Source organism: Chionomys nivalis, chromosome 24 (assembly GCF_950005125.1).
Source record: "Chionomys nivalis chromosome 24, mChiNiv1.1, whole genome shotgun sequence".
NCBI classification, from domain to species: Eukaryota; Metazoa; Chordata; class Mammalia; order Rodentia; family Cricetidae; genus Chionomys; species Chionomys nivalis.
Window position 1 is genome coordinate 24,085,618 of NC_080109.1, and position 144,179 is coordinate 24,229,796.

Genomic DNA, 144,179 nt, shown 5'->3' on the forward strand with positions numbered 1-144,179 from the left:
GCGGCGAGCCGCTCAAACACCTTTTCAGCACTGAGCCGCTCCTCCCCCAGGCTGCCTGGAGTCATGGTAGCTGAGAAGCGTAGCTAAACCGTCCCCTGGGAACAGTTACTGACCCAAATTCATACCCCAGCCCCATGGGTCACTCACAGCCACTGACTAGTTCACGTGGAGGTGGAAAGGTCCGGGCGTCAAGCCACTGCCTCCGGTCCAGTGTCTCCTTCAGTTAACACCCCCCCCCCCCCCCCCCCGGCTTACAAACCATACTGGAAGAAGCATTCACCAGCACACTTCCGGATCCCAAACCTGAGTTCCAGAGTCTATGTCCTGGGAGCTAACAGGATGCTATGACTCACCTCCACGGGTCACATCTGGGGTCTATTTATCTGGTCCTCAAACCCCAAAACTGAGGACTAAAACCCACTATCAACCGGAAAGGAGGCACCTTCCTTTCAAATACAAGAGTTCTGAAACCTATAAAACCGAGAGAACCACACCCGAGCAAACTTGTAGCCAGAATTTTCTCAGGGGTCAGATTATTTCCATAATCTTACTCAGTTAGAACTGCCACTCACAGCTGTGAACCCAGAGAGGGCACCGGCGACACGACCCAGACTTGATAACTCACAACACCACCATTTCCAGGGGATAATTGATGCTGCAGCCAGAGGAAGCCTTTTAAACCAAAAGCTGGAGAGTGACGCCCCATGCCAAATCCTCCAGTCCAGTAGGTTCTCTTAACAGCTCACCTTCAAGACAATCAGACCTAGCTTACTGCTAATGGCCTCTCTGAACTCCTTCTGTGTGTCCCCTATTTGCGAACAGAGGCCTCTTTGCTTTTCTCTAATATTCCATGCCCGCTGCTGCCTGAGACCTTTGCCTTGTTGTTTCTTGATGTACACTTCCCTAATTAGCTTTATGTTTTCAACTTTTTTTTTTTTTTTTTTTTTTGGAGACAGGTTTCTCTGTAGCTTTGGAGCCTGTCCTGGAACTAGCTCTTGTAGACCAGGCTGACCTCAAACTCACAGAGATCTGCCTGCCTCTGCCTCCCGAGTGCTGAGATTAAAGGCGTGCACCACCGCTGCCCGGTTTATGGTTTCAACCTTTCTTGAAGTCTCAATAGAATTTCATCATACTAAGGGTGCTGTTATGGTTCGGATAAGTGTCCCCAAAGGCCTGGGTTTTAGAAGCTTGGGACCCTGCATGGCACTGTTTTGGGAGGGATGGCCATGTGGGGGCTTCTTGGGTCACTGAAGGCATTCCCTGTCGGTGTACCCAGCATGCCCACCTAAGGCCCCCAGCGACAGGGTCACCTGATTGGAACTGCAACTCCGAGCACAGAAGATTCTTTTCTCTTTGTGAATTAATCGTCCCACATATTTAGAAAGATCTTCAAAATACTGTATCAGCTCTCGGGTCATAAAACCCTTCCAAGGCACAGCCAGACTCTTGGGGGCTTATAAAGGACATACTTTTCAGAACCTCAAGAGCTACCGTCGTTCTTTCCTAAGTTGGAATATAACAAGGGGAAAGAGTGTCTGTCACAAGTTCCCCGGTCTCAAATGACCTGTGGCAATAGGTGATATTCTCACCCTTATAACAATGTACATGCGAAACCTCCAGGGTGCCAGGAAATGTTCACACAAAATCCTGACGCTGATTCTGAGCAAGTGTCATCTTTCCAATGGCTAATAAAATATCTTCCTGAAGTTTAAGAAGTTTATAACACTGCTTTCCATAAAACAGAGAGTCTTTAATAGAGTTAGTTATTTACTACTAATACCTAAATATTACTTTTGGGAAAAAAAAAAAAAACAAACCAAGTGATTTCTGGTGTTTAATTCTGGAGGGAGTCACAGACTTGACGGGCATTGCTCTAACAGACTCGTTCTGGTCCTGCTTAGATATACAGGTGTCTTAGCACCCACAGCTCTGAAAACCAAAACAGTAACGGAGACATCATTCGAGCAGTAAGTCATGTTCAACTCTGAATGCTGGAACTAACTGTGACCTTAAAAGGGACCCTGAGTCTGTTTCAGAAGATGAGACATTTCCAGTAGAATTTTGCTTTTTGTGTTATAAGAAAATGTTAATGCTTTCAAGTATAAATTAATTCATTATTAAGATAAAGTTCTGGAAGATGAGTGAAATGGAAACACAAATTCAAGGAGAAAATGGGATGTTAAGTGTTCTCAGCGCTTCAAACGATACGCATGTGAGGTATACATATGCTAATTAGCTCAAATGAACCTTTCTAAGAAGCAGCTCTTACAAAATACCACGTTGAACATAATAAATACATGTTTTTGTTTGTTAAAAAATAAAGAAAATGAAACGATATATAGACAACTTTGTTTGCATAATTTTAAATAGATGATTATGTAGTTATTAATACAGTATTTAGATTCCCTTAGATACATATGATCATTTAATTTTCAGCGAAAGTAATGGATTATATAGTTTGTAGGAAATTCTAGTCTTTATAGCTACATATAATAAGCTTAGAAGAATATTTAAAATTGTGAGCATGGTGGCTCACGCCTGTAGTCCCAGAACTCAAGAGAGTTGAAGGAGGAGGACAGCCACAAGTCAAGGAAAATATGGATGAGAGTGTATGGCCCTGTTTCAGATAAAAAAATGAAATAAAGTCAAGATTATCATTATTAGTCCCATAGGCATTAAAGGAATTATGAAGATATACAAAATTCTATAACTACAAATATGATAACTTAGATGAAAGTAATCAATGCTTTAAAGACACAAGCTGCTATCACTCAGCTGGGTGGTGGTGGCACACAACCATAATCCCCATACAGGAGGCAGAGGCAGGTGGATCTCTGCGTTTGAGGCCACCTTGGTCTACAGTAAAGCTAGAGCTACACAGAGAAACCCTGTCTCTCAGAAAGAAAAGAAGACACAGAACTCATCATGAACACCTTCATAAAAAGGAAGTATCCCAGGCTAGATGGTTTCCCTCATGAATTTTCAAACATTTAACAAAAAAACGATACAAATTATACACAATACACAAGCTCTTTCAGAAAAGGCAAGAAAGAGAGCACCTCCCGCCCTTTCCAGGAGGTCAGCATGGCTTTAACACCAGAAGAAGATAAAGGGTATTTATAGACCAAGTGGTACACACATGCCTAGCATTCAGAAGGCTGAGGCAGGAGAACTGTGAGTTTGTAGCAAGTCTGGGAAATCTTACAAAACCCTGGTCTCACATTACAGCCCTGTAATACTAGCTACTTGGAAGGCTGAAGAAAGAATACTGTTGCCAAGCAAGTTCAAGTCCAGCTTGAGCAATTTAGCAAGTCTCTAGTTTTTTTTTTTTTAAAAAAAAACCAGGGCGATGGTGGCTCACACCTTTAATCCCAGCACTCAGGAGACAGAGGCAGACAGATCTCCGTGAGTCCCAGGTCAGCCTGGTCTACATAATAAATTCCAGACCAGGGCTACAGAGTATGACCTATGATTCTGCCACAAAACAAAACAGGAAACAAAAACTATATATCTTTCAAGAACATAGACACAACACTCTCAACAGAGCATTGGCAAAGTGATTCTAACAACACATGCAAAGAATTCTAAACCACAAATGTAAGTGGCAATACTTCACACATTACAGTTGATTGAAGAGATGCACAGTAGAAATCCCACAGAAATTACTCCCTATTAAAACAGAAACTTCTGCATTAGTTTTACTTGTAAATAATAAAGATAATTTCACACAAATGCCAAGAATCTCTCTATATATAATGACATTTTCCAGAAGATTCGTTCTTTCTGTGTGTGGAAACAATCTCCTAACACCTTCGTTTATCCCGTGGAAACTATGAGTACAGACGGAGCCGTCCTGCCAGGGAGAGCACAGCACCACTTCCTCCTGCTGTCCTGCACCTCAAGCAGCTTTTCAAAACAGCAGCCTTGCCGAATTCGAATTACCATAAAACTCTAATAACCAAGACAGTGTACACGTATAGGTATAGCTAGGGCACGCATATAGATGAATGGAGAATTAAAGTCTTGTTTATGTGTATGGAAGTTTTGTCTGCATGTACAGCTGAGTACGAGCACCATGTGGGTGCTGGGAATTGAACCCACGACATCTGGAAAATCAGCCAGTGCTCTTAACCACTGAGTCATCTCTCCAGCCCTACTCCTTCTTCTTCTATTTTTATTTATTTATTTATTTGTGAGTCAAGGGCTCTTTATGAGTACTGGGGTTTCATGTCCAGCACCACCATGTGTGCAGGAGGGAGATTTCTTATTTCATGTAGCTGAAGAGCTCTTTAAGCAACTCTCATGCTCAGTCAGTAGGCTGCACACTCAGCTCTCATTGCTTCATTCTGTTGTTCATTCGTTCATTTGTTTCCCAGCCAGGGTTTCTTTGTGGAGTCCTGGGTATCCTAGAACTTGCTTTGTAGATGAGGCTAGCCTCAAACTCAAAGAGATCCTCTTTTGCCACTACCACCCAGCTAAAACACTAAAATTTTATTTCTGAGATGAAGAGTTAACACAGACTAATACTTCCAAGTGACTTTAAAACCCAGTACTATTCTGTGTATTCTGTAGTGAATCTTTGACTAGCTTAACCTGTCGGCAGTAAGCACATTGTTTGTGGCCGTACTGGTACACCTAGTCTAAGATTCTTAAGGTCACTGAAAAAGTGAAGAAGCGGTTATCGTGGTGTGACTGAAAATAAGAAGATTCTGGCTGTCATGATGGCTCAGCCAGTACAGGCACTTGTAACCAAGCCTGACAAATAAATACCCTGTGTCCAGTCCCTAGGACCACACGCCGGAAGGAGAGAACTGACTCCCAACACACAAATAAAAAAATGAAATTTATGTTGTTAAAATAAAAGGAACAAAAGATTTGAAGCACAGGAAGGAAACAGACGTGTAAAAGCAATTAAACCAAACCCAACTGTCTTGGATTTGAGTAAGAGTATGCACGATCATGCATTTTATATGAACTACACTTTTTCAGAGTTGGTGAAATGGCTCAGGGGTTGAGAGCACTGGCTGTTCTTGTGGAGGATCCAGGTTTGATTCCTAGCACCCACATGACAGCTCACAGCTATCTCTAGCTCTAGTTCTGGGGGCTCCGATGCCTCCTCAGGCATGGGGCATGTACACAGTGCACATACACACATGCAAGCAAAATATTTATACAGTTAAAATAATTTTTAACAAAAATATTAAGGTGACTAAAATTTTTTAAAAGTTTAAGATTTTTAAATAATCAATTTGAATTAAATAAATTAAATTTTAAAAGCACTTAAAAGAGGTTTCGTCCACTAAAACTGCCAGTGGGATGATTGTACATGTCTGCTGTACCAGTTACTATAGAGGCTGAAGCAGAGGCTAAGAGTTTAAGGCCAAGGGCACATACACGTACATGCAGGCACTAACATATTATACAGATTAAATTTCTATTTAAAAATTTGAGGTAAGGTCTCACTAGGTCATTCTGGTGAGCCTAGATCTTGCACTGTAGACCAGGTTGGCCTCAAACTCACAGAGATCCACCTCCCTCTGCCTCCAGATTACAAAACCTTCCTTCCAGGGTAGATGCAGGGATAAAAGAAGAGGCACACCTTTAAAAACCCACTAGGTTTTAATTGAACACGTATGAATGTTTTGCCTGCATGTATGCATGTGCACCACATGCGTGCCTGGTGCCCAGAGAAGTCACATGCGTGCCTGGTGCCCAGAGAGGTCAAAAGAGGGTGTTGAAGTTCTTGGAAATGAAGTTACAGTTGGTTGTGAGTCACTTTCTGGGTGCTGGAACTGGCGGGCATCTGTAAGGGTAGCCAGTGCTCTTCCACCTCTCCATCTCCAAGACAACGCCTTTCATACCATGCCCTGCACGGAGATGCTAACTAACATGGCTCTGATTGTTTCTAAACCCACGGCATTTGGGAGAATGAGTTAGACATGAGCCTTGTGGTCCGTTCCACCAGCACAAAATCAAAACAAAACAAGGTGCTGTGGATGACCTGGCAGGGCATGTGTCTAACAAACAGAATTTTCCAGCGATGATCCTGAAATGGCAATGATGTTTAACAGAACTCCACGGGACTGTGGCAACCTCTGAGAGCCTGTACTCCTGGCCCTGTCACCTTTCAGGGCTGAAGCGGCATCAAGGAAGGAAGGGCCAGTCAGACAGATATCAAGTCTTTGTCCCAGTGGGCCACTGTTGGCCATCCACACCCTCCACCTCCTCTCCTAGACACAAAGACAAGCAGGGACGGCTTTGTGGAGGAAGGAGCGACAGCTGTGGTGTTGGGAACTCCCTGACACTGGACTCTCAGAGCCAGGGCTCCCAGACACTGGGCTGCTTCATGCCCAGGGCAATCTGGAAAACAAGGTATTCCTATCCCACTCTGTCAACAAGCAAAGAAAAGTTCCGACTGGCGAAGGCAGTTGCCCAAGGTTATATAACCGTGGGGTGACTAAGCCAAGCTTTAGCACTGGGTCCAGATTCAACTCTTGTAAACAGCCGGCACCAACCTGGGACATAGACTGGCCCAGGCACCACATGTAGGACAGGATAGGACCAGTTAGGTCTCACCCAGTCCTTGTAACTTCATTATACCCAGAGGAAGGTATACCTGAGCCCTCGATGCAGCTCCCTCTTTATTTTAGCTGCCATACGCAACCCTGGAGTACTCAGTAGGATCCTGGGAAATTGGAGGCTTCCAAAATGTGACCGGGGGCTGTCTTTGGCCTCTAGTGGTCACTTCCCAGAACAATATGGTCATTCACCTCAAGTCTGTGTCTTTGGAAAACGAATGAATGGAAGGTCTGCTCTGAGTCAAGCCACCAGATCCCCAAATTCAGAAAGCATAAGAGCCTCTTTTACAAGCTACATGGCCCACTGCTTAAATTCCATAAAGCCAGAGTTCTAGTCTCAAGATATCCAGGGTTAACCTAAGTCTGAAGCCCCTCAGGTGCCCGGTACATCCCATGGCTGGGAAGGTGTCCAGTTGCTTTCAGGTTGATTCCACCCAAGCAGAGCCAAGTGTCCTCCTTCCAGCATGGGACGGCACCCAAGAACCATGTGTTATGGTTTCCATCACACATAAAGTCCAAGTTGAGCCGGTCATCCCTTCGAGCCATGTCACTACACATTACCTAGGTCACAGCTGCCTCACCCCCAGGGTCATCACTTTCTGCAGAAAAGGCCACAGTCACTTGCTATGAGTCACAAGTTCCCCAAATGTCTGGACACAGCTCAGAAGCAGAAGGGAAGGGACAGCAAACAGACTCGGCGGGGGCTGTCTAGCCATGACATAAGAATCAAGCACATTGACTTAGAGGAATAGTCACCCCCAATCAGACTTGCTTCCCAACACCTGCGGAAGCTCTCAAGCCAGCATTTCCATGTGGAGAGACAGAAAGCTGGCTAAGCATCACATGTTCCCAAGGGCACTCTCAACATTCAAGGTCACCTGGCTGGCTCAAGCAACCCAGGATCTGGAGACGCAGGAGAGCCAATGAACCCTTTCCCAGGAACTGAGAGTCTGTCTGAGCAGGAGTATTTTTCGTTGAGGAGATACAGTTTCCAAAAAGAAGTCATCCTTTAGCAAGAGATACATGGGGCAGAGAGCTGAGGCCAGGTATAGTTTCCCAGGGACACCCATGGACAAGGGATGTGGAATGGGAGTCTTCTGTCTGCCTCTCTGCCTCCTTCACTCAGCTCCTACAACAGTCTCTTTTTGGTTATTTATTTAACCTACCTAACGTTGGCCTGAAACCCACTAGGTAGCACAGGCTGGCCTGGAACTTACAGCCATCCCCCTACCCACTCTTCAAAGACCACACCAGTATCCACAAAGGCCTTTGAATACCCTATTTGAGTTACATACCTTGGGTAGCTTTTTAGCTAGTCTGAACAGATTCAAACTCAGCACCCCTGATTCCTTCAGTGGATGAGCCTGCCCTGGAATGCTCAACCAAGGGGTCCTCATTAAGTTTGCCTGGTGATCTACTTCCCCTAATGCCAGAGGCTTAGCCTCCTCTGCTCCATTCAGGCCTTGGCCCTCCAGCCAAACTTGCCTGTTCATTCTTCTTTTGGTCTTTCCTATTCTCAATGTGGCCAGATCTTTTAGATACCATCTACCTCAAACGCTGTACTTTCCTACTCTTATCCTGGGAAGCAAATGCCTCCAGCTTTTCAGATGCCATCAAATGAGCCAGTGACTAAGGGGTTATACTCGATCCTTTGTGATTGACTTTAGGTCCATATCTCATTCTGGGGGTACTTTATCCTGCCCACCTGATATGGGATTCCCGTCTGTATGCTGTGATTACCATTGATAAAAAAAAAAAAAAAAAAAAAAAAAACTGCCTTGGACCTATACCAGGGCGGAAAAAAAGCTAGGCAGGGAAAACTAAACTGAATGCTGGGAGGAAGAAGGCGGAGTCAAGAGACACCATAGAGCCGCCAGAGGAGAAAGACATAAGCTGCCAGTCAGAACCTTGCCAGTAGGCCACAATCCTTGTGATAAAATATAAAATAATAGAAATGGGTTAACCAAAGATCAAAGAGCTAGGTAGCAATACACTTAAGTGATTGGCCAAATAGTGATTTAAATAATATAGTTTCTGTGTGATTATTTTGGGAGCCTGGGCAGCCAGGAAACAAACAAGTAGCCTCCTATAACACCCACCAAGTCAGGAGGAGCTATGAAAGTAGAATTCACTTTACTTTCAGACCTGTTGTGGCATTTGTATCTTAGTCTGAGTTATCAGGTTGCTTGTGGATATATGTGTATTGTCTTCTATTATTTTGAGCTAAGTAAACATTCAAAAGGGTTATAACAGAAGTAGAATTTTAATTTAACTGTCCTTTAGTTTCCTATAATGCCAAAGGCTTATATAATCATATAATTGGAAATTTAATATTTATATCATATTGCTACAAAAATGCAATCTTTATTTAGACTTTTCTGATGTTCTTTTTGTCCCCTGTCCATTCCCCATGCCTTTTTCTTTTTCTGTTTCTGTTTCAAGAGGCAGTCCACATCTGGCAAGATGACTCACTGAATGAAAGTGATGACCTAAGTTCGGTTCCCAGAGCCCATGTGACGAAGCTGGACGCAGTAGCATGCATCTATAATGCCAACATGCCTAAGGCAATATGGGAAGCAGAGAAAGAACTGCCTAGAAATTCATAGGTCAGCTAACTGGGAGTAGATGATGTGGCAGAAATAACAAGGAGACCCTGTTTCTGCATGAAGGAAGGTGAACACCAACTCCTGACAAGTCTCTGGTCTCTATCCATGGGCTACGGTATACATGGGTTACGATAGGCACACCACACATACACACACACCACCACCACCAACAACAACAACAAAAACAAAATGCCTGCACACATACACACACACACAACATACACACAGACACATGGACACATATACAGACACACATGCAAAGTAAATACATGAGTGTAATAAAACATTTTAAAAAAAACATAAAAAGGTCCAGTCTGCCAGGCAGTAGTGGTGCATGCCTTTAATCCAAGCACTCGTGAGCACTTTAATCCAAGCAGGCGGATCTCTGTGAGTTTGAGGCCAGCCTGGTTTACACAAAGAGTTCCAGAACAGTCCAGAATCCCTCCTTGCCTTAGTCACCCACCCACACCTCATTAGTCTTCTCCAGTTGGGAGGCTTGCCTGTCCTTCACTAGTATACTGACACTCCGGGAGTACATCAGCTGAGTTTTGTAGAATATTTCTTAAAGTAGATGTGTGATATTTTCTCACCATCAGGTTCAGGCAAGGCCATCATAGAGACTTGCTTCTCTCTGCACACCACATCGCATGCACCCAATACCCTAGCATCTTGTTGCCATTGATGCTGATGTTGACCACAGAGTCAAGACGTTATCTGTCAAGATGCTCCTCAGTTATCTCATTATCCTCCTCTTTGCTGATAGAAAGTCTTCTGGGGAAGATGCCGCCAAGGTACACAAACACTGTTCCTCCCTGAACTTTCACCTTGGAATTGATTACCTAGGTCAGCAGGGGTTCTTCTTCCTACAGAATTGCTAGGATATTCCAAAGTTGGTCACAAATAATTCTCTGGGTAGTCCTGTTGTTCGCTCTATAGACCAGGATGGCCTCAAATTTAGAGGTCTGCCTGCCTCTGCCTCCCAAGTGCTGGGATTAAAGGCATGCACCATTATGCCTATATATATACATATATATATGTATATATATACATATATATGTACATATATATTCAATAGATTTTTGCTGTAAGAGTTGTCCCCATTTATTTATTTAAGTCATTTATACCTCTCAGTGTGAACTCAATGAAATTATTTTAAAAATATGCAGGCAGGTGGAACACGTCTGTAATCCTAGCACTCAGCGGGCTAAGGCAGGAGAATTGCCATGAGTGTGAGACCATTCTGGTCTATACAGTGAGTTCTAGACTAGCCAGGGCAGGAGATCAAGGGTTCAAGGTTATCCTTGACTAAACAAAAGAAGATGAAGCCAGCCTGGGCAGTCTGAGGCACTCTCTCAGAACAAAAACAAAAATCAAAAAACATAATGTAAGCCGGGCGATGGTGGCGCACGCCTTTAATCCCAGCACGCGGGAGGCAGAGGCAGGCGGATCTCTGGGACTTCGAGGCCAGCCTGGTCTACAGAGCTAGTTCCAGGACAGGCTCCAAAACCACAGAGAAACCCTGTCTCGAAAAAACACATAATGTATCTATATACTACATAACAGAATATATATTTATATTAAATTACAGATTATGTTTAGGTATATAAATTATACATAAAGCATATATACATTTATATAAAGTGTAGTAAATGACACAAATGACATTAAATACAATTGCTATCATCATTTGTTGGGATAAACCAACCTGCCTCCATCTTGGGCTTCAAAGTCATATTATAATAAAAACAAACTAGGTTCATTCAGTTTATGATTAAATCTGTTTCTTAAGGAGTGGGATATGCTCTATCTGTAACCTTAACTACAACTTATGCTATGTTTCTGTAACCACACATATTTCCTGACCCCCTCCCGCCTATTTGGAAACTCCCTCATCCTAAGCTATAAAAACCCTATCTTCCCCATGTCCAGTGCTGATCTCTTTAACCCCATCTTACGGGGAGGCAGCCATATATACAAATAAAGTTTGGTTTAGTTAATTTGGCCATGATGTGATTGCTCCCTGTCTCTTCAGCTGGGTCAGCAAGCAAGTTGCTTCTGTCCAAATTCCCTCCCAGTCTTTAACAACATTCTGGCCTTTCTGGGCCATGGCAACGGTATCCTAATTTCAGGTGAGAAATAGTTACAGAAGAGAATACATTGCCCCTTATCCTTAACAGAAGGCTGGAATGTTAGATCAAAAGGAAACTCTCTAATAAAAAAAGACAAAATAGATATTTATTCATTCTAATAAACAAAAACAGGTATAATTTATGACTGGGCCATTCATCTTTTGATGCATTACAAATTTTGTTTTCCCCCAGATTAAAAAAAAAATGCTAAAACCCTAAAAAGAACATAAGACAAGGTGGGGAATGAAAAACCAGCCTGCCTCCATTTGGGGCTTGAAAGCCATCTTATAAACAAACAAACAACAAACAAACAAACAAAAACCCAAAAAAACTAGATTTGTTCTTCTTTATGATTAAATCTGTTTCTCAAGGACTGGGCTATGCCCCACCTGAAACCTTAACTACAAATTGCTCTGTACTGTCTGTTTAAGGAAATTACAATCATGTCTTTGTTTCAAAAATTTATTATGGTTACCTTGTTATACCCACCATGTGACCAAGTCTTTGTTTCGGGAGGTTTATGAGCAATTTATTATGCTTATGTTTCGTTTCTGTAACCCCGCCTCTTTTCAGCCAAATCCCTATTTGGAAACCCCTACTCCTAAGCTATAAAAACCTTTATCTTCCCCATGTCCAGTGTTGGTACCTTGAACCTCACCTTAGGAGAAGGCAATCCATTACAGGAATAAAGCTTGCTTTAATTAATCTGGCCATGTTTTGGGTCAGTGGTCTTTGTTCCCCATCTGTGGGATTAACAGTTGCTCTGATTAGTCTACTACTTTCCCTTAGAGCCTGACCTGGTCAGCAGCAATTTAATTAGGAGCTTTTAATCTTTTTCTTTTTCTTTCTGCAGAGCTCAGGGTTGACTCAACCACCGTCTACCACACTACACCTGCAGTCCTTGTTTTAAATCATGTCTTCCTGGTCTTTCAGTCGGACTGTCCTTAACACTATATCATAGCATAGTTGATCCTCATAAGTGATAATGTTTCTATACATTTTAATCTTTGAAAAACAAAAAGTTGTTGGAGATAAGGTCTCATTATATTTCTGAGGCCTGGAACTCACTCTGTAGCCCAAGAGCGCCTCTAACTTGTTGAGGTCCTCCTGTCTCGGCTTCCCAAATCCTGGAATTACTAATGTGTGTCACCATGCCTGGATTGACTCCTAATACATTTTTCTTGTGGCTAGGCCAAAAGATTCTAGAATATTATATCAGGGCATGAATGTCTAGCCTCCTGCTATAGGGTACAAACTCATATCCACAGAGACAGGCTGGTAGAATTTGGGATAGGTGGCATGGAGTGGATACAAAAAATAAAACAATGTTTCCTAGTTATTCCAAGTCACACGTGGACTAGGATCAGACTGTCATTCACAACGTTGCGCTCCCTATCAGAGAGGGACAGCTGCGGGACCTCTTAAAATAATCTATTTATTTAGGAGTAGCCAGGGAGCCATCCATAGAACCTGATGACTGCTATCCTCATTTTCCCCTGGACCCTACTGCTGCCATTAGTGTCCTGGCTGGGGTAACTGTTTTGTCTAATGAGGGTGCCAGTGATCTGTGATTTCCAACAGGACATTTATGAAAGAAAAAGATGGTAAGTGGACAGATGGCTGAGTAGGTAAAGGTGTTTGTCCAGAGACCTGTGTTCCATCACCAGAATCTACATAGGGGTAGGGGAGAACCAATTCCATAAGGTTGTCTCTGACTACTATAAGTATGCTGTGGTGTGTGCGTGGCCCCACAGATAATAAATACATAATTTAAAAAATAAAGTACTTATAATTGCAATGAGACAAAAGCCCAAGTTGGGCCTGTCCCCTAGTAACCTGGGATACAGAACCACTCCGGGTTAAACAGCATCTCCAGGCGAAACAACTGAGGCGGGCAGTGCTCACTAAAAACCAGCACTCTCTTCAGAAAAGCCCACCGTAGCCCTCAGTGAGGTGTGAAGGGGAAATAAAATTATGGCTGAATGAATATCCAAAAAACTTAGAAATGGCTGGATGGTTAAGAGACACTCTTATGGAAGAGAATCAAGGGGCACTGGCAGAATATAAAAATACATAAACACACATCCTATGCCATCAAAAAGAGCAGGAAACATCTGTCTTGGAACCAGCTGGCTGGCACACGCCCCTGCACACATGTCCCAGGGAAGGGGCTGGTATGTAGCATGTACTCACTAGTTCTCTGAGTCCTCGACACTTTCTTCTAAATCAAAGACAATTTTAAGTATTCTGCCTAATAATTTCCTTCAAATATCTAGTCACTTAGATCACTTCCTCTTAAAAGCCGTGAGGCCACAAAGGAGGCAAGATGGGAACTCTCAGTAGGCAGGGTGTGTTCTCTAGGGTGCTGCTCTACCACATTTGAAAGCAGTTATGATTCCCATAGCTACCAGAGCTGTCTTCGGTTAGCCTATAGAGGAAAACACTTTTTGTCTCAAAGTCATGACCCTGTGTTATTTCCCTCCTGTTCTGCTGAGGAGGAAATGGAGCCTTCGTGAGGGGCAAATGGCCTGTTTAAGCTCTTGGCTTGATTCAGTAAGCACAGGGATGTGGGATTACTCATGCACCAGCTATGGCCCTTCTCTTTCAACTTTAATGGGAATAATCAACATCCTATTATTTGAGTGTTTATCCTGGCTTCTTATTATTTTGCGCAGAGAAAGGCATTTGATAGTTGAAAAAAAATTTATTTCAAATGTAAGAAGTTTAAGAAGGGGGCTCTTCCTGGAATCCACACTGGAGACAGTAGCCTAGAAGAAACCCACCCAAAGATCAAAGCTAGACCAGCTACCTTGGGACAAAAGCCATGAGGGCATGTAAGAACAAATGGCACCTCTGAGGATCTGCTGAGTGGATTCAGTGAGTGCTCGGGTTAGCACCTGGCAGAAACATGGTAGTGTACATACTACAGCCCAGTCCCAGGGAAGACTGAGAGAGACCTTACACACAACAGAAGCAAAACAGAGTAGGAGCTTCAACATCACCTGCATTCCCGGAGCTAATTAAAATTGGGTGAGGCTGGGCAGTGATGGCGCATGCCTTTAATCCCAGCACTCGGGAGGCAGAGGCAGATAGATCTTTGGGAGTTCGAGAACAGCCTGGTCCACTGAGCAAGTTCCAGGACAGGCTCCAAAGCTACAGAGAAACCTTATATTGAAAAACAAACAAACAAACAAACTTGAATGAGTTCATATGCATCCAATTGTTGTTTCAGGAAATTCTGCTTCTGGAAGGTTTCCGTGGATGAAGTTGGAAGAAATTATAGGATTAGAACCAGTCAATGGAACGACCATGGCATGGTGGTCCAAGCCTGTAATTATGGCATTCAGAAGGCTGAGGCAGGAGAAACACCAGTTCAAGACCAGCCTGGGGTGTACAGGGAGAGTCTGTCTCAACAACAAAAACAAACAACAAACAAACCAAGAAACACTGTCAAGAAAATATGTAACATATTTAAAGGAAATATATGGTAGCCTATATCTGAATATGTATAATATATAAATAATATATCTCTATTATCTCTACATTTCAACATCTAACATCTATTCTCTTCTATAAAGGCCTTCTTGATCGGGCATGGTGGTGCACACCTTTAGTCCCAGCTCTTGGGAGGCAGAGGCAGGCAGATCTCTGAGTTCTAGACCAGCCTGGTCTACAGAGAGACTTCCATCCAAAGAAGAATTTGATTAAAAGACAAAGACAACTCAATCTCTAAATATAGCATAGAAAGAAGCTGAAGTCAGCTCAGTACTTGATTCTCAGTAACTGTAACTAACTGACGGGGAAGTGGGGAGCAGAGGAAGGTCTGTGAGAATGAGTATTGTCGACCTGAGCAAGGACTTCAAAGCTTCGTCCCCGTGGGAATGGCAAAGCTCCCTGGCCCAGCGAGTGAGGCGCATGAGGCTCAGAGAGATTGCAAAGCTTTCCTCTGGTCCATGTGCCGACCCTGAGGGTGTGTGCATCACAGCTCTCTCCCTGACACCCTGAGTTATGGCTTGAGGACCGCGCCCTGTAGAGACTGCTCCTCCTGAGATTAGGTAAACCTGCCTCTGGGCTTATCTATATGGAATAAACCCACATCCTTGTCCAGCTGTGTGAAACAGCCCTGCCTCCCTGTTCATTTATATTATATTATATTATATTATATTATATTATATTATATTATAATATAATATAATATAATATATAAGACATACTGAGCTTCCGTGGTGCTGAGACTTCTCCATTAGAAAGTCCAATTCACCTGATTCCAGCTTTTCTGTTGGCAAAGAGAAGGGCCAAGGAAAATATAATGTAACTTGATTTGCAGTTGTTCAAATGACTCAATGCTATATTTAAGTTTTAAAGATTTGACTGTATGCAATTTATATGCAAACATACTCTAACACTTTGAAGCACCTTAATCATTATATATTATAGAATACTTCCTGCATTTGAGTCTGTACTTATAGGGGAAATTACATATTTTCTTCAAGACAAACTAGTGCTAAATGTAAATAGATATGAATCAAGTTTAGCTACGAGTCAGTGATGACTCAGCCTTTGTGAGGAGTCTATATTACACTGTGTGTATGAGAGAGATTTTGGGGATCGAACTCAGGGCCTCTAGAACGTAAGCAAATGCTCTACCACTGAGATGCACCCCAATCTCTCATCGCACTTTTTATTCTCTTTTTTTATGTTTGAAATCTCCCATAATAAACTTCACAGTGAAATCAATTAATATGTACAGTTAATATATATTACCAATGAGAACAAAATGCCTATGCCATTTTCCAATAATGAGTAACAGAAAGGAAGGAGTGAGGAGGCAGAAAGAAGAGGTAGAAGAGGGAGGGGCAAAAGGGAAGGACAGAGGGAAGGAGGGTGGAAGGAGAAAGGAGGACAGACTTCAACAAGATGGTCTCCTAACAGCTCCCAGAATGCTGGGCACCATGTGCCCAATCACATATGATCCTAATGATGACTCTGAGTCATGAGAAAAGGTCAGGTTGTATTGGATATGTTTCTGACTTTACAAGAAAGATTGATTTACATCCTACTTTGGGACACACCTTGCTAATGAAATAGACAATTCAGAGGGAAGATGAGGGGACCGTGGAATAAAACCTGGTTCCCTTTAACAAATGGAAACTGTCACTAAAATCAGAAAGCCCTTTGAAGAAAAAGTCTTCCCTAGTAATCCATTCACTTATGAAACTCTTAGTTTCTTAGAGGTATGTGTGTAGGCACCTGTGCACATGGGGATCAACTGAGGAGTTGGCTCTATCTTTATGGATCTTTATGGAGGCTCTAGGGATCATATGCAAGTTTTCATTCCTTTTATGCAAACGCCTTACTACGCCGAGCCACCTTGCCAGCCCCCATTCGCTCTTTACCATTAGTAAAACACTGAATTCTTGGAACAGCCCCAGAAAAATAATGACATCAGCATATCTTGCAGAGAAACATCCAATTCCAATGTTTACTCTTTTTTGCTGGCCACTGGCCAGACTTGCTTGCAAATATTTCATTTTTGTGGAATTTCTCCTCTGAAATCTACAAAGGTGAAGGACCTCCCTAAGCAAGCTGCAGCTGTCTCCCTGTACTTCAACACCCGAGGGAAAATCATGAGTTGTATCTCAGAGCGCTGACTTCCACTGGGGAAAGGAAGTCCAAGCAGCACCTTAGGGACTCAGGCTGATGCGAACACTTTTGCTGTCAAAGAACATTAAAAACTCTATTCCGCAAAGGGGGATCATTGTCTCCAGGAGACTGAATTTTTATTCATGAAGTTTACACTAGTTAGCTAACACTCAGGTCCAATATCGGGAAGATGGGTGGATTTGTAGAAACTGTGGAATCAAATAAAATACACAGACCTTGAAAGTATTACACAACAGAATATAGAGCCTGGGAACATTCCAGTCTTTTTATAGTCCCTCACGAATGACTCCACGAAGGTTTGAGAGTGGTATGGCTGAGGGCTCCAAGTAAGCTGTTTTTGTGTCTTCTTCGCTCTCCCTCTCCCTGCCAGCAGCTGAGCGATAACAGAATTATTGCTAGCCGTCTAGTTTGTAATCATGCAATTGCCTTACAAAAGCCAAGTACAATTGCCCAGGTTTTTGTTTTCCTCCAAAAGCACTTTCGGGTCATCATATGAGATTCTGGACAGCTGGAGTGCTTCTAGCCAGCTCCACGCAGGGTTTGAAAAACCATTACTTATGCCTTTAATAGAATATGGTATTGAAGAATCACCCCTTCACAAATGAGTCGAAGGCACTAGAAACTTAAAAGATAATACTGATTTAAAATGTAACCCATAAACCTCTCTGAATTTCTTGGATATGTTTATAAGAATAAATGAAATTTTCTATCCGGGATATGTTTCATCATAACTTTGTAACTGCCACGTGTGGGTGTCTGTGCCTGTGTAGGAGTGGGTAGATTTTATTTTATTTTTTTTATAAATTTTTAATTTTTTAATGATTTATTTAACTTTATGTTCATTGGTGTGAAGGTGTCAGATCTCGTGGAACTGCATTTTCAGACAGTTGTGAGCTGCCATGTGGGTGCTGGGAATTGAACCGGGGTCCTCTGGAAGAGCAGTCAGTGCTCTTAACCGCTGAGCCATCTCTCCAGCCCCGAGTGGGTAGATTTTTAAAGGGGAACCTGGTGAAGGAAAATCAATCCCTTTACCCCAAATATTTCATTTCAGAATATGAAAACAATATTTGAACTTCCAAATGTTGCAGGATATTTAAAAAATAAAAATCTATTTTTCTACTCTCGGCTGGAGACAGGTACAGGGACCAGAACACTGGGTAGACACTACACAGCTGGACCAGAACACTGGGCCAGCAGGATGATTCAGCAGATAAAGATGGTACACCCATGGCACACACTCATATGCATATTCTCACATGAAAGACATGTTAAAAAAAATTAAAGCTACAAATTGGTAGCGTTTACGTCTTTCCCAGGTGGAATGCAGAAACGAGTCGATTAAGGGTAGCCACCTGCCTCTTTTTAACTCGGAGGATGTAGCGGGGCCAGGGACAGTACAACTTGTTTCTGCAGAGGCAGCGTATAAACTGGCACTCACTGCCCAGACATTGCCAATAGCAATTTTAGAGATGAGAGCCAAATAAAAGGCTGGCTGTCCTTGATGCTAAAGCCAAACTATACGGCAAAGGAGGTGGCTAGCTGGAAGATGGGCAAAGGTCCCGTCTAGCCAGGCCATCTTCGGTTGTCCCCCTCCTTCCCATTTGCTCTTTCCTTGGTGGAACGAAGTGAATTGCAGCTCCAGACTTGTCAAAATAGTTCTGGTTTCTTGTTCTGTGTTTAATTTGCTGCAATGTTGGCAGACACAGACTGGCTCACCAAAGAGGAATGTCTTTGGCTGTGTCCAGGGTCAAGTGCACTGGCAGTTGCTGTAGACTCACTGGGAGCCAGGGTGTGACCCAGTCCCTTAGGCCTGGCCCTGACTTGGTGGGATGCCCTGGGCTTGCTGCTGCTGTCTATCCAGAGCTAAATACAGCTACAGGCTTGTATTTGGAAAAGGTCCGGTACTCACCCAGCGTACCTGTTTAGCTCCTCTGAGGGGCTTGGTTCCTGTTCAGGACAAGACCTTGACTACTAGGGGAGGGAGGGAGGGGAAAGCAGTCCAAATAAGAGACATTCTAGCAGGCAAGGAGGCGTTAGAGGGAATGGCTGTGAGATGTGGATGTGGTGGAAACAGATCTAGAAAAAAGCAGGGAGAGCTTTGGTATAACGTCCTGTCTACTTGAGCTACATGATACAGGCTGGGTGGGGGGGTATAAAAAACACAAATTTGGGACTGCCAAGAAGATCCAGAGGGTTCAGATACTTGCTGCCAAGTTTGACAGCAAGTGTTTGATTCCTAAGAGAACCAATGCATGAACACACACACACACACACAATGTGATTTAAAAAGATGGCTAGGGTATGCATTTGCATTGGGTGGTCGTGGCACACACCTTTGATCCCAGCACTTGGGAATCAGAGGCGCGAGGATCTCTGAGTTCACGGCCAGCCTGGTCTACCTACTGAGTTCCAGGATAGCCAGGGCTACACTGAGCATTCCTGTCCCAAAACAACAAACAAGCAAAAAGATACAAATCTGGTCTCGTGAAATCAACTAAATCCCATTTCTGAGGGTTCTGTCACCATTATCACCATGATCTAACACCTCTTAAAGCTTGCACCTCCTAGAGTGGTGACAGTGAGGTCAGGGATTCAAACTTGTGACTTTAGAAAGGGCACACAAACGTTTAAACCGTAGCATGGGTTGAGGTACCAGGCTAACATTCCTTCTCCAAATAACCCTTAGAAGGACTTGTACTTTTCATTTATCCCATGGAGTCTCCTAGCACATCCACTATCTGTGGAGGTTGTAGGAAGACCTTTAATACAAGTGATTTTTGTTTGTTTGTATGATGAACATATGCCAACAGACTGTTTGGGGCACACCAGAATGTTTGGCCAATTCTAACTTTGGAGGTGCAGGTCATTGATGGGGCAGGGGTTAACTCATTTATTAATTAGCATAGTAACTCTAGCAAGAAGTGATGTAATCCCATTTCAGACAATCAATCTCAACAGAACTGGCATCCTTTTGTATATTCTGATTCCAAAGACTTCCTCCCCTCCCACCTTTACAGTAAAGTCATGTGTGATGCTTTTATCAACTAGCTGCCTCACTGTGTACCTTTCCCAGTCTGTCATCCACCTGCAATTTCACATGGGTTTCTCCTCAACCAAAGGCTCTAGTACATGAAAGGTATACCCTCCACCCTTTTGGCTGCTTTTGCTATCTAACTGGCCAACGATACCCAAACTTGAAGTCTTAGCGTTCTTCGAGCTCCTGATGTGTAGTGGAGGTCTGTTACACCCCTGCTGCCTCAACCATGCTCTCCACCCTCTCTCTGGTTCTCAGCCCCTCCTTTCCAGTCTCTCAAATCCGTGCCACCCAAACCACTGGTCCCAATACCTTCATACTCCCAGTCAGTGGTGTGCTGGTAAAGACTTAAAGGCCCGCTCTACATTCGTGTGCTTGTTATACACACGCCAACACAGAAGACATGCAACAATTAAAAAATAACCAGTATCTTCAATGTCAGTTCCATCAAGCCAATTGAGTTTGGCAAAACGACATCATTGGTTTTTATTGTAGGAAGCAGGACCACATTGCTGTCCAGGCTGGCCCCAAACTCACCTCAGTCCTTTCTCAGCTGATATCACAGGTGGTTTAATAGTAAGCACATACAACTGAATTGTTGGTAATTATTTAAAATGAGCATGCAAAGTTTCCAAGTTCTGGGGAAGGTGCACAGCTCGCCACAGCCCACAGTGCCCCTGCATCCATCAGTCCTCTTCTCCTGGTTCCCTATGGTATGGAAGAACAACCGGGAGAGGTCACATAGGGACAGAGACCCTGAGTCTACTTTAGATTGCAGAGAGGGCTGAAGAGGCCCCGAATGTCTAGCACAGGCCCAAAGTGAGGAACTTTTTGGGTAATAAACACCACTACTTCATAACTGGGATGTAACAGGTTTATAGTTCGTAACTGGTACTTCTAGAGTCCCGAAGACAATATGAGCTGATTAAATTGTACTTGAGTATGGGTCTGGTAAATTGTTTACACAATCCCTTTCTCAAGATGGAGGCAGCAAAGGAGAGCCTAGAAAAAGCTGGAAATGAACCTAGGAGTCAGTCAACTTTCCCACTTATAATGTGGGGAGATGCAGGCCATCCCAAGGACCCACTAAGGAAACAAATCCCCGAAGTCTACAATGACCTAAGGTAAAGCCAATTAGTACCCAGTCTTTCTCCCTGACACAGGAAGTCTCTGGAAGACACTCAGCCTTGTTAAAACCCTCATATCAAACCTGAGGCGGGTCACCTATCTACCAGCAGAAAGTCTTACCCAAGCATCACACTTTTTTCTTTCATGTAGATGTCCCAAGTGTTTCCAGATTAACGGGCATCTCTGGTGTATCTGATATCAAGCACTTAAGAGACCTCTGTCTCAATTCATCAGTTAGAGAACTCTAGTCTAAAATGGTCTACTAAAAAACGTAGTCTCAACAGCTGGCTCACCTAAGGTCAACTCACTCAGGCCGAAATTTCAGTAAACTAACAAGCCCAAGACCACAGAAACTCCAGCAACTCTAAGAACCCAAGATGGTGCCTATTTACATAGCGACGGCTAATCTCCATCAATGTGACTGAATTTCACATCACTTAGGATTGCCTGTGAGTGGTAGTCACTCACACTGGTAGAGCTCTTCCTGCCTAGCATGCCCATGGCCTGGATGGGGTTCTGTCATCAGTACGCAAGAGCAGCTGCACATTGAGATCAACTACCATCAGTGAAGCATGCCTCTCTGGCTAAGTCCGTGAGCGCCATTACAGGGTTAGCAGGAAGAAGATTGCTCTGAATGGGCAGTACCATCTCTGGAGCTGGGGATCTAGCATATATAAAAGGGGAAGGGAAAGCTAGCAAAACCAGGCTTTTTTGTTGTTGTTGTTGTTGTTGTTGTTGTTTTTTCCAGGACAGTGTTTCTCTATGAAACAGTCCTAGCTGTCTTGGAACTCACTCTGTAGACCAGGCTGACCTCGAACTTGGAGATAAGCGCTCCTCTGCCTGGGATTAAAGGCGTGCACCACCACCTGGCCCTCTTCTACTTCTTACCCACCATATTTCCCTTGCCAGGAGGAAAGGAATTCTCTGAAACTGTTGAGCTAAAATCTTGTCAGTTTATTTCAGCAACAAAATTTCTGAGTAACACTATACATTTCTGAGAGAATTCTGAAAGCTGTCGGTAGACAGTTTATGGAAATGACTTACAAAGGCTGGTTGCAATAGGGCTCGTCTGCAACCCCAACGCCCAGGGGGCTAAAACAGGAGAATCATGGCTTCTAAGCTAGCCTGTGCTATATAACAAAGCCTCTCAAACACCAGAGGGAACAAGTCTATTGCAAAGTTGTCCTCTCTTCCTGGAAGATGTAAATCTATTCCTTCAGCTGGTGGCTTCCAGTACACTCAAGACTTTCATGGCTGGGGCTTGTGAACACTATAAACTAGTTCAAAGTTTAAAATCACCATGAGTATGAGTTCATGTGGAATATCTGGGGGCAGTGTGAGTGCTTCCTCAGTTTGAACTTCCTCAGGCACCAACACAGCCTCTCAGCTGACACTGAAGCCCAAGAGGCATAAGGGTACAAACCTGTAATCTCAGCAGTCGGCAGGTCAGGAGGCCCAAGCACTATATGGTCTACAAAGTCCCCATCTCACAAAATTCCTAACTTCCAGACACACTGTGGGTTAAAGGGCTATTGGGCCTTCAGTTCCTCCGCTGTGGCCCCCTTTTGTGCCTGGCTTCCTACATTCTCCCTGTCCTCCTTAAATAGCTCCCCAGCTTTTAAACTTGAAAGCATCCTTCAGCCCATGTATACAGGTTATCATGGAAGCCCTGTTTCTTTTATTTGGGTCGTTCCGTCTCTAGTTTTTCATTATTTGGGGGAGAGGGGAGGGAAACGGGAACATTTGACTTGAGGTAGCAGTAGCTTTTACTTGTACTATGAGTTAAGTGTATGCAGTCCTGCTACATCATCAGAGCCCAGCTATAGGCCCACAGGCCCGTCCTGAGCACTGTCAGATGGCGTAAGATCAATATGCAGGTGATGTACTACTTAGCAGAGATCCTAGTTCAGCCCTCCTGTCTAATCCAACCATATCAACTACGAGATCAACTAGCTCTACCAGTCATTTCAGCTACGGAGAAACTACAGCCAAAACAAGAGTTCTGCAGGGTAGCTGGTCCCCAGGTCAAGGAGCAACCCTAGGCACGTAAGGATAGACAGACTCTATGGTCATCTCTCACCCACAGCAGGACCTAAGTGCTGTTAAAATCCTTCTGTCTCCTGCCACTTAACAAGAAATGTCTACCTAGGGACTGATCTTAAATGTTACAAGGAGCTAGCAGGTTTCTGAGTTCTGTTAGGCTATACCAATCAAAGAGGCCTACATTTGTCCAGATCAAAAGCTTTCAAAACTCATGTGCACAAGAGCCTCAGCTTAGGACCTGGGGGCTGGCAGAGTCGGGCAGAGTCAGACCCTTAGCGCTGTGGAGAGCGATGGAGTCGCCCTTCGTTGTCAGTCAGGAATGAGGGCGCAGCGATGCTCCCACCTAGCTGCTGTCTATCCCGACGCTGCAGAGATGGCAGCTGCCTGCGCAGGAGGCCTTCGGGCCTCCTACTACCGATTCATGGATAAAGTGGAGTTGTTGCTGCCGGAGAATTGAGGCTGCTATACAACCACCCGGCAGGCGCCAGGTTTTTTTTTTTTCTGGGCTCCAGTAATAAAATGGGGATTGGTGTGTGGATTAACTGACATGGCCAGACCTGCAGAGAAACTCAGCACAGTTCAGTTCACCATGCTGATGGCTACAGGGTCTATTTGGTCACGGTACTCACTTGTAATTATACCCCAAAATTGGAGTTTGTTCACTGTTAATTTCTTTGTGGGGTCAGCAGGAGCCTCTCAGCTGTTTCGTACTTGGAGATATAATCAAGAACTCAAAGCTAAAGGAATCCAGTAGGAGTTCCTGATCACCTGAAACATCCAGATATAAACAAAAACACTGGAACCCAGTTTATTTAATTATTGATAAGGTGATGCTAACTGTCCTGATAACATTCGAAAAGAATGAAAAAGAATCTAACTGTAGTTTATAGCTAGCACTTGACTCCACAGAAAAATAAAGCAAACTTTTAATAAGTCTCTTACATATGATTCAAGGAACGTACCTATGAATAGCACTAACATTGCTTTCTACCACTTGTCCATAATAAATCTTACTTGATCATTAAAAAAAAAAAAAGAGCCTCAGCTTAGATAATGTTCATTGTTTTGTTTTCTGTTCTACACACTGGGCTTTCGGCCACCACACTTCAGAAGAAACAGTTCTGCTGTAAAATTGGGGAAACCCCATGCTGACCTTTTGCTGTCTATACATGAGAGTTCATTTCTTCATTACTTTAACTCATCTATTTGCTTGTAAGGTAGAGAAGGAAACAACCAGAATCTTATTTTAAAATATAGTCTTTACTAAGTTAATTGCAACATTAGCTCATTTCTTAGGCAATTTTTGAAAGAGCAAATACATAGAAATACCTTGAGATCCTCTTCTTTGGGCAAGATATGAATTTGGGATCCCTGGCCTTGGAAAGCCATCATGTCTGTCACATCACCTCACGTTACTCTAACCAGGACCTTGATCTCCCCAAGACCATCCTGTCTTCGGTCTGGTATTAAGGTTATATACACGTTTATAATTACTAGTCTAAATGAGGTTCTAGGCATTCCAACTGTTTTTTGAGACAAGGTATATGTAGCCCTGGCTATCCTGGAACATACCATGTAGATCAGGCTAGTATGTAACTCAAGAGATTCACCTGCCTGTGCCTCCCAAGTGCTGGGATTAAAGGCTTATGCCATCCTGCTATACTCCCTAGAGCAGGGAGTGGTTCTCAACTTTGCTAAAGCTGCGGCCCTTTAATACAGTTCCTCATGTTGTGGTGACACCCAGCCATAACATTTTTGTTACTACTTCCTAACTGTAATTCTGCTACTGCTACTAATTGTAATGTAAATTGTTGGGGAATATTATTTTTAGGTGTAAGTTTTGTTTATGCTGCATTTAACTCTGTGAAGAAGTGTTGCTGTCTAAAGCACCTGATGGTCCTAATAAAGAGATGAACAGCCAATAGCAAGGCAGGAGCAAGGACAGGTGGGGCTGGCAGGCAGAGAGTATGAGAGAAATCTGGGAGAAGAGGCAACAAGAGAACAAGGAGAGGACACCAGGGTCAGCCACCCACAGAGTAAGAAAGAAAATAAGACATACAGAAGAAAGATAAAAGGCCAAGGCAAAAGGTAGTGGGGAAAAGCTGGCTAGAAACAAACCAAGCTATGGTCAGGCATTTATAACTAAGAATAAACAAGCATTCATGTGGGATTTACTTGGGAGCTGAGTGGTGGGCCCTCCAAAAGCCAAAAAAGTAAAACATCACACACCAGTAAATATTTAATATGCAACCCATGTGAAAGGGTCATTTGATCCCCAAAGGGGTCATGTCCCACAGACTAAGAATCATTGCTCTAGACTGTTAACTTTATATTGCACTTCTTCACATTAGGGACCATGGTTTGGTTGTATGGGGATGGTTCCCTCTTTCCTCCAAGGGAAATGCCAGATCTGAATAAGCCATTAACAGCGGGCTTGACAAAGGTCTGACTCAAGTGCTTTGGTAGCTACAGAAAGACATTCCTGACCAAGAGCGTCTTTCAAACACTAAGGAAAGAAACACACCAAGCCACTTAAAGATAATTTATGTACATTTATGGCTTTATACAATTATAGTAAAGATTGTTCTTGTATCTGTTAAGTACATCATCATCAGGCACTTCTCAGATAGTATCGGAACAGGACCATGGAATCTGCACGGTTACTCAGTCAGGTGGTAACATGTGGGAGGGTGTGACTATCCTGATGAAACTTACATGGCTAACGCTGGCTGCAGCGCCAGGCTGCTCTGTGTGCATCAACCATGATGCACATGACACTGAATGATCACTCCCCAGTTGAAGCCGGAGACAATTTTCATTTAAGATCAGTTAACTTTTTAAGAGCTGTTAACTAAGAATTCCAAGGTGTTTTTTTGGGGGGAGGGGGGCATATATTCAGCAGTTGAACAAGTTCAAATTGTACACCTTTGGGGAAAGATTTCCATTTTAAGTATCTTTATCCCTTCTTGTTATATTCCAGGATTTGCAGTATTTGGTAATTAATTTAGACTCAGTTTGTCCAAATAGAACTCTCCATGTCATACATTTATCACTCAAATATATTCCATACATCTGCATTATGGGAACAATACATCTTTATATTTAAAATATCCGAATAGCTCTATAATACAATATGCTTTGAATAACAGTACAAACCAAAGGAAATAAATCAACCAAGGCTGCATAGGTGAAATCATTTCACAAAGCAATCATGTACAATAATATACCAGGTACTCTAGAAAGTGAGCATTCGTACAGAAAAGGACTCCCAGAGGCCACACAATGTTTGCTTTTAAGAGACACAAATTCTTTCCTGGACTTCACTGTACACCAGAAAACTACACATGATTCACTCACGTTATGATCTTAACATTAAAAAAGCTGGGGGCTGAGATTTATGCAGCTTCAGGAGGAAGACACACCTCCAAGTCACTCAGCAGCGTCGGCAAGTCTACCACTGATTATTACGGTTGTAGTCGCCTCTGTGTTGAATGATTAAATGCAGAGGCTCTTTCTGCAATGAAGAAATGGCACAGGAAAGAGAAAAAGTGAGACCTAAGTTCTTTGACACCATTGAGTTCTACTCTGACTGGAGGAACTAAGGCTTCTAAATGAGCCCTGTTTTAGAGTGCTGAACCAAGATGATGATCAGAGGTGCAGTAGTCAAAAACAAAACAAAACAAAAACAAAACAAACAAAAAGTCCCAGCGGGAAACTTATGACAAAGCTGGCCAACAGTGAAAATCAGGAATATCTGTTTTCTTGTTAATGTGCACAGAAGAAATACTAAGCAAAAGGGGAGGTAAGTAACACGTTAAAAACCAGCAGATCTGATTTGGGCTTTGTACACAGAACCAGGCCTTCTCAAGGCAAAGAGGAAAGCTGCTGTACACATATTCCTCAATTTGCAGTAGCTTCAGGCACTCAAGAGGACTTGAAAATGTTGATGGCTGGAATGGGAGGCAAAACTAATTTTTCTGGTCTGTCAGTTACAGGTAACGAGAAAGTATTAAAGTTTAATGTTTGAGATACAAGTTAGGCTGCTCAAGGCCAAAAACACCTCAAATTCTTAAGATTTCAAAATAAATGTACACTTACACTGGTTGGCTTTCGAGTTTATTGTCTCAGTTTTTAACTAGTTCTATGCCATGTGGTAGCCACTATCTGTAGTTAGGAATACAAAGCACTACATGAATCACTCAAGTCCTGTTTTCAAACGTCCTCCTTAGGTGTATACTGTTTAGAGCCAGAGAACAGGGACGGAGACTGAGAAGTGACATGATTCTTTCCAACCTGGATAAAAACCAAGAGCTCAGATGATGAGGAAAACCCCAGCTAGACAAAGGAATGTCATTCTAGGCGAAGTTCTCCTTTCCTGGCCCATGGGCAGGAGGCTTCCCTGAAGGAACAAGGCATCAATCTGCTGTGGCCTCCCCTCGGGAACTGTGACAATGTGACACAGGGCATCTGTTTGGAAGGGCCTCCCCGGAGCAGCCATAAGAACGTGACATGGGACATCCATCTCAAGACTTGCTGCTATGCGCTGCACACAATTCACTGGGTAATAGGAGCAAGTAAAAGTTCTTTAAAATACACACATAAAAACATATTAAATTCTTCTAAATACAAAACACAAAGTATCTGTAAATATACATCACTTTCCTGCTCAAACAGGGCCAGAAACATTGCGTATGCAAGTACTAATTACAATGATTTAGGATTAGTCAGAAACATCATCAAGTAGCATCCCAAAGTGTACAAACCAGTGAAGCATGTATAAAATTAGTACTAATCCAGTTAGAAATACAAAGTGAAAATTATGAATGCTGCCCCCAAATACCTTTGATTTCACAAATTTACAAGCAGACAATGTAACAAAGTAGACTCTAGTTTTAAGAAAACATTACAGTTCAATATCTATTCCAAAAATGATCAAGTCCTAACAATAACATCAAAAGTCATTTATCTGGAAATTAGAACCATTTTAAGGTGTTTGTACAAATTTGCAAATAACAAAATAAACAACAACAAAAATAATAGAAAAGACCTGTACAAAGCTGGCACTTAATCTTATTCTGCCCCAAAGTTTCACAAGTCCACTTATTCAGCAGATTGATCACAGGCTACTTGTTTCTCCACGAATCCTGTGGTAAGATGATAAGTCATTCAGCAGAGGTGCAGAGTGGAGATCTTAGTTTGTGATTCATCACTTTCGCAGAACACAGGTAGTACAAAGCAAAGTTTATCAAGACATCAGACCATCACAGTATTACAAAAGAGTATAAACTTTCCTTGGACCAAGTAGATATTAAAAACACACACACACACACAAGTACAATTCTGTGTCTACTGCATATATACAAAACTTGAAAGCACGCCAGGATCTGAGTCTTTTCTGCAATTACATGGTGTAGTGAGTTTGGCACATCATTGCAATGGTTCCCAGCGGCACAGTCCTTATCTGCAGGAGCACATAACCTGCAAGCGCAGGGCAAACATCCTGTACAGGAAAGTGGCTCTGCTGCCAAGTCTGATGAAAGGAAAAAAAGGATTTTTTTTTTTAAACCAAGAAAACTAAAAGGAGGGTGAAGGGCATCTTTGGACTGCTTCTCTCAGTTCCATCTGTCAGACACTCTGCAGTACTTTTAAACGTAGCCTAAGGGGGAAAAACACACACAATGAAAATACAGTCAAATTCAATTCAATTGTATTTAACCAATAAAGTAACAGGCACACTTAGGGGTGAGGGAAGCTTCAGCTTTCTCAAACAGCTCCAACATCATTAGACAGGGGGAATTTCCTCATTATTAAAAAAGGGGGGACCTTTGACATCTGATTTGTAACAAACTTGTTCATTTATTCAAGAGCTGGTAAAAAGAATGCAGACATCGACAAGTGAAAAGAAAATACAAGCTATCAAAGGAATCTGCACTGTATTTTAGCCTCAGAAGGAAAACTGCTAAGCTGGGATGGTGGTGGAGGATGATACATATGCTTCCCGGCATGCACAGTTAGGTGACGTTAGAAAAAAAGCCCAACACGATCCCAGGGAGTAGTTCTGCTGGAGTGCTGTCCTGGGTTAGAGCCCCAGCACCACACAGCCCAGGTATGTGGAGATGTCCAGATACAGAAGACGCTGTCTTTATTTTTAAAGAGTCTAACCATGAACACATGGGTAACTGTGTCCCTCTTTCAAAAAGGCCTTTAGATACCAGAGGGAATGAACTTACCTGCTCACTAACTCTTAGCCTGACACCCAGCTGTGTGTCGTAGTCTTGACGCTGTGTGGGAAGCTTTGGTTGGGCAACACATTATCAAAGTTAAAATCCAAGGTATCTCCATCCATGAGGTCATTCCGAATGATGGACTCCATGTCACAGTCCAAGTGCTCAATGAGCACTCCATCCAAGTCACTTGGCAGCTTCTCCTGGTGGAGGACGCCCACCCTCCCATAGCCGTTGCAGCAGCTCACGGAGGAGTAGCCCCCCGGGGCACTCATCTGCATGGGGTGGGACAGAGGCACTTGTAACGGTGTCTTCACAGCGGTCAAGCGGTTCATGGCAGGTGTGTGAGGCATGGGGTTCACCCCGTGGGGCAGGGCACGTCCATTGACTGAAGATGTTTGCTGTGAATGTCCAGGGTGGGTGTGGGAACTGGGGTTCATCATTTTGTTATGAGATGCCTGGCTTCCATAGGCTGGCATGACTGAATTAGGGCCCATCATCACATTCTGGCCCAGGACCCGAATGTTGGGCTGGGCTACTCCAGGATCAACTGGTGACATAATGTCACTGTGGGGAGGAGAGTCAGAAGTCAACAGCTCTTTTAAGAGTCCTGGTGCACAGTTATACTGGTTCAGTCCTCCATAACTGGATTTGCTGTCCTGAAGAGTCTGCATGGGCATCTGGGGCAAGGAGCTCATGCTGGACTGGCCATACGTATACTTTGAGTAGTTTGGGCTGGGTGAATTCAGACTGGTGTTTGGTGGTGCAAACGAATAGCAAGGTGTCTGCTGCATCATGCTGCCAGGCGAAGACTGGGTTGATACAGTTAAAGGCGTTGGGGATGACAGAAGATTGAGATTATCCAAAAGGTTTTCCATGTTTTCAGGATTGCTGATTTCAGACAGACTGGGCAGAGTGGAAGCCATCTTTGCAGCAGAAGGCGGATATACCAGAGAATGCACATCCCCATCTCCTAGGTCATCCTGTTCCGTCATGATGGGAGAAAGCCTCCCACTGATGGTACTAGCATTTGAGCTAGTTCGAGGACGAAACGTGCTCCAGTTATCAAAGTCGTCATTGCTGTGGGACCCAGGGCTTGCAGGCCATTTAGAAAATTGAGACCCAGGGCTGTCCCCAGGACCCTCCTGCCCGGACTGGAGGGATGCTTTTTTCTTGGCAGCTCGACCCCGGCTCTTAGCAAATTTACTGTTGTTGTCCATGGACGCAGCTCTTCTCCGAGGGGATTTTCCACTCTTGCCTCCCTCTGGGTTGAGCATCCACCAAGAACTTTTTCCAGTTCCTTCATTCTGTACACGGATAAACTTACTGTGAAGGGACAGGTTATGACGAATTGAATTCTGTAAAGCAAAACAGTATGTTAGAAGGATGGCACTCGCCGCTTGGAAAACATACTGTTCCACATGATTATCACATAGTTCCAATCTGAACAGCCTAACAGTTCTTTACTTGTGAGGAGGGCAAATGTACCACAGTACTTATGCCGGAGCACGTATGTGTGGAGGGCAGAGGTCAACTTCACAGTCTCTTCTCGTCTGCCACCTTTACATGAGTTCTGAGGATCAACGCAGGTCATGAGCTAGGCTTGTGCCACAGGTGCCTCACCAACTGAGCCACACCACTGGCTCTCAACAGTAGAAATAAACTCACTATAAAGGACCTCAAATTGGTGTACAAGAAATAGCGTTTTTCTTTAAAACATAATTATGTCTTTAATTAATTAAACACAATTGTATTTTCCTTTATACAGATCAGCTACATTTCTTTTATATATCGTTTCCAAACCTATCTCAAAAACAAAGCCCTTTCCAATTTTTTTTTTCCAATTACAAAGTGAGATATTTTATATCACTGGGCCGACAGGATCACAGAATGGGGAGAGAAAGCATGATCTATCCCTTCCCTGCTCAGGAACCATATTGCAGACAGACATTCAGCAAGCACTTGGGAGGAAAAGGTAGGAGGACTGTGAATCTGAAGCCAGTGAGCTTCCTCACGAGGCCCATTCCAAAAAACAAACAAAAACCCAAATAATTAAGACCTCAATTCATTTATACCTTGAGTCTTTGTATCAGACAAGTAAAAATAAATATAAAGAAAACAGTTATTCTCTTGAGAAAGTTAACTTTTAAGCTTTCTGCCCCAGCCCCGTCGCTAACTGTTCACCTAGCAGTCCGATGAGGTCCTGAGAGAGCTAATCCCAAATCCAGGAACAGGACTCTGGACACCTCACAATCTTCAGAGCAGAGCTATGCACATGGCTACCCACTTTTTGGCCTTCTCTGCCAACTGAGTGCAAGGCTTAGCTGCCCAAATACTCTGTGGCCCCTCTTGGACCACAAAAAGACTCTAACTAGATTTGTGGTCACCCGAGGAGGCAGCCACAATGCCCACATCCTCATGCTGTTGACCGGGAATGAAGGTGCTCATGTGCCAACCATTGTGCCTGAGCAGAACAATACAGGGGCAGACTTCCACATGACCCCGACACATTCACGTCTTTTCTCAACAAGAAAAGGAAAACAAAAGGAATATAGTGGCAACCTTACTTTCTAAAGACAAAAGTCAGAGAGAGGCCCAAGAGAGCTTAGAAACCCACACTTAAAACGCATTCTGCACTACATTCCCCCCGAGGATTGCAACACAGCAGCTGTGTGTCAAGTGCTCTGCCAGGGTGCATGGCCTAATAGGAGCTTTCTGGTTGGATGCCAGGCAGATATGTAGGTATGTGGCGGTGGTAGTCAGTCAGTCTCTGCTCACACTTCATTCTATACTCCTACTTGGGATCTCTCCCAACTCTAGAGCCTGTTAATGAGGGGACAGGTGCTGAACTCCAAACCTCTCCCAGAGAGATTAAGGGATACATTTCTTTCATGTTGTATCTCAATACCATAACTTTCAAAAACCTTGCTGCCCCAATCCTCCCTGTCATCCTCTCCCCCACCCCATCACCCTGAGTTAGCTTTGGCTGCCACGACCACCAACACTAGTGACCAAAATTCCCAATTCCTCCTTCAAAGCAGAAGTATGCCTGGGGTGGGCTGGAAAGCAGCCAGCTCTGTAAACCTGCATTCCGCAATGCCGTCTACATGCTGGAAGTTTGGGCATTAGCACAATATTCCATCATGACAATTTCATTCTCTGAACACAATAGGCACACAGATAAGCTCTGATGAAACCTCTGGAGGAGAGGAAGCTTGACTCCTGTCCAGTCACATTTAGTTAATAACAAAGGAGTATGGGGGAGGAGATCTTCCCAGAGATCAGCTTCCTGACTGCCTGCAACTAACGGTGGGGGGTGGGGGTGGGGCCACAAAGCTCCATAACACCCAGGGCAGGACGATCATGCCAGACCATGGCAAGCACATGTGAGGGAGGGGCATTCTCAACAGGACTGAAGAAGACATAATAATAATAAAATCTTCAAAAAAAAAAAAAAGTTTAAAAACAGTTCACTAACTTCTGGGTGAGTTCTGCTTGGACTTATTTTTTTGCTTTTGTTTTGGTCATAGCAATCCTTTACTTATCAAAATATCACACTACATATTTTTCTGAGGACATTTTAGGTCACTCTGAGCAACAGAACTGTACACTAGCTTTGCCAACAATTACCCCCTTCCCCCAACAGGAAAAAAGTTTGCTCTGCAGGGCTTGTTACATAAATTCCTGTTTTTCATGCAGCCAGTGGGACATTAAAGAAGGGGCAGGGTTTGGGGAGGTGCTGTGCCCACAGTTCTCTGCTGAGCTGCCTGCAACCCTCAGAGCTGAGACCGTGTGCTCTCAACACTGTCACGGTGAGAACCACGGATAGCACACCCACCCAAACCCTGGTTCTCCACGACACCATTAGACGGCTACGGCAGGCCATCTCCTCTGTATTAGCCAGTCTGCTAGCTTTCGGGGCACACTCAAGTCTCAGCCACATTCCTGGTGCTACCCGCGTGGCTGAACACTGCATGCAGCACAAGACATCACAAGGAAGTCTGACACAACAAGCTCTGGCAATAAGGTAGACAGAGACCCTGGTGGACTCTGATGCTCAACCTGTTCTGCTCTTGAGTATTTCCCCTACACCCTACAGACCAGACTTCAAGTCCCTAAACACAGGAAGATTAAATTTAAGTTTGTAATCAAAGTCTTGAGTAGATGTTCTGCACAGAAGATGAATTCAATAAACCTTTGTTGACCGACACCCCAGAAACATTACAGGGATGCGATGTCTCGCTGTTATCTCTTAGGCATCCACTCACAGCTCATAGTACGGGGCTTTGTTTCTGCTAGAGCAGGAAAGGCTGCAGGAAGGAAGGAAGACACAGGCCACCCTCCAGAGATTTTGTGAAGGGAAAGGAACAAGTAGGGAGTCATTTGACAACCCAGCAGGTGCCTTCCAAAGAACTGTCTAGGAGCAGCAAACTCCCCCTCAGCTCTATCTCAAGGACAGTCCAACCCATCAAACAAGGTAGTGCATATGAAGATGCTTGTCTCCATCCAAACAAATGAAGTTTACGCTACTAGGATAAGAGCATCTTTAGACTAATACGTTTTATACTTGTTTATATTATATATACATATCATATAATCTATTTTTCCCACTAATACAAGGCATTTATATATTATTTACTGGAAATAGTAACTCATGTTGAGAAAGGTTATGGTGGTCTTTAGACATTTCTACAGTACTTGTTGGTCCCCCAGGTCTGTGCTGAAAAAATTGCCCAGCCCTCTGAGTACCAGTTACACTTAAATTCCAAACTTTCTTACTGTTCACAACTGTTACAGATACCCAGCAAGTCTCCATCTCCTCCTCCTGCTTCCTCTCTTACACTGTCTCTTCCTACGCTTCCCAAGTGAAAACAAACTAAATTCCAAAAGCAGCAAAACTCACGATTCAGAGTTCCCATCTGAGTTACTAATAAAATGACTTTAAATTGTCTAGTGTGCTTGCAAATGAGAAAGAAGTCATGTGACATTTGCTCAACAGTTTGTGTGTATGTATGTGCATGTCTATCAATATAAATTGTCAACAATGTACACATAATTGGACTCAAAAATATGTCACAATGGAAGATTTGCTATGGACAGTTAATCCATGCCTTTCCATAAAGATGATCTCATTTCCCAGAGCCCTCTCCTCACCTGAACACTGCTTAAACCATTATCTGTCTACACAAATGTCTTGGCACTAGTCTGGTGATCCCAAAGCTGTTAAACTCATGGTCCTCAAAGTGCTAACACAAGTTAAAAGTGTTAACACAAGTCACCTGGTCTACACTCTCAATGACCCTCTTATAGGCCATCCAACATGTAACTGGAGATTACCAAACTGCTGTGGATTCACATTTTCCTCTAAACTGCTTTATCTGGCTTCAAATTATTCCAGAGTAAGGAGAACTATTTTCAGGTAGTCTTCCACCGAGCAAAGGATGTGGGAGATTCTGCTGTCATGTAAGTGAGGGGACTCATGGGTATCGTGGGAAGCCTCCTGCATTTGGGGAATGCCTGATGAGGTAGAACCAGAGGTGCTGGCCCTGGAATTAGTCTGAACTGGGCAACCCCGGGTCAGTCAGTGGTCTCAGTGAACACTGGCTCTTAACATCTGTCGGTAGCCCATGGCAATCAGAGGACTACCTGATATATATATATATATATATATATATATATATATATATATATATATATATATATATATCAGAGTGGGCTAGTGTGCATAGAAAGGGCTTGAAATATCACTTTATACAAAGTGAGGGAAATAAACTGGCTACTTTGTTATAGGAAGTAAAGGAATATATAAACAGGAATTTTTAAGCCACCACGAATGGTTCCAACTTGATTAAGCCATTCATCACAAACTTCCTGTTTAACAGGCTTCCTCAGGCTTGTTTCCATGTCCTCACAGCTGAACTGCAATCCTTGGGTTTTACTCCTCCTTACAAAGATTGCAGATTTAATTCTGGTAGTGTTTAGCATATTTTGGTGTCTTTGGCAGCTTATATCAGAATGCCAACAAGATTGCTCCAGGAAAGGGAAGACAGGCTAGTTGACAAACCAAAGATCATAACTGAGATAGTAACTATGAAAATTATGCTTTTCCTTAAATACCGATCCTTAGGATTACTTTACGGTACCTACCACAACTGTGGACGGCAACTTGTGGCTTCTTAAAACTGTCTGTACTGCAAAAGTCTGTACGGAGTGGAATAGAGTAAATCCTGCACGAGTGAATTCCTGGGTCAATGTGTACTTTGACATGGAGATGGTCAAAACCAATTGGCCCATGGGAAATGGCAAGTTCTTTCTCTGGAAGAATTCTCTATCCCTACCAATTTTCTAAACAAGGCCTCATTTACATTAAAAAATTTAAGCTGTACAGAAGATGGCCTCACTGTCAAACAACATCACTGCTCCCCAGGAGTGAAACCTAAGGTACTAAAGGAAAGATGTGACAGAAAATGGCTTGAGCCATCCCATGCTAATGTGGAAGAAAGGGTATGCTTACAGGATAACCTCCCCAAAGTGTAGAGACCTGGGACTGGGAAACAACTCCACAGTTCTATTTCTGAGATGTCTGGTAATCATACTCTAGAGACAAATCCAGTCATGTAGAGCTTGGTCACATATTAATAATTCCCTTTCCTATGAGGGGTACCGCTCCAATCACCTGGAGTCCCAGTGGGCTCCATTCAATTATTCAGGGTGATCTATAGTCCTACAATTTAAGTATCATTTAATTTATCACATGGATTAACAATAAGTATGTGTGAATAAGGCTCCTTCAAATAAAACCAGATAAAACTGTAAATTGATTTGGGCCCACCTTCTGGTTGACTAGATTCAATAATGATAGCAAGGATATTATGGTGCAATTGTATCGACACATCCTAAAATACAAAAGATTATCTCTCTTGCTAATATTACAAAAACAATTGATGAGCTTTCGGTCTTTAATTCCTTTCACCTGTAAAACATTCCTTTTGTTTTCGTTGCTACACAGTTAGTGTTATGCCCCCCCCTTACCATCTTTATAGCCTAGTGAGAAGCGTTGAGGTGAACCTGCCCTTGATGAAGGGTGAAGATTGATCCTGAATATTTAAGAAATAGGGAAGGGGATGGGGATTGTAGCGAGCACAGGAAGCCCTGAATTAGTAAAATCCTAACCAAATGTGTATTTCAACATGAGCACAGCCTGTCAAGGACTCCATCATCACCCATATGGGCAAGGCAGAAGAGTAATGACAAAGGTTTTCTTGAAGTCTGAACATGAGTGTTAATGAACTAACACTCATCAGTGTGAGCGCAGGTGATCAACTGTGACTTCCTGCTCCTGGGGAGTGGGGGATGTTACAGCCTGAGATTGTTCTTCCAGAGACTTCCTACCCAGACTAGTTATCCCTCCTCCCGTGCTATACCTAATCAACATGCTCAAGCTCCAGGGGCCTGGCAGTGGTAAAATTAGGAACCCCACCTGATCCGGTGTCATTGCTCGTGCGTGTGTATGCGTGTCCGTGTGTGTCCTTTCTTCATCCCCATTGCCCCAGGCAGGGTTCTGCGGCCCAAGCTGTGTGGGACATGGCAAAGGACTTGACATCTATTTTAAAACCCTGACCATTTAACCTCAGAGAACAAACTTTTAGAGCCCCTAAGAGCATGAAGGGATGGAGAATTCGAGAACATACAAGGGCAAATTACAAATGAGTGAGTCTGTTCTAACTATTAAGAAACAAAGATGGAAAGTAGAGGTACCACAACCTTAAAAAGCAGAGAACAAAGCTCTGAAACAAGAAATAAAGAAGTCCATGGCTTACCAGCTCGTTAGTCAACAGATCTATTCCATACTAAAATCTCATTTACTATTTAAGAAAAAGTGCTCTAGAATGGAACTTTTTAAAGAAAATGTACCAAATAATATTAATTCTGACAAGTTTTTGATTCTTGGAAGTAGTAATTTTTAATAAATGGTGTTTCACCTTTACCATAAAATTTAACTATGTCCCACAGGACAGGACAGCCTATTATTAATGAAATTACTTTTATGAAAAAACAAACTTTTAACATTCATATTGTGAAATGACTCGGTGGGTAAAGTGCTTACTGTATAGCATGAGGACCTGAGTTTGAATCCCCAGAACCACATACACCTAGACACAGCAGCACATGCATCTGCAAACCCAGTGGGAAGATGAGAACAGAGACAAGAGAATCCCCCAGAGGCTGGTGGGCCCGCCACCCTGGCCATGTGCGGTAGAACACTAAGGGCCTGTCTCCAATAAGGTAAAGACCAGCATCCAAGCTTGACGACCACAAGCATGCCTTGATAGGTAGATACCACATCACACAGAGATTTAAGAGAGAAAGGGAAATGAAATACCTCCAAAGACAGGGGAGAGCAGCTCTTTCAGATGCATCTTCCCCTCCAGCCCAACCACGGGCCATTTATCTTGATCACAGCTCATCTACAACCTCTGTCAACCACTGAACAAACTACGTGACACTCTACAGGCTCTGGTCTAAATGCCACAAAATCTGACTAGGCCAGCTATATACAGTGTTGCCCTAATTAATAAGGTCCCAATGGTAGATATAGCTAAAATCTTATTCTCCCATAATCTACCATTGTTATTATTTTAAAAGAATCTACAAATGTTTCAAAAGGAAGCTCACTCTCCTGGGATTAATTCCATTTCCTTATACCATGCAGGTGTTCCTCAGAGTCCTTAAACCTCAGTCAGAGAGACACAGAGTCCAATATTATCAAGTACACAGCACTCACCCATAATTCCCCTCCTCTGGTAACCAAAGAACTCATCCTTCCTAAAACTTCTACAAAAGTTTTATGTATATGAGTGTTTTGCCTGCATGTACATCTGTGTGTGTGTGTATGTGCCTGGTATGCAGAGTGTGGAAGGGGGTGGTGAATCCTGGAACTAACTGATGGGTGTTGAGATGCCACGTGGGTGCTGGGAATGAAACCCAGGTCATCTGTCAGAGCAGCAAGTGCCCCTAACCACTGAGCGTCTCTCTAGCCCCAAAGCATTCCCTTAAAAGACTGCTCACAATGCAAACCCTTTCTGCTGCTCTTTGGAAACAGCTGTTTAAACAGACAAGGCCCCACCACAGGAGAGTATTAAGAGGAATCTCATTTGCCGGTAAAGTGATTCTGCTGTTTCCTAATGAAAATCTTTGTCTATTTTACAGGCCATACCATTTTTTTTCTTAATCTAAAATGGTTCTATAAACACACAGCATTAAAATGTAATTAAGTACTTTATCTATTTGGCTACAAGAATTAAAAAACAAAAAAACAAAATAAAAATCTAAACCAAGTAGCACATTAGGACCTATTTCCTCCCGATAAAGAACTTTAATTGAATATAAAAGTAAGTGCAGAGTAGATGTTTAGATCAACTTTAAGGGTTTTCAAAAGTTTAAAGACTAAAGTAAACTTTGCTAGAGTTACAGCATTTATTCTTCTAACATCTACAAGTATAATGAACTGCGCATTTTTTGTAATATAATAGTTTCTTGTGAAGCTCATAGAGAACCTTGTCACTAGCTTGTCTATCCTGGCAACAAAGGCTCATGCTTGCTAAGTAGTCACTGCTGGGGTAATAATACCTTCACCCCAAATTCCTAATATTTGTCTCTAATTAGATACTGAAATATTGCACTGGCTGACCCAACATTAACAGAACTACAGGACCATCACTAAGTCCCATCACATGCCCAAGCCAGGTTGTTCCCAGACTTCCCACTGACAGAGGGCCAGCAGGCCTTTGGTGTAACAGCCTCACCCTTCACCCTTCCTTCGAAGACAGTCTCCCCAGAGCTGCTGCTACCTTAGCAGCCCTATGTGCAAACAAATGTTTCCAAGATGCTGTTCTATTAAGGTTCCTGAAGGCCATCAGGCACCATGACCCCTCAAACTCTCCAGCGCCCACCTGAAAGCCACGCCTCCCAGTCACAGTTTTGCTTCTTCTTAGACCCAGTGTCTGCCCCACACTGAACAACCACGCTGTGAGTGCAGTCTACCTCTGAGAGCACAACTAAAGCACAAAGGAGCAACTAGAGGCGCAGCAGGTCAAGCATATCAGCTCCCGGGCGGGAGAAAGGTGCTTTACGTGCTTACTCAAGACGTTCTGAGGAGTGAAGACTGGGAAGACTCTTCCTATGGTATGCCCTAGGGCCAGGTACAGATGACCCAGGGCTGTCAAAGTCAGAGAAGTCAAGGAGGATGAACCATACAGAGGATCCATTTGCTGCACTGCGGGGGTACCCCTGCAAGTCTCACCACCGGGGCAGGTTTTCTTACATGTGACCTTTAGCCTTATAGCTTGAAAAGTGTCTTCTTTGAAAAAGTTGGTATTATCATCATGAATTAAGAGTACAAGATTATGGGATGTCACCGTGTATATTAACCATACTCCATGGCAGGTGCCATGCACAGAAGATGACTCCAGACAGGGACAAGGCATAGAGTTCCACACAACCTGATCCTCAGTGGTAGTACACTTCAAAGTATTCCGTGCTGTTTTACTCCACAGTGTTCAGTGTTACTGAGTTAATTTCCTCCAAGTTGTCTTTGTATGATTCTTCCCTACTCTGGAAAGCATCCTTGGTTTCGAGAATGCTGGTGCAGCCTGTGTGAAGAGCTTAGGCTCCTGGCACAATTGTCACTCTCAGAACTTGGGAACTGAAAATGATGTAGTTCTATGTTCCATCAGCCTTTACCTCTCGTCTTCTGATTTAGGAGACTTGGCTCTGCTCTCCGTTACCGATCCTCCAATCTAAGATGGTAAAATACTGGAGTGGGAACTATTTGTTGAAAACCAATTTAAAAGCCTCCCTCCATGAAGTCTGTTTTTCAACATTTTATTCAACATTCTCAACATCTGGCAACACACAAACTCAATTCTTCTATTTTGATGGTTTATCTTTGTTTCTTGAGGTCATTATCTAGGATTGACCAAATCTTTCAGGTGTTTTTGAACAGCTTAAAGGAAATTAAGGGGAAATGATGCCTTATAAGGCAACAATGACTCAATCACGAACACAGACCAACTGACAAGAGATTACTCACTCTTTGTCTGGTAGGTTCATGAAAAGCATCCAAGACCAAGACTAACCCATGGCTGACCTGGACCACTGTTTCGACTGAGACGGACTCTGATTAGTTCCCTAATGTACTCTTGTGAAATGAGATGCTGCAGCCACCTCCAAACATGAGATCTAAACTTCCCCCAAAAAACATTGCTTAAAATTTTGTTTTTATTATGCTAACAGTGTTCTCTTTGCATGTATGCCTGCAGGCCAGGAGAGGGTATGAAGATCTCACTACAGATGGATTTAAGTCACCATGTGGTTGCTGGGAATTGAACTCAGAACCTCTGGAAAACTGGAAAAGCAGTCAGTGCTCTTAACCTCTGATTCATCTCTCCAGACCCCCAAAACATCATTTTAAAGGGCTACTGATTACTCCCATCTGAACTCAACTGTAAAAGCAGGAGATCAGAGGACCCCGCCCACATTCCTTCTTCCACCAGAGGAACCCCGGCCTGTGACATCATTCCTTCCAGTCTTCCACAAAGCAGCTGAGCACTGTGCAACTTTCAGCCACACCTAAAAGGCACAGTTACTATCAAACAAAGAGACGTCAACAAACAGCTCAACTATTCTGCAAATATAGGTCAGCTCCGGGGATAGTTGGGTAGCTGAGGAAGGAGCACTCATCCCATCAGTCCAGGTGTTAGCTGGAGTGCTGGTGCATGTGCAATGCTAATACTGGGCCGGCCTTGGCAGACGATTTCTGAGAATCTCACACCAGTCTCGACTACAGCATATGACCCTTTCTTATAAAACAACAAATTAAAATCTACAACTTTCCATATCCCGGATTTAAAGAACCTGTGAACTTGTAAACCACACAAATTGGAACAACTTCAACTGGCTGAGAAAAAAGTTGGTCCTGGGAAACAGGAATGGCGGACTGATGATGTAAGATTCTGTATTTGCCACCTTGGTTTGTGACTTTAATGGCAAGTAGCATCATTTCTGTTTGGTTTAAAGAAACCTGACTTCAAGATGTAAAGGCAGAGGGAAGAACTGACTCCTGAGAGTTGTCTCTGATCTCCACGTGTGCCATAGCACACACTCCTTTACCATCTTCCCCGCAACTCCCCATTAAAGGACAAGACAATAACTTCAAGGAGAGTTAAATATTAGTATTTCTTAAAAGGTGGCGGTAGTGATGATGGTATGTGGGGGAACGCACTTCAACAACTGCCGCACCAAGTGCACACGATCCATCTTGTTCTGAGTCCACACAGACTACTACTAGGTACAGGACCAAAGCCTGGCAGGTGTCAGGCTACAGTTTGCTCATCTTTACCTAACACACCTGATAAACAGTTCTAGAATGCTGACTGTGCAGACTCATTTAAGTTCCTCTTTGGTACAACATACCAGACCTCCAGGTGTTTTCATTGACACAACAGCTCCAAGCAGCCACTATGTAAATGCATGCTCTGGATTCCCAGAGAGCACTTTTTCTTTATTCATCAGGAGAGATCTCCTGCTCTAGCACTTTCAGGTTACTTCCAACATAGCAGCACACCACAGTCTAACAAGGCATTCTTCAGTGTGTGCTTCACAAACAATGGTTCCTTTGTGGTGAAATGACTTCATCTGAGTAAGTCTATTTGAGGCATGGACTTAAACAAGGACTCAATACCACACGTTTCTTTTTTTAAATAAATTTTCAATAAATTACTTTGTGCTAATTTATATACCAAGCAAAGAAAATGAAACTCCACTATTAATTTAGGCTTTCTGCTACATAGGCACAGAGGACAGATAGGTTAATAAACTGCATGTGTGTGTAAGTACAACCACATAGTACAGCATGCTCTTCTTGGCCTACCCTATTACAAACTAATGTACAGCAGCACACATTTCGGAAAAAACTCATCTAACAGAAAGATGGTAATTGAGGGGTAGAAGACCTAAGCCTATGGGAAATTATGATAAATACATTATGTATGTATCTGAAAATATTATAAATGGACTCACTATATTCATAACCAATCAAAGTGTTTTATGAGATCTAACCCTGACTTTATTTATTTATTTGGTCTTTCGAGACAGGGTGTCTCTATAGCTTTGGAGCCTGTGTCCTGGAACAACCTCTGTGGACCAGGCTGGCCTTGAACTAACAGAGATCCACCTGCCTTCCCAGTGCTGGGATTAAAGACGTGCGCCACCACCGCCTGGCTGACTTTACCTTCTTTGTAGTCATTATTTTGTACAACTTTAAAAAAAAATCTCATGGTTCTGCTTTCTTGCCTAGAATATGTCTTAACTGCCTCACAGTGGTGTGAGGCAATTCCTTCAAAGGCATTTGTGAGGTGTAAGTATGCTCAGGGCAGAAAGGGCACTTGAGTTCAAAGCTTCAGAACTGCTCATGTCCCTTAGTAAAGGGCATACCTGACCTAGGTGCCTAGGAAGCCTTGTGGGCTTTGATGGTAGAGACGGGAGAGTGCTGCCTACTGGTCCTTAGACAAAGAACCAGCTGCTACAAGCCACTGTCTCCTCAGTATGAAGCAGCTCCTGTAGTCAGCCTCCCTTCCACAAACACCAGAAAGTAAGCTAATAGTAATAACAGTTTCTTCTTTTTTTTAAATTTTCGAGACAGGGTTTCTCCATAGCTTTTGGTTCCTGTCCTGGAACTAGCTCTTCTAGAGCAGGCTGGCCTCAAACTCACAGAGATCCGCCTGTCTCTGCCTCCCGAGTGCTGGGATTAAAGGCGTGTGCCACCACCGCCCAGCTAATAACAGTTTCTTTAACAGAAAAATGGATCAAACTTCCCCTACCTCTTTGAATGCTTAAGTTAAAGCGTTCAAGTGAGATAAAGGAAGGTAAGTCATATATGGAAAGTAACAGCAGGAAGAGACAGCAGGTAATTGGCTGAAAAGACAGGATAAGAGAAAGAATCTTAAGACATCTGGCACAAATAAAACAGTCATAGCTACAATAACACTCAAAGAAATGTCATGAGCTAAGTGATGGGTTCTGGGGTCATGGGAATTGAGCCCAGAAGAAAGGAACTCACACACAGGCTTTCCTTATCAATGATGAGAACTCAATTGGACAAAAATAGTTTCTATACATTTCACAGTGAGCATCAACCATGACATCCTTGACATCTCTACTGTATACCATTTATTTATTTTGACTTTTATTGAGCTCTACATTTTTCTCTGTTCCCCCCAACTTTCCCCTCCCTCCTTTAACCCTCTCCCAAGGTCCCCATGCTCTCAATTTACTCAGGAGATCTTGTCTTTTTCTGCTTCCCATATAGATTAGATCTATGTATGTCTCTCTTAGGGTCCTCACTGTTGTCTAGGTTCTCTGGGATTGTCATTTGTGAGCTGGTTTTCTTTGCTTTATGTTAAAAAAAACTACTTATGAGTGAGTACATGTGATAATTGTCTTTCTGTGTCTGGGTTACCTCACTCAAAATAATGTTTTCTAGCACCATCCATTTGCCCGCAAAATTCAAATGCTGTTATCATTATTGCTGTGTAGTACTCCAGTGTGTAAATGTACCACATTTTTCTTATCCATTCTTCGATTGAGGGGCATTTAGGTTGTTTCCAGGTTCTGGCTATGACAAACAAAACTGCTATGAACACAGTTGAGCACATGTCCTTGTGGCACGATTGAGTGGTATTACTGGGTCTTGAGGAAGGTTGTTTCCTAATTTTCTGAGAATTCACCCACTGACATCCAAAGGAGCTGTACCAGCTTCCACTCCCACCAGCAATGCAGGAGTGTTCCCTTTACCCCACAACCTCTCCAGCATAAGTTGTCATCAGTGTTTTTGATCTTGATTATTCTTACAGGTGTTTGATTCGTATTTTTCTAATGACTAAGGATGTTGAACATTTCCTTAAGTGTCTTTCAGTCATTTTAGATTCCTCTATTTTTAAGTAAAATAAAATCCTTTATTACAATTGTTCAAGTTTTGTTAAGTCAATTATTTATAGTTAATTATTTATTATCACTTAAAATTACCTTTAAATTAAAAAATTAAATGTATCTGGCACATGCATGCTAGGACTAGCATGAGGAAGTAGGTCAAAGAGCAATTTGTGGGAGTCAGGTTTCTCCTACCAATATGTGGATCTTGGCAATCCAACTCAGGTCAGACAAGGTGACAGGTGCCTTCACTGAGCCATCTTCCTGGCCCAAACCATTTAAAAACATACTTTAGCTTATTGTTTGCCATCTACATAAAGTTACACAATGCATCTAGATCATGTCTGTCTTTCCACTGTAACTACCTTCTCCAGCACATTCCTCTCCTGCCTTACAAAAGACACTGCCTCTGGATAGTGAATGTCCTGAGAATTTTCAGTATCTAGTTTACCTGTGTATACTGTTTGTTCTGCAGCTGTGAAAGAAGGAGTAACTTTCATAGACAGAATAAACTATATTGTAGAAAGAAAGAAGCAAACCTATGCCTTTTCCCCAGTCTTTCATTCACAGAACAGAGTTTCTATCAAATAGAAACACACTAATAGATTTGTACATGCATAAAAACAATTATGAATATCTGCATGCATCACCAAGCAAAAAGTTGCACTTTGCAAACTATATGCTAAGATTTTTACTTTTCCAAGGAACAAGAGAACTTAAGCTGGTCAAGGAGGAAGAATTTTACACAAAGCTTGGGTAGATGAACAGCTTTTTTTCCCACAAACATCAGATAAACTTAGACCCAGGTGAGTGACAGCACTTCTCCAAGCTTCCATCTCCCCCAGTGCAAAATGAAATGATCCTACAACACATTTATAGATATTACACAGCACTGGCGCAAAATTTCAAACCAGAGGCAAGCACCTCATTCCAAGCAAGGCAAACGTCCACTCAGTTCACGTCACCTCCCTGTGTCTCTCACCTCAGGACAGAACCCAGTACCGGCACACAGTCCGACAGAATAAACACAGGGTCCTTATTCTCTGTGCTTATGCGGCCACCATTAGCAGTAGAGACGACAGTGCAACCAGGCAGAGGAAGAGCAGGAGTGCAGAAGCTCCAAAGATGTTAGCACACCACTCGGCACACACCTCACATATCATCACATGGTGCCTGGTTAGGTAAACACAGGCCTTAGGTTAGGTCAGGACACCAACATTTTTAGTACCACTAGAAGAGAAGACTGGACCAAATAAAAACACAAAAGTAAATCCATGGGCCCCTCTTGGAGGGTACAGAAAAGACCACCATCTTTTCTGGGTAGTGTATAAGGTGCCAGAACATAATAAAGTGTCACTAGAAATCACGGGCTGCGATCCCTTCCCCCATGAGCCCTAAAGAGACTGCGTCACAGTCAGTGAGCACAGCAGTCACACAGCTTCCCACTTACTGCTGAGACACAGGCCTTGACCTCCGAGAGACAGGAGGACTTGCAGGGGGCTACCCTTATACGATAGCATGAATTTGTGTTCAAACCAGGAAAACAGCTGTTCTTTGAGCAGTCATCCTTTTATCACGAACAAAACTTTAATTAGCCCCCATCTGCTTCCAGTTTGATGCTACATATCTTAACTTCCACCTGCTTGGACTAGAGTGTAGCAACTATACCTACAGTAAATGGAAACTAATTTTAGTGAATTATAATTTCTAAGTAACACTGAACTATTCAACTAATAATTTTCTCACAAATGTCAATGTTCTATACTAAAAATGCAACAAAACCTCTCCTGCCTACTTGCATCTTTCTGCCTTCTGTGACCTTTTCCCCACACAGCATTCTGAAAGGTTTTCAAGCTGTACAGCTTTGACTTCCTGATGTTGGACCAGGTCATGTCCACAGACAAATTTCACAACTATAATACTGATATTTTTTAAAGGAAATTGAATTATTGAGTGAGACTTGTATTAACTAACATCTTTGAGTTAAAAGGGGGTGGGCAGTCTTACACGGGACTTACGGGCACACACCTGTCAGCTTAGCCATTTCGTTGGCTTCAGAAAGCATCCCCGAGCATCCTCATGATCCCAGCTCTGACTCAGTGGCTGCCTCTGGAGAGGTAAGAAGACTATAGGAGGACCAGTGGTATCTGTCAAAACTTGGAGGCAGATGTGGGACCTAATTATCTAAGTCTGTGAGCCCTTCTAGATGTTTGGAGTACTTCACACGCTGAGAGGCGGAGCTCTAGCTGCCCCTATACTTTGTGAAGTTGACAAAGGCAAACAGAGTTGAAGCACGTTCACCAATGATTGTAACACTACAAAGTACACACAAACCATCAGGTGGGGGAGGGCTCTGCTCAGACTTACCTACATAGTACCCGCAACATAAATGCCATCTGACCGGGCCTCACCCAGGGACTGCTGAGCCTGACCCTTACCCCATTTCCCATCAGACTTTGAGTTTTTCCTCCCGCTACTCATAAGCCCAGCAAAAATCCAACAAATCCAATTTCCTTTTCCTCAACTTGAAAATGAGTGGTGGCCAGTCAGGGCAACGGTTGGAAAGCTTCACAAACATTCCGAGACTAGTATTCAGTTGGTGTGGAGTGAGGCCCAGAATCTGTTCTAAACATCAATCAGGCCTGTCAATGTTGAGACCAGCTTCATGTCCAAGATTTTTTCAGCTCAACCATGCTATTCCATATGGACTGCGCTTCAACGGGAACAGAATAAAATTCCAGAATATTCTTAAGGCCTGATCACATGGCTGTCAACTCTGAGAAACTGAGAAACATGTGGTTAGCACTATTAGTATCAAATAATATAAGGCAATTTTCTAGGTGTTTAAAAAGGATATTCTCAAAATATAATCATGAGGCTATGGCTAGAAAGCCAGTTAATTCTGGAACCAATTCTGAAGTCATCATTTTTTTTTCAGAAGGAAAACTAGAAGCAGAATTAATGAATGTGGAATGTCAACCTCACCTTTTAATTTCCTAGAATTTTCTTTCCCCACTTTCCCTTTTAATATTCAGTATTTCCTTTGAACGCACTGAGCTGACTTCACAACAGCAGAAGTTAGGTCCACACCCCACCCCCATGGAAGAAAGCTCTTCAGAGTCCATCCTACCCCAGCCAATCACAAGTCACACCTGCACAATATAGAAAACCATTAAGGAGTCATCTTTTTTTAAAATACAATACTAACATCAACAACAAAAGTTATTTATACTTCTTCCAACCCAGCCAACGTCAGGTTAAGAGTGGAATTTATATTTGAGGAAAAGTGCAATGAACTTTCTTGAGATGGACGCTTCTGAAGACAGCTGGCTATGGGGTCCCATGAGCCTGAGCCTGTGAGGAAAGTGGCCTAACCAACAGCAGCTGCCCACCTTCAACAGCTGAGTATATTTAAGTGTCAAACTCTATCAGGTTTAGTCTGTCACTTGGAACTTAGAGCTGTCTTTCAGAGCTGTTTGGTTCCATGCTTAGACCAATTTCAGAGACTAGTGATGTAACTACCTAAGTCCTCAGTTGTCTTCGAGTAGACTGTGCTCCACCCCCATTTCTATCCCAGACAAATCTTCCATATATGGAGATGCATTTACCTCTTCCCTGACTTCAGGGATGTTGCCAAGACTTGAAAGTCTTAGAAAAATGTGGATTGCCCCAGGCTAAAACTCTAGATCACAATCCATAAAGTAGTAAAAATCAACTTTGAGAGTCAGGGCCAGCAACTTTTTACATGAATTAATACAGAGCAAGTATATTTCCCATTAATGGGTAAGTATAATATTATTTTGTAAGGCACTGGTATCGTATGAATATGTACACGGAGTCATACTGTAAGACATTTTCTCACTATGCATCAGGCTGGGAGCCAAATGAAAAAGCCAGAAACGGAAGGAAACATACTACTTCCTACAGGATATGCTTTCTCCCTCTAAAAAGCTCCATGACAAAGGTTCAATAAAATGATACAAAACTTCAAGCTCACCATTTCTAGAGACCCCACTACATCCAGTAACCAATCAACTGCTCTATGCAGGCTCTATGCAAATCTCCACCGAGATGTTTGGCAACCTCAATAAAGTTGTAACTTTCAAGGCCTGGGACAGTGAAGGACACCGGAAGGAACAATTATATAACATTGCATTTGCCAATTTCTGTAACCAGGAGCTATGGCTACTGTTCACATATGGCTTGTACCTCAAACTCATGCAGGAGCTTAACCCCCAACGCCTTATTTAGTAGGTGTTAAGAGAGTGACACACAGACCAGAGTGCTCAGAGCTGGGTATCTGAGCAGACTCACCAGGCCACTGGCACAGATGGACTCCTGGTGTCTTAGAGAAGGAACACGTAGTGACATACATAGTCATGCTTCAGCACAATGGAAGTAGCAAGAGGACTGCCCCTCATCAGACCTTTAACATGCATGTTTTGGCTTCCGAACTAAACTGCACAAATATGTTTTTCTTTACAAAGTGGCCTGCTTTGTCTATTTCATTATTTGTAATGTAAAGCCGACTCATATACCAAATAATTTCTGGGTACACTCCTGTTTTCAGCAAAATGAGCAAGGCATGTTACACACTTACACAGTACATCTTTAAAAAATACCACGTAAACATTTGATCTGCACAAACACTACCCACCATTCCTTTCAGTACTTACTGATGTGCAGCCAGGACAAGGGAGCCAGGCCTCAGCCATGCATGAAGAAATGAATTTACCCTTACAGCTGAGTTAAGGAGCTACATCAAACAATTCTCTACTGGAAACACTGCTGTGTGTTTTTAAACTGAAGATTATACTACCACTTAAGATATTTTTTCTCTGCTATTTTGCTCAGCATATTATAAAACTGAATCTAGGACTGAAATAGCAGATTGCCTCAAGAGCAAATGACAATATTTGTACCAGAAATGTTGGCAACCAGCAGCACAGATGGGTTTCTGCACAGCCATCTTCAAACTGGGGCTCTAAGAATAACTCCGCCCACTGCACCAATGTTAAAGGATGACTCCAGTCAGAAGGGCTTATTATTCCACACTTTCTTCTGCCCCCTTCTTTTTTAGAAAGCATGTGTACCTGTCCAACCTCTGCCTGGAAAGGGATGTGAACAAAGAAAACCGCGAAAGAGACCACAGCTAAAGGAAGGCATTAGGCAATGAAGTTTTGATTATCCACAGGAAGATATAAAAATGACAAGCAAAACTCCATATTAGTCAAACTGGCTACAAGAACTTAATCTTCCACTCTCAAAAACAAACAAACAAAAAAAATAGATAATTTCATTTGTCTCTCTCCAAAGCCGGATTATCCTGGGTTGAGGAGTCATTTAAAAAAAGATACCGCTTTGTAACCCCCCCCACACACACACACACAATCCATACCCGAGAGAAGAGCTGATATTAGCCATGAAGATCATGAGAATGGCCCAAGGTAGTGTTGCCTCCTCCCAAGCTTGCAGAAAGAGCCACCTTTCAAAAAAGGAATCAGCTGTTTACCCCATAGCAATTCTGCATTGGTTCCTTTTGCCAACCAAGAGGTAGAGAGCTCTCCACTCCCTTGCAGCTTCTACCAAATGTTCCGGAAACACAAATGGAACAAAAATCTTCACTTACAGAGACACTTACTACAAAACCTATCTAACTAAAGAGTAGTCACAGCCTCTGTGAGACTTGAGGGTCACACTACCCAGGGCAAGCCAGATGGGTCTTCCATCTGAAAATCAAACAGTAACCTTTTCTAGATAGAGATTATTTTCCCACTATAGAATGAAAAGCACATATCATGGATATCTGGGGATATTAAGAATTGAACAATTAACAAAAAGTTCAGCAAACTGAATCTTTCACTCAAGTATATATTCACTCAAACTATAAAAGCTACATATGGAAAAACACAGAAGAGCTCTTTCCCATCGTTTCCAAATGACAGGGTATGTCTCAAACTGCCAAATACAATTCCCTCAACTGTGTGCTCACCAAGGAAAGGTGCGTCTCTAAAACAGCCCTGTCTATTTTCTTTAGCAAGCTTAGCTTCTTTGCCTGAACCTGAACACTGCCAAGGTGTGTCTCAAGTGAAACAACTCATACCTCATATTTCTCTTCTCCATCAAAAAAGAAAAGAAAAATGTCTACTGACCTCCTTCATAATCAACAAACCAAAGCACCTAAAAGAATCAAGACCATAAAAAATCTCTTAAGTCTGCAATTCATCTTCACAACCTTGTGTTTGACGGAACTTACTTTAACTTTCTTTAAGACCATTAAGATGAAACCACACTGCTGAAGTGGCCAAGAACCTGAGATTGGATGAGTAACGGGCCTAGGGGAAACATCCACTATTACTCTGCTAAAGAACCTCAGCAATAAAATGTCTCCTAAGAACGTACTGCAACACAGAGATGAGTGCCCTCACTCGGCTTTCATCTGGGAAGTTTCTTCTTGTAGGAAGTAGCAATTAACACAGAGACCCCAAGTGAACAGTGTGTGGAGGATGAGAGACTGGGGAGCACTGTCTTATTCGGTGTTGTTTTTTGAGACAGGGCCTCTCTATATAGCCCTGGCTGACTTGGAGCTTGCTATGTAGACCAATCTGGCCTCAAACTCAGAGATCTGCCCACCTCTACCTCCTGAGTGCTGTGCTGGGATCAAAGGTGTACATCACCACATCTAGCTGGAGCACTCAGTCCTAAATGAGATGACTTCATCAAACTCCTTCCCTCGAGGCAGGGAGCTAAAGGGAAGAGGAGGTAGAAAGAGTGTGCAGTCAGAGGGGATGAATGACTCCAAGGAAACAGCACCTTCCAGGTCTAACAGGACTGATGTGCATACGAACTCACGGAGACTATGGCAGCATGCACAAGTTCAAGCCAGACAGGATCCCATCCCTAACCAAGAAGTGATTTGCAATTTATATCTGCTATCAAAGGGGGAAAAAAAAAAACAGTTTTCTCCAACGAAGTGTCATTGAGTATCCAGGGCAGGTCAAATGTCCGGAAGTAGTTGGCCAATGCAAAGCAAACCATGTTTTGTTTGTTTGTTTTTTAAATTTGAGAACGTTTTATTTTGCTTTTGAATTTGGTAATTGTTGGTTTGTAAGATTTTTTTTCATTTTTGTTTTGTTTGTTTTTGAGAGAGAGAGAGAGAGAGACCACGAGCAATATAAAATTGAGTGGATGTGGGGGTAGGGAAAACATGATCAAAATGTATTGTATTGAATAAAATTAAATAAAAACAACAACAGCAAAGATGAAATCACTTAAAGGACTAGGAAACAATAAAAATTTCTCCTGCATTTATTTCACCTATTAAGCCCTGAAGATCAGGCTTCATCAGAACACGCCTTAAACTAACCTTCAATGCAATCAAATGGACACATACGAAGCTTTTCTTGGTAAAATAAAAAAACAGGTTTGTCACAAAGTCAGTAACAAAGAGAGCAAAGACAAAGTGAAAGGAGCACGGATACCTACAATCCATAAGACGGGTGGTTACTGATGAATGTATAAAGAAAATGATGTATACATATCAAGGAATATTATCCAGCTATACAAGGGACAAAGTTCTGCAATTTAAAGCTGGACAGAACTGAAGGTAAGGCAGGACAGAGACACAATCTCACTTATCAATGTAATAAAAAAAGAAACTGAGAGATGTCACTGGAGATCAGGTTGGGGGCTTAGTCAAGGGTATTACATTACAGTTGGGAGAAGCATTCTGGGTCTGTTGTACGGCAGGTTGACAAACCATGAAGATGACAACATTCCGAGTATTTCAAAAAAAAAAAGACCTTAAATGTTTCTATCAAAAATAATATTTTTTAGGTGCCAAATATGTTTACCTGAATTTGAAAATTACATGATACAAACAAATACATGGAAACATTACCTGGTACCCCTTAAATATGTACAATTTTTATGTCAACTAAAAACTTTTAAAAAGTGACAGCGAGAATGTGTACTAAAAAATTCCAAACACTTCATCTATTTCCATAAACAACTCAAACAACTTCAATGCAATGCTTGCCAATCTGAAAGAAGAGACTGGCACAAAATTTGCATTTCTATCCAAAGCAAGACCTATTTTCCAATTAGGACATGGGAAACTGAAAGAAAGTACAGTCTATATTATTTTTAGAAGCAATTAGCTAGATTTTTTGATTTACTTAAAATTCAAAACTTGCTAAAAATAGACAGTACACTGTATTAAGTGTCACTAAAACCAGAAGTACTGCAAAGCAAAGATCTATTTCAGAGTTAAACTCAAAGATCTGTGTTGTAAAATATTTGGTCTTTGTTATTCTCCCAACATTCAATTTGTAGAAAGGAAACATGTTCTAGTTTGGGTAATTAACCAGCAACATAAGTCAAATAATGAATGTGGCCACCTCCTTAAATAAAGCAGAAGAGATTAACAAAATCTCTCAGAACCAACCTCAAAGCCTCTGGACAGCCTTGTCTGAAGACTAAGAACAGGAAATGTGCTTTGACATGTCAGCAGCGGAGCTGCTTTCAGGAAACGCTCATAGAGCTCTGGGGTGGGTCACTGGAGCATGACCAGACAAGGCCAAACCAAAATGTCCAGGGCTGCTCAGGAATAAAGACGTGAGAAGGAAAACAGTAAAGAACTCTTTTGTTACAGAGTGCAGCTAAAGAAACAAAAGTTCTACTCAGTGCTTCTCAGAATGGCAGCCTTCCTCTCTACCAGCCCCTCCCAAGAGCACTCTGAAGCAAGTCTTAAGTATACTACTTAAGATGTCATCACTTCTGCTACAGCAAGACGGCTCGCTCAGTAGGTAAGGGCACTTGTCAAGTCAGACCATAGAGTCCAACCCCGAGAGCCCACACAGTGGAAAGAGAACGGTTCCTCTGATCTCATGACTGCGCCATGGACATGCGCACACGGCAAGTATTAACACGCAATAAAAGGGTTTCTAAAATGTCATTTCTGTCAAGAATGACTGACAGCAGCGACAGAGAAGCCCTCTCAGATATTCAATTAAGCCTATTCTTACATAACAATGAATTTGATTAGGACAGTACCATCTTGTATCTAAACCAAATAAAGCAGACAAGAGTATGAGAGGCAACTACACTGTGGCTAAATAACAGTATCACCTGCTGCTAAGATTCCTGGCTACTTCTTACCTAAAGACTCCTGGTGTCCACTGTCCCCCCCAACACTTTTCTTTCCATAATGATCGCTTCTTAAAACGCACCTCCTCCCACATCTAAAATCAAGAGTGTGAGAGGTGGCACCTGTCAGGATGCACAGGAGAGAGACAGCCTTAACTCTGCTTTTCTTGCCACACCTGGAAGAAGGCATCAGGTCTAAGACAGCAAGCTCATCTGGCAGCTAAGAACCAGGTGGAATTCTTCACCTTTTGCTACTCGGTGTCCTATTCAATGAGAACACAAGACCCTTTAAATTCTACAAATGTCTGAATTAAGAAATTAGGGGAGACCGTTTCTTAGTAACCCACCAAAAGTGCAGAAAGAGGGATGTAAATGTGGTGTATATTCTGCAGAACAGACTGGCTGCCCCACAAAGGGATGGCCCTAGACGGAAAACACGGAGCTCACAACCAGAACCTTGAAATTCCGAGATGAACCAGCACAAAGTCAGAGCTGCAACAGATCTGGTTGTGATCTCTGGCATACAGCAAATGGAAGCAGTCTCAAGGCAGAACTTGGTCTGCCCACCCAGGTTCGCTATTGGTGGGAGAAGGGCAGTAGGCACGGGGTGGACACATATTGAAGAGCCAGTCCACTTTAAATAAATCAGAAGCAATACCTTCTCTGCAGGTTTTCTCTAAATCAATAAATAGGTAAGTGAACAGATACTAGAGTCACAGGGTAAGTCATTTTAACATTTTGGTGGTACACTGTCATTCAGACAGTCAAAAACATTAAGCTGTTGAGATCACATTATTTTTGAATCAAAACTCACTTTATACATGGCTTTTAAAGTATCTTGTATTCAGTTCTATCCACTTTCTGCCCCTTCCCTTCTGTAGCTTTAATCTACAGATGGGAAAAGCACGATGCTCAGGTCTAGAAAACCACTGGACAGGGCCTGACAGTGGCGCTCTGCCCACCAACTGAGGGGCCAGTGACATGGTACTGTGACCTTCTCCCAAAAGCTAAAGAAAGAAGCTGAGCTCTGATCGCCTAGAGGTAAAAGCCCCCAGCAGGGAGGGGACTCTGAGGTGAGTAACAAGCTGGGCTGGGGCAGAGAACAGGAAGTTAGAGCCTTCCTACCCACCTACCCGATGGTCAACCAGATCTGGGAAGTAGAGCAGCAAAGTAGATGAAGACATATTCAGTAGCTCCATGAACTGACAACACTAAAGACCACAAAGGCCAGTCGATTTGTAATGTGATGTCACTGTTCTGTTGTTATTCTAGATAATGCCCATTTTCCTGTAGCAGATACGTATATATATACACATACATATTTGAATATATAATATTTGAATAAATTGATGCAAAAACCATGAAATGAGGTCTTTTTAAACTTTTTTAAAGGGACAGGAAGAAACGTTCTTTCTCTGGAGACACAATTGTTGAGACGTCGCCAGCAGGCAGCCTGTAACACACTCTCTTCACAGTCGGGCTCTGGGTCATCTCCTCCCACTCCAAATACACAGTCAAGCAGGGAGCAGCATCCTGACCTGCAGAAACTGTGCTTGAATAGCCACTAAATTCTCAAGAGCTTTGTCATTCAGCAAGGGATTCTATGTCATCTCCTTAAAGCCTTCAACACAAAAATTTCTGTGGCTGAACCTAACGCTTCATTCCAGACAGAGCTCACCAGCTCCATACTCAGCCACCTTCCTATCCCCAGACTCAAAGCCTGTTGACGGCCCTACAGACTGTGAGAGTGTGTCAAAAGAATGTACTGGCTTTTTCCTTGATGTTTTGAGAAAATATATGTACACAGTACAATATTCAAAGGAAGATCTGACCTTTACAAATGCTCACTTAAATATCACCTCAATGAGATCACTTCCAAAAGCCAGCAAGCAGCTACTTTTTTTCCAATAAATACATAAATGTGAGAGAGAACAAAGTATTTCTATGTCATTGCTTCAGAGACTGTGAATCCCCATCAGTCTGCAGCCTGGCATGTGTGGGGCACCGGCACATATTCTACAGGACATGGTTGTCGCTGTGGGAACCACATGTGATATTCAATGTAGGGCAGCTCTCATCCTAGATTGAAGCTTCTGATGTACCCAAGAGCTTCCAAAGAGACATGTCTATTTTACAAAAACAGTTAACATCTTGCCTTGAGTACACCTCAGGATGTAATTATCTGAAAATGAACGTCTTTCCATTCAGTGACATGTAAAATTCTCCTTGAGGTAAGAGATTCCAATGCATACTTTTCTTTCTGTCAAAATCATTATAGACATTCCTATGCTATCTCCTTTTCGCTTTACAATCCAAAAACCTATCAAAGAAACTAAACTTTCAAGAACACAGACAAAGGCAGGAAAGAAAATGGTTCCATGGACGGGTGCTACTTAAATTTCCAATTCTCAGTTCTCCCATCCTCCCACAAAGCTGCTAGCAGCATCTGTCCCAAGTACAGTACTTAAAACCATGACATCATCAGAAAATTTTCACTTCCCGAGCTCAGTAAATTAGAGCTTTGCAAAGAGATGAGATGAAATCTCTCCATCTGTGACACTGTACCTTCCGCACCCACCGAGGCTACCTAAGTATCCCATTCCTAACTGGATACAGCATAACCTCTAGTCCTCATCTCTCCGCCCTAACACTCTGCCTCTTCCAACAGTGATCTGGATCACTCCATCCTAGACAAACTAATCTAAACACACATACTGCCCTCATTTAAAACTGACACCAGGATAGTTTCTTCTTCTCGGTATAGGACATGTTTTCTGAGCTTTGTCTGGGGTTTCATTAAAGGAGTTATTCTGAAACTGTAAGCAGAGGGCCAGTGAGCCTGCCCATCACAGCTTGACAATCCAAGCACATCCCTAGAATCCAATCCCAGCAGAGAACAAAATGGCAAAAGTTATCCACTAACCTTCACACACACATAATAAACAAGCAGAATTACAAAACTGTACTAAGCATAGACTGATCTTTATTCAAAGACCCAATACAAAGAGCTTCCTTTTCCTTAACAGTGGAAGCTGTTAGAGAGGACTAGAAAGGGACTTGGTTCCTCCCTCCTTGACGACATTTTCTGAGCATCTTGGATTCGGGCCTGCCTCTTGGAGGAACTCTTGCCTTGAACGCAAGCCCTCAGAGATGAAAACCTTTAGTTTACAACGCTTGTCTTTCTGCTGTCCTTAGCACAGCCAGACAACTGAAAAAGACCAAGTTGCTGCCTTTTTACCCAATTTCATTAATACCAATTTTCCATATTCTAATCCCTTAAATTACTACTTTATGGTAATGGCAGGCCCTGTTTTGTGATGAAGTTTGGAGTATGTGAAGGTTGGCTCCAAGCCTCTGTCACTTTTTTAAAATTTTTCCCCAATATAATATCCTTATTGATTTTTGAAATGTTATAAAATGCACCCTCTTCATGCTCACTTCCCATTCCTCCCAGGTCCACCTCTCCTTCCCTTGCACCCTGCACCCAAAAGAGAAGGAAAAAAACCAAGTAAGTTCATTATGTGTTGCCCATGGAACATGGGTAAATTTCCTAGTGCCCAGCCCCTTAAAGATAACTGAGCTATGTCCCTCCTACTCCTAGAAGCCATTAACTGTGAAGCTACACATGAGCATTTTTGTCACAATGTTGAAGGAGACTAGTAACTTCCTGTCTGGACTGTCATAGAAGCCTTCAATGTCTCTCATTCTCAATTATGAGTCTGTAGTCACTGATCTCACTGCAAAATATGCTTCCTTGCTCATGACAGCCACCGGTGGTAGTGAGGGTGGTAGCAGCATGCACCTCAACATGGTCCCCACCAGCAGCTGAGATCACGGACATCAACATGGCCTCTAGCGGCAGCATGACCCAAAGACACTAATGTGGACTCTGATCACATCTGCATGGTCTCTGAAGGCAGCATACACCATGGACACCAACATGGCCTCTGGCTAAGCCTTGTATTATTAAACTCTATATACAACTATTTCACAGGTGAGATAATGATTATTTGTACAAAACACTACTATGCTATGAAATATGGGGATGAGGGAGAAGGCTGAGTAAAACTGCTTTAGGCATAGACCTAGAGCCTCCTAAAATCGCAGAGCCAGGGGCTGGAGAGATGGCTCAGCAGTTAAGAGCACTGACTGCTCTTCCAGGTTCAATTCCCAACACCCACATGGCAGCGCACAACTGTCTGTAACTTCAGTTCCAGGGAACCCAACACCCATGATAAAACACAATACACATAAAATGGAAATAAATGAATTGAAAAAAAAATTTAAAGATAGATCAAAAATACTAAGGACAGCTTATGCTAGAGAGGACGTAGAGTCAGGGGAACACTCCTCCTCCACTGCTGGTGGGAGAGCAATCTTCTACAGTCATTCTGGAAATCAGTATGGCGGTGTCTCAGAAAACTGGCAATCAATCTACCTCAAGACCCAGGGATATCACTCTTGGGCATATACCCAAAGGATACTCAATCATACCACAAGGACACTCGTTCAACAATATTCATAGCAGCATTATCTGTCATAGTCAGAATTTGGCAACAACTAGATGTCCCTCAACCGAAGAATAAATAAAGAAAATGTGGTACATTTACACAATGGAGTACTACACAGCTGTAAAAAAAAAAAACAATGACATCATGAAATTTGCAGACAAATGGATGGAACTAGAAGAAAAACATCACGAATGAGGTAACCCAGACTCAGAAAGACAAACACGGTTGTACTTACTTAGAAGTAGATACTAAGCTGGGTGGTGGTGGTGCATGACTTTAATCACTCAGGAGGCAGAGGCAGGCAGATCTCTGTGAGATCGAGGCCACCCTGGTCTACAAGAGCTAGTTCCAGGACAGGCACCAAAGCTACACAGAAATCCTATCTTTAAAAAAACAAACAAACAAACAAACAAAAAACCAATCCAACCCCCCCACACACACACAAAAGAAACACCACACATACAAAAAAGAAAAATAAATAACTAGATAGCTACTAGCTGTAAAGGATAATCATGTTGCAATATACAGACCCAGATAATTGGGAACATAGGTGGCAGGTGGAGGGGTGGAAAGGGAGAAGGAAGGGAGGGGAAAAAATATATAGCTCAATAAAATCATAAAAAAGTTTAAAAAAAAACAAAAAACAAAAACCCAGAGCCAGATAGTAGTTGTTACCTGTAATGCCAGCATTTCTAATAAGGCAATACAGAGAGGAGACAGAAACAAGAGAATAGGCCAGAAATTCCCAGAAAATCTCATATAAAGTTCTCTGACCTCTACACTCACAAGGACACCGCCTTCTCCTCAATTAACTATAATAATTAATTGATTTTTTTAAAGTTTAAGTCTGTGAGATAGCTTAGATGGTTAGGACATTTGGCCTGAATTTGATCCCTGGATCCATACAGTGAACAGAGAGAACTCGCTCTTACAAGTTGTCCTCTGACCTCTGTATGCGTTGCAGCATGCACACATGAACAAGCATACAATAAAACGTCATGAATTTTAAACAATTTAAATACCAATTATCAAACTGGGTGTGGTACAGCACATCTTTGATACCAGAGGCAGATACAGGTAGATCTGTTTGAAGCCAGCCTGGACTATGTAGTGAGTTCCAGGATAGCCAGGGCTATACAGTGAGAACCTGTCTCAAAAAGACAAAAATAAAATCTATGGCTCAAGAGGTTGGGTACGTGACTGTGAGTTATCTATATAATACAGAACTGAAAAACAGTCTACAATTTCTCTAAAATACTGCTCTGCTCAACCTAGATACTATAAACTATGGCACCACAAATGTATTCCTGCCACACTGCTTGAAAGCATTTCAAGTTCACCTAAACCTATAAAGCTGGTTCTGCACATTCCATGGGAATGAAGAGCAAAGTGGAGATTTTCCTCTTTGATATTGTCCCAAACATTAACTATCTAAAGAATCATCAAGGTTCCAGTAAAAGATACTAAAATATAGCAAAACAATTAGGGCATTATCTCTTCTGAGATAATTTACATTTAGGGACCATTTTAAGGCACCATGTCACTGTTAACACAACACTACCTAATGAGGTCCCCTAATAAGAGCCAATTTGAAGACAGCCACCTACAACTGTTAATACAAATGACAGATCAGTGAATTCAGTCTCCTAAGCATGGGGAAATGAGGGTGTCGTGTGTGTCGTGTTAGTTAGTTAGTTAGTTAGTTAGTTAGTTAGTTAGTTAGTTACTTAAAATATCCTGAACAAAAGCGACTTGGAGGAGGAAGGATTTATTGTAGCTCACATCTGCACATTAAAGTCCATTTACTGGAAGTCAGAGGCAAGAATTCAAGAACATTGTTTACAAATAGTTACATTTTGTTAATGATTTTATACCCAGCCCTTTCCTTTATAACCAACTTCAACTTCCACACTAGCCTTGTGACACAGTCAGGACTTCTGCGATGTCTCCAAACCCTTCTAATGCAGCTTTGGGGCCTTTCCTCTCATTCTTCAAGTCAGTGAGAAGTGACAGGAACATGAGCAGCTTTGGTATCAGAACCTTCACGTAATCCTTTTTACATACACATTTCTGATACTTGGACTCCTGGGGCTTGTCTTTCTCAGTTTGAGGTACACTCACATAAGAGATCAGAACCTAAAAATGAAAACCCTCACCATCTGGAGGGCTTAACCAAGGTCTCTGAACCTAAATGACAAAGCTGGGCTAATGGGAAGCCACAGCCCTGCTTTTTCCCTTGCTGAAGTCACTCAACTCTTAGGACCTTTCTCGACCATGGGGCCCTTTTCTAGTCAGTATGAAAGTCCCCTTCTCCACGACCTCAACACCCTCTCCAGCCCCAAGAGCCCTTTCAGAGGTACTAGATGTGCACGAAATCTGATTAAGTACGTTAGCCATGAGCAGTGTGGTACTGCAGTACCCAAGAAAGTTACATGCCTGGGAGCGAGTGGGCAAAGCCCTCTCTTCCTGCTCAGCTGGGTAAGGGTGGCAGGCAGCGCAAGGGATATATTCCCTAAATGCTCTGCTCTCCCAACTTCAGAGTCAGCTTCTAGCTGAAAACCAGTTTGCGGTAAGGGTTTTCTCAGCTTCAGAACACAGGCTGGCAGAGGTTAAAGATTGACAATTACAAAATCAGCCTCTAGAGAATCAGAGTACGGCAGGTGAGGTGAGAAGCTGCCTCTCAGGAACAAAACCCACCTAAGTGGGCAGGACACTATTGGAAAACTGGCTCTATATAGGCACACAGCTTGGTGGTAGTGACTTTGTCAAGCTGTGTGTATAGGGTACAGTAACAATGGGCAAGACTTCGCGATACTGTTTTGGAAGAGTGTTCACAAACAATACTTAAGTATTTCTATATATCTTTTCCTAAACTTCTGATTGAATTTATGACCTTTTTCATTGGTATATTATTTTAAAGAGAACAAAAACTCATGAAATCGCCAGGTGTGGGGGCTCACATCTTTAATCCCGACACTTTGGAAACTGAAGTAGGTGGATCTCTGAGTTCCAAACCAGCCAGCATTTCATAGAGAGATTCTGTCTCAAACAAACAAACAAACAAAACAGACACCCAAAGTGCTAAGACTTTCTTGTTGGACTTGTTTTGTGTTTACACAATCACGGTTCATGTCAACATTACCTATCCGAATTTGTGGGTTCTTATGTACTATGCTCTTGTTTTGCTCCTTATATGTTCCATTTCTAAATTTTCGCTCCTAACTGGGCTGCTTTATATACTGCACCAGGACTAGTAGCTTTGGTAGGATATTGGAACTAGTCTACCTATTTCTATGAGTCATCTCGAAAGGTATTTTATTATTTAAACAACAGTTAGGCTAATTTTAAAGAGTTCTGTAAAGTGATTTTCCAATGCTAATAAAGAACGCTACACAGCCAGGCGGTGGTGGCGCACACCTTTAATCCCAGCACTAGGGAGGCAGAGGCAGGTGGATCTCTGTGAGTTCTAGTCCAGCCTGATCTACAAGAGCTAGTTCCAAGACAGGTTCCAAAGCTACAGAGAAACCCTGTCTCGAAAAACAAAACAAACAAACAAAAAAACTACACAAAAAGTAATGTTGCTATGTACATTATTGTAACACTTATTACATGCCTAGGAAAGTTCCTGCATCAAACACACACACCCAACAAAAAACTGGGCAGCAGTTAATCCCAGCCCCTGGGAGGCAGAGGTGGGTGGATCTCTGTGAGTTCGAGGCCAGCCTGGTCTACAAATTAGTTCCAGGACAGCTAGAGTCACACAGAGAAACCCTGTCTCAAAAAACAAAACAAAAACCAAAAACACCCCCCCTCCCAAATCCTGCATTAAGTTGTATTCTGCTCACTTGTAAGTCATCTTTTCAAGGATGCTTCCTACAGCTGGACGTTGTAGTGTGTGCCTGTAACTCTAGCACCTGGAAGATGAGAGCCAAGAGAACATCTTGCCAGCGATACCTACCTCAAAAAAAAAAAAAAAAAATCCATCTTTATTAACTAGAAAACTGTGTGGTGGTTTGGGGGGGGAGCCTTTCTGTGGCATTCACAAGATGTAGAACTCTCAGCTACCTCTCCAGCACCATGTCTGCCTGCGTGTCCCCTTGACCCACCATGATGAAAATGGACTGAACCTCTGAACTGTAATTGAGCCACCCCGATTAAATAGTTTCCTTTTTAAGATCTGCTGTGGTCAAAGTGTCTCTTCACAGCAATAGAAACCCTAAGACATTCTTAAAAATAAATCCTAAGCTTGCCTTCAATACATATTTATTATTAGTAGTAGTACTGTGTGTGTGTGTATGTGCATGTGTGTGTGACGTCATACATGCGAGGAAGTGAGAGGACAGTTTTGTGGAATTGGTTCTCTTCTTCCACATTTACACGGTTTCTGGGGACCTAACTCAAATCACCAAGAGCTTTTACCTTTTGACCATCTCTCTGGCCCCTAAATACTTTAAAAACACAGCCAAAATTCTTTGTAGGATGTATGCAAACAGGCAAAGAGTTAACTGCCTAATCTATTAAGTCAAACTTCCATCATTTCTATTGAAGACCAAACATCACCATAAACAAAACACACCATAATAACAAATAAATGCAAATAACCCATTAAACAAAGCACACTGAGTAGTAACTACCTCAGATGAGTAACACAATGAAAAAACAGCCAAACCTTTCTGGCTGGGAATGGAGCTCAGCTATGAAGTGCTTGCCCTGAATTTTGTCACCAGCACTGCAAGTCTCCAAAGCCTAACCGTATGCAAAGTCAGGCTAGTGAGGCAGTAAATCAGCTATGCATTGCCAACTGACAAACACTATTTTTGTCTAACAAGGATGGGGTATTCCCCCACCACAGACCAGTCACTGTGCTCAACACAGTACATGCGTCAGAACATGTAAGTCTCACCACACTGTTTTACAGGATGGGCATAAGACTGTTTTTTATTGAGGTGTAATTTACACAGCACTCAAGAAGGCAAGTATTTTGCACATAGGGGTAACAGCCACCTGCTGCTTCTACTCAGCTCATTCTTAAACCCTATTATTTTTGTTCCTCAGTCAGGAGTCCTCTTCTCCACAGTGCTAGCATACCTTCTAGTTTTTCCACAGCTAGAGTTAACTATACATCATGTGCCGTCTGAAGCCTGCCTTCTTTTGCTGAGTGGTTCTCAAAGATGAGGATGACTGCATAAGAGAAGAGGGTTAAATAAAATATCCAGCGGGAAGGGGAATTCCCAAGGTGGGGAATGGTTGGTAGAAGGATGCAGGAAGGGAAGCTTTTGAAAAGCTGACCCTTCCAAGGGTTAAATGGTTGTGAACTCTAGACAGGTAGGACTACAGCCTAAAGACGTTTGAAGGAATGAGTGACAGAAAGAAAGCAAAGGCTGTGTAAAGCACCTGCTCCCTAATCAGAGACCACTTACGGCAGCAAAGCACAGGAAGACCAGAGGTGCCGCCGGTGTGCAGTGGAACCTCAGGAGGCAGGGCAGAGGGGAAAGAGTAAGTTAGCTGGCAGTGTTTCCCAGGTGCTCACATGGAAAACCATTCTTTTGAAGGGAGAAACTACTCAAAACCCAATGGAGGGAAAACTACGTGTAGGAGGCCGCTGTGACAGTGACAGATCTTCCACAACAAGAAGAGAGCCATTTAGTGTCTGCTGGACTGAGCAACCAGACCAGAGCACAGGCAAAGATGTGGAGATGCTGACACTGGAGGGTTAGACCTGCCCAGGCCTCCAAAGACTCGAGTGAATGTCCAGGTGATGGGCTGAACGCTACAGAAACAAAGGACCACAGGAAAACATCAGCCAATATTTACATAAAACAAGAGCATACAGCAGGACAAGAATAAAATCCAAGAATAGCTACGGTTTGTGGCAGCAGCTCCGCAGAGGTGCTCAGTCTGAAGACACCTGTTCTCAGGGCCCACTCTGTGACTGCCGAGTCAGTCTCCCCGGAGCACAAGGTCTCAGAATCCTGTTTAGTCCTCCAGCTACTTCAGGGTATTTCCTGCAAATTATTGTCTTAGTATGCTAAACTAGTAAATTACTGTTTGGGAAGACTACATAGCACTCCAGCACTCTCAAAGAGTTAATGGGGCTTCCATATTCTAATTAATCCTAGTGTAATTTTGATATGACGGCTCTAACCTAATTTGCGTATCACCAGTGAGATTTAAAGGCACTCCACTAAATTGAGCTTTCAAATTTCTGGCCCAATTGCACAGAACAAATGTTTTCATTTAGATTTCTTCTTCATGCATCTGAAGATGATTTTTAAGCAATGAACACTGCTCTTAAGAAATTGTCCATGAATAAAGACGAAAAGGGGCTAAGCTGGTGATTCATGCTTACGGTCCAACATGCAGGAATCTGAGGGAGAAGGGCCACAAGTCAGTCCAGCCTGGGCTGCACAGTCAGCCCATGTCTCAGAAAGAGTAAGTCAATAAGTAAGTAAATGAATCCAGGTAGGGAACTAAGACTACTGTTTTTGAAGTGTTGAATACACACCTGAGTCTCTAGTCTATAATGAAAGCATCTAGAGCCTAATAACTGTTTTTTTTTTTTCTTTTTTACTGCACTTATTTCCCTCTTCTCCAGACTGTACTAACTTTCCTGGATGAGGAAATAAAAACAAATTCACTCATTAAGGCACAGTCTGGAAGACATTAAATGAGAATTCAAGAGGAGGTACGTCTTTTGTCTGAACAGGCAAAATAAAAATACAAGGAGAACTGAGCTCTAAGGCCTTTCCGTGTGGGGCAGGGGAGACAATTTCTATTGCAATAAGACTTGTCTTGACCTTCCTGTATAGCCTAGGATGACCCTGAATTTATGATCCGAGCCTCCACCTTCCAAGCACTGGGACTACAGGCAGGTGTCAACATGGCCGTTTATTCTGTGCTGGAGACTGAAACCAGGCAGGCTTTCACGGATGCCAGGCAATCCTCTACCAACTGAACCAAATCCCCAGCCCTCTGCAACAAGTCTCAATCTGCTTGAAGGACTGGCAAGATGGTGCAACAGGTAAAGGTATTTGCTCCTCAGGCCTGGAAACCAGTTTGATGTCTGGAACCCACTTAAAACATGACAGGGGAGAATGGACTCAACAAAGCTGTTTTTCAACCTCCTGGATCTCCAAACATGTACCACGGCTGGCCCACCTGCACATGTACATGTACACGTACGTACACACACACACACACACACACACACAACTGTCTAAAACTGAGAGTATGGTGAGGCTGGAGAGATGGCTCAGCAGTTAAGAGCACTTGTTCTTACACAGTATGGGGGTTTGAGTCCCAGCACCCAAACAGACGCTAACAACTACTTAACTCCAGTTCAAAGGAATCCAACACCCTCTTCTGGACTCTGTAGGCACCGGCACAAATGCAGGGCACACACATACAGTCAAAACACTCTTACACAGAAAAAAAATCTATTTAAAAATTTACTTAAGATTATTAGTCTGTTCAAGTCAGTTGCCAAGGTATTTTGGAAATTTATTGGTTGAACTTATGTCTGTTCATCAAAATTAAGTTTGCAAGCTTTCTGTACATTAAGCAGTTACTTTTAAATAATAATGTACAGAATGAGAAAATATTTCTCCTGAAACATTAGCTTCAGTTAAAAATGTTGTTCTTTTCTGTTTTAGATTTTGAACTACACATATTTAAAATACACAATTTAGAGCCAAACTTGTTCAAGGCCTCAAGCAAATCTGAAGAAATCAATCTTTTTGAACTTAATACATCAAACACAGATACTGTTAACAAATTTTTAAAAATTCCACTATCTGTAATTAAATAGCTTTTATTAGGCTGGCACTTTGCCCAGCATGCATGCCCAAGCTATGTCCTTGCTTTATCATTACCTACTATTTATTATTATTGTGTAAAAATGTAACAGTTATCAAAAGACTTTTCATACATGCAGGAGTAGTTCAACATATTCATGGGGGGTTAAGGGGCAAAACTTGTATCTAGGTCTTTAGTCCAGGCATGGAGGTACAGACTTGTAACCCCAGCACCCAAGAAGCAGGGTGGCAGCCTGAGTGGCTACAAAGCAGCTGGAGCCTCGCCTGGGTGACAGGAGATGCGGGAGGATGTGAACATGAATATGTCTACGCTGTAACAAAACTATATACGCATGGCTTAGAGCGCCAAGATACACTGGGTGAAAACATGCACAACAAAATTCACACAAACTAGTTTCATCACAGAAGTTCTACTGTAACAGGAACTAATTAACATTTTACCCTTTGTAAAAAATGAGTCTCCAAATGAGGAACACCTGTTGAAGGCGACTCTTCTCATTCTGGTTAGAAACAGCATTTAATGTTGCTTATGAAATATCATTCTTTTCAAACTTGAACAATATGTTGAATTTATATCTTTAATGTCTTGGACTTTAAGTCGAACGTGTTTCTTGTCCTCAAAAGTGAGACTTGAGGGAAACAAAAAAGGCAGGCTTTTAAAAGTCCTCTGCAAGAGCAGCCAGTTGCTGCTAACTGCTGAGCCACCTCTTGGCTTCAGAGTGTTCTTCTCTTTCTCTCTCTCTTCGTCCTTCCTTCCCTCCCTCTCTGTGTAACTGTCCTGACTATCCTGGAATTCTGACATCATATTCCTGTCCCAGTACTCAAAGGGTTAAGGGATAAGGGCTCCTCTGAGTTCAAGGTCAGCCTGGGCTACAGGTGATCTATCTTAAACAAACACACAAGTAACAGATCACCTGCCTACATGGCATGAACAAGGGCCTAGGTTTGATGCCCAGAGCATTAAAACCAAAATCTATGCATATATACATGGGCATACAAATACAAGCTCTCAGCTGTCAACCAGTCTGCACTTTAAGTCAGCCAGGTCACATTATCAAAACAATTTAAAATATCCCTAGTAAGTATCAACAGGAGTAAGTAAGGAAACAGAAGCACTAAACTCCTTGAAGACATACTGCTGGACCACACTCAGCCCAGGAATCACTAAGCGGGGTTCCTGTGGCACTGAGGGGACTTATTGTCTGCTGGCAGGTGCTCTCTCATGCTGCTGAGTGGTCCAGCGCTTCGGTCAGCCCCTTCAACTTTTTAAACAGTTATCACTGTCATCACCAAGCACAGGAAACGTCCTGTCTCAGCAGTTCTCCATTTTCAAATGTCAATCACGGAGACATGGTCTTCAATTTCAGTCCCACCTCCAATAGCCCAACCCCACCCACCGCTTTCAATTTCTGCCCTTAGGCTGTTGCCACTACACTGCATGTCCTCTCCTTCCAGTCAGTGCAGCCTCAGCCTGCTGAAACTGCATCTATGATTCAGTGCTCATCTTAAACATGGGCCTTGCTTTTTCCTGGCTTTCCCATGGTGTGCTACCACTAACCACTAAGAAATGCCTATCCGGCTGGGGAAATGCCCCAATGGCTAAGGGTGCTTGTTACACGATCATTAGCCCAAATCCTCTGCACTCATGTAATGCTGTGGTGTGATCATTCAAAAGCAACTCCTACAGGGGATCTGGGGCTTACAGGCCAGGGAGAAACACTGTCTCAAGAGACTGACAGAGCAGGAAATCTCATCTCCTCCACTGGCTTCCATATACAACACACATACATGCAACGCCACACATTCACCAGATGCACACATACACACACACCCACACACATAAAATATAAAAAGTTTAAATGTCTTAGTATCAGTTGACAACTACTTAAATGTAGTTAAGTATCAACCTTATAAACTAGAAAATGTATTAAGAACAAGCAATAAAAATATATTAGCAAATACAGCACAAAATAAAAGATGTCCTAACACAGTGATACAGTGAGTCACTAAAGAAAGGCATGTTTCATTTAGCCAAACTACAGCAAATAAATAAATAAATAAAAATAAATAAATAAATAAATAAAAATTTCAGGGTATTATTAGCTAAATCAAAACAAAACCATTTATTACATTAGTAACTAAGTGGACAATTTTTCATATCAAGGTTCTTTGATTCTTCAGTCCTGACATATACCATGCCTGTCCTTGCTGCCTCAGGCTGTCGACTGCATGAACACACATTTCAGAAGCAGTGTAATCGCTTGTTAGCTTATGAAAAGGAAATTTTATATGATAGATGTCACAGTCTCTTTTATGGAAGGGTAAGGGAAGAGGCAGGGTCAGAAGGCTGTAAAGTATTGCTCATGTAGATGCTAAATGCCAGCCCAGCTCCCTACCCACAAGGATGGTCCCGCACCTTACAACTGACTTCGTTCCTGAGATACAGATGAAATTTACAGAAAGCGCTGATTTAACTCTGCCTCATCTCATCCTGTCTCTCCCTGTAGACTATGTTTAGGCTCCTCCAAATTTACTGTGACACTCAGTTCCAGAAGGCTCTCCATAAATGCACGTCTCTGGTCTATTTCTCCCCACTCTTCCCATGAGCTCCTCCTTATCTCTCGAGCATGGCTCTATCTTCTTCAGGGCTCTGGCACAAGGCAGTATAACTATTTTTACGTCTGCCTTCAGATAAAAATGTGCATCTTGGATGACAGCAAAACAATGCTGGTGATACAATATAACAGAGACTCAGAGGTCTGCCTAAGCAGACCGCTGCCCACCCTAGTTGTTAATCATGGACAACAGAAAACCACTATTATTCTTGGAGATATTAGAGAACGTCTCCCTTAAGCCCCCACTTGGGTATTTCGTTTTCATCCACTCCTTCAAATGCGTTATAACCATCAGTGAGAGACTACAGTAAGTGCCACAATGAATGAACGAGGCGTTAGGAGCTTAGAACCTACTGCCACTTCTACACCCAGTACTGCAGTCAACAGACAATATTACAAGCTGTAAATGGTAACAAACATCTCAAATCCTGGCACCTGGAACATTGAAGCTAGAAAACTGTTAATTTATGACCAGCCTGGACCACGCAGTCAGTCTGAAGTCTAACCAGTCCAACATAGTGAGATCCTGTCTCAATTTCCCCTCTTAAAGCAGTCCATATAATAAGTAATCGGTGTCCACACATTCACTGGTTTTATTCTGGTCAGTTGCCTTACCACGTCTGGCTACTGAAGTGATATCTGTTGACTCTGGGCCTTTACCAAGCTTGCGCACAGCCCTCAACAGGGCTACAGAAAGTAGGGCTACGTGAGCACCAATGCTTAAAACCTGCCTCTAACGTTAAGAAGTTCAAGTTTTACACCTTCACCTTACAGAACATGAGGGAAGCTATGTGAACTGCCTGACTCACCTCCCACCTCCTCCCCACTCCTACAGAATAGGATCTGCCTCAATCTCTTTAAGCCTCAGATCAATGCTCCCTGACCCTTGTTCCTCACCTGACTGACTGTAATACACCCTATGTCTTGTAAACTACACCCACATTCACATGTAAAACTGAAATGGTGTTTGCTGGGGCAGAGACAAAGACATAACCAAAGTAGTAAGGTGGCACCACAGTCTCACAGCCAAGCGCTCGCATCAGTCATGAACCCTCTTACCAAATGTGGTAAGGATGGACGCATTGGTCACTGTACTTCCTCTCTGACATGTGTACTCCCCCACTGCCTCTGAGCAGGAGAAATGTACTCTGGATTTCAGGTCACTTTACAATAGGATGCTAGAGAACTTGACCCTATGCAGGGCTTGGAAAAGGATGCCAGGGTCAAAGAGGTGGCTCGGAGGTTAAGAGGACTTGCTGATCTTGTAGAGCACCTGGGTTCAATTCCCAACAATCACATGGCAGCTCACAATCATTTTTAATTCCAGTTCCAGAGAATCTGATGCCTTCACCTAACCTCCACGGTCACGTACATGGTACACATGCAAGCAGGCAAAACATTCATGCACATAAAATAACAATACAACAAAACCAACACAAGACTGAGGCCAGACTCCTGCTCTTGTATAGCTGACACCTTCATGAAAATTTACAAGTCACTTCTGCCTTGACCTCAAAGACATATCACAAAGTGGACTGTGTACACAAACCCATACATATTAGTAAGAAATAAAAGCAACAGCTGCATGCCACTGAGAAGTTGTGGCTTGCTGTTATGCAGCAATAGCTGACTGACATATTCTATCCTAAAACCAAAAGCTCTTCTGTTGTCATTCCTCCGGGTGACAGCTCAGAGCTAATACAGCACCTCTAATTCAATTTATTTTCATTTTATTAGAACAGGTCTCCAAATTAAAGCATTGTCTTCAAGTAATTTCCTGATTCATAAAGTAGGTATTATGTAAGATGGTGGAACAAAATTATCCTTTTAGAATCACCACACAGAATTCCTCCTCCTCCCTGCGAAGCATTAGGCTTTGTCACGACCAGGTGTCAAAAGGTAAAACTATTCAGTTGATGTGATGGATCCTACAGAGCAGTGGGAAGGACGTCCATGTGTCTTTCACGACAAGTAGTAGTGATATTTTTAAAAGGTTGTTTTAAAACTCTCAGGTGAAATAAATATTCAAATACACTTTTGCTATTTTAAAGGACTTCCACAGTGGTGTGACATTAAACAATGACAGATAATACAAATGCAAAAGTCTTTCAGTTTTGACATTTTCTCACTGTAGCACAAAGCTCAATGCTATTCAAACCACTCATATTTAATTATCTATCAAAATCATTTGTAAGTTCTGAAGCTTGGTAGACTTGAAGTAAAATTACCTTTGGATGAAAAACACATTATGCAATAGAGTCATGGGTAAGGGAATAGAGCCTCAAGTGTCACATAGCGCCACAGAAAACACTGAAAGGGTCTACTTCTTCAGGAAGAAAATGGGGGGCTGTATGTATGTTGTGGGCAGCCAAGGCCAGGCCGGACTTGAAACAGTATCCCTCTTCCCAGGTTCTGAATTTTAGGTGCATATTATACCTGACTTGGACCTACATTTCCTTTTAAAGATCTTTATTTTAGTTTTGTGGGCTTGTGTGTGAGCTTGAGCACGCGCATCCAGGGACATCAGAAGGGAGCATCTGCTGGATCCCGTGGAACCAATTAGAAGCGGTTATGAGCTCCTGGTGCAGGTACAAGGAAGCCTGTAAGAGAAAAGGCCGAGCCATTCTCCAGCCCTGGCATCCAGCTACTTTTTGACATTATATTTGTTGGTGATTTTCTTAAGAAAATTGAGTCTCACTTTTCCCCCTCTTGAGCAGATAACTAGAATTTGGCCAAGAAAACAGAATCTTTGTGGTTTTGAACCACAAGATCAATTTAATTGAATGACTATCTTTACTATTTGCATATATTTAATTTAATGTCTAAACATTCTTAGGAAAAAGCAGTCCCTCAATTCCAGACTACTTTGTAACCCAGATCCCATCAGCAGAACATGGTTTAGTGATCAACAACAATAACAACATCACAGAATGAAAAAGAATGCTTTGACTTTTCCCAAACCATTTGAAAGGTAGCCAACAGTAGTGGTACCTGTGACAGACACAATTAAATATCTGTTACTTCTGAGAGATGGCACAGCAGTTAAGAGCACTTGTTCTTGCAAAGGACAAAGGTTCAATCCCCACCCAACAGTGGTTCACAACCATCTGTAATTTCAACTAGCTTCTGCAGGCACTAGGCATAGACGTGGTGCACAGCACACACAAGCAAAACAATCATACACATAAAATAAAAATAGATCTAATTAAAAAACTTGATATTTTCATGTGATAGTTGCTGTCAAAAATATAAAACATTAGCTGGGCTGGCAAGATGATTCCTGAGTAAATGATTATAATGCTGAACCAGGCAACCCAAATTTCATTTTGGAACTCACATATTGGAAGACGAGAATCAAGTCTGGCAAGCTGACTTCTGACCTCCATACATACTGTGATGCTCATGGACATACACATCCACCCCCACACACCCCACACACGTATATATGCACACACACAAACTGTAAATGTAACATAAAATTTCTAAATTGAGCTATTAACTAGGAATGCAGTTTACTAACAGAACATCTACCTCCCATGCATCAGGCCCTGAATTTAATCCCTGGCACTGTGCTCCCACCACATACGGGGTTCCAAGCAGTATCTCCTCATCAGCTCTCCACCACTGAATCTGACCACATGATGTATCAATAAAGAAACACATCTGCCATGGGGTGTACTTGAGCTCTTTTGATTTTTCTCTGCAACCCCATGTGGTTTTTTTATTCTGTATTTTATAACATTGAAGACATACCACATTTACGTCCTACATCCCACTCTAAGGTGTCTATCATTACTAACTAAGGACATCTGGAGTTTTTTTTTTCCTATGGGAAAGAAAGATGATGAGTGTACCAGGGAAAGAGAGAAGATGATGCTCGTTCTCTCCCTCTCTCTCTCTCTCTCTCTCTCTCTCTCTCTCTCTCTCTCTCTCTCTCTCTCTCTCTCTCTCTCATCTATAACGGTGAAATTTAAAAAATGGCAATTATAATGAGGTATCTGTCTATTTGGCACCATCTAAAACCAGTAAGCAGTAACTGTGCAAGGGCTGTTTAGTGTGTAAGGCTTAGGACACTACACCGGAAAGCCTAAACCATCCAACTTGTAAAACATTGTAATAAGCAGGTACTACTGGGCCGAGCATCCAAGTTTCTGCCCTAACCTGTTCCTTATGATTATGATTTTAAAACACCCCAGTGTCAGCAAGTTCACTGTGAGTCAGGCCTGCAATAATAATGGCTTATTTTCCATCATGATGGAGGAAATATATCATTGTTCATTGTGGCTCGCTTAAGTGAGGCTGTTTTCACAGGAAAATATAAAAATAACTGTGCTAATCTGCCTCACAGTTTTAAATTTTATTAACAAGGCTCTATAACTACAATCCATTTTAAAAGAGCATGTTTTCAATATGGGCTCTAAGACAATAGCTCAATAACACCTAGAAGGAAAAACGCACAAACACCAGAAAGCCAAGTTCATGACCAATAAACAGCCTGCAATGCCAAGATAACCAATCAAATGCTCTCACTTCATCAAGATAAAGTGCTGCTCATTGTAAAGGCCATCCAACAGCTAAGAAGGCAGACAAATCTCTCCACCATGCATTAAGGCTGTTGGGGTCTACTAAACTGCATGTACTCTTCACAAAGCACAGAAGTTATAGGGACCAAAGTCTTCATTACTGCGCCTCTCAACTTAATATTAGAGTTCTTTTTCAACAAAAAAACATCTGGAGAGATGGCTCAGTCATTAAGAGCACTGGCTGCTCTTCCACAGAACCTGGTTTAATTCTCAGCACCCACATGGCAGCTCACAATTCCATTTCCAGAGAATCTGACATCTTCGTACCAATGCACAAAAATCAAATTAAAAACAAAACAAAACACAGATGTGTATAGGGCTTGAAGATACATACTGCAATGCCAGCACTAGGGAAGCGGAGGAAGGTTTTAGAGTCATACAGCCTGGGTGAGACCCTGAAACCACCCCCCCAACACACACACACACACACAAAAAGTTTATTTTAATGGCACCTTTACTGCAAATGTAGGATAATGTGGACTAGAACTAAAGAGTGGGGCAGTAATGCACTCAAGACAATGAATGTGGGTTCTAGAAACCATTTGTGACACTATTTCATAATGGAAACAACTTATTCAAATCACGCAGAGTGCTACTACAATGCTTAGGACATATTTAATTTAAAAATCTAAGACACCACTGCATCCAACCTTAGATGTACAACATATATTTTAATAAATTTCTACTTAGAGATAAGGTTCTCAGTGCACAACGTGCACAGTGTCTGCTGAATTATTACGATGAAGAGTTGAGCCATGATTGTCTCACCTTTCTTCAAACAGTACAGGTGAAAGCCTGCTAGAGGACTTCCCAGTATTTAGTGTCCCTCCTTCTGTGCCTCTAGCATGAAGGGGCTAACAGGAAAGAATGGAACAAGGCAAACAGCAGATGTGCTGGGGTGGGTGAATGACTTTTATGAGGCAGAAAATGCACTTCTCAATGAATCTGTGTATGCTACCATTGGTGAACAATAAACCTAAGAACCAGGAGCAGGCTTTCTTCTGCTGTGTTTTACAGGTTTAACCAAAGGCAGCGCTGATGCTTAAGGGTCCGCCAGAAAGGACAATGACAATGTCTTCAGTACCCTATCTGTATTTGTTAGCTGTTGCACCACACTTTGGGTCTTCCGAACAAAACACTACGGTTCCTGATAGAAATCTAGAGTCCTATAAACAACAGGCAGGTAACACAGAACAACATTAAAGGGATGGAATGTGCAACCTAGGAGGGAAAGCTGTACCAAGTTCTTCATGAAAGCATCAGGATGACACCAGGTTTTCATTAGAAAGGTACCACCCCCTCCTTTCTCCATCTCTCCACTCTATGAGTTAGTATGTATTTGCACACACACAAACATGCAAGTTAGTGTAAGATTCCCTGGGAGAAAGAAAAGTGGCAACACAGGTTCTGAGCCCAACAAAGTTAGCAACCCAGGCTCTCTCCAACATTCCTCATTTACAGAAACTTTTTAAAGAGCAAATGACCTACAAACTCTACCTCTCCTGCCCCCATATTTCCTTCCTCAAGACACAAAGAATAAGCTTCTTATCAAACACAACTGTAAAATGGCTGTGAGATGATCCCAGGAACGAGCACCTTGGAATCAGCGTTGTAGAAAACCCCCCAGCACAGGTGAATGCTTCTCTACCAGAGCTGGCATCAAGTTGGTACCGTGAAGCTTGTGCTCTGAAGAACAGAATCTGCAAGGAATGGTTAGCGGCCTACAGGAAGAAAGTGAAAAGCACTCTGGCCTGTCTGTCATTTCTTTCCTTTAGGTAATAAGGAAATGACAGTTATATGTGGTGTGCAAGAGGCCTCCTCTTGCTGTTACTATTTGACGTCGAAAGAAGGAAAGGAAGAAGAGTCACCGCACAGACTTGAATCACATCACAGTCTGAAACAAGAGCAGCTCAGCTTCCATAGCAATCCTACATCACTGTCTAGGGCATTCTCGCAGACTCTGACTGAGAGCACGGTGTGTAGCTGGGTTAGAGATGCTGTGAACTGAAATTTCCTGGCTCTCATTTGTTGAGATTATCACGATCACGGGGCTTCAGGAGGACACAGTCAGGGCACTTGAGGAACAGTTAAGTAAGTCCACACTGCCTGCCCTCTTCAGTTGCATGATCTTCCATCATGACTCAGGACAGCTTTCCTAAGATTTAAAACTGGACCCTGGAGGTGGGAACCACTTTCTAAGAGCCCCTGAAATGTTTTAAGAGGTAGAAGAGAAGGTAAATCAATCCCTGTAACAAGAAAAGAAAACTGGGGTGGAGGGACTAGCGTGTCACAGCTTCTAACTACTGCAGGTACCCTTCTCTACCCTGCAACCTAAGTTTCCAAAGGTATTTTCCAGCAATTTTAGTTCCTGATTTCAGTGGTTTCTTTCAGAAGAAAGCATAAAATTCAATACAAAAAGGACTGTTGGGAAAGTCCCAAGGGACTCACTCGGGGCCAGCAGTTCTACACAAGCTCACCCAGCCAGATACCTATGATGCCAAACTCATTTCTATATGATTGGTCCCCACTTGCTTCCCACTCTTCAAGTAGACTGAACTTTAAGGTTAAACCCAGTTCCCTACCAGGCAGGGTATGTGCTGGTCATGAGTTCAGTTAACTTTGAAAAGGCAAGAACAATGCAGAGAATAGGACCTCACATCATTTCAAAACATAACCCTACAACAGGAAGGCAGGGCATTTAAGTCTTCCCACCCTGAGAAGTAACCTACACAACTCAAGGCCATTGACGTTGTGAAAGTCGTGAAAATGACGTGCGTCCCATCTCAATCTGTGAATAGACGCAGTGAAAGAGGGACATCACATCTTCCTATTTTGTTGGCAGTGGTTATGATGTCCTCGGTGCTGCAGTCAGTGAGAGGGCAGCTCTGAGCCTGCAGAGAAAGCACAGCTCAGCAGAGGCGCTCACATCTGCCAGTCAGCCTCCCAACCACCTCAGCCATTCATCATAATACACTCAGACTATCACCAAACATGACCCAGGGTCCAGGGAACTACACAGCAGTGGCCTCCAACCCTCCCCCAAAACCTGCTGCTGTCGAGCTATGCCGGAAATGAGAGCCAGTTACTTTACACTTCGCTGTTCAGTTTCCTTTCCGAAACCCCTCCCTCTCTTAGCTTGAGAAGCATGGATAAATAAAGTAGTTAGGAGGCCCATCTGGGCAATGTGAAGAGGTGTCACCAACTCCAGTAAACACTGTATAAAGTGGCAACCACCAATGTTCCCACGACGACTTCTAGCTATCCCAGTGTGCAAGGCTGAGTATCTGAGAGTGTCTGCCTAGCGCTTACCGCATCCTAAGCAAAGGAATGAACAAAGCAGACAATACACTTGTCCTGTGCAATCTGTGCTGTGCCAAACGAAACAAACACCTTCCCAACATAGAGAGCAAACGCTGTGGGAGGGCAGACCACACGGAACAGGTGACAGGCAGATGAGGCAGAAGGGGCCCCAGACATCTGTTGCAGACAAAGGCAGAGGGAAGGTGGTCTGACAGGAGGATATACATATGGACGAAAAGGAAGCTAGGAAAACCACTGGGGTCAGATCCTGGAGAAAGGATGAAGCAGGGTGACCCTCTGGTCCAGCTGAGAGCAGACTGCACGAAGCAGAGGCAGGGGCCAGTCAGGAGACACAGGGAGCACTAGTGGCAATTACAGTGTTCTGGACCAGGGCAGCCATGCATGAGAAGAGAATCCAAGGGATGTGTGTACATGCAGCCAGGTGCTCCATAGCACTGCTTTGGGAACACTCATGAAGGTGGCTCCAAAGGCTGCAGTGGCCTTGTGACATCATTAGCAGTCTCAGCTGGTTTGCAATGACGAATCACCAACATACATTTCTCATAATCTATCCCATTGTTGGGCAAGTTAAAACTGTATTTTTAAGGTAAGGTCACAGAATTTTCTGGCAAGTGGCATATGGTTAGTCTTCCTCTGGAAGGATTAATAGAGCTTTTAGTTATTTGGAGTATTTGTTCGTAACTCCCCAAAATATGTACGTTTAGTTCAGCCAATACTGCACATACCAAAAACAAAACAAGTGAACAGAAGCACTAAGGCTTAACAGACAAGTAATGAAAAATGGGTCTGGAGGTATAACTCAGTGACAGACTGCTGCCGAGCACATACGAGACCTGGGGTTTAATTCCCAGCATCAAAAGAAGAAAAACAACAACAACAAAAAAATAAATAAACAAGCAGTTAAGGAAAAGTAAGAACCAAAGATGGTATCACTACATGAAGTTCTATGGGGGAATGAATCTTAAAGATGAAACAAAATAAGTCTAATGGAAAGATGGGGAAAGAAACTCGAAAGAGGTACAGAGGGCGAAATGCACCAGAGGGGGCGCTGCCAGGGCCTCTCTGAACAACTGGGAATAAACAAGGCTGAGCGCAGGAAGAGGAAGGTGTAGATGAAGTTGTGCCTCCGCACCTGCCTCAAAGAGCTGGCTGTAAGGAGCTGTGGCAGGAAGAAGGCACAATGTAAAAATATAAATAAGCCTTGGAAGCAGATCCAAGCTATGAAAAGAATAAACACTACAAGGTGGTCGACACTGGGAGCCAGAAGGAAGGGAATGGATGAAGACAGGAGCAGACAGCCAGGCCATACGCGTGCAACCTTGGGCCAGTGAGTTTATTTGGTAGTGATCACTTCTCCCAGGTTTTTATTTTGGCTGAAATTCCCTCTGCTTTACGCCATCCCTCTCAACGTGCAAATACGTACAGTCTATCCCCATACCCACCCTGCTTTAGGAGTAACCCAGCAGGTATTTTTAGATGCGTTTCACATTAAATACACTCCTTTACGGCACTTAGGAAAGCACTCCATCCCTAATGAATGGGAAAGGTAAACAGCTACTAACGAGGGCTCAGCGCTCAGGTCTCTTAATGAAGGACAGGTGGCTGGAAAAGGCATCTAGAACCATGCCACAGACCCATGCACACAAGCCTCGAGATGCTGGGACCCCTCTTCTCCTAACTCGGAAAGGGGGTGAAGTTGTTGGGGAGGGCAGGTTCTGAAAATGGAAGGGGGGGGTCAAGTAAGAATGGAGTAGAAGGAGGCGCCCTCCCACGCCTTGAGAACCACTCTCTTCAACAACAGAGCAGCAGTGTGGACACGCATGAAGAGCCTGATGGGAGGTTCCTAGGAAGGGCTGTGGGCACACATGGAAAACTATGGGGCGGAAGGAGGAATGGGCAGCGAAGGCCCTTGTGTTTTATGTTTCTTCTCGGCTTGAGCCTTCCTCAGGCAGGGCAGTCTGTTTACCAGCAGTGTGTGCGTGAGGATCTGGACTCGATTATGACGTAACAGAAACAGCAATGAAGATTATTAATCTGGAGGTGGGGGGAGAGGATAAAGTTATTTCTCTTTTTCTTTAAAAATCTTTATTATTTTAAAGATTTTAAATTTTCTCACTTTTAAATTATTCACTTATTTCATGTGCACTCGCGTTTCGCCTGTATATATGGTTTGTGTGAAGGTGTCAGGTCCCTGAAACTGGAGCTGCAGGAATTGTGTAGTGGCCGCCATGGGGTGGGGGAACTGAAGTCAAGTCCTCTGGAAGAGCAGTCAGTGTTCCTAACAGCTGAGCCATCTCTCCAGCCCTCAGCTATTGCTCTTTTAACTTGAGGATTTCCCCTGTAATTAAAGCCTAAATTTTCTATACCATTTGCAAGCGCAGCAAACAACATCCAATACATGAACATCCTTTGAAGGGAAGGTTCTAGAACTCAGACCTAAGGTTATAAAGAACAAAAAGAGGAGCTCCCACACTTCAAGTCTCACTTCTTCAGGTGCAGAAATCAATAAACATGCCTGTCAAAATGTCATCAACTGATGTCGCAGGTAACCCTCCCAAAGCAGTTCCAAGTTTAAAGATAAGGACATACAGCAGTCACAATAAAACACACGCCATTCAGATTCCTACATTCAAGCTCCCCTTCACCCAGCTCCCACAGCTGCAATCCATGTTGCAGAGTAGAATCAATTTAGAGGCTGACCAGGCAATGCTGAATAATGATGAACACGGAGAGAAGACTATAATCTTACAAACAGCAGAGCTGTGAGGCCTGGAGACCACCTGAGTTGATTTTGAGTTGATACTCCATCCACCTGAAGGATGCTCTACTCACTATGTAAGAAGCAAAGCTCCAGATCAGGGGTGTGACTCAGACTTCAGCCCATACCAATCACCTTACTATACTGGTTCTGGTATGGCATCTATGCAGGCTAATTATCAGCAAAAATATCTCTCACCAAAGATTACTACTAATCAAAACAAGTCTCCCAGGGTTGGGGGGCATAGCACCTTAGGAGTACAAGGCCTTGAGCCAGTCCCACCACCAAAAATAAACACACACACTCCTAATTAGCACATATTCACCTTACTCTTGAGTCCCCCATACAAAGATTTCCTTTTTTTTTTTTTGGTTTTTCGAGACAGGGTTTCTCTGTGGTTTTGGAGCCTGTCCTGGAACTACCTCTTGTAGACCAGGCTGGTCTCAAACTCACAGAGATCCGCCTGCCTCTGCCTCCCAAGTGCTGGGATTAAAGGCGTGCGCCACCACCGCCCGGCTAAAGATTTCCTTTTTTGAATAACGAAATGAAGGAGAGCAGGAAAAAGAACAACAGAAACAGAATATGGTGTTGTGGTACGTCAGTCGAGTACCACTTTCAGATCACAGGAAGTTACTGGTCAGATCACACCTTCAGGACCAGATCAATTATCTCTTTGTTAGTATACTTTAAAGGAAATGGTTATTAATTCTTGACATAAAACTAATCTCTCCGGGCAATGGTGGCGCATGCCTTTAATCCCAGCACTCAGGAGGCAGAGGCAGGTGGATCTCTGTGAGTTCGAGGTCGGCCTGGTCTACAAGAGCTAGTTTCAGGACAGGCTCCAAAGCTACAGAGAAACATTGTCTGTGCAAAAACAAAACAAAAACAAAAATAAAAGGAAAAAGAAAAAGAAAGTTGTGAAAATAGATGGTAATAATAGTCACAAAAGGATGTGGAAAGTATTTAATGCTATCAAACAGCACAGTTCAAAAATGCTGATATGGTATATTTTTGTGCACTTTACCACAGTTTTTAAAGAAAACAAACGGGGCCAGGTTCTAAAGCACAGGCCTATAATGCTGACACTTGGGAGCTGAGGGAAGAGCGCCTTTCGTTCTAGGACAGCCTGCGCTAAACAGCCAGACTCTCAAACAATCCAAACGAAACAGAAAAGAAGTACTATTACAAGCGCTTACAATGGGAAGTGCTGGAGACTTAGTCCTACGGAATTCTGCTCTTATCCCCTCCCTTCTTGTTTTCTGGCTGTCCTGGAACTCACAGAGATCTGCCTGCCACTTCCTGCCCCTGCCTCCCAAGTGCTGGGATTTATACCGCAACACTGGAAACTGTGGTTTCCAAGGTGCCCAAGATAAAGTCCCTTCTTCACTTTAGAACTTTTCTGGCAACACCACAAAGACTTACTTTGGCCGGGCATCAGTAATTCAACTGGTTTGTCTACAGAATTATGTAACAAACAAGTAATAATGGTTTGCTATATAACTAATGACAAACCTCACACAGACATTAACAAATAAACAGTGGTATAGTCCATAAACTAAATATAAACCTAAGAAGCTGAAGAAAAAAATTATGTCATTCTAAATGTATAAAAAAAGGTGGCTTTGATCCCAATTATACACACAGGCACATACATATCCTCTACTGATCCAATGTCAATTCAACAACTAAATCTAAACCTCTATACCTGACTTGTACATTTATGATTCTTAACCAATCAAATGCATAAAGTATCTTCTTTGTTAGGCGTTTGGCATTACTGTAACACCAGAGAAATGCATACAGGACTGAAGAGGTGGGCTGAGCATTCCAGAGCTCTTGCTGTTCTTTCAGAGGACTGAAGTTCAGTTTAGTTCAGCCCCATGTGCCAGGCAGCTAACACACTTCTAACTCCAGATACAGGGGTTCCAATGTCCTCAGTAGGCTTCTGAGGATGTCACAGGCTTCATTCCAGTCACTATGGTTATTAGTGCTAACTGCCAATTTGACCGTAAGAAGTACCATTCCCCGGCTGAGACCTTGCATGATCAAAGTGCAGAGAGGGAGCTGAGCAACAGTAGAGCATCCCTCCCTCCCTCTCTGCTTCACCACGGGCTCCACGTCACCAGATCCCTTAGGCTCCTGCTGTGATGGAACCGTGAGCCAAAAAAACCTCAAGCTGCTTGTGTCAAGGTTTGGTTGCTGTTAAACAGTGTCTCACTATGTAGTCCTGGCTGGCTTATAACTCAGAGATCTACCTGCTCTGCCTCCTGAGTGCTGGGATTAAAGCTAAGCCTCCACATCTGGCACCTGGCAGTATCAGAGGGGCAACATCCTGCTATTTTGTTACAGCAACAACAAAGAGCAAACCTGACACTAACCAAACAGCAGATTCGGAAAAACGCTGCTTCCCACTCTGACTCCGCATCGCTTCCTATGCAAAAAATGACAAAGTTAGGGGAAGATAACTTTTTCTGTAGGCTACCAAATATCAGCAGTTTTACGGGACCATGACAATGACAGTTTCACTTAATAGTTTGAAGGAAATCAATTAAACGTTTCTAATAAACAGCCTTTAAACAGAGGGAAGCATTAAAGACTTAATTTGTAATTGAATACTACAGTTCATATAGAGGAAAGTAAGACGACGTGCCATACACACACTGTTTAGGTGATCTTTCAAAAAACAAACAGGATGGCTCAAGCTTGCAATCCCAGCACTCAACTCAAAAGCTGGCTGCCAAGTACAACAGAAACTTTGACAAATACTGTCTGCTCTGACAATAATGAAAAAAATCTTCACAGAAATTCCGGCACAGTATTTTTACAACGGGAACTCTGGATAATGTTATGGTCTGAGCAATCCTTTAATCTCAACATCTCACCTCTAATTGCTGCCTTCTACAACTGGGCCAGCTGGTCACCCCTGTAGGAAGGGCATCAGCACAGCCTGTGACGGAGGATGCTCCAGGGAGTCTCTCACTGACGTTGATCAGCGCTGCTGCCCCTTTCCTGGGTACCCAAAGGATCCCTGTCCCAGGTTCACAGGAGAAGCAGTGGGGTCCAGCTAACCTCTGCCAAACAAAGCTACCCAAACTCCAGCAAGACCTTGGTTATTTCAGAGCTCCCTTTCCTAATATGGCAGATGAGAGTGGTGAAGTTTGATGTGAGAATGAAATAGCATCTAACAAAAGAGCCCAGCACAGTGGCTGGCCAACAGAGATCCTTCAGGGATACTGAGAATGCTTCAGACACCATTCTTGAAGAGCTGTATCATCAGCTCATCGTGTGAGCTCACAAGCCTCCATCATCATCAGCCCACTGTATGGGAACACTGAAGTGCAGAGAACAGAGACCCTGGCTGAACCTCCAGTACATACATGGTGGAAGGAGAGAACCAACTCCTCCAAGCTGTCCTCTGACTCAACACAAGCACCGTGGAGTGCACATGCACACAGGTGTGGATGAACAGACAGACAGACGCACAATTAACTGGACTGAGAATTTCAATCACAAGTAGAGGGCATCTGGATTCAAGGCTCAAGCACAAAGATAACAGCTCTTATTGGTCCCAGATGTCACCCTCAGCCGAAGCCTTCCTATCAAATACTCACCAACTCAAAGATTCAGTGTGTGTATGTGTGTGTGTGTATGTGCGCGCGCACACTTTGTCCCACGCTAAAACAGTGGTAATAATAGCTTCTAGTTATAAACATTTTCTACACACCAAACACTGTAGAACACAGTTCATATGTTATTCAATTCTAACAAAAACCTACCAGTTGTTTATGTTTTTAAATGAGAAAAAGCAGGGCTGGACAGATGGCTGAGCACTGAGATGGAAGAGCACTGGCTGCTCCTCCAGGACTCAGGCTCAATTCCCAGCACCCACATGGCGGCTCACAACTCTCTTTAACTCCAGTTCCAGGGGATCTGGCACTTTCACACCTATGCATATAAAAGGAATTAAATAAATGAGGAAAAGCAAGGTAGTCAAGCTGAGTGCCTGAGTACCAAAACTGCTAAGTGCTACACAACCATGTGATACAGCTGACTTGTAAAAACCCAAGCTGACTTCCTCAGCTTTATGCAGAGAACTTTGAAATGTATGGTTAAAATATTCAACCCCCAAACATCTATGTGTAAACTGGACATTACACATTAGACTCAAGTTTTAGAAGCCCCATACTTAGGGCCACTTCCAAGTGGCAGGACATCATCTTTACCACCAATGGTCTACCAGTAACCTACCAGTGATTATGTCTGCCACTTTAATTGGGGTTTAGAGGGAATTCTTAAAAATCACTAGTACAAAGTGAAGAAAAACATAATACAAAATAGTAAGCTATTTTTAGGTTCCCTTATCCATTAAAACTGTGCTTTGTCATTTATCAAATGTTTGCTTCCTGCCCATTATATGCAGAGAACCATACATACACTCGGGCGCTTCCAAAGACCAGGAAAAAGATAGGGCTCACTAGAGAGAGACAAACAAGGACAGGGTGAAGTTCCCAGAAAGAGCACAGCTACTGCAGAGACTCATAAGCTGGGGAAGAGTTCAGACACCCGGAAGAGGAGCTCAACACAAGCTTTGTGAGGAAAGTGGGGTGCCATATGCCTGGGCAGAGGCAGGAAGGAAGCAATGCAGAAAAGACAGGAGGGCAACGGGGAGAAGACTTGCCCACCCCCACAGACGTTCCCAAAGGCAGCAGTGGTCTTGCATATGTGCCCCTCTTAAGACAGTGATGAGATGTGAGGCAAACTGCATTCAGGATAAACTGGGGATACAGAGGGCAGAAGACACTTCCAGGAAGTGGAAAGGGTATGCAGGGGGTGGATAGGCAAGAAGCCAGAATGTGGGAATCACCCAAGGTGGTGACAGAAGGGGAAAGAAAGCCTAAGAGGAAGTGACAGAGAACCTGGGCAAGGTCACGATGCTTCCTAAGTGCAAACACAATCTTACCATCAGTAGATTTACTAGTGAACTCATCTGAAGGAATGTGATCAACAGCAACCCAGCGCTGCTGCCTGTGACACGGGGACCCATCTGCAGCACACACTGACCACCCCCTTCTGTGTGCTCAGGTACACAGGGCCGCCTATTTTTCTGCTGGTTTAAATTTTAAACAAAATTAAGACCTTTGAAAAAGTAGAAAAGGGGTAAATATAACAAGAAGATACCCCAAAATTTCTTAGTTCAAAACTAAGAAATTTGTATGAACATTTCCATTCTGCTGTTTTTAATTTGAAGCTTGAGGGTTGGGGAAGTAATTGGGCAACTCATTATCTCAACAGACCCAAGACAGTAGCTTGGACAACTAAGAGAAAAAGCTTATCAACGGAAGAGTCAGAAAGTGGGGAAGGCCCTCACTGTGTACTGGCAGAGAGCACAGCCTGTCTGACCCTCTGTGACGGTCCAACCTCCAGAGGTGAACGGGCCCACGTTCAGTGCTCTAACTCTAGGTAACAAAGGTCACAACAATCTTGCAGGAGTTGGCGCTTTCCTCCCACCATGCACCTTTCTGGAGTCATTACACTTGGTGGCAAGCACCTTTTTACCTGAGTGCCAGCTCACCTGCCCTCTCTCCTACCCCCAAAGAACTTATTTCTCAACCTCAACACTTCTAATTTTGTGGGCCAGATAATTCCTTGTTGAAGAAGCCTGGTCCTGTGTACTGTGGGGTGTTCTGTAGTACCTCTGGTCCCTAATCACTAGGTGCCAACCAATACCAAACACTATATTCCCAAGAAGTTAAAACAACCAGAAAGTTTCCTGAATTGCCAAGTGTACCAGGTGGAGAAAAAAAAAAAAAAAAAACAAACTGAGAATATTCGCCTATTCTTTTGTAGAACGTAGACATACTTAGAATCTTCCCTTCTCTCTGAAAAATCTACAATTTAAATAATAGGAACAAGAGGCAACAGCAGTCTTTGTTCTACATGAAAACCCCATGTCTTAACCTTCCACAATCCTAGAAGCGTTCTTGCTTTAGACAAGGAGACCAAGAGTTAAATGCTAGCTGATTCAAGCTTAAACTAGGCAATTTTGGTTAGATTTTGACACTGTTTAAGGTTCTTAACATCACAGGACTTCTGTAAAAAGAACTCTTGTACTTAAGTAAACAAAATTCTACTATTTTAAAATTAAAACTGTGTCCAAAGGTACTAATTGTGTGTTTCTATTAATCATTTGCTCAAGAAAAGTAGCTTGGCATACAGTGATACACATCTTTAATCCCAGTGATGTGGGATGGCCTTCTGTATATGTACTGCTTTTATTGGTTGATGAATAAAGATATTGCTTTGGCCTATGGCAGGGCAGAGCAAAGTCAGGCAGGAAATCCAAGCAGAGATATACAGAGAAAGTAGGCAGTCAGAAAGACGCCATGTAGATGCCAAAGGAGGCAGGTGCCATGTAGCTGCCCAAGAAACAAGAGGTAACAAACCAGGAGCCTCATGGTAAAATACAAAATAATAGAAAAGGGTTAATTTAAGATATAAGAGCTAGCTAGAAATATGCCTGAGCTGTTGGCCAGTGTTGCAATTAATTTGTTTGATTACTCAGGTCTGGGCAGTAGGGAAACGCACGAGCAGTCTCCACTTACATCCCAGCACTCAGGAGGCAGACATGGGTGGATCTCTGTGAGCTCAAGGCCGGCCTGGTCTTCAAGGCAAGTTCCAGATCAGCCAGGATTGTGTCTCAAAAAAAATTTTTTTCACCAAAAAAATCCCAAAATGGTAATATGCCACCACTTCATATAAGCAATACCATGTAAAATGACTCAAAAGAATGAATCAGTGTGAGTCATGAGTCTTAAGTCTATCCAGAAAAGAGAGGATGTTTGGGCAAGGGTGGAAGCAGGCTTCTACACCAACCCAGATGAGACTATGAACGTCTCTCTTTAAGTCCTAGCGTTTTCTGAGATCCCAGATAATGTCCCTTTCTGCTATAATAACAAAGTGGTCACAGAACTTCATGCAACTCAATCAGTTTACATGTTTTATTTTGCTTATTCATTACCCTGGAGTTTTGTTATTCACTATCACTAGGCTGCCTTCCACACGCTAGGCAAGTTCTCTACTACTGAACTACAGCCCTATCCTCCCTATCCACTTGTTGAGACAAAGTCTCAAACTCGTGTTCAAGTGATCCTCCTGTCTGTCTCAGCCTCAAAAAGGCAGGACTACAGGCACATAAATAATCTTCCTTTTTCATGCTTCTAGGTATCCCCCAGTTCAACAGAAGTTTCTCTAAAACATAAAATTCAAGAGGCAGGGTGTGGTCGCATAAGCATTTAATCTCGTCACTCAGTAGGCAGAGACAGGCATATGAGCCTAGACTACACAACTGCATTTCAAACCATCCAGGTTTATACAGTGAGACCCTGCCTAAAAAAATAAACCAATAACAAGGAAAAAACAAAACAACAACAACAACAAAAGCCTCCAAGGGGCAGCAGTCCCCCCTCCTGCTGCTGCTCTCCCGAAGGAAGGAAAAACTGGGCCAGCGGGGAGGGCAGTGTCCAAGTCACTGATCTGGATACCAATGTGAGTGTTGGTTTGAGAAATCATTCCAGAATGTGCTTCTCCCTTTTTCCCCGCCCACCTTACCTCAAGTTTAATACATATGGTTGTACTTTTCATATGAAATAAATGTAACTGCTGTACACTGCTATAAACTTATGAAGAATAATCTGCAAAAAACAAAACAAAACAACAAAAAGTCTCCAACAACAAAACCCTTCAAAGGCACAATAGTACCTACCCTTAACCTCCTTGTTACAGAATTATGAAGATATATCTGTATAGTCTTGGCTATTCTTTGGGTTCTGGTTTGTTTATATTTTAAAGTATTCCACAGAATCACAAAGCCAGTAGCCTCTCAGTTCCACTGAATTCTAAGGCCAAGCATGTTGACTAATGCTATTACGTAATTACACTCTCTCTTGAAGCATTTCAACTTGTCTACAGTATTTCTCAGTAGTAGTAGTAGCCCCACTTTACAGATGAGGGTGCTGGTACAGTTATGACGTGACTTTCAGGGTAAGAATTTTATGGCTAACAATCCAGGAACAGAGCCCAAGCCTCCTAATATCTACTACAGAATCACAGCCAGAGTTAGGCTCTTGAGGATATTACAAAAGACAAACACTAGAGCTGGGCAGTGATGGCGCACGTCTTTAATCCTAGTACTCAGGAGGCAGAGGCAGACAGATCTCTGTGAGTTCGAGGCCACCCTTATCTAAGAGCAACATCCATGGCAGGCTCCAAAGCAAGACAGAAGACAGAGAAATCCTGTCTCGAAAAACCAAAAAAACTAAAAAGGTTTTGGGGAAGGAAAATGGCTGGGGGTGAAAGAAGACCAAACAGAAGCCACTGTGTGAGAACAAAATCCAAACGAAACTGGAAGAAACTTCAAGACATGAGAAAGACAAAAATGGGTCAGGCAGAGCGGCACAGGATTGTGATCCTGGCATTCACACACACTCACACACACGCACGCACTAGAGAGAGGGTGGGAGAGGAGAAAGAAGTGCATGCAAGTGCTGCATGATGCACCAGGTCACACAGCTACTGCCGGCTCAGGTGGTCAGACAGCGTTAGACACTGGAGATCCCAATGATGTACAGCCAAACCTCGTCATCTCAACATGTATGTTATCTATTCTTCACCCAAAAAAGGCAGTACTATACCCCATGTCATTCAAGCACAGAAAGCAAACTCCCTGCACATTTTGCCTCCTTTTGCTAACGTAAGAAATTTCTCTAGTCCGTGGCCTCATAGTTTTAAGGCCAGATATTAAAATAAAAACTTCCAAAACTGAAGGCAGGCAACACTATTCTGTTGTTCACTTCGTATTTTTTTTTTTAAATCTATTTGGGGTCCTACATTTTGGCAATAATATTCAAGTACATAAAACTAAGTTCTCAAAGAAACTTCTACAACTTCAGCCTGGTTAGTTGAGAGAATAAAATTTAGGGGCTGGCTTCATGCCTCTAATGGGAAATCAGCCACAAGCTAACTCAATACAGCTTCCTAATCCAAAGCAAGATGTGTAGAAGGGGTAATTTACAGAAAAATAAACCAGTGTAGTAACACATATTTTTCTTTTATTTACTGTTTTGGTTAATTTTTTGGACAATTCCATCTATGCATTCATGTATCTTGATCATACACAACACCCATTACCTACTGAAACCCTCAATCCTCTCCAACTAATCCCCTCTTCCTTTCATGAACACAGAGAGAGCTCATTTACTGGACGCACAAGCAACTTCCCAGCCACTACACCACTGAAGAAAATGTCTCCCAGCATTTTGTTTTTCTCATTATTATAGTGTGGAGAAAGGGTATTCTCAAAAACCTCCAAAGGGCCAACCAAAGGATATACTGTATCAAATGATTTAAAATCCATTTAAAAATGAATTAAAGAATATATATATGCAAAATAAAAGAGCTGGTGAGATGGCCCAGTGAACAGCACTTGCTGCTTACACAGAGGTCCCAGGTTCAGTGCCCAGGGCTAACTAACAATCTCCTGTAACTCCAATTCCAGGGGGCCCAATGCCTTCTTCTGGCCTCTATGGGAACCAGACACACAGTGTGTGCGTGTGTGCATGCACAGGCAAAGCATGCGTGCACATAAGAAATAAAACTAAATCTTTAAAAACTGATAAAATACAATTCTGTTTAAGTGAAGTGTGGTGGGCTCACACCTGTAAGAAATCACTGAGGAGGTTCAAGCTGGAGGATCAATCAGAGTCCATACTAGGGCAGGCGGTGGTGGTGCAGGACTTTAATCCCAGCACTCAGGAGGCAGAAGCAGACAGATCTCTGTGAGTTCAAGGCCAGCCTGGTCTCTAGAGCAAATTCCAGGACAGGCTCTAAAGCTAGAGAAACCCCTGTCTAAAAACAAAACAAACAAACAAAAAAACAGAGTACAGACTAGTCTTGGGTACAAACTGATTTTCAGAACAGTCAGTGAAACTCTGTCTACTGCAAAAAGTAAAAATCTCTTCAAGACATCACGGTGACCCATTTTGTCACCCGAGCACCTTATGAGGTCAAGGCCGTCCTTAGCTACACAGCAAATTTGAAAGTAAGGTGGTCTACTTGAGATGTCTTTTTTAAAAAAAGAAATCAGTTTAAGCTAAGACTCCGGGACTTCTTATTTGTATTTCAAAGGTCAATAGCTTAAAACCCTTAAACTAAAATCTATGAACTAGGAAACAAGTGACATCAACACTGAGAACATCACCGATATCTGCCAAACACCGAACCTTCTACTTGCAATGCCTCTGAACAGGATTAATTCTATTAATAATGCAATGACTATACCCAAAGATGAGAGCCAATACAATGGTGTTACACCATCTATAAACTCACACTAGCAATCAGCAATGTGAAATTTACTCAAATCAAATACTTTAAATTGGAAAGAAAGGAGATGAAAAAGCAAAGAGGCAGAAAAGTGGGGGGGACACCTCCATTTATTACAAATCCACTCACATTCTACATTAAGGAGGCAGTTAAAAACAAAACAGATGGCCTTGGTCTAACCTGCATTCCCACCAGGCTTGACCCAAGATGAAAGCTAGAAAAGTAACACCCAGAAAGCAATCCTATGGGGCTAGAGAGATAGTTCAGTGGTTAAGAGCAATGGCTGCTCTTACAGGGGACCCCGGTTCAATTCCCAGCACCCACATGGCAGTTCACAACTGTCTGTAACTGCAGTTCCAGGGGATCCGACACCCTCACATAGACATGAATGCAGACAAAACACCAAGGCACATTTTAAAAAAATGAAATAAAATCTACTTAAGAAAGAAAGAAAGCTTATTGATGCCCCATAGGATGGATTCTGAAGAACCATATCTTCTGTAGAACTCTAGCTTAACTGCTTGCCTCAATTTCTGGACATCTGAATTCTGGGACAATTTAAAACAAGTTATTATTTATGGTACTTCTGATTAATTTAAGAAGCAGGTATAAGTCAGTGGTATAGCAGCATACAGTCTTCCTCCGCTTGAACTACTGTTATGGCAGGCAATAGTCTGGAAGAATTATCAGCAAAAAGACAAATTTCAGTTCTTTTATTTTTTTTAATTTAATATTTTTATTTATTATGTATAGTGTCCTGCCTGCATGTGTGCCTGCAGGCCAGAAGAGGGCACCAGATCTCATTGTGAGCCACCATGTGGTTGCTGGGAATTGAACTCAGGACCTCTGGATGCACAGCCATTACTCTTAACCTCTGAGCCATCTCTCCAGCGCCCCCCCCCCAAATTTCAGTTCTTATTGTAAAACGTACATGGATGCAAAACAGTTCAAGAACTTCAAAAATCCAACTAGTTAAAAAAAAATCATTCCAAACAAAAAAAACAAATACAATTACAAAATTTTCTTGCTCTACACTTAACCAAATATTTTCCTCAACTCAAACTTCTATAACGTATGCCAATTTACCACACCCAGCAATGTCATTAATACCTTCTCCATGCATTCCAGACTCATTTCCCCACCCACCCCATTCCCCATCCTGTTCCACCTCTGGCTGAAAAGCCCAAGTGTGTATTTCCCCATGCTACTACAGGAAGTAAAACGAGGGAATTCCAGTTAAACCGAGGATGTCAAATTCCCAGACAGAATACCAAAAGTTATGTCCCATATTTGGCTAAAACATTACCAATGTATTTATAAACAGAAGATGAAACTGTACATTCAAAAGCTTTACGCTTATAAAAAACTAGATGATTAATTGGGTTTTTAAAGCCTATCTCAGTATTCTGTCCATTCATTCAAAGACCATCTAACAAGCCACCCAGTTTTGACTCCTCCAGTGGGTCTCTGGTACAATATGCTCAGAAAACTTTTGCAGAAAGATGGCTGCAGCTTGTCTGAGGTCACAGCAAAAGCAACCTAAGAGGGCAAGGTATCTTTCCCTACCAAAGTAAGCTTTTCTGCAAAAGGCTCCTCAGAGATAAAACCCTGGAGAATCCAACCCAGAGTCTCATGTACGCCTCTACTAAAGAGCTACACTCTGACCCAAATCAGTTTTCTAGGTGAGTCCTGAAATAATCCCAACAAGCTACAAACAAGTAAGCACAACACAACAGGACAGGTGACAAAGGGAAAGTATAGGTGACTTCATTTCAAATACCAGGGATGTACTCAGTTCAGTCTGCGCCAGGAGTGGTGGGGCAGTCTCATACCCTCTACTTGAGACCGAAACAGGAAGATCATGAGTTCCCAGCTAGTCTGGACTATACTGGGCCAACCCCAACTGCAGAGACAGTCCCTGTCTTAAAATGAAAATATAAAAGCACCTTAAGGCAGCATCACTGGATTACTGAAATAGAGCATTACGGAAGGGTTACTATGAGCAATGTTGTCAAAAACAATACAAAAGGCAAGAAGTTTCCAATCGTATCAAAATGTGCCCAATTATAGAAATTTTAATTTGATCAAATACTTCAGCAAAGAATTCCCAAAAGCAATAAACCAATGTTAAGCATTTTTAAATTAATAATTCTAACCAGAGGTGGTAACGTATGCCTATAACACAGCCTCAAGAGGCAGAAGCAAGAGAACTATGGCAAGCTAAAGCCAGTCTAACCTCACTGCAGGTCAAAGCTAACCAGGGCTACACTGCCTTAAGACCTTGTCTCTAAATAAACAAAAAAGAAAAGTATTCTACAGTAATCTGCAAGTTTTTGTAGCAATACAAATCTGAGATCTACAGAACTTACTCTATTTCACCAATTTCATCCCAAGAAAGTACTACACACACACACACCAATTACACATGAGTCTTTCACATTTGATATATTCAAATCTCATGACGGGTCACCAGGAAGAAAGCTAAAATCCTAATATGCTGACTGAAAGAGACCCAATTGATCACACATATTGGGGGAGAGGGCTGTAAGATGGTATATGGGTGGGGAGGGGCTTTTTTTTTTACATTCACTGCATGCAAATTTCATGAGGGCTTCTTTATCGACCTATTCAGAGAGTAAAATTTTCCATTAAATTTAGAGATTCAACCAGCTAGCGACCCAGTACACAAACAACCTCAGTAAGTGCTGCCAGTTTCCCTCTCTTTGGCATCCCTTCCCCTTCCTCCCCCTCCACCCTCTCAGGAATCAGGCCTGTAGAGAAAGCTCCCAGATGCACATGGGGGCAAGTGTAACTCTTGATGGAGTCTGATACTGAACTCTTACTTCTTTGACAGTCTTGATTCTCAAGTGAAGCCTTGTAGCAAGTGTTATAATACCACATCACCTCTGATAAAAAGTTACATTGACCGAGCACACACATCTCTCTTAATATTCTGTATACAATCCGACATTTAAGGCTATGGAATAGGGACTAAAACTTTTCTCAATCAAGAAAAAAACACACGTTTTGACCATTACTAACTCAAGAATCTGTCAAAATAAGGTCTCCAGTTAAACCATGTGCAAACCATTTCCTTTGACCTTGACTCCAAGCAACCAAACTGTCTCAAGTATTTGACACTTGTACAAATGTTTACAGGATTTCATCTTCAAGTTTTGAAGACACAATATTTATTTGTAAGTTCGGGAATTAAGTGTTGCTGTAATTTTTCTCCCCAAATTAGACTAGAAATCTTCTTACATGGATTGTGGAGATATGTAGTAGTGTTCTGTACCTCTTACCCTTGTCTCCCTACAAAGAGAAAAGATCCCGTGTGTGAAGATTTTTTACTCAGACAAGGATTTTTCCCTTGGCCATTTGCATGACAGGTTTCTAGTGTAAACCACTGATGGAGGAAACAACAGTTTTCCAGATTTAAAAATGGAAACAGAGGAAGGAGAGATGGCTCAGCAGTTAGGAGCACCAGCTGCTCTTGCAGAGGACTTCAGTTCAATTCCCAGCACACACGTGTTGGCACACGACCATCTGTAACTCCAGTCCCTGGGGTCCAATGCCCGCCTCTGTTCTCTGTAGGTACTGCACACATGCAAGTAGTCAAAACCACATCAAATTAAGGGGGGAGGGTAGTTTTAAAAGAGAAACAGAGAAAAGGAAGAGAAATAAAGAAAGAGGAAAAACTCTGAGCCTCTGGGCTTCAGCTAACTCTCCTGAACTTGGGGCCCACTGAAAAGATAACCCTTATCTTCCCACATAATTTAAACTAGTGTCCCTACCCTCCCTCCCTCCCTTATCTTACTTCCTTAGGCTCCTCCCCTGCTTAAGATCTGAATTTGACTTGTTGGGTATCACCCGCTTTCTATAGCAGCTACAATTGGTAGCCACTATGAGATTAGATATCAGGGTCATTTAATTCCTTCTCAAAGTTTTAACTGAGAAACACAATTATGAAGGTACTTCACAAAGTCAAGTTGGTACTTTTAACAATTTAAGGACGGGAAGAAACATGCCTGTAAACAGAAAAATATTTTTTCTCAAATCCAATATTTATAAAGTTCCTGGTCTAATACAAGTAAAGATTCACAAAACCAAGACCTATTTTCCAGATTTGGGAGGAACAAACAGCAATGGAGAAACCCACGTAGTCAGGAAATCTCTTCATTTTTTACACTAAAAGCAGACTCCTCCCTTCTTCCCACTCTTCCCCTAACCATAGCTTCTCTTTAACCAGATGAAGATGGGCAGTTTCTCCATGGCTGTTAAGGTCCTAGATATGTCATTAGGATGACTTCTTAACTCATGCCACAAATGGCACACTGTAATTAAGACAAATATCACACATCAAGGTAGAGTTTTGGTTCCCAGAGATTGAAAATCACTGACACTAAATCTCAGTGAGAAAGGGGCAACCTCAAGGTTTCCATGGGCAGCCAAGTTGGGCTTCCTGCACACTGCAGCAATTCTCAGGGGTGTTGTGTTGTATACCTAGACAATACGGCAGAGGTACCATTCTCTACAAATGCAGAGGTGTTTTCATCCCAACTATTAAAGAACGCACCTAAAGATGTCGGAAGTGACAGGGATCTTAGAAGAAAAGATTCCCCTCCCCCCAGATGTACAAGCTGATTTCTACCCCTCCTCCATGAGGCAGATAATACCCTATACTTTTCCTATTGCAAATTACAGTCAAGAGGAGACACAAATTAAAGGTCGAAGACATTTGACAGTATCTCTCTACTTACCAAATGAAGGGGATGCGGTGGGGGAATTGGGTTGAAATTCAGAACTGCACTAAATTTAAAAACGTAAGTATCATTTCAAAATTTTTAAATCAGTTGATTCCCTTAGCCTAGTATAATAAACCATCATACAAGTGCGGCAACTAGTGTGTTCTAAAAACTATTTTCTCCATGGAACATACACATAAAAACCTCCCAACAGTGGGCTCTTCAGTTTGTGTTTAACTATCTCCCATCCCCCAACAGGATATCTTTCATATAAAATACTTCCTAGTACTGCTGTAAGCACACTACTAAAGCAACTTCGTTGTATCTAAAATGGCTCCTCAGCTTTAATAAATTTTTATGTATGAACCTTTTGTTATGCCATAATAAAGTTGTACAGCAGCCAAGCCTGATGGTACACTGTTATATGTAACACCAGATACTGAGGTTAGAGGGTCTTAAGTTCAATGCCAGCCTGGGCCACCAAGTGAGACCACCCCCTGCCACCTCCCCCCCCCCAAAAAAAAAGCTAGAATGCCTGTCCAGCAAGAACGAGTCCTGGGTTCACTTCATAACGAGGAAGATCAGTGCTGCACGAACTATTTGGTTCATCACACACTAGTCAGGCGTACTCTGGTGTTCTCAACATATTTAATCTAGTCAACTGGCATTGTTTTGGGGTTCAGATTTAGTTTGAGAGGCTGGAGAGAGGGCTCAGTGGTGAAGCGCACGGGTTCTTGTGGAGGACCACAGTGCAGTTCCCAGAGGTGATGCCGTCGTCACCTCTTCAGGCAGTAGGCACGTGCACAATGTACACATGTACATGCAGGCAAAATACTCAGGCATAAATAAACTAAATAAATCTAGAACCAAAACCAACCACCAAACAAAACCACGAGGGTTAGAAGCGCGACTAAAGGGGTTTAGAAGCAAAAGATAGAAGAAACATTACCACACCAGGGAGTTCCCTTTGCCTAGCCCAATATAATGCATATATCAAGATACAGTGTACAAAGCATGAAGTCCAGCAGTATCTCTGTCTGCGGCTCCTCTTTCAGCAACTGGAGACCTCAAACAATTCCAACTTTCTAAAATTTAAAATGAAATTTCTGAAATTTAAATCAAAATGCCAGCCAGGCCGTGGTGGCATACGCCTTTAATCCCAACACTTGGTCTATATAGTTCCAGGTCAGGCTCCAAAGCTACAGAGAAACCCAGTGTCAAAATATAAACAAAAAATACAATGCCTTATTTTCAGTACTCAAATGTTTGCTACTTACCAAGACTAAAATTCACGCCCCCTAAACAGTTGCACCATTCCCACTATCTGCAACAAAATCAAAACCATAGAACAGAAGATGACTCAGTGGGTGAAAGTGCTTGCCATGAAGCCTAACAGTCTGAGTTCCATCCCCAGAAGCACTGTGGGTTCTTGAACATTCCGACTACAGAGAGCTAGTGTGCACAACCCACATTTACATACACATTTCCTATGCACACCGTTCGGGTGAATGCAGATGGTAAAAAAAAAAAAAAAAAGCTTTAGCACAGTGGGGGGGGTGCATGCCCTTAATCCCAGCAGGCAGGGCAGAGACAGGCGATCTCTGAGTTCAAGGCCAGCTGGCCTACAGAACAAGTTCCAGGATAGTCAGGGCTATAGAGAAACCCTATCTTGAAAACCAATAAAACCAAAGGTTATGAATCCTATAATAATAGTTCATAATAAAAAGCCGCCTGGAAAAACTTCTAAATAATTTTAAAAATTATAATTATGTTTAAACAAATCAAAGAAGATATGAATATACTGTAAGAGAATAAAAAAAAGGATAAGTGAAATAAGAAAAGCAACTTAAAATAAAAATACAGCTAGAATTGCTGATGAAAACCCACATTGAATTAATGCTGAAAATTGAAAACAGTTGAAAACAAAATTTCAGGAGACTTGCCAACAAAAGGGATCATGTGGAAAACAAAGGTGGAGCCAGGAAATAAAGGAGAGCAACTGGATCCCTCAATAAAAGTCAATGAGAAATGTAAAACATAATTTGAAACGCTAAGGAGAGACCATGGGAAAGCTTTGGGATAGCGTGGAAACACTTAACCATCAAATTAAAGAATAGAAACAGTTCAGTAAATCATAAAAGAAAATTTCCCAACTCTAGAGGAAGAGATGCCCATCCAGGTACACCAAATGGACAGAACCTGAAAAGAAACTCCTAGACGTAACCAAAACACTTGAAGCACAGAATAAAGAATGGGTACTAACAAAGGCAGGCCCGTTGGGCTGACACCTGGTTAGCTAACACAAGCTTCTAAAGTCAGCAAGGCTGGGAAAAACGTATTCCAAGCTCTGAATGATCCCCAGCAATAACTATCTGTTATAATACTCAGCAAAACTGTTAAAATTGAAAGAAAAAATAAAACTTTCCATGAAGAAATGGCTAAAGGAATTTGTGACCACTAAGCCAGCTCTCCAGGGGATACTTAGGTCTGAAGAGGCCAAACATACCCAAGAATTCACAGGGAACAGACAATGCCAGGACACTTAAAAGAGGTCTCAGAAAACACCACAAAACCATCAACATAACAGGAGTTAATACACATCTGTCAATAATAATTCTTGGTATTAATTGTTCCAACTCCCCAGTAAAAGATACAGACTAGATCAGATTAGAAAATGGGCCATATTTGTATGTGTGTGTGTGTGTATGTATATGTATGTGTACATATACATGTATATATATTTCAAGCAAACAACTAAAAAGAAAAGGCAAGCAATTATTTTATGAAAACAAAACTAATCAGAAGTGATAAGGGAGGTCACTTCATAGTCTCCGAAGGAACAATCTGCCAAAGATACAATTCTAGACACATATGAACCAAACACCTCCATACTCCATAAAACACAGGACTTATCTAAAACTACAGATTAAACTTCAACACTGTAACTGTGGGTGACTTCAATATCCCATTCATACCAATAAAAAGGTTTTCTAGACAAAAACTAAACCAAGAAACATTAAGTAACACCATGTAGCAAATGGACCTAACGGACATCTACAGAACATTCCACCAAAAATTAACGAATAATATGATTTTTCTGAATGAGAAATGTCCCTGTGTTTAAACACTTGGTCCCTGTGATGATCTGAATGAGAATGGACTCCACAGGCTCATTTATTTCACTGGGAGTAAAACTGGAAAGTTTAGAAGGGTTAGGAAAGTATAGCCTTGTTGGAGTAAGAATACTGTCACTGTAGCTGGGCTTAGGTTTCAGAAGCCCATGCCAGGTCCAGTGTCTGTCTCTCGGTGACTAAGACAGTTCCTCAGCTGGAGGTCTGGGAGGTTATGGGACCTTTAGGAGGCAGGAGCTTTCTGGAGGAATGATGTCACCAGGGGTGTGCTTTGAAGGTTCATGCTTTACCCCGCCTCCTGCTCTCTCTTCCTGTCTGTAGATGAAAAATGTCATCAAGCAGCTTCCTGCTTGGTCCTGAAACACTAGGTTTTCCCAAATGGCTGTCTTTCCTTTCCTGCCATGATCAACTTTACCCTCCCATCATTGTAGGCCAAAGCAAGTCAACTGAGAGCAGACAAGGCAGGGACTCAAGACAAGAACCTGGAGGAAGGAACTGAAACAAAGACAATGAAGACATGCTGCACCCACAGTGGGCAGGACCTTCCCACATCAAATATTAACAAGAAAATACACCTACCAACTTGCTTATAAGTCAATCTGATGGAGGCATTTTCTCAGTTAAGGTTCCTTCTTGGAGGATGACCCCAGTTTGTATCATGTTGATAAAAAACAGACCAAAATAAAACCATTCCTTCCTTCATTCCCCTTTGCCATATTTCCACAGCAACAGAAACGTAACCATTATGAATACATATTCTTCTCTGCAGCCCATGAAGCGTCCTTCAAAATCAATCACATGAGGACATAAAGCAACTCTAAAAAGCACAGGAACAACCAGGCGGAGGTAGCGGACGTCTTTAATCCCAGCGCTTGGAAGGCAGAGGCAGGTGGATGGATCTCTGGGAGTTCAAGGCCAGCCTGATCTACAAAGTGAGTCCCAGGACAGAGGTACTCAGAGAAACCCTGTGTGCATGTTGGGGGGAGGGAGGAAATAAGTACAGAGAATCAAAGAAATGAACTGAGTGTCTGAAAAGATATAGAAGATTAGGAAATCTTTAGCCTAACTACTCAAAATTCAAAAAGACCAAAATTAATACAATTACAGGTGAAAATGGATACACTATAAAAGATACTGAGAAAGTTCAGAAAATCCTAAGGACGAACCTAAAACTTACATTACACTAATCTGAAATTTTAAAAGAAATGAAGTAACTTAAACAGACTCCTGTAGTCAGACTAGTAGGATTAACAGGAAAACTGCTACTCTGCCTAAAGCAATCTACTGATTCCAAATTTCAGAACGACTTTCACAAAAAAAAAAAAGAAAAGAAAAAATAATCTCAAAATCATATAGCAAAAACTTTCCTTAGTGATAAAAACATGGAAGTGCGATTTCCAGCAATAATACAGAGCTACAGTAATAAACAGCAGGGTACTGGCACAAAGACAGGCAGACACACTGACCAGAACAGAACGCTCCTACAGCCAACTGATTTTTGATAAAAAAAAGTCAAAAGTACATTCAGAAAACTGGACAGCTAAATGTAGAGAATGAAGCTGGAGTCTCACCTCTTGGCCCACTCAAAGCTCAACTCCCAAAGATCAAGGCCTTCAAAATAAGACTGCATCCGTGAACTTAAGAGAGGAGGGTAGGGACTATATGTTTCCATTTACAGGCCCGGGAAAGACTTTCTGAACAAGACTCCCAGAAGTGTAGGCATTAAGATCAAAAATTAATAAACAGAATCTCATGATCTAAAAAGATTCTGTACAGCAAAGGACACCATCATTCTAGAAGAGGCAACCCAAGAAATGGTGGTGTGGGGGGAGTTAACAGCTATAAAACTAACAGTGGGTCAGTGTTTAGAATATACAAAGAACCCAAAAGACAAACAACAAAAACCCAACCAAACAATACCCCCCCAAAAAAAATCATAAACACAAAAGCTAACAAAACACAATTAAAAACTGGGGCATGGAACTAAACAGAGTTCTCAAAAGAAGAAATACAGATGGCTGAGAAATAGTTTTTCAAACTGTACAACACCCTTAGCCATCAGGGAATGCAAATTAAAACTACTTTTAGAGATTTTTCTTACTCCAATCAAATAACTAAAATGAAAAATATAAACGTTAGCATGCATATTAATTATAAACGTTAACATATTGACTATAAACATTAGCATGCATAATGACAATGTGTACTACAGCTGGGTGTTATGGTGCATAGCTTTAATCGCAGCACTTGGGAGGCAGACGAAGGTGGAATTTATGAGTTGGAAGCCATCCTGGTCTACACAGTTCCAGGTCAGTCAGGGATATATAGTGAGACACTGTCTTAAAAAGGAAAATGGATTACAAACTGGAACATGAACCGTGGCCATGTGTGTAGTGCTTCCTCAGAAAGCTAGAAATGGAGCTACCACATCTTATCTTGCTTTCTCAGTTTTGGCCTTATTCTCCAGCAGTCTATAGCCTACTAGAGGCATTTGCTGTTCTATTTACAATGCCTAGGAAACAAAAACAGCCAGAATATCCATAAATAATAAATGATGCAAATTCACCACTGATAAATGATGCAAACACACAATGAAATATCATTCAGCTATAAATAAAAATTAAATTATGAAATTCACAGGTAAATGGATGGACCTGGAAATAATCATTTTGAGAGAAGTAACCTAGACACAGAAAGACAAACACTGAATGTTCTCTTTCATATGTGATGCCTAGTTGTGAATCTTTAGATATGTGCGTTTAAATTGGAAATTAAGGAAATCAGGAAACTAGCCAGGGGTCATGGAGGACTTCAAGAGAAGGGAACAGAACTTAGATACATGAAGGCAGAAAGGGAACTAATGGGAGGAATAAATGAGATGGGGGTGGGAGGGCAAGGAGAGGAGGGAGCATGAGGAAGGATAATTAACAGCAAAGACATCTGAAAAAAGTCATACAGAAACTATTATAGATGTTTCCTAACACACACACACAAGGCATTTAAATGATATTACCACCCTGTAACAGGGGAGGGTGGCACAATGCTTTTTCTAGACCCCACAGGCTATCAAGTAAGAAACCCAGATATGGACTCCCTCATCTCAAATTGTTGGCCAGCAGGGTACCATAAATTCTCCTCCACTCAAACAAAGGACTATAGCTACTCCCACTGCTCTTAATTACCACCAAGAACTTGACAGTAAGACGCTGTTGCCAAAGATACTACAAGTCTAAGTCAAAGGGTGCAGCCTTCATAGGGCTGGAAGGGTCTATGCACACTATTAGAGGAGAAAAGTCATCCACATTCACACCCAGCTGCGAATCCAGAAAGCTAAAGCAATGGTTACCCTAGCAAGATCAGGCCCACTGGTGCGGTAATGGCATGAATGGTACAGGAGTAACCAACCACTTTCTAACTGGATTTAAAGCTCACTTCTCAAAATGAAACTCATGCCTGGTACTATATTACTGGGCCAAACCCCACGGCTGGCTAGGCTTTGAACTCTAGGAGAGAATCCAGAATTATTATGCTAAATGAGCATACTGATAAACTGTCCCCTAAAGTTATCTTAATAGCTATAGATTAGTTCATTTCTCCACACTCACCACAGTAGCCTCTTTTAGTAGTAGATTGCAAAGAGCCACAACTATTCAATGTACAGAGAATAAGACTCTGAAATGCTTAGCTCTAAATGGGACCTCTAAATCCCATCACCACCAACACCTCCAAGACTCAAGAGACATCTTAGAAGAGGGGGCAGATTTGAAGAGCCACGGGTAACAGCCATCTACAGCAAAACAGTATTTATTGGGCAAGACAGGGCACACATGAACTCACAGTGGCTAGGACTACAAGGCTAAGACCTGAACAAGGTCAAGACAACCAAAGCCACAGCATGGCTGTGGGAGTGGCTCCTAAGTTTCCCCTCTTAGCTAAGGAGCTACCGACAGCTGATGGCAACAGGGGAAGGAGTCCTCAGAAGCTACCCACGCTCTAGTACATAGTCCTCCACCCATGCACATACAGACATCATTAAGTAGTCTCAGTGATTTAACACCACAGCACATGAAGCTAGCTAGGAGGGTAAAAGTGTTGGGGACAATGAGGAAGAGCTGGAGGAGAGGGAATAGAAGGCAGATTTGATCAAAACATATGCACGTATGAAAAATCCTTAAACAACAAACATGGAAGATCCTTCCTGCTGAGAAAAAGGTCATAGGTGAAGTGTAATAATAATGTTCTATTTTTCAGATTTGGCATCTATTTTCTATTGTGGAGACTTGCGGGGGGGGCTTGCTATGAAGCTTGGGTCAAATTCAGTCCTCTTGCTATGGTGTCCCACGTGGGAATACCACACAGGACTCAAATCTCTAAAATATGTTTTAGCATTTAACAGCTAACACACATACACACACACGCACACACACACATACACACGCACGCACACACACTTAGCTTCACTGTCTCCTAACACGCCCCCATTCTCTTCATCTTCCCAGGTAGCCAGCATATTGCAAGTCTGAGGGTTTTGTCTGAGTATAAAAACGGTTTTAAGGTAACAATGTCAATGACCACAAAAAGAAAAAGCACCAGACACTAGAAATAGGAGCTGGGTAGGTGGGTCAAAGGTTAAGAGCAATCGCCACTTTTGTAGAGGACCAGGGTCTGTGACCAGTTCCTACATCATGGCTCACAACCACCTGTAACTCCAGTGTATCCAATACCTCTTCTGACTTCCATGGATGTCTATACATGGTGCACACATAGACACAATGAAATAGGAAAAGTACCATAAAGTCCTCTCCTCCGTCTCAGAAAGAAGGGCTCTCTTAAGCCATAGGTATGTGTGCACAATACAATAGCCACCCTCCAGTCAGACACTCACCTATAGACCAAAAGACTAAACTTCAGACTAAAGACAAATCTGAAGATATTAAGAAAATATATATCACTTTATTAATTTAATGAAATTTCACTCAAAATTAACAAGTAGTGAGCTATTTCACTATCTTAAATGTTAAAGTCAAGTAATTTTGTTGTTGCTGAAGCAGTGTCTCAGATACCCCAGGGGAGCTATCTAGCCAAGAATGACCTTGAACTTCGTATTCTCCTGCCTCCACTTCCCGAATGTTACCATTAATGCTGTGAGCACCAGCACACACCTGCTGCACACAGGAATAAACCAAGGCTTTCCCGCACGCTGGGCAAGCACACTGCCATCTGAGCCCCCAGCCCTAAAGCATGTTTTAAGTGTTCCATCAAAACAACAAGAGTCAACTCAAAACTGCCACCTTAAAAAAAAGAAGTCTATGCAAGGAAACAGGGAAACAGGTCGTGGAAATGAAGTTTCATTGTTTACAAATACTGTGCTATTTAAAAGACTCCGGGTTTTCCAAGTGTTAAGTTCCACTCGTGTGTTACTTATGACAGTTCTAGTCGTTAAAAAGATAAAAATGCTGGGGGAGAGGGCCCTGGAAGTGCTTGCCACGCCAGCCTGAGGCTGACCCCCTGGAGCTCATTTCAAGCCAAGTTCCTAACCAGCACAGGAAGGGACCCTATTGAGACCCGTGGTAGGGACAGAGGAAGACCTCCCATTCCAGGCATACCAGCTGACAAATGTGTGCTCGCATACACAGCGAAAGACAGATGTTACTTACACACCATGTCCACAAACAGGAAAAGTATAAGCTCAATGCTTGACTAAACAGTAAAAGGTTTTTTCTTTCATTTTCTTTGACTCAGGTGGCCCAGAGTGCACTATGGAGCTAGGGATGATTTTTAACTTATGATCTCTTATCTCCAATTTCTGAATGCAATAGTATTGGGCATGTTTCACTATGCCCGGCTTTAAATTTATAATTTACTCTCCAAAAATGTCTGACCTGTATATACAAATATGCACCATTTCCCTGTTTACCTGGGGACTACAGACAAGCGCTAGAAAAATAGCCTGTACCACCACACCCTGTTTCCACAGTGCTAGGGAGTGAACCCAGAATCTCCTGCATGCTAGGAAACCATTCTACCAACTGAACTATGTCCTGATTTCTAAAAGTAATGTTTGGACACTAACAGCTTTCCAGTTATTCTGTCCTTTGTAAAAGACTTTCAAATTCTCAGGGAAGTCCCAGGAAGTGGGTCACAAAGCACAGTTTAATTAACGATTCGGCCAATTCTCAACAGTTAATCAGAGGAAATACTCTGCTCCAGAGCTGCTTCTCCATGGCACTATAACAGTTAAGTTTTGCTTCATTTGCATCTTAGAATCGGATTTTAAGTCATAATATAATTTCTTTTTAATGAATTTTCAGGGTTATCTTTCAGATCTGAGAGTGAAACTTGGTTTTAACAAGTATCACAACCGAATCTTATGAAAGCTTTAACCAAAAGACTCGTTCTGAGTTACAACGGTTCAGGTTTCCTCTTAAAATACCCCTTTACTAAGACTGAAAACACACTGGTCACAGTTTAGGGCACACCGACAGACTTCTTACAGTCAAGATCTACTCCTTGGAAAATGTGGTGACTAGCTCCTCCACCCCCAAACTTGCCAGTTGCTCAAGCAACAGTGGCTAGACCCCCACTTCTGAAGAACCCTTCACGCTTAAGAAGTTTCTTAGCTCCAATGAGAAAAAAAAAATTAAAAACACATAAATAATTACACTTGAATTATTAAGAAATCAAAAGGATGAAAATAAAATAGATTTAAAAATATGACCCAGAACTCTATTTTTCTAAGAACTAATTTTTAAAATTAAGGTATAGTTCTAGTTGAAGAGTATCTTCACAAAGCCATTTGATAGGCAAACTAAAACTGACTTTATCTTAAAAGGCACTCAAACAAACTGAAGAAGGCTGTATCTCTTTCCAAAAACTTAAGTACACACTGTACTTCAGGTGTCCAAAGGGTTTTAGGCTTTGTTGTTGTTGTTGCTTTGTTTTAATGACAAATGTTTCATTTAACAGCTGAAGTTCCAGATTATTAAAGCAGTCAAAAACTTAAGTCAAATGTTAAGTCAAATTGGATTTTATAGAGAACCTCTATTTTTGTGAATTACAATATGAGAAATTGGTATTTTACTTTTTGGAACACTTGGAATATTGCATGTCAGACATAGTATATACCTTTAAAACATAGTGGGGCAAAAATAAAACTACCCTGGCTCTTTCTCTTAAGAACTTTCCTAAGATGTGAGTAACTTGACCTTTTAGATCAAGGGATGTGCGTGAAACCACCTTGCTGTAACAATCTCTGCTAGGCTGTACAGTCAAGACCAGGAAGGAGAAAAGCTAAACGCTGCTGCATTCAACTGAAGAATCTTAAGATCTGTGTTCCACCTGTGCCGCCGCCGAGACCCTGTCAGCCAGGGGTGACCACCGCGAGAGTGACCCCGGTGCAACATCTCAATTCTCTCCTCCAAAAGGCCCCAGGCCCTTACATCACCCACCACCACCAGGTAGGGACTTCGCAGTTCCAACTCCTGAGTCCTCTCCCAGCCACCTTCACAAAGGTAAACAAGGACCACGAGCACCTAAATCTACAATCTGCAACCTTCCTTCGAGGCAGACGGTCTTTGGCGAGCACCCCACTTAAGACTTTGACCAAATACTTACTCAAAGCTCCCACTTGCCCCTCGTGGGTCGCTCCATGCTTTACGGTTAGAGAAAGCACTCACAAACACCCATGCAGAATCTAGTCACGCGTAGCAGCTTCGGCGCTTCCAATTAAAAACGCCCCTCCCCAAGCAAGACCAACTGTGGAAGCACTTCCCCGAGTGCTAGTGTGGCCTCCCAGGCTGGAGGCACTGGCCCTTTAAAGGCCCTAGCTTCCTGTGCACGCGGTCCCTCCCTCCCCGCCGCCTCCCGCCCCGGCCAAGGGTCACACTTGAACTTTAGGTTGCCCAGAGCCTAAAAGCCGTGGCCGCCCACTCGCACGGGTCCGACACCCTACCCTGTGAGTGGGCACGCTCGACCACCTGCTCAGGCCACTTTGGATAAAAACCAAATCTGCTCCGGCCTCGGGAACCTTCGGCTGCTGCGGGCCTGCACCGAGCTCTGCCAGCCGCGCGTATTTTAGCCAGTCCACCGGCAGCCGGAGCCCCGAAGGGTGCGTGTGCGGCAAGCGGGATGTCGCCAGGACTCCAGCTCAGACCTCAGTTGGCGGGTCCGGGGGAACCTTGACCGCCAAAAGCTGGGAGAGTGGGTGCGCGTGTGGGCGGGGAGCAGCCGCCCGAAGCCTCGCAGGTCCGGGGTGGCAAGTGGGGAGCCCTTCGATGTGACCCCCTCGCTCCGACAGCTAGCTAACTTTCACGCCTGCTCTGGCGTTGCACTTAGTGCCCAAACAAGCCCTTTCCGGGTCCCACTTCGAACTCCCTCGCGTGCACCCGGTCCAAAGCTCCAGATCTCGGTGGAGCCCCCGGCACACCTGCCATTTCACACCCGCTCTCCCCGCGCACGCCCTGCCATTTCCGGGACCCGCAAACCCACACCGCCGATTCTCCCGCCCGCCCCACCACGTCCCCCAGGGCCACCCCGAGAGGCCGCTCACCTTCCAGCCGGCCGAGCTGTTGCTGTCGCCCTTATCCTTGAAGTAGGGCACGCTCTTCACCATCCACTCGTAGATCTGCGACAGGGTGAGCCTCTTCTCGGCCGAGCTCTCGATGGCCTTGGTGATGAGGTCGGCGTACGACAGGTTGCCCCACGCGTTGCGACGCGACGAACTGCTCTTGCGCGGCTGTCCCGCGAGTGGCCCGGCGGCGGCGGGGGGCACGGGTGGGGGCTGCGCCAGCGGCCCGGTCGGCGGGGGTTGCTGCGGCGGCGCCGGGTGCACGCAGCCCGCCTCGGGGCCCTGGAAGTCCCCGCACAGGCCCCTGCTGGCAGCAGCCGCGGCCGCCACAGCCACGCAGCCGGGCGCCCGCGCGAAGTCCTCACTCTCCTCCAGCAGGCTCAGGTTGCTCATGAAGTCGGTGCTGACAGCGGACGCCGAGGCCAGGGTCGCCGTGGCATCGGGGTTGGTGGCCGCGCCGCCCGACGGCGCCGGGCTGGAGGTGGTCGAGTTGGACTGGTTAAACTCCGGCCTGGGCAGCGGCCAGGTGCAGGAGCGCTGCCGAGGCAGCGGCTCGAAGTCCGGGTCGGTCTCCACCACCTGGGGCGCTTCGGCCATGGTGACCCCCGCCCCTCCCCCACCAGCAGAAAGGACCGGGAGCCGCGGCCACCGGGCGCGCGGAGCGGGGCGACCGGAGAGTCGCTCCGAGATTGGGGGCCGCGGTCAGCGGACGCACGCCGGAGCGAGGCGCGGCGCGGCGGACGGACGCGCCCAGAACTTAACTTCGCTGCTGGGCCACCGCGGGTCCAAGATCCTCCGAGTTCGTGGCTTGTTCGGGACACGGACCAGGCCGCGGGGCCCGGCAGCTCGGGCGCCACGCTCCTGCTGACAGGGCCGCGGACGCAAGAGCAGACGGGCGGACGCCGCGGGCCGCTTGCTCCTTCTCCCCGCGGCCGCGCGACAGCGGCGCTGCTGCCTGTTGAATGTGGCGGTGGCAGGGACTGCAGCGACTCCGCAGCCTCCCGACTTACGGGATCTGCAGAGGCTCCCCGCCCGCGGCGGCGCGCGCGCCGACCCGCCCCTGACTGACAGCCAGCGCAGCCAATGGACGCGCCACGTCTCCGCCCAGCTAGCCAATAAGCGCGGGCCTGGGCGGGCGCTGCTCTCCCTCGGGAGGCGGCAGTAGGTTGGTGGGGGGTAGTGGGGTGTTTTTCTTTCTCACACACTTTTTTTTTTTCAATCTCCGTTATTATTTTTCTGTAATTTTCAAGTGTTTCTGAGTCTCTCGCCTCTCAGAGTTCGGATTGTTCAGAGGCAAACCAGCGAGGAGGCGGCGACCATACTTTTGTTTACTACAGAGTGCAAACGAGTACTCCTCGGAGCCCAAACCCCGACTCGAGGGGTGGCGCGGGGCCGCTGCGCGCTCCCGGACGCGACGTGGGCGGCGGGGCGCCTCGTGGATTCCACTAAGCCCGCTCCGCCCACGCGTCTTCGCGGAGCTCCGGGGAAGTCGGTGGGGTTTGTTTTGGAGGAATGTTTTCTTAAGCTGGCATCTGTCCGGGCCGCCCCAGAAGATCCTACAGTGGAGACCAGAGGCTCTGCGGCTCCCTGTCCCCCCCCCCCCTTCCCGCGTTACCCTTGCACACCTGCGAGCTGAGACGCTGCGGTTCGGTCCAGCCCCCAGCTGCCAGTCATCCTGAACCCAGAAGAGGTGCGGCTCGGGGGAGAAGACACTACGTTTGCACAGACACACAGATCCAGTAGCGCCTCGGATCTGAAGTCTTCTGTGGGAACCGCTTTCCTGCCGCGGGAATCTCACTGTCCCCCTGAGAACCGGAGTGGTGGCCAAAGGGTCAGGAGAGCGTTTAGAAACAACCTTGGCACTTTATTACCCATAAATTCAACTGGTTGCTTAGTTCTTTTTATTTAGAATGGAAGCGATAGGGTGTTGAGTGAAATCGAAAAAGGAGATCAGACCCAAGAGTTGGGGCACAGCCCCTCCTCTCCCCGGGGCACAGCCTCCACCCACCCCACCCCACTACCCCCCCCCCCCGCCCCGGGTCCTTTAAACTTCCTGCTTCTGCGCCATCGGCCTGCTCCCACCTGCACCTCACTTTTCCCAGTGCGAGCTCCCACATCTGGATATCTAAGATAGGCTCAGCAGGGCCAGAGATACAAAGACAATGATCCTTTTCGTCTTACAGAGCAGGAGAAAACGTTTCCTAGCTTGGTTTTCTGATTTGCTTTCTCTTTTAAGAGAAATATGGATGGCATTTTCTTTTAATGAATAGGATGCCTTAGACTTGAAGATGAGTATTAGGGTTTTGAATGTGTCCAAAAAAGACAGCTCCTAATTTCCTGTTGCTGTTGCATTCCACTCTTCTTTCCTACGTGGAATTCTTCTGTTTAAAAGGGGGCATCTAAAGAAAGGCCCGGTTTTCTTACAAAGGTTAAAACTATGTAGAGGTTTATTCCTCATATCTCAAGCATCTCTCTAGTCCAGGCCACCATTTCTTCATAATCCTTTCATTGCAATGGTTTCCTAGTGATTTGAAAAGAGATGCGGGTGGAGATTCTGAACCAGAAGTGCTGGGGAGGGATGGAGGTTGACTGTCATCTCTTCTCTTCACCTTGGCTATAAATTCTGGCAGGTGGGGTCTTCTTTGGCAGCCGCTAGGAGACTTGAGTAAATCAGTGAGCATAAACGACCACAAAGCACAACTCGTTGCTACTCCTTCCCATTCCAGTTCCAGTTTGCCGAGATGGGCCCACGTTCAGACAGCCGCACCCTGCAATAGGAGGAGTATTAGTGGATCATTCTTGGCAATGGAGCCCAGCTGTGAATTTGGCCCTAACCTCATTTCTATTCCGGTTTCCCGGGACGTGTTTCTCTGGGATAAGAGCATTTGATTAAAGGAGTTTTTCTAAATCTTTCACCAAATCTTCAAATTCTCTAAGCCCACTATCCCCTAAGTTTCTCTCAATAGTATGGGCTAGTGGGAGAGCACAGGCTTAGTGTGTGTGAAGAAGCCCTGAGTTCAATACCAAAAAGGAAAAGAATTCAAGAACCCGTACTGTCAATGTCATAATACAAAGGACAAAATATTTTTAAGGTGTCTTAAAAGGTTGATACAGATTCTACAATTGTGTCAAAATGTCAGTTTACTGAAGCACAGGGCATTGCTGAGTGTCTCATTTGTTTCCTGACTTTGCCTGGTACAAACTCTTCTCTAAAGAAAAGCCTTGTGGAACCGTCATTTCCCAGCCTCGCAAGGATGGAGAAGCGTGCGAACGCAGGAGTCACTGGGAGAGCAGGCACATACTTTAGGAATTTTGAAAGAAACAGGCAAGCGTTCCTTGAGAAAAGTTATCTCTAGTTGAACTTTCTTTTCTTAGCCCTGCAAAATGTTACATTTGACAGTAAACGCGGAGATTATCTCTGATCTCCTTTAATTAATAAGTAAGAAGACAGCACACTTAGAGGGTAGCAAGGGCCAGGGCTAGAGCTTCAGTTGCTTGCTTTCCCATCCATATCAGCACACCTAAAGAAGCATGAGCATCCTGTAATACCAGTGTATGCACAAACACTGCAGCTTGTGTGTTCTTTCTGCTAGTCATGGCTCATCGTAATTTTACTCAAATGAATTCCACCAAGATGATGAGTCTTGGCTCAAAAGAAAGCTGGATTAAGAAAGCTGGACTTGTGACTTAGCCAGATGGGTGAGTCCCTGCTGAGTATGCACGGTGCCCTAGCTTCCAGCATGAACTCCATGAAGGTAGCACACACCAGTAACCCAGCACTTCAGATGGAGAAGCAGGAAGGTCAGCAGTTCAAGGTGAGTTCCAAACTAGCCTGGGCTACATGAGACCCTGTCCCCCTCCCAAAAGAGAGGAGGGAAGGATTTAAAAAGCAGAGTGGGAAAAAAAGGAAAATCCTACAATAAAAGTTTTCATGAAAAATGTCAACTTGCCAGGAGAGGTGGCGCAGGCCTGTAAGCCCTGCCCGCAGGGAGGCAGAGGCAGTCAGATCTCTGTGGGTTCCAGGCCAGTCTGTTCTATGTAGTGCCTTCCATACCAGCTAAGGTTATGCAGTGAGGCCTTGTCTCAAAAACTAACAAACGAATAAACAAAACAAATGTTTTAGCTGGAGCTAAAGGACCCACATCCCAGAAATTCTCAAGTTTTAGGTCTCCTGGGCTACAGAACATTAGTCTAATTAGAAAAAGACTTCATAAGACCCTGTCTCAAAATATAAAGGGGTGGGGATACAGCCCAGTGGTAGAGACCGCCATCTGAGGCCCTAGGTTTAATCCCTGGAGTACTGGGGGAAAAAAGAGTGGAAATAATAAGTAGATAAAATAGAGTTATGAGGTTGCAAGTGTGGCTCAGTGGTGGTCTGTGTACTCAGTCACTTGTGTGGGAGACACCAGCTTTAGTCCCTAGCACTGTGGTGGACTAAAAGTATCTGAAATGATCTCCCACAATGCTGGTGATACATTTACCAGCTCAGAAAGTGCCCCTGTCACCTAAAGATGGGCTATATCAGTTTAACTCAGAGCCCTCCTGTTTCAAATTAGGGAATAGGACCACTGAGAAGGTAAATGATTTGCCCAGGTTTTGTGCAGTTTCTAGGGCTGGGTGCAAAATTCAGAATTCCTCTTATTCAGGCCAAAAATTGGCTTTCTGTCCCACTGCTGGTGATATCACTCTTGGTGCCTCAGGGTTATGAAACCATCTGATGAGATTTAACCCATTTTAAATAGTCAGCCCTTATACTATTTTTTAATAAATTCTGAGTCCAAACTTCATGAACATTAGAATTAAATTTTTTATGACATTGAGGACTCGCAGTACGGCCATAGAATTAATAGAGAGCACATGGAACTTCAAATTCTCCTAGTGTCACGCATCTGAACCCTGCATTCATTTTGAAACACAATGTGTTTTCACTATTTTATTTCTGTTCCTTGTCATATTAAAGCTTTTCCCATGCTTTTCCCGAAAGCGGGACATGTGTATTAAATAAGAAAACGCTGCCATGTAGAACACAGATGGTAGTACATTTTTGGCAGAGAGGGAGTTTAACAAGGCATTTTACTTGGAAAACTAGTGTGCATGAATGTTCAAGTTACAAAGTAAGAAATCAGTTGCTGTTTTATAATATCGGTCCATTTTCTTTACTTTTCTAATCTATCATCCTATATTTCTACAGCATTCTAGCCTGGCAAGGGGGTCAGATGTGATTACAAACAAATGATTAGCAGAGTCCAGGACAGTAAGAAAGAAATAATTGAAGAAGAAACTACTAGCGTTTCCTTTTAACGTGTGTGTGTGTGTGCGTGCGTGTGTGTGTGCGTGCGTGTGTGTGTGTGTGAGCGTACTCACGGGTTCACATAACAGGAAATGTGTGGAGGTCAGAGGATATCTTTCCTGATCCCTTTCTCTCATTCTAGGTCGTAGACCCCAGGAGACCAAGTTTCAGCTCCCCAGGGTTGGTGGCACTTTTTCTCACTAGTCAGGTTGATGCTGGTCCTGCTGCTAGCGTTTTCTGATGACTTAACCACATTGCTTGTCATTCGTTAATTGAAAAAATAATAACAAGAGGTAATGGCTGTGTAGTCAGTTAAGGTGAGTGTGTTTTTCTATGTGTAGATGACGTTGTCAATGAGGGTGTAGAAATGGGAGGAGACAAGAGATTATGAAATTTCAGGGGCTGGAGGGATGACTCAGAGGCTAAGGGAACCGAGTGGTGGGTCCCAGCTATGTGTAAGTCTTGTTTCAGGGGATCCGACGCCCTCTATTGGCCTCTGCAGTTACTAGGCATGAACGTGCCTCAGAGACATATATGTAGGCAAAGCACCCATATGTACATTAAATTTTTTTAAAGAGACAAGGAGAAAAAGATTCTTAAATATTGGATTTAGCTGACTCAGAGGGGCCACTCTTATGTAAAGTCCCTGTGGCAGAAAATAAAGAGTCAATGTATCTCTTTCAGGATATCATGTTTCTGTTTTGCAATTTACAGCTTTTAAAAACACATGGAAATTGTAAAATCTAACTTCTACAATTTATTTTTGGTTTTGAGGCAGGGTCTCCTGTAGTCGAGACTGGTCTTAAATGAGTATGTAGCTGAAGGTGACCTTGAACTCCTGGTCCTTCGCCTCCATCCCCTGAGAATGCAGGGAATACGGGGTTCTTGCCACACTAAGGCTTAACATTTAAAAATGGAATTTCTAATTAGAAGAGGACTGGGAGAGCCTGGAAAGAAGCTAATTTGTCTCAAAAGATGCCATATGTACTTTAAATAATCTTATGTTTCAACAACAAACTGAAAACAGGATATTTGAGTTATGTTGCATGTTTGAGCTCTAGAAGATTCCAGCTCGGAAAATCTCTGCAGTCTAACGCTAAGCTCCACTGCATGTCTTCCTTCTGTTTCTCTGATTTGCGCATCATCTGACACAGGAAAACCTACTGTATGATATGGCTGAGATTGTCACTCAGTGGGACGAGGTCCTGGATTCAAGTCTATACCATTTCTCCCCAAACTGAAACAAATAGTCTATATGTATTCATGTGCATATGTTCATGTCTAACGCTAAGTCTTAAATCATAAACCATCATATACATACAGTATCACGCTGAGCTAATTAATCTATGCATGCACACATGAAGCTTGTGTTGTAGGATGATGGTATTGCACCGAGCTAACGTACATTGAGACCCTTATTTGGATTCTAGCAACACAAGAGGGAAAATACCTACGTACTTCTAAAAACCATATATTTAATTTGTCTCAATAAAAACTGTACTTTGAACAGTACCTACAGACCAGGCAACTTTTGTGGGCTTTTTTTTTTTTTTTTTTTTTTGAGACGGGTTCTCACTATGCAGCCTTGGCTGTTCTCCAACTCATAGAGATCTCCCTGTCTCTGCCTCCCTAGTACTGGGCCCACGGGTGTGCACCGCTGTGCCTGGCTTACAGCTATCTTTTGAATAAATCATGCAAATCACCTAGTAAATTGAGGGATAATATGCTTTATCTTTACTGAAATGAAAACTCGGGTACAAACAGGTTTATCTTAGAAGCTGATCCAACTCTAGTCAAACTTGACTGGAACCAGCTGTTATCCGAGTTCAGAGCTCATCTGTTTCACGCCGTACTTTCCATAACTCTACAGTGTCTGGACTAGAAATTCATCCAATGTTAATCTCATGGTTCAAAGTGATTTTCCTAGAAAATTTACATTTGGAAAAATTGAGAGAGAAATGTGTCTCAAGCCTTTAATCCCAGCATCTAGGAGGCTAAACAGCAGGATTGCAGCAAGTTCAGGGCCAGCCAGGGTTCCCTCAGCTGCAAGCCAGCATGGAGTACAAAGGGGAGGGGTTCAGTGAGGGGTGGGAAGATGGATAACGTTTGAGAGAGATCTCCTTTCTCCTTTGGTCACTATTAGCAGACTGCACTGCTTACAAACCAGTTCAAGAAGCTAGAGAGATGGCTCTGTGGTTAAGAGTGCTTGCTGTTCTCCCAGGGGTCCCAGCACCCACAACTAACCATGTATGAGAGCGTATTCTCCCTGTGAGCATAAATATAATAGTTATTTTTAAAGGATAACTTACTTTGGGAATGGGATGGGATTGGACATTTATGTTTCTAGCTTTCATTAAACATCCACCCCCATCCCACCCCACCCTACCTCCATCCCATCCCACCCTACCCTACCCCCACTCCACCCCACCCCCACCCCGCAGGGGGAGGGGAGGGAAGGGAAGGGAAAATCACAGGAGCAATCAACAACTGGCAACTTACAAGTACCTGCAACTCCAGTTCCAGGTGATCGGCTGCCATCTTGTGGTCTTTGGGAGTGCTGCATGCATTTGGTCCACACATCCATATGAACACAAATACACATAAAATAAAAATAGAGTTTTAAAAAAACTAGTTCAGTTTATTCTAATAAAAGGAGCTTAAGATGCACAAAATTAACAATAGTGATGATTTTGCATTTGTATACAGAAATAAAGTAGGGACGGTCCAGCCATTAGCACTTGGCTGTTTAGACAGTTTCAGTAGCCAGCTCTTCAGGGGTGGTTGACCTATCTGAAGTCCTTCCCTGACTCTCTTTATCCTGAATCAAACTGAGTTCTGTAGGCACCCGAGAGTATTGCATTTTTTATAGAAAAGACATCCTCCTTCCTGAGTTCCAGAAGCGTGGTGTTAGAACCATAACAGCTTACCCTACAGTCCACATGACAGGCCTTATTCCATTTAATATAGCTCTGCTGACGTACCGCAGGGGTCAAATCCAGTTCACCGCCAGGAGACAAGGGACAAAGGTTAAAGCCAAGAAAAACACACAGTCCTTGAGGCTCCTCTCTATTTCAAATGTGACTGGAAAGGGAGAGAGAGAGAGAGAGAGAGAGAGAGAGAGAGAGAGAGAGAGAGAGAGAGAGAGAGAGAGGCCTTCCTAGTATAGTGGTTGCCGCTATGGTCTGCATGCAGCATTGCCGACTGGAGGCCACTCGGACAGATAAGCTAGAGGCCTCCACCAAGATCCCAGGATTGACGTCAAAGCCTCCTAGGTGAAAGGTGGAACGGTTTAGTGCCCCCGGGGAGGGCGAGGGCTCCGGTTGGAGTCTGCTTTCGTTTCTAAAGGCTCATTTCTCTGTTTCAGCCCATTTTAAAGACTGGTCTCCCAGAGTGGCAGAATAAAGGGGATGGTCTATTTCCACACAGCCAGGAATCCAGAGCCTGAGAGATCCTGGCGCCCCCAGAAATTCTCATACCTGCTTCTTGGTTTGAGGATGGCTTCATTTTGGGCAGCGTTGAGTTTCCTACCTTGAGAGAGCTGGGATCCCAGATAGGAGACCTCTGTCTTGTAGAGCCCAGCCTTCTTCATGGAGACATGGAGATATTCTAAAGTGGGAGTAGCTGGAGCGAGTCCTCCGTGTCTTACCAGCAGGTGGCGGGGCCAGCTGCAGCCAAGAGGTCATCTACATGCTGGAGCAGAGTGGAGGCAGGCTGTGACATCCCAAATCCTGCTAAATATTTTTGAAGTGTCTCTCCAAAGAGTGTAGGAGAAGTTCTGAATGCTTGGGCTGCCATTTCCAGGATAGTCTCGTTGGACATTGGATCAGTCTATTCAAAAGCAAACAGGAGCCGGCTCACTGGTGCTGGAGAAGGAAGCCTCTTTAAGGTCCAGGACTGGGTAGATAGATGTGTGGGGCTTCTGGGAAGAGACTGAGCGAAGCGTATGAATTTGGAATATGGAAGCTCAGATTCCAAGTTGATTGGCATGGGGTAAGGATGTTAGCTTCCAACAGCCTCTTGATATGGGGAGCAATTTTCGGTCTAGTCTTTTGGTTCAGGGGATACTGTCAGACCCTAATCTGCAAGGCTGTAGCTGAGAGACTTAGCACGGCTGGTGGGTGGTCAGTTGCCAAGCCTGGAGCCTTTGTCTTGGCCCATACCTTATGGAACTGTTGCAAATCCTGGAGCAGGGTCCCTGGGTCTGGATTTGTTTCCATTGTGAAGTCTGGGAGGGCTAGAAAATGTTTCAGACAGAGAGACAGTCAAGCTCAATTCAAAGGCAGGTGCAAAGGCATTTGTGTTGTTGTTGTTGTTGTTGTTAAGAAGTAAAGAATTGGTGATGCCCACCTTTCCACTGAGATCTCTGCTCAGAACGGGAAGGGCAGTCCGGGACCACCATGAAGGAGCCAGTCGCCTGCTTGTGGCTGGGCTAACTATTCTTAGAGGTGTGAGGTTCTGGTCCCTAATTGCGCCCATGACACCCTGCACTGGCATCTTTTTATTGGTAACTGCCTCCCCTCCTTTTCTGCTTGTTTTTGAGGATCTCCCCTTTGGTTATGAGCAGGACACGCAGTATGGAGCTGAGGGGAAGCTGACCGGAGAGCAGCCAGCATGTTCTCTGCCTGCCTGTGTGGCCCCGTCAGCTTGCTGCCTTTTAGAGGCTGGGTTATTGTAAATTTTTCATACAGGGAGAGGTATTCATCCCTCTAAATTCTGGAGGAACTCCCTCCTCCCCCATGTCCGAAGCTAATTGAATGACAAAAGTCAAACTGAATGTCCTAACCTTTTCTGGAACCAGTGGATCTAAAAAGGTGTGTAATCTTTCAAGCTTTTTTTTTCCTTTTTTTTTTTTTTTTCGTAATCGCTTGAGGAATGTTCCAGGAGACTCTTGTGAGCCCTGAAGAACCTCAGTAGTTGCAGACAAATTCATGGGTTTCCGAGCTGCACCCCAAATTCCAGTAATAAGGTACCGGTGAAAAGTGCCCTGGGCCTGGGAACCTGCCGTGCGTGAGTGCGTACTGAGGTATCAGTCAAGGTGCTTGGGTGGGGAAGACAGTAGCTTTACAGCGTCTGTACCCGTGGCTGAGGAAAAACAACAACAAAAACAAAAAACGATTCTCCTTGCCTCTGCTCTTTCCACTTTAAGTAAACAGAGTTAGAAGGAATTGCTGACAGCCCCCTCACATAGGGCACAGATTCCAAAGCGTCAGTAGTTAGGGCTTGGGGGTTATCGGGGAGGAGTGGGGTGTGTGAAAGGGAGGAGTGGTGGTTTGGAGCTTCAGTTGTACAGACCTGAAGTAAAACATCATTGCTCCCCCGCCCGCGCCTCCACAGTGGGGCGTCTGTGACTCGACTCTGCTGGGGGGCGATCGCAGCCTGCCCAGGTCCCGGGAAACCTCAGTACGTGAAGCAGGACACAGTTGGAGGGTGGGGGACTGAGAGACGTGGGAATCGGGGTTTAAAAAAAAAAAAAAAAAAAAAGCAAGCACCGTCGTGCAGAGGGTGCCACCTACTGGCAGAATCCGGAAAACCAGCAGAACTTCAACCAGTGAACCGGAGTAAGCTTCCCTTTGCGTGGACAGAGGAAACAGAAACACCAGCCGCAAAATCAAGAAGTCAAATCAACAGTTCCCTGGGCCACACTTGTCGGTTATACAGTTAATCATTTGCATAGTTGGCTGGCCATTTATTCAAGTAAAACTGTATCTTTCCCGGGGATACAGGATAAAGGGTCCCCCACTTTTGGCGCCCTAACTTCGTGTGCAGGACTGGGGGAGAGTTTCCTGTCAGAAATTGTCTTCCCAAACCAGAAAGAGGCTTTTAACACCCTCTTTTCCAGAAGAAGACTTAGCGGACAAAAGGGCCTATAACCCTTACTAGGGAACTCCCGTAGGACTTGTCCCCTTTAACCAGAACCAGACTCCAGAACCAGAACTCATACTGATTAAGCCAATGAAAAGTCTTGGTATACTTTTTCTTTTCTTCCTTTCTGGGGAGAGGTTGCAAGGGTGGGGATGGGTCTGGGAAGACTGGGAAAATGAATGTGATCTGGGGCATTATGTGAAACTCTCAAATAACCAATAAAGCTATTATGTTGGGAGGAAAAGTGTCGAGTCCTGTATTAATGGCCAGACCAAGAACCTGGAAAGTCTCTTGATGCCCGACCTCCGGGTACAGCATTACCGTAATTACATCAGTGCTGGCGGAGGGGGGCGTTAGTGATGGCTTTAGAGCGGCCTAGTTACGTTTATTTCCTTCACAAGGGCCAGCGGCATCTTCCAGACACTACAGACTATGTTTGGACTATGGTCAAGGTCTTGGACGGTCCCAGAAGTGTCGCCAAGGTGAATGTGGCTATTGGAGGGGTGGAAGGCTGAGAAGTGACCGACAGGCACAAAATAACCTTGGGACTGGATAATATTACCTTATATATACACATATATAATATGCATATGTATATATATGACTTATATATATATGTCATATGATAGTTATATATGACTATATATATGGTTAGGTTAGGGTTAGGGATATATATATATACACCACATATATATATAAAATGCTATATATGTATATATATAAGTATATATATAATGTTGCCTTGAAGAAGCAGAAGTTGCAGGCATATCTATTTCATGAACAAAATACAAAACAATAAAATACCCAAAATCAGATTTCTAAGGAAAAAAAAAAGATTAAGAAAGGGAACAAACAGAACAATTACAACAAATCTACAGCACATTACTAAAGGAAAGCGGAATCCGCTGGCTTCCAGGTCCAGCATTTATTCTTGTTTGTTCTTTCTTTAAGTCCCTTTTAAACTAGTAAGCATTTCTCATGGGAGAAGTCCACAGCTTAATTTTACTGTTCATTTTTAAAACTAGAAGGGGTTCTCTTCATGTAAACAAATCACAGCACCTATATTAGCAGATCTTACGGTTATTCTTAGCCTGGCTATTCTCAGCAATTGTACTGTCAAACCACCTGTCGATTTGGGTTTAGATGTGTATACATGGTAGCATTCTATCAAAAGAGCCCATAAATGCCACCTTATTTGTAATTAAAATAGACAACAAATTTAGTAACCAAATGCTCAACTGCTTTTTGGAAGATTTGTCTAGATTTCTCATATTCCGTTCAAAAACCACTTGGCATCTAAGCAAAGAGAGGTCATTTGTCAGGGATTCGAAGGCTTTGTCCTTGTCCTTGGAGGATGTGTTTACCCGGCACTTACGATGTACCAGAACACTTCCCTACTGAAACACATTCATCTCCATAAAGCTCTGTATGCGTCATAAGAGCAAGGGCTGCTTTACCAGAGAAACAAAAGCAAGAGGGTGTTGAGGGTGTGATAAAGCAGCAGAGCCCTTGTCTAGTCTATGCAAGGCCACGTTCGACCCCCAGCTTCAGAAAATAAATAAACATACGTAAAGTAAACCTAAGGAGTTTCCTTTGATTTTGAGACGGGTCTCACTTTGTGGCTCAGGCTACCCTCAAACTCATTGTCCAAGTCTCTTGATTATTGGTATTAAGTGTGCAAGCCACGATGCAAGGCAAGATAGGTTTTTTGTTTTTGTTTTTTAAATATTTATTTATTTATTATACAATATTCTGTCTGTGTGTATGCCTGCAGGCCAGAAGAGGGCACCAGACCTCATTACAGATGGTTGTGAGCCACCATGTGGTTGCTGGGAATTGAACTCAGGACCTTTGGAAGAGCAGGCAGTGCTCTTAACCTCTGAGCCATCTCTCCAGACCCAAGATAGTTTTTTAAAAAATAAAAAAAAAATAACTATGGGCTTGGGAGGTGGCTCAGTGGATAAAATTGCTTGCTGTGCTAGCATGATGACCCGAGTTCAAATCCCCAGTGCCCATGTAAGAACCGACATGGCAGCACATGCCTGTAACCCTAGTAGAGCAGACACAGAAGGTTATCAGGGGTTTGCTTACTAGACAGGTTACACTAAGAAATTTGAATGTTTTTTTGTTTTTTGAGTCATTAAGGCATAGACTGAATTCCTCTCAGAAGGCCATGTAACAGCTTAGATTCTAATTCAAACCACGGCATCCCTGCTTACAGCTACCGTCCCAGACTATCTCTTAAATTACCAGACCTTGGGGCTGGAGAGATGGCTCAGTGGTTAAGAGCATTGCCTGCTCTTCCAGGGGTCCTGAGTTCAATTCCCAGCAACCACATGGTGGCTCACAACCATCTGTAAAGAGGCCTGGCGCCCTCTTCTGGCCTTCAGGCATACACACACAGACAGAATATTGTATACATAATAAATAAATATAAAAAAAAAAATTACCAGACCTTACCAGTGTAGACCTTCACACACCTGCCAATCACTGGGCAGTCCAGCAAGGTAGGGAATGTCCCAGCCCCACAGCCAAGAGGCTTAAATTCACAGTCAAACTCTACCCCGATTCCCCCACACCCAGGAAGTTCTCTCAATGAGTCACTACGAGGATAATGGGCTCCGTGCTGTAGGGGTCAGCCCAGATAATGGCCTAACAGGGGCTTGCCTGTAGGATTAGCACACCTGGTTACTGGTCCTTTTATCTTAAGCCTGAAGTTCCTTTAAATGATAGAAGAGCTCTCTGCTGAGAGGTGATTCAAACGGTCTCAGCCCACCTAGGGCTGGCCTTGAAGCTGCAGTACCCGAAGACACAGCCCTACCGCAGCCCTCCCTATCGCTCGGCAGGTTCTTTGCCCCCGGAAACCAGCCTGCCCACGGAGAGGGAGCTGCGCCTACAAGCTGGGAGGAGACCTCGCTGGAAGGTAGAAAGGGTACAGAACAGCTCCAACCCACGACAGCAAAGTCACTGCAGGGTCCCCATACCGCCAGACTGCTCCCCACACTCAGTTTCCCAAAGAGAACCCCCCTACCTCATCCACCACGACTTTTGCAGAAAGGCAAACTAATTCCAAACTAGGCGGATCGTAAGGGCTTGACTGCCATCTAGTGGCCGCTGTAGCTTGTTTGAGGCTTCGCATGCATTGGGCCTGCAAACAGGTCTTTCGTATTTCTCCTTTTAGTTTTGCGGTCCTGGAGTTGGTGACCAGTCTTCTGCGTGCTAAGTAGGCAAGTGCTTTACCACCGGAGCTAAAGACTGTGTCACCGTTTCGTACTGGGTAGGGATTGAACCCAGGACCTCATTCATGCCAGCCAAGCACTCGGACACCTGCATCAAATTCCACAGTACTTTTCTTTCTTTCTTTTTGGTTTTCTGAGCCAGAGTTTTTCCTGTAACTTTGGAGCCTGTCCTGGATACTTGCTGGCCTCGAACTCACAGAGATCCGCCTGCCTCTGCCTCCCGAGTGCTGGGATTAAAGGCGTGCACCACCACCGCCTGGCCGCAGGATTTTTCTTTACGTTTATGTGTGTGTACAGTGTTTGTGTATTTGTTTGTGAGGTGGTATGGCCCATGTGTGCACGTGTGAATGCCAAAGCTCCGTGTCAAGTACATGGCATTTTCTTCTAGTGTTTGTTTTTCCTTTTTTTGTTTGATTTTGGGTTTTGGTTTCTTTAGAACTGGGATTAAAGGCGTGCGCCACCACTTCCCGGCTTTCCTTACTTTTTTAGTGAGTTTCTTCACAGAACTTGAATTTCCCTGTTTGTTTCCTCAAGTGAAGGTGTTTCTGTACATAAAATTTGACCAAGCTGATATCCCTATGAGGAGACACGGGATGGAACATCCAAAGCTATTATTTTTTTATGGAAGAAAAAAAAACGTTTTTGTCAAGGCAGGGTTTCTCTGTGTAGCCCTGACTGTCCTGGGACTCACTCTGCAGAGCAAGCTGGCCTCAAACTCAGAGACTCACCTGTCTCTGCCTCCCAAGTGCATATGCCACCATCACCTGGCTGTATAGAAGAATTTTATAAAGGGGCTGGAGAGATGGCTCAGAGGTTAAGAGCAGTGACTGCTCTTCCAGAGGTCCTGAGTTCAATTTCCAGCAACCACATGGTGGCTCACAGTCATCTGTAATGAGATCTGGTGCCCTCTTCTGGCATGCAAGCATACATGGAAGGAATGTTGTATACATAATAAATAAATAATTTAAAAAATAAATAAATAAAAAGTGAAAAAAGGAAAAGAGGCAGACACTAAAGCAACCACAGAAAGCAAAGTAATTCATAAAATGTTAAAGCAAAATGTATAATGTATAGTTTTGAAATATTTTAGTAAATAAACACCAAACTACAAAGTAGGAGCATACTTAGAACTTCTATCAATGCAAAATTAGCATTCCTAGTCCAAACTAATTTGTATGCACTAATAAAAATGAAGCTAATTATACATGAGAACATATTTATTTTGTTTTATTACTAATCTCTCTCTATGTCTATCTATCTATCTATCTATCTATCTATCTATCTATCTATCTATCTATCTATCTATTTAAAGCAGGGTCTTTCTCTGCAGCCCTGGCTAGCCTGGAGCTTGCTATGTAGATCAGGCTGGCCTCAAACTCAGAGAGATCCTCCTGCCTCTACCTCCCAAGTGATTGGATCACAGGCTCACATCATCATGCCCGACCATGAGGAAATGTTTAAAAAGCACTTCACAAGTCAACGATGGCTTCTCATTTGGGTCAGGAACAATAGTCATTGAGATAGACAGTTAAATTAGAACCACACGTGTGGGCCATGTCAAACGCTGCCTTCAGTATCAAAGAAAGCCATAGATAGGTCTAAAAATAAAGTAACAGATTAGATTTTCATCAAAAAAAAAAACCCATACTTTACATGTATTTGACTTGAGACAGGAAGGGATGTGGAAAGAGCAGAGCAACGTTGGAGAATGAACGCTAGGGAACAGTGTTAGCATGAAGATATTATCTATGGAAATATAGCTTTCCGAGTATAATTTTCAACTGTTCCTTTCACTATCATCACAAGTACTTTTCTAATTTAATTTCTGGGTGTGAGAAATATTATACTATTCGGTTCATTTCTATTCTTCTATCTTGCATCACGAAGGGCTATTTCTCTTCTTTTCTATCCACCGGGATGAATTGCTTCTTTCTCCCAAAGAACACATTGTAATCATTAGGATCTTACCTCTAGAGACCTCTGAATTGTGAAAAGCCTCTCTCACTGGACCTCAGCTCTTAACCGTCATTGTTTTACAAAGACTATAAATGAAATCATTAAAAGGTAAAAAATAAAAGCACCTGGATGTGGTGCTCAGGGTATTACATTTCTGGACTGGAGGAGAATGGGGTCATTTGCGGTCTCACCCTTAGAGCTGGGGTTTCTGTGTCTGCTGTTCTCGGTCGTCAACCTGACTTCATCTGGAACTCACCAAACATGGAGGGGCACTCTTGTGAGGGACTTCTGCTACAGATTTCTAATCCCTGTCTTTGAGGTGGGAAGCCTATAAAAGGATATGGAAGAAGGAAGCTTTTGCTCTTTGTCTGCTTGCTTCTGTCTAGCTAGTAAGTCCCTTCTTTCACCGGCATTAGAGCCCTACTTCTTCAGGGTTCTGGCATATACTGAAGACCAGCTGAGACATCCAACTGAACGACTACAGGATTCTCGGACCTTCTGTATATAAGCAGTCATTGTTAGATTAGCTGGACCATAGCCTGCAAATCATCCTAATAAATACCCCGGTATAAGGTAGACAGACAGACAGACAGACAGACAGACAGACAGACAGATGATAGATAGATAGATAGATAGATAGATAGATAGATAGATAGATGATAGATAGATAGATAATAGATAGATGATCTATAGATAGATAATAGATGATAGATAGATAGATAGATAATGGATAGATAGATAGATAATAGATAGATAGATGATATGTAGGTAGATAAATGATAGATAAGTTATATAGATAGATAATAGATGATAGAAAGATGATAGATAGATAGATAGATAGATAGATAGATAGATAATAGATAGATAGATAGATAGATAGATAGATAGATAGATAGATAGACAACAGACAGATTCTTTCTATAAGTTATATAGAATGCCAGGTATATAAACAAAGAAACAGGTTTCTCAGACAAAAGAGAGGACTTTGAAATTTGAACATTCAGAACTGTGTGATGACCTGGGTCAACAGAAATCAGTCTATGTGCAGTAAGTTTGTGAAGGAAAACCATAAATATCTTTATTTTTAATAGATTGCCCTTATGAAGTTTCAGGTATGGAACCTGGCAGGTAGCAATAGCTATTGATATCTGTATGGATAAGCAGGGACTACACAGCCTCATTTGTGAGCCAGTTGTTCAGTGGTGAAAGTTTTGGGTCTGTGTATATTAATAAAAGGAATGTTCTGTGAACATATTAAAATATTTGTATCGATTGAACTGCGAAAAGATTCATAATAAATTAAATAGTTCTAATGTCTTTCTTCAAGTCTGCATGCTAGGCCTCACATTAAGGGTTTCACAGATTAATGTCATGACAACATTCACATTCGTTGAAACTCTGTAAGAAAACTATGCCTTGGTGAGACATATTGAAAACAGAGACCCAGCATTGAGGCTATTCTTTGTTACAGCAAACATTTCTCTTCCCTTTTGCCTGTACCTATCTCAGGTACACAGACAGTCAGCACGAGGAAGCTCTGACCAGTGTGATTTCCAGCATGAAGGTACCTGTTTTCTTCTCCTTGGCTTGTTCCTTGTTTTATTATTGGCTCTGTCTAGCAAGGCAGGCACACCCAAGATGGCCTGGAGTAGAAGTGGACCGAGCACATAATAAACGATTTTCCAAATTTCTATAACTTTGTAATTTAAATGGGTTTGGTCTATTGTATACAAATTATTGCTTTATAAATTGATGAGATGAAATATATTCCAGAGTTCGGCTTGTCATGCTTCTAGTTTGGGAACTAAACTCAGATGTCATTTGCAGGACAAAACATAACTAAAACAAAACATTACAATACAGGACAGAGGCTAACAATTACGGATTCCTTAACATATTAGGTGTCCTGAGGACATATTCTGATTTTATCTCACTGTTGCGCATCATAAACCCAAAAGAGTTCCCTGACTTAAACCCATGTTTTCCAGCTTCCCCCCATCTTACCCTAATCAGACTGGACCTTTTTATCCCCATTGCTTTTTACTAGATGGTTCCCTTCTAAAATGCAGCTCGGAAACTAACTTGGCTCTGTATTTCTTTGAACAGCTCACACCTGTTCTCTACAAGTCTCTACTAACAAGTCAAAGCAAGATTAGTTTGTCTTTCTGACACATGCATCATCGTGACTTCTCATGCGGCACATCAGAATCCACCTGGAATCCTGCTACGTTCCCTGCTTCAGTTTTAAACTCCATAAGTGCTCCTACTAAGCAATTAAATTCCAGGCTCTTATTAAGATGCTTATGTTGTCTCAAAATGTCTATGAAAGGTGCCTACGATGCCACTGAACAGTTATGAAACAAAGAATGTTTTACATACACCAACACCACCTTGTTTGTGTTGCTACAGAACCTCGGAACTGTGACAAAGCATTTGCCATGCTATAGTTTCACTATGAACGAGCAATATGCTGTAAAATAAATATGTGTGCATATTCTATAGGTAGGAATAATTCTAAAATTTTCTCAAACTATGAGTTTCTTTCTGCATTCTTTGGTAAATGCTATGTTTTGTTGATGACTTTGTGAGTATTTATTGTCTCCTATTATTTTTCTTTTGTGTAGATTCTTCCACATTCCTCAAATAACTTTTTGCCATATGTTGCATCCTTGAAATTTGATTAGAATTCCAGATTCCCATATTCACAATCTTATTTAATTGTATTGATTGGTCGCCACATTTGACCCTATAATCCACTCCCCCTTTTTCCTCAGAAATAAATGAAGTAACTACCAATGACAGGAACGGTGCAGAAATGGCTGGATTTCTGCTTATGGGCTTCTCAGGCTCCTGGAAGTTCCAGACTGCACATGCTAGTCTATTTCTACTGGTTGATGTGGCAGCTTCCACAGGGAGCATCCTAATCGCTATTCTGGATGTTCATCTACAAACCCCAATGTGCTTCTCTCTAAGCAACTGCTTTGACGGTTTAAACTTTTGCTACATCTCTGTCGCAGTTCCCAAATCCCTTGTCAACTCTTCTACTCATGCTATCTCCATTTCTTTCCTTGGGTGTGCTCTGCAAGCCTTCTTTTTCATGAGCGTGGCTTCTACAGAGACAGCCACTCCTACAATGATGTCCTATGACTGCTATGTGGTCACCTACTGACCCTTGTACTATGAGGTCACCATGAATCAAGGTACTTGTGTCAGGACGATGGCTGTGCCATAATTCAGTGGGAGTAATGCCTGGGTTCCCGAGTGAAGCTGCAACAATCTCATTGTCACCCTATGGTCCAATTCAGCTCATCGGTTTTTTTCTGTGATATTCCATAGCTCTTGAGGCTCTTGGGCCCCCAGGTCATAATCAAGGAGATTAGAGCCGTGGTTTTCACTCCAAGCACGGTAATAATCATCTTGATTGCAATCGCCCTCTCCTGTGTGTGCATTTTCTCCACCACCATGTGGATTTCAGCCAAGATGGTAGACCCAAAACCTTTCCCACGTGCACTCTGCGTCTTGTGGTTGTGACAGTCTGAGATCAGATAGGGTCGACTGTGTAAAGCCAATTTCAAATTTTTTCTTCTTCTCGAACCTTCTGCTGGCTGTATTCTACACAGTTGCACCTCCCATGATGAAGCCCACCATTTATAGTCTGGGGAAGAAGAACACAAAGGGAACCTTGCAAAGACAGCGCTGCTATGAACACCTGATCAGAGGCCGCACTAACAAACTCCTGCTCTTACTAGGCTGTCTTTCCAGTTGCTGACACTCTTCTTAATTTTTTTCAGAAATGGATATTACGTAGTCTAGAAATGCTGTCTATATTTGGCTAAATTCAATCCTGGTTGTAGTGGAAGGTGTTTTGGAGGGTGCAAAACATCAGACTATGTTTTTTGTACATTTTACATGTTATTTTCATCAAAATTTCAAAATTTGTATTATCTCATTAGCTAATATAAAACTATACTTACATTAACTATGAACTAATTCTGTATGTGTACAATACAACAAGATCAGATGTAATTTTAGAGCCACCAAATACAAGATAAGACAAAGGCAGCGTGCACTCGAAATGGCTCTGTAATTGCAAATTATAATCATGTAGGCTGTAGATCAATGCTTTTAAGGTCAATTGTAATGCTCAAATGAGATGCGCTTTTTACAGTGGATTAGTAAACTAATGGGGGCACACAATAATTGTATGGTCCTGTGGACAGGAAAAAAATGTCTATTTTACCTGATGTTTAATGAACATAATACTGTTTCAGATAAGATGTGCTTCACTCTTCTTTGCTTGTGCCATCCCCAGACAAACTTCCTGGAAGTTGTTATGTATCACCCCCAGAGCTCTCTAATGCATATTTGATGTATGTGCCCATTTATATAAGACATATTATCATTAAATATTAATATTCAAATTGTAGTAAAGATACCATCATACCCTTTCATCTGAGTTAGGGTTATTGTTGCTGTGATGAAACACCATGACGAAAAAGCAAGTTGGGGGGACAGGGCTGATTGGGTTCTTCCTTCCACACTGTAGTCCGTCACTGGAGAATGTCAGGACAGGAACTCAAACAGGGCGGAAAGGAGTTGATGCAGAGGCCATGGATGGTGCTGTTTACTGTCTTGCTACCTCTGACTTGCTCAGCCTGATTTCTTATAGGACACAGGACCACCAGCCCAGCCCAGTGATAGCTCCTCCTATCATGGGCTAGGTCCTACTCCATCAATCACTAATTAAGAAAGTGCCTTGCTGAAGGATAATATTTTTTTTTTTTGAGACAGAGTTTCTCTGTGTAGCCCTGGCTGTCCTGGAATTCACTCTGTAGACCAGGTGGGCCTCAAATTCACAGAGATCTACATGCCTCTGCCTCCCAAGCGCTGGGGTTAAAGGCGTGCGCCACCACTGCCCAGCCCGAAGGGTAATCTTTAACTGCACTAAAGTGCTGGATGAAATGATAGATTACTAATCACTATGACATCAAGGGAAAATAAAAGAGAATGCCTTACAGCTGATCTTACAGAGGAATCTCCCTCCTCAGGTGACTCTGGCTTCTGTCACGCCGACGGAAGACCAGCCAGCACACTTGTTTATAGTTTCGTTTAACTTCTTTGAAATTTTATTTCTCATAGAAAATGACTATATATTTATGGAGTAGAACATTTTCTTTGATATATTCATAATGTTGAATGACTAAACTATATGAATAAACACTTCTATTTATATAACTTGAAATATTGCCATTTCGATTTCTCTTTCATTAGTTTTGGAAGATAGACATTGCCATGTGGTCCAATGATTCATCACAATTTACTTTTCCTATTTGACTAACCTTTAATTAATTTCTCCTTTTTCCAAATCACTCTTCCCTTCCCCCCCAAATATACTTTCTTGTGATGGTGTCTCTGACTGGCTTGGAGATTGCCAAGTAGGCGAGCATGCTCCAGGGATCTGCCCATGTCTGCTTCCCAAATGATGGAATTATAATTGGCCATCACCACCACACAAGGTGTGGAGATCAAATCAGGTCCTCAATCCTTGCAAGGGCAATTCTTTACTGAGTGAGTTTCCTTCCTAGCTTAAAGCTGTATTCTGTAATTGTCAGAGAACTAAGATTATCTGAAAATCAAAAAAGTAGTGTAGTCCATGATCACCAAGTCAACCCCGCGGAATATACTTAAAAGAATACTATATTGCCGGGCGGTGGTGGCACACACCTTTAATTTCAGCACTTGGGAGGCAGAGGCAGGTGGATCTCTGTGAGTTCAAGGCCAGCCTGGTCTACAAAGGGAGTTCCAGGACAGGCTCCAAAGCTACAGAGAAACCCTGTCTCGAAAAACCAAAAAAAAAAAAAAATACTATATTCAAAGAATTAAGAAACACAGTCCCATTAATGAGAGAACAGGAAAGAATGAGTTTCATAAGAAAAGCAGATGAACAAAAGAGAAGTAGGAAGGAATCCATCACCATGTAGAACAAGAAAAATTAGTAACCCTCTAATACTATTGAGAAATAGAGGAACAAACAGTAACATAATGAACTAGAAAAAACAACAAAATTACAGGAATTGGTAAACATTTCTTAATAGTAACCTTAACTATAAATGATCTCCATTTACCAATGAAAAGGCTCTGAGTATCAGATTGAAAATCAAGACCCAACTGTCTGCATCTCCAATAAAAATATTTATTAGAAAAGAGACAAACACAGTGACTCAAATGATCTAAATTGAACTATCTAGTGAATGAAGTTTTAAAAAAATTATAGTTATTCTTCTTTTTAGAATAGTTATTCTTATATGTGATACAATAGACTACAAATTAAGATGGATAAGAAGAGATGAAGGTGGGCACAATAAATTAGTAAATGGAAGAGTTATCAAATAGATGTTACAAATATAAATATATATGCACCAAAATTTATGAAACAAAGACTAATGAACATAAAAGTCGGATCGGGCCTCATCTTAGTTGGTGTTCTATTGCTGTGAGGAGACACCATGACCATGGCAAACTCTTATAAAGGCGTTTGACTGGGGCTGGCTTACAGGTTCAGAAGTTTAGTTCACTCTCAGCATGGTGGCACGCAGACAGACATGGAGAAGGAGCTGAGCGTTCAGCAGGGAGCTGGGAAGAGGGCTTGACTCTGGGCCTGGCTTGAGCTTGTCCTACCTGTTCTCTTCTTCTCCTAACTGCTTCACTGGCATGTTACTAAGAGCTTTGTTTGAGGATCCACAGCCCTGGCTTGCAGCTGGGTCCTTCTGCTGCTGGAGATGTGACTTGCGGCAGGTGGGATCTCTGGATTTCAGGCTTCCCTGTTGAAAAGCAGAGTAACTCCATTGTCCATTTGTCCTGGCATGCTGACAACGGAACAGAATGCTGTCCTCTCTTGTACGGTCAGTTCCTAGAGGTAGCAAGCCATCAGCCTGCGGGTGTATATCTCTCAGTGCACACCAAGCCCTAACTCTAGCTGAACTCTCTCACACTTTTACCACTATGCCCCCCCCCCCATTGCCCCTGAACCAGGTAGCAGGCGACTAAGTATAGACACAATGATCTAAAAAATAGTAAGGCTTATTCCCACTACCCATACAAGCTTGCTTCCTGAACCTCGTCTTTCCAGTTCCTCCACGGTCACCACAATTAAGGCTCTGCCTGTGCCATCCTGTGCCCTTTCTGTCTTCTGACTGACTCTGAGGCTTCCCTGCTCATACCCGACCCCCATCGTGTCTTCCCATGGTCCCTCATCTAGGGGACTCTGGATGCAAACATCTTTCTCTATGGCAGTCATTTCTGCATCGGCAAGCCTGTGCCTGCATGTATGATCGTCACAAATCCTGAGGACATTTTACAATGCTATGCCATAGGATCATGGTACCAGTTCTCAGCTGGGGGTGATTTCAGTCCTCTGGGGGACATTTAGCAATGTCTAGTGTCACATTTGTGGTTGTGGAAATTAGGAGAAAAGGTGCCATTGGGATTTAGTGAGTAGAGGCAAGGGATGCAGCTGAATGTCCTACGATCACAAGGAAGCCACAAAGAATTACCTTGTCTTAATGTCGATGCTGAGAAACGCTAGGCTGTAGGGGATCCCCAAGGTAAAGGTGCCATTATGGTTTCTAGCAGCATTTTCTTTCTACCCTGCGTACTGAAATCACCGGGGCTCATTTAAATGTGTGCTGTTGGCGCCCTCCCAGAACTTCTAATTTGGAGTCTGGGATTGGATGTAAGAGTCTGCATTCCTAACAAATAACAAGGTGCTGTCGATGCTTTGGCTTCAGTAAGATGATTTGTGAATCATTGACCTCATTTACAGCAATCCCCTCATTATTTTACCAGAGTCTTTGATTTCTAGAGTGGCCTTTTTCTGTGATATTCACCCCACATTACCAGGGGTTCCCAACAGACAATAGCCAGGAGATGCTGTTGACGCAGAAGCGGGATGAACTGCTAAGCTCCACGTATTAAAGTCACATTTGTGACTTGATTAGGAAACACGCGAGTTAGGAGTATGTTCCAGTTAACCACTGCTGCATAGCAAATCACACCAGCACAGGTGGCTTAAAGCAGCAGCCATTTTATTAGAGCTCATGGCTTTGTGGGTCAAGTATTCAGGCGAGGCTGAACCAGCTGACGTGCTTCATGAGGCATTGCTGGAAGCCACTCAGAACACGTACTGTCCAGTGGATTGGTTCATTCAGGAGACTGATACCTCATTGGAGGCTGAGTTCTCTGCTGGGACCGTCCACTGAAGTCTCTCCATGTGGCTTTTTCAGTACGGTCAGAGGTCTACAAAGGTTAAGGCTCTGTGAAACATTCTGGCTGGTAAGGCGGTCTGTTGAGGCCAGTTTCCCGGAGCCATCCCCACTTTGCCACTCCACAGAACTCAGATGGCAGGAGCACTCAGGGGCTACCCTTACCCTTTCTCCACGCTCACTGACAGGAGTTTTGGAGCCACCTTATGATTGGCTAATCGCCATCGTCGACTTGACCGGATTCCTAATGTAGTCTTCTAGGAGTCTCAACACTGTGTGGGTCTAAAAGGGAGTTTCCAGAGTGACGTAAGTATGACCTATGCTGGCATAGAGTGTTCAGCCCTGCCTGAATTCCCAGCCCACCAAACCACGACCTGTAATAAAGTATCTGCTATTTGAAGCCACCAGATTTTAGCATGATTTGTTATGCAGCAGCGATTAACTTGGATGGATTCCTAACTAGCTATTTCACCCTTGTTTTTTAGATTTATGTGTTTGAATGTTTTGCCTGTTTGTATGTATATGTATGTGTCCACCTGGTACTCAACGGAGGTCAGAGAAAAATCCCCTGGGACTGGAGTTACAGATGGTTGTGAGCTGCCATGAGGGTGCTTTCTGACTGCAGGGATGGGGTGCCCAGCATCCTTGAGTTCCTGCTGCCTTGTGTCCCCCATGATGATTAGCTATACCCTCATATTAAAAGCCAAGATAAGCACCCTTTTTGCTTTGGTCACAGCTTTGAGAAAACCAACTAGTATCCTTCTCTAAGTTGCTTTTTGTTGGGAATTGAATGCCAGTGATGAGGAAAGAAAGACATGCACACATTTTCCTTAAAAGGGTGGCCATGAACTCAAAGGTGTGTTCTTAAGCCCCTCCTTGTCGCTGGTGCAAAGGGAGGACCCAGAGAGCTAGGGACCCAGGACTTTATAACGTGACTCCACCATCCTGTCCTGAGCTTTCAGTGTTGGCTCTTCTCCGACACGTCACACAGCCAGGTAGCACCCTCCTTACTGCCTGAAGCTTTTGACGGAGCTGGAATTAGCATCGCTACATCAGTGGTGCCTGGCACAGTAAACCCTGCAGTGACACACACTTCCTTACTGCACCATACAATGTCATCACCTCCGAAGACCTGAACCCTGTCTTCGTTCTTTTCTCCTCGTCGCCTCCGGTGCCTGTGACACAGTCTGCTTACTGTCTCCATTCTCAGGGTGGGGACAGGAGGTGGCACAACCAGATGCAAATGCTCTGACCCTATGGTCTCTGCGGGAGACAGGAACAGGTGGAACGATGCCTTCTTGAAGTCCCCAGGATTATACTCTCCTCCAGATCTTGTGCCCTGTGACCAACACAACATGTCAGTGGGAGCCGAGCGATGACCTCAGCGGCCTCCAGGGCTTCCTTTGATCGCATTATTCTGTCATAATCTACAAGGGAAAACAGAGTGGCTTAAACAGGCAGCCTTTGCTCTTCCAGCACAACAGAGGTGCTCCTGGAAATCTTTCATGTTTTAAAAACGACATTAGAGTGCTGGGCTTTGTTCTACGCTCATCACTTACTATTTCCTAGCAGAGGCCCCAGTGGCTTGGCTCTCATAAGAGGGGGGAAATTATAATGAGTCGTTTGTATACATTTGTCCTAGTGGGAATTTGATGTGGTGGAAATATTACAGGAATATTACATTAGTAGCACTACCACAATATTGTTGATTTTGTTTGAAGCCAGGCCCACAGTACATGCATCACACAAAGCCCAAATATGCCGTGGTGGTTCTATGATTCTCAGACACCATTATGGCACTTGATTTTTATATTCAGTTATTAATATGATGTATTCGATGTGTGTGAGTACAGGTGGGGGAGAGAAGGAGAGAACAACACTCTGGAGTCGTTTCCTTCTTTGAATTCTTTCCACATCCTGGGATCTTCTCATACTCTGGGACCAAATGCAGGTCACCGGGCTTTCCTATCAAGCGCCCTTACTCATTGAGCCTTCTCATTGGCCCCACCTTGGATATTTCTAAACAGGCTCATAGGTGGCCTTCTCCTGGTTCGAGTCCTTGATAACTCCGTTGCTGGAGAGTTTTTCACCTTGACCTATCCCCATTCATTTCTCCATCACACTTTCCTCCCTTGAAACCATGGCTCTGTAGCTCCAAAGTCAGACACATGCTCAGCTGTCTTGCTCACCGGCAGCTCTCTCCCTGCACGCTTAGACCTCAGCATCTCACCTGGAGTCATAGTTGACCATCTCCTAAGGTCTGAACCAGGAAACAAAAGCCACCAAAGAATTGGGAACAGAAGTTTCTGTAGGACAGGGATTGTGGTTTGAGTCTTAAGTACCAGTCCCCGACAGAATCATGGGTTTTGAACACTTGGTTCACAGTTGGTAGCTCCATTTTGGGAGGTTTAGAGTTTTTAGAAGATGGTTGGCTAGCTGGAGGAAGTAGATGGGTAGGCCTTCAGGGTTACAGCAAGGCAATTCTGCTGCAAGCTCTCGGCTGTTTCTTCCAGGATGTAAGAATCCGAGTCACACACTCCCACTGCCATGAACTCTACCAAGCCTTCCCCAGCACGGTAGCCTTTATCCTTTCAAAGGACAGGCCCATCAGGGGACAGTGAAAAATCCAGAAACTTGGAGGGTGGGAAGGTTTGAACTCATGGCAGTGGAACTTGTTGTTGGGTGGACGGTGGAACTACAGTGGTCCTGCTAGCAACCAATGGAGCGATAGAAGACGTCCAGCTCAAAGGGAGAGGATGGGGTGAGCAACCCCCATTTCTCTTCCATTTTGCCATCGTCCACCTCCACATCGTTGCCCTGGAAGAGCAAGACCCTCCTTGACCCACAATGCTGCAAGGTGACCGCAAGACACAGATCTGAGGAAAACAGCCAAGATGGACACTGCCAGCATCCCAAAGCGCATCTCACTCAGACTTTTGTGGTCTCTCCAGAAGCAAGCCTGCGCAGGTCCTCCAGCCCAAGGTCTCACAGAGCTCAGCCCCTGACAGCTATTCTGGCATCATGACGTAAGCTTGGTTTAGCGCAGCTTTCCCACCAAGGCCTCAGCTACTCAGGGCTGCAGTCTCTCTCAACTTACTGTTGAGGCTGTGTGCCAGAATTTTCCCCTCCTGTTTATCCAGGTCTTTGATGCCTAGCAGCCCACAGCCTCTCCTGTGTCTTCAGCAGTTTGAGCTGGTCATTCACCCATCCGCTCCCTATCTGCAATGCCCTTGTAGGTTGGGCATCAAATGGTCTTGCTTTTACATATATTCTAGCCTTTTCTTTTTTCCTTTTAAGATTTATTTATTTTTATTATGTATACAGTGTTCTGTCTGCATGTCTGCCCGCAGGCCAGAAGAGGGCGCCAGATCTCATTCCAGATGGTTGTGAGCCACCATGTGGTTGCTGGGAATGGAACTCAGAACCTCTGGAAGAGCAGTCAGTGCTCTCAACCACTGAGCCCTGCCTTTTCTTTCTTCTTTTTGTCCCAAGCAGATGGTACTGTTTCTCTCTCAGTACCAGAAAGAAAAGAATTGAACACAAAGTCTTCGGAGACCGTCAAAGAGAAGGACGAGACTCTTACACTTACCTCTGAAAATTCCAGCAGCTACAGACGTGACCATGCGTGTCCACTCCATCCTAATTGGTGGCTTTCCCCAACACTTCCAGCCTGCTGCTCTGTGCCCTCCCTGCTCAACTTTTACATTTTGCTCTTAGCACTTAGTGGAAAACTTATTCTTTGGGAAGCGGTATAGCTCTGCACACGGCTTATCAGACATGAAAGCTCTGAAAGCTTTGGTGGCTCTTATTTTGCCTTAGACCTTCACCGTTCACATAGGTGGATTTACTAATAAGGTGAAATCAAACTCACGACCCGCTCTACCTTTATGGGCTGGATGTTTGCGATCCTCTCAAAAGTCAAGCTGAAACATCAACCCCTGATGCGCTAGTGTTATAGACAAGGTCATTGGGAGGTGACAGCTTCTTAAGGGTGGAGCCACAGAGAGCAACCAGCCTTTCTTTGCTGCCACCGTGTAAGTGAAGGAGATGGAAGTCCATCAGAGAGGCCTCACCCAGAAACGGATGGAAACAGATGCAGATCCACAGCCAAACATTAGGCAGAGCTTAGGGAATCCTGTGGAAGGCGGGGAGGGAGGATTGTGGGAGCCAGAGGAGTTAAGGACACCACAAGAAAACAGAGTTAGCTACCCTGGGCTCATAGGGGCCCACAGAGACTGAACTGATAACCAGGGAGCCTGCAGGTGTCTGACCTAGGACCCCTGCATATATGTTACAGTCGTGCAGTTTTTGGTCTTCTTGTGGGACCCCTAACAGTGGAAGCAGGGCTGTCTCTGACTCTGTGGCCTGCTCTTGGGACCCTTCCCTCCTACTGGGTTACCTCATCCAGATTCAATAGGAGAGGAGGTGGCTAGTCTTACTGCAACTTGATATGCCTCTGTCTGTTGACTGATATAGATGGGAGGCCTGCCCTCTTCTGAAGAGAAATGAGGAAGAGTGGATGTGGTGGGGGGGATGGGAGCACTCGGGAGGCAGAAGCAGGTGGAGCTCTGTGAATTTGAGGCCAGCCTGGTCTATAGAATGAGTTCCAGGTAGAAAGAGAAGTCCTGTCTTGAAAAACATATATATTTTTCATTTTATATATTAAAAAAAAACTGGGTGGTGGTGGCACACACCTTTAATCCCAGCACTCGGGAGGCAGAGGTGGGTGCATCTCTGAGTTTGAGACCAGCCTGGTCTACAAAGTGAGTTCCAGGACATCCAGGGATACACAGAGAAACCCTATCTTGAAAACAAACAAAAGCAAGAGAGAAAGAGAGAGAGAGAGAGAGAGAGAGAGAGAGAGAGAGAGAGAGAGAGAGAGAGAGAGGAAAGAGAAGAGGACAAGAGCAGTCTTCAACCCAACTGTATGGGGCCTTCATCGTGGACTTCCCGACACCAAAGTGTAATTAAATTTCTGTTTATGGCGTTTTCATTATATGGCTTCTGAAGCTGACTGAGCTACACAGGAAAGCTGTCTTCTTGTCATCTCTCCATGACGGAAGTACAATCTTTTACAATGACACACGCTCAGCACAGGCCTTTCCTGAGACTCCGTCTAGATCCCCATCAGAGCCTTGAGAGAGCAGCCCACAGCAGCCAGACCCTCGGCATGGGATATTTTTTCTTCCATAGGAGCAGATGATAAAGGCTCAGGATTCGTTGTCCTTCTGGGGCTGGCTGGGAGGCAGCCTTTGACAACACAGGAGCTGTGAAAGGCGAAGGCCTTCCATCTTTCTCAAAGAGAGCAGAAACCTCTAGAAAAGAGACCTTCCTGGTCGTAACTCCTGGAGATGCAGAAAGAACTGTTAGGAATAGGAAATGTAAAATGGCCGTTCCTCTTCAGTTTCATATCCAACGGTGACTTTTAAAAGTTTGTCTGACTGATTGTTTAGCTAAAAGGGACCCGAGAAGGAATACCCATTTCTTCTTCCTACCAGGAACTCCACAAAGCTCTGCTTACTCAGGCACCTATGGGCTCCCCAGGATCTTACACACATCCATCCTCCAGCTCAAAGACCTCCCCTCCGACAACAAACCAGACCAGAGCACCAGTGTCTCTCATTCGGCTCCTTCAACCATCCTTTTCTACTTTTTTTTTCTTTTTTGAGACAAGGTTTCCCTAAGTTTCCCAGAATAACCTTGAGGTTTTCATCCACTTGCCTCGTCTTCCCAAGTAACTGACATTACAGGCGTGCATACCAGCCCCAGCTGAGGCCTGACATCTTAATCATGAGCTACAAATTAGAATCATTGAGAGCAGGTACAGGCAATGAGCTCTAATTACCAAATAAGCGTCTAAACAGTAGAGGTAAAGTCAGCCCACATGGGACCCTCCCCCATCTTGGGGTTCCAATTTCCTGGACTTGGAAGCTCAGTTCCTGGCGTCAGACTTCGGTGACTGTGGTGCTCGAGGCTTTGATAGTCCACGGTTTCAAACTCATCAAGATGAACGACTCCCGCTTTTGTATGTAGTGGTGGGGATGGAATCGGCAGCGTTTTTTTTTTTTTTTTTTCTTTTTTCTAGACAGGGTTTCTCCATAGCTTTTTGGTTCCTGTCCTGGAACTAGCTCTTGTAGACCAGGCTGGCCTCGAACTCACAGAGATCCGCCTGTCTCTGCCTCCCATGTGCTGGGATTAAAGGCGTGCGCCACCACCGCCCGGCTACGCCTTTTCTCTAACAAGCCTTTTTTAATACCGCCTTCATATTCTGAATAAAATTAATGAGCATAATTCAACTCGCACATATCAAAAGGAAATCAGCCTGATGCTTTGACATAAAAGAGATATATTATTTATAATAAAGCAATGTGTATTTCAGGATGCAAAATATGAAATGCCCCAACCCAGTTTTAAGGCTCCACGGAGGCACGGTGGCCATGAACACAAAATGGCTCATGTGAAGTAAGTCACACAGGCAACTTCTGCCATGGGCGAGGGCGAGGTGGCTTTCTGAAATGATGAAATAAATGCTCTTGAGACACTTAGAATGCAGTGGGGTGTGACTGGCTCCTGGATTTATGTGGTCAGTGTATATTAGTCTAATGTGAGGCGATCTCGGGTGAATTCTTAAAACGGAGCTAGCGTGGAGGTCCCGTTGTTTTTCAGCCTAACGGAGCTAGCGGAGGTCCCGTTGTTTTTCAGCTACAGGCACGTTCAGCAGAACCCGGAAAAGTCCTATGGGAAGACAGCTTGGTTCGCAAAGAGCTTGGCGCAGAAGCGCTAAGCTTGCATCTGGATCCTCATCCTTCACACGGACTCTGGAAATGCTGGTGTCCATTGTAGCCTCAGTGCTGTGGAGCAGAAACAGCTGGATCCCAATCGAGGAAGACGTCTAGTGTGGACCTCTGGTTTCCACATACATACATTCATACATACATACATATGTGCACATGCCCTCGTGCCCATTTGCACCATATACAAGTCATGTATGTGGGATATAGGATAAGAGTTTTGCCACTGGTTTCCATATACTAAATGGTATTAATAAACAAAGGTGAATTCGAGCTGAATGTAGTGGCTCATCCCTGTACTCCCAGGTCTTGGAAAACTGAGGCAGCAAGACATGTGCTTGAGATCGGCTTGAGCTGCACAGCAACTTCAAGCCCAGGGTGCTTAGCAAGACTGCCTAAAAAAGAAAAAGAAAGCCAGGCAATGGTGGTGGCGCATGCCTATAATCCCACCACTTGGGAGGCAGAGGCAGGTGGATCTCTGTGAGTTCGAGGCCAGCCTGGTCTACAGAGTGAGTTCCATGTCGCCAAGACTGTTGCACAAAGAAACCTTGTGTCAGGAAAAAAAGTGGGGGGGGGGCGAGGAAAGATACAATGAAAGGTGGAAGGAAGGGAGAGGAGAGAAAGGGGGGGGAGAAGAAAGAAAGAAAGTCCTTCAATTTTCCAAAATGTTTTCAAAACCATTAGTGAATCCAGGTAGCTTCTTTGATTGTTTTCTGGGTGCCAAGGAAATTTTTAAGAGCTTTATATAAATAAAATCACAGCACAATGGTTTCTTTGCTTCAAATGAAGAAACTGAGGTACAGAAACGTTAAAGAAGTTCCCAGTCTCACAAAGTAAGGTTGCAGGTACCCTAAGAGGCAAACACACACAATCCTGTGCCCACATTAACTGAGCTAGCTCACTCCCTCTCCCTTCTCGCTCTTTGTCTCACTCTCTGTCTCGTTTCTGTCTCTCCTGTCTCTCCTTAATTTGGAAGACTTCAGCCTGTTTCTTCCTAACAGGTCTAGGCTCTGGTGAAATAAAAATGGCTTCCAGAGAAATTACACAGATGACCCCCTCTGTCTCGTTCTAAGCATGGAAACCTAGGAAGCTTCAGGGAAGTCCCGAGAGCTCAGCTCTAGGCTCCCCTCCTTGACCCTCTGCGTTTGTTTTTCAGCCAGGGTTGCCAATCTGTTTCATCTCCTCTAGTGCTGTAACTAAGCCACGCGGAGAGGCATAATTTACTGCCTGCTCGCTGCTTTTCCAATTATCCCGCTTGAGCCTCACTAATCTCCGCCTCACCTCTCCTCACCTCTCCCGGCTCTTCTGCTCTCTGGGTCAGACCGCTGGGCGCAGCAATGATAACCTGCCTTCGTTCCCCGTGTCATTCAAACAAAGGTTCACCACACCAAATGGAGTGTTGGCAAAGCAATCTGCACACCTCTCACCCACGGTGGCGGGAGAGCATGTCGCCTGGGACTTTCCGAGAGAAGATTTGGAATACAGAGTCCCCCTGCTTACCGCTAAGCCCCTTTAAGCTCTGCCTTAGCCAACCTCTAGCTGGACCCCTGAGCAAGTGGGTGTTGAGATTCTGATGGCCCCAAATTAAGGCATGGACAAGGTCTCATTTTCCGCAAGGGCAGACCATTGTCAAGTAAGTAGAGACAAGGCGCCAGTTCTTTGAAAGCTACTGCCAAGCAGCTCCGTGAAGACCTCCAAGGACAGCACGCAGTTGTCTGTGACGTGAAGAAACACAAATGCGCCCTCCGGCATTCTGTGTGTGGCTTTGACTTGCGTGGGCTCAAGTAGTGCCTCCTAAGGCTGCGTCCCTCTTGCTGTGGTGACCCCCAGCTGTAAGATTATTTTTGTTGCTACTTCATAACTGTGATTTTACTACTGTCACGAATCGTGATGTAAATATCTGATATGTAGATATTTATTAGGCAACCCCTGTGAAAAAGGGTCGTTTGACCCCCAAAGGGGTCAAAACCCACAGATTGAGAACCACTGCTATAAGGAACTCTGCAAACCAACACTTTCGTTCTGCTGCATTGGGGCTTTTTCTTTTGTCTTCCTTGTCCCCTCTGCTCCTACTTAAGTAGCCCATTATGACCAAGCCCAACAGAAAAAGACAAGGCGTGGCAGGAGGTAGTCCTGGAGGTTAAGGTTTAGTCCAACAAGCCAAGGATGGGGGTTCAAGATAGAGCTACTCGAAGGCCAGCATCCAGATGTGGTGGGGACAGCATCCAGATGTGGTGGGAACAGCATCCAGATGTGGTGGGGTTTGTTTATTGTTTTTATTGCGCTGTTATACATTTTTGCCCACTTCCCTCCCTTCTTCCCCTTTTGCCCTCTCCTATGGCCCTCAAGCTCTCAATTTACTCAGGAGATCTTGTCTTTTCCTTCTTCCTCTGTAGTTCCGTGTACATCTTTCTTAAGGCCTTCTTTGTGGTCTAGGTTCTCTGGGGTTGTGGACTATAGGCTGGTGTTTCTTTGCTTTATGTCTAAAAGCCACTCATGAGTGAAAACATGTTATATTTGTCTTTCTGGATCTGAGTTACCTCACTCAATATGTTTTTCTCTAGATTCATCTGTTTGTCTGCAAATTTCAAAATGTCTTTTTTTTTTTTTTTTTTTGCTACTTAGTAGTCTCCATTGTGTAAATGTGCCACATTTTCTTTATCCATTCTTCACTTAGGGGCATCTAGGTTGTTTTCAGATTCTGTCTATTTTAAATAATGCTGCTATAAACATAGTTGAGCACACGTCCTCATGGTATGATTGAGCATCCTTTGGGTATATACCCAACAGTGGCATTGCTGGGTCTTGAGGTAGATTGTTCCCTAATTTTCTGAGAAATTGCCACACTGACTTCCAAAGGGGCTGTACCAGCTTGCATTCCCACCAGCAATGCAGAAGTGTTCCCTTTTCCCCACAACCTCTCCAGCATAAGTTGTTATCAGTGGTTTTGATCTTGGCCATACTGACAGGTAAGATGGAAGCCTAGAGATGTTTTGATTTGCATTTCTCTGAGGGCTAAGGATGCTGAGCATTTCCTTAAGTGCCTTTCAGTCATTTGAGATTTGTCTGTTGAGAGTTCTCTGTTTAGTTCTGTACTCGATTTTCTTTTATTGGTTTATTTGTTCTTTTGAAGTCAAGTTTCTTGAGTTCTTTGTATATTTTGGAGATCAGACTTCTATCTGATGTGGGGTTTGTGAAGATATTTTCCCATTCTGTAGGCTGTTGTTTTTGTCTTGTTGACAGTGTCCTTTGCTTTACAGAACTTCTCAGTTTCAGGAGGTCCCATTTATTAATTGTTTCTCTCAGTGTCTGTGCTGCTGGGGTTATTTAGGAAGTGGTCTCCTATGCCAAGGCGTTCAAGTGCACTTCCCACTTTCTCTTCTGTGAGGTTCAGTGTGGCTGGTTTTATGTTGAGGTCTTTGATCCATTTGGACTTGAGTTTTGTGCATGGCGATTGATATGGATCAATTTGCATTCTTCTACATGTTGATATCCAGCTATGCCAGCACCACTTGTTGAACATGCTTTCTTTTTTCCATTGTATATTTTTCAGCTGCGGTGTTTTTAAAGATCAGATGTATATAGCACCACACACATTAGTCTTCTCAAGAGCATAAACAAAGGTCAGTCTACATGGAACTCCTTTAACAGCATCCCTCCAAGAAAAGCAAGGGGAAAGAAAATAAGTTGGATTAATTTTATCAGCACATAAATTCTTGAATTCATCTTTCAGATGCTACAAATCTAGCCTGTCAGTGCTTAAATTACTACCCTAAGAAAGCAGGGGCCTCCACTGTCATCTGCCTTATTTGAGTGCCCTCCTCTGACAGCCCAACCCAGTCCTGTAGCTTTCTGTGTCAGACATGTGTCTTGTCTTCACCTCAGTTCAAGCTCTTGGGCACTCATCTTCCAACTCCACTCTGGCTAGTTGAAGATGGTTTGGGTGACACATACCCACACCTTAGCTCACTTCCTCTAGGCACCCTCTTCTTTAGGACCAGTTCCTCCCATTCTCCAGACCCTTTGACCCCACTCCTGACTGCAGGACTTACGGATTTGCTTATATTCCACTCTGTGACGTATGTAATATAAATCAGTGGATATCTATGAGAGGTTTCTTTTGAATAAGATGTGTACTCAATTCCTGGTTAGACTCATCCCTTCGTCTAACCAATGCCTTACATACTGGAGTACTCGCCCAATGTTGATTTCACCAACAAAGATGATAAGGCTGGTGACAATGGAATCAAAAGGACTTGCCCAACAAATGGGGAGGGTGTGGAGTGTTACCACAGGGACATGGAGAATGGGGGAGGGGGAGCAATGTTTTCCCTAAATGGTCCAGAGAGTGCTGGTCCTTCCAAGTATTTAAAAAGGCATAAATAAACATTGCTTTTTGGGAAGTGGCAAGAGTGGTGGCTTCATGATATTTTCATTCTATTACACTAGAGCAGAGGGTCATCTCACATATAAGTGCACATGAACGCACGCGCATGCACACACACACTCACACTCACATTCCTTCGCTGCTGGTGTCACATGAACATTGTCTGACAGTGCTGGCTCCTTCATCATTGTTCTTCCCTTTCCCACTAGACTATGAAGTGCTAGGAGAAGGAGAAGGATCTATGAACCTTCTTTTTTAGCTAATTTTCTTCTTGTTTGTTTATTTAATGCACAGTGGTGGGGACCCTCACCATGTAGCCAGCTTGGCCGTGAAATTCAAGCAATCCTCCTTCCTTAGCCTCCCAAGTTTTGGGATGGCAGGCATTCACCGCCATGTTAGGCTCAACTTTATAACTGTGATGTCTGGAATATTGTTATTCAATGAATACATGTTGAACATCAAACTCTATGTAATGGATGCTAAAAATGTTCATATAAAGAACATTATTTACATTTATATTTACTAAAGCATGTATATTTCTAAAAAATCGAGACACTATTAATCAGCTATTCTGTTTACTGAAAAATGTTCACTGATAATACCAGAACTTGAGCATAGGATGAATAGAGAGAAAGAAATTTGAGTTGCCTTTCCAAGTAAAGGCAGAACTCAGTGAGCTGTTGGAGCTGAGGTTGCAATAGAGGGAGAAATCAAAGATGGGCATCCCTTTTAATCTTGTAAGTATTGATCATGGGTGAAAATATCCTTTTGTAGACAGAGATGCTTGCTCTGTCTGGGCCTTGCCATAGACATTTTTCTCCACTGACATATCCATTCTATGGCTCCATCCACGTGCATCTCCTGGCACCTCCCCGTGGCACGCTGATGTAAGCTTTTACCAAAGAGGTGTCTGATTCCACTGCTGAGATCACATAGGACCTGGTTACTGCAAGATGAAGAAGGAAAAAAAGGCCAGTGTGACAATGGTAGTATGTCAAATCTTGGCACATTAGGCCATCAGTGGAAATAGTCTAGACAGTGTTAGATGATAGCTGGATGGATGGATAGATAGATAGATAGATAGATAGATAGATAGATAGATAGATAGACAGACAGACAATTGATGAATGATAAATAAATGATATCTAAATGGATGAATAGATGAGAGCTGGCAAGATGACTTTGCCAGTAAAATTGCTTGCAACCCAATGCAAGCTTGACAACCTGAGTTTGCTCCCCAGAAACCACATAAAAGTGGAAAGAACCAATTCCACAGGGTTTTATTTTGACCTTCATACCTTTGCCATGCATACACACCCACCTACATGTAAACAACAAAATAATATGGAAGTGATAGTTGGCTATTCAGATACATGAAATGTGATAACTATACTACAGATGCTTGACAGATGATGATAGACAGGTGATAGATGGCTAGACAGATGAAGATCTATAGATATAGATAGTAGACAGACAGATAGATATAGATAGATGATAGAGAGACAGATAGACAGACAGACAATCATGACTAGGAGAAAACGGTCAGCACATATGCTATATTGTCATTTTACCAAATTGTAAAATGTGAAATGGAAGAATGAAGCTGAGGAGAGATGGCTCAGTAAAGTAAGGTGTTAAGAAAAATCTTAAGAAGAGTCTCTCCATCAGCGCAAATAACTCCAATTAGGCCAGATTAGACCAAATCAAAAATACCCACGTTTAATAAATGCCGCGATCCCGGGTGGACGGAGACGACAAGCAAAACCCAAAACCACGTGTTCCTTCTTCTGGAGTGAGCCTAAGTAGCCTGTGGGAGTGGTCCCTGGGGAGGGGGTCAGCTCTTGGCAGGCTGGGAGTTGGAGTCCGGATGTGGAGTCCGGAGGTGGAATCTGGACCAAGGCAACTCCCAGGACAGGGGCTGGAGTGATGCTTCCAATCATCTCAGACTTCTTGGATACAGGGGGGTCAGAGGGCTGGGGTCTCACTTTCAATCAAACACGAGGACCTAAGTTCAGAGTCCCGCAGTCACATAAAAAGCTAGCACAGTGGTGTAAACACTGTCAAGCCAGCACCGTGGTGGGGTGGAGACAAGATGGTCCCAGGGTCTCGCTAGCTGCTAGTCTGGTCAAATGGGTGAACTCCAGGTTTAGTGAGAGAACTCGTCTTAAAAAAAAATGAATAAATAAGGTGAAGTGGTTGAGGAAGAAAGAAGACATCAACCTCTGGCTTCTACACATGCACGTACGCACGCACGCACGCACGCACACACAGGATGCAGTCGCAGGGGCTACTTAAGGAGTGTTTATCGTGCACCAGGTTCTAGGCTAAACTCTGTACATATTCTGTTGCTCTCAAGTCCACAATGGGCTTATGGGAAGGAGACTAGAGCCGAGAGGTTAAATCACTGGCCTGTATTTACACGGCCCAGGCA

General features: G+C 43.4%; 1 protein-coding gene and 1 pseudogene across 1 annotated transcript; one reads left to right on the forward strand and one right to left on the reverse strand.

Moving 5' to 3' along the window:
• The first annotated feature begins 23,555 nt into the window (after positions 1-23,555).
• LOC130866073 (mitochondrial pyruvate carrier 2-like) lies at positions 23,556-23,959 on the forward strand (annotated as a pseudogene).
• A 512-nt stretch (positions 23,960-24,471) lies between these two features.
• Positions 24,472-106,969, reverse strand: Foxo1 (forkhead box O1). Its single transcript, XM_057757025.1, has 3 exons — positions 105,945-106,969; positions 29,413-30,764; positions 24,472-28,838 (listed from the first exon to the last, which is right to left on the reverse strand). The coding sequence occupies exons 1-2, from the start codon at positions 106,557-106,559 to the stop codon at positions 29,427-29,429; spliced, it is 1,953 nt and encodes a 650-aa protein (XP_057613008.1). The 5' UTR covers positions 106,560-106,969; the 3' UTR covers positions 24,472-28,838; positions 29,413-29,426.
• Between the last annotated feature and the right edge of the window lie 37,210 nt (positions 106,970-144,179).

Coding starts and splice junctions, on each gene's coding strand:
- Foxo1 (XM_057757025.1), bottom strand. CDS start 106,559: ATGGCCGAAGCGCCCCAGGTGGTGGAGACCGACCCGGACTTCGAGCCG. Junction 30,765..105,944: donor ACAGCTCGGCCGGCTGGAAG/GTGAGCGGCCTC, acceptor TTTGCTTTACAG/AATTCAATTCGTCATAACCT.